This window comes from Macrotis lagotis, chromosome 6 (genome assembly GCF_037893015.1).
Source record: "Macrotis lagotis isolate mMagLag1 chromosome 6, bilby.v1.9.chrom.fasta, whole genome shotgun sequence".
NCBI lineage: Eukaryota > Metazoa > Chordata > Mammalia > Peramelemorphia > Peramelidae > Macrotis > Macrotis lagotis.
In genome coordinates this window covers 112,914,652-113,058,830 of record NC_133663.1, presented here as the reverse complement: position 1 = coordinate 113,058,830, position 144,179 = coordinate 112,914,652, and the positions used below count along the sequence as shown (strand labels likewise).

Below are 144,179 nucleotides of genomic sequence, written 5' to 3'. Positions count from 1 at the left end.
AATACACAGAGAAAAAAAGCACCCCTACTTAATGCAATGAACACTTTATAAACAAATTTCTCTTATTTATCTCTTTCCCTTAAATCTAATACCTAACAGAATAAATTACTAATTTGTAAACATTTTTTAAGAAAATTTTCCATGAAATTCTAATCTGACTGTTTCCTGCTGATGGGAAGGGTGTGGAAAGGAAGGGTGGAAGGAAATTTTGCATCTTAGAAATATGTATATTTAAAGGGATGAAAATTTAAAAATTAAAGTAAATTAAAGCCAATAGTCTATTGTCTGCTTTTAAACTCCATGATCCTTTCTTTGGATACAGATGGTATTCTTCATCTAGAATACCGTAAAACTGTTCCTCATTATTTCACTGAAGAAATGAGAAAGTGCATTAAGCTTGATCATCACCTCCATGTTGCTGCTAGAGTGTACAATGTTCTTCTGACTCTGCTCATCTTGCCAGCAACAGTTCTTGCAAAAACTTCCAGGTTTCTCTGATTTCCCAGCACAATACTTTTCCATAACATACATATGCCACAATTTGTTCAGTCATTCCCCAATTGATGGAAAGTCGCTCAGTCTCCAATTCTTTGCAACCAAAAACAGGACTGCTATGAATATTTTTCTACAAGTGATGTTTTTGCCATTTTTTTCATAATCTGTTCAGAATATACACCCAGTATTGGTATTACCGGATCAACAGGTATACACATTTTTATGCCCTTTGGGCATAATTCCAAATTTCTTTCCAGAAAGTTTGGATGAGTTCACAGCTACACCAACAATGTATTAGTGTCCCAGATTTTCCACATACCTTCCAACATTGATTATTGTCTTTTTTTGGTCATATTGGCCAGTCTGAGATGTGTGAGCTGGTAGCTGAGAGATACTTTAATTTGCATTTCTCTGATCAGTAATGCTTTGGAGCAATTTTTCATATGGGTACAGATAGATTTTGTTTCCTCATCTGTAAATTGCCTCTGAATATACTTTGACCATTTGCCAATTAAGAAATTATTTTTTTTATAAATTTGACTCAGTTCTAATATAAAGTCCTTTATAAGAAATGCTATTTGGAAGAAAAGTTTCCCAATTTGTTAACTTTGACACAAATCTGATGAAAGTAAGATTCAGGTTGTTCTCAAGCTCTCCCATCTTCCCCTCTATTACAATAGGTCCTTTTTTCCTCTTTATGTAATGTGATTTACCCCATTCAGTTTCTCCCATCTCTTTACTGTCTCCCCTTTTAAAGGAGATATTTTTTTAAATCATTCTATCAGAGTCACAGATAAGTCATGAGTGTCAATTACTTCTGATTGAGTATATTCTCTCTAATACAATTACAATTCTCAAGGGTTATGAGAATATTTCTCCCAAGTGGGAATATAGATAGTTTTTTTTTTCTTATTGGATAGCAGTTTTTTGTTACCCTTTGGTTACCTTTTCATTCATCTCTTGAGTCTCCTGTTTGAAGTTCAAATTTTCTATTTAGCTCTGGTTTTTTCATCAGGAAAAGTTGGAAGTATCCTATTTCATTAAATGTCTATCTTTTCCCCTGGAAAAGAAGGCTCAATTTTGCTGGATAGTGAATTATTGACTGCTGATGGCTGCTTGATTGAGTTTGGGTTAGAAGATGATAACTGACTTAAAAAACCTAAGCTTTGGTGACCCTTGAGTTGAAGGCTTTCCATTGAACTCTGATTTGATAATACAACTGCGTCTTTCATAGATTCACTTGTTGATAGTCCTATTCCCAAACTTTTTGACGTAGGTTACATCCCGCCAGATTACATTCTGCCCAGATTAGAGTTACATCATTATTTTATCCTGTATGCTAATTTTGTGGTTTTCTGATATAAATAACTGTTTGATACTACCAATAAATGACTCTGCTAGTTGTCTTGCTAGCATCCCCACCTGAGTGTATGCATGTTTCTTTTCTCTCCTGAGCTGAACTGATCCCCTGGTAGATAGGTGACCTCAACAAATGGCTGCATTAAAAGCTCCCTTGCTCTTCAAAATATTCATTCCAGGCCCTTTGATACCTTAATGTTGATGGAGTTGGGTCCAGTGTAACTTGTGTCTAAATTGTTTATTTCTTACTGCTTCCAGGATTTTATCTTTTATCTGATAATTCTGGAATTTGGCTACAATATTCCTTGATGTTTTCATTTTGAGATCTCTTTAGGAGTGCATTGATATATTCTTTCAGTAACTATTTTGCCCTCTGGTTCCATATCAAGGTAATTTTCCATCACTAAATCCTGTTATATGGAGGCCAAATGTTTTTCTCCTCAATATTTTCAGCCCAATGATTCTTAAGGTCTCAGTGCTTTTGCTGATGAGGTATTTTACATTGTCTTCTATTTTTTTTTTTGGTTTTGTTTAAGAGATTCTTGTTGCCTCATGAGTCATTAGTTTCCATAGATTATATTCTTTTATTTAGAGAAGAATTTTCTTCATTTACCTTTTTGCAGCTCCTTTTACAATTGGTTTATTTTTGAAGGAGTTTTCTGTTTGCCCAATTGTGACTTTGAGAGAATTATTTTCGTGTTGTGAGATGTTAATTTTCTCTTGCTAAGTTTTACTTTCCTCTAGAGTTAATTTTTCCAATTGAATTTTAAGTTTCTTCTTGATTTCTTCTAGCTAATCTTTCTGGGATGAATTCAATTCATATTCTCCTCAGAATTTCTACATCTCTTTGAGTAAGGATCTTTGCCTGAAAGGTAGTTTTCTATGGATCCCTCTTTCTGCTAACTTTTCTTCATTTTCCTAAGATCTTGTTTTGGGAGAGTGGCTGGTTCACACACCTTTGTTGTTGAAATTTCTAGAGGCTATGCTCAGTGGGTTTAGTAACACTAAGTGGACTGGTCAGTGGTGGGGGGTGCTGATTCCTTTCTCTGGAATGTCTGTGACCTTTATTTGAAGCCCACTCCCCAGGCCTGGAGGAGGTGAGAGGCACAGCTGGTTGCTGTTATTCCTGAACAATGTAGGCTGAGCCCTGAAGATAGATAGTTAATTTCCTTATTCAATGGAGGGAATTCTGCTGCCCACAACTGAGCCTAGAGGCCATGGGGTGGGCTGTTACTGCTTTTGTTCTGGGAAGAGGGCTCATCTTAGAATATGGAGCCCTTGGCCTTTGTCTTCTAAACCAACTAGGCCAATTGGATCGATGTCCAGTCACACTGTACAACTCTCTTTGCTGGAACTCCTCCTCCAGCCCTGTTGGCGGTCCCCTATCCCAGTACTCACACAGCCAATGACTCAGCAGCTGATTTTAGATTGTTCCTTTGGCTTGATCCCACCTCACCTAGGCTATGGTCTCTGCTCTCTATCCGCAGCTCACCCATACTTCCCTGAGACAGGCCTAGTTGACAGATGTTCTTCTCCTAGCTTCTTTTTTCTGTGTTTTATCAGTTGAATCTCTGTTAAGAAGCATAATTCATATTAGATCTTAGGGAAAGCCAGGAGACCTTAACACAGTGACTGAGGAAGGGAATGGATGTGAAGCTAAGTGTCTCACCTTAGAGGAAACAAAAATGTCTCCTAAAGTTGGAATGCAGGTGGGGCTCTGCATTCACTATTTTTTTCTTTAATTCCATGTTTTATTTGCTAATTAATAAATAAAAAGTCAATGAAATACATCTCCAAGTATTTTCTTATTATATATATATATATATATATATATATATCATGAAATGCGTTAATACAGTTAAATCACTGAAACAATAAACATATATACATATATATATATATGCATAAACACAAATAATTTTTGGGAAAATACAAGTTAAATATAAACAAAAAGCAATCTTGATATTTTATGTGATATTATTCTATATTAAAATTTTCAGTTCTCTGCTGTTCATCAATAGATCAATACATCAATACAGTTTGGATTACTATTGGTAAATGACACTAAACAACTTCCTTCAATATTAACTCTTTTACACAGCTAAGTGCTGTTTCTAAATTTGAAATTATTTTTTAAAATATGTTGCTTTACTTAATAAATTAGCCTCTAGAAATTATTGTGGAGTCAGAATTTATATCTAAAGAATATAGAAATCTAGCAAAACAAACAACAAAGGGAAAGTCAAAGTTAACAGGAACATGTTTTGATGAACATATACATAAGCCTATATTCTTCCAAAGGTTGGATACCTATATAGAACTCTCCAACAAGATACAAATGATGTTTCATTATTTTATCTTTATCCTCTTTATCCAGTAACGTATCTGAGCATCTTTTCTAAAGTTCCTTTACTCTTTCAAACACTCCAGCCTCTTTGGGATTGCTGAATCCTCATGTTTCTTTATCTCTACCAATGCACAATCTTCGTGAGCTAACTCAATTTGGTCTCAGAAATCATTCAACTGTTTTGTGGGTTCCATTGATCAAAACTGGTAACCACCAAGCACAATTTTCATTGTCTTTTCCATTTTTTCACCTCTTTTAACTGCTGTAGTCATGTGACTCCTGTATTAATTTTTAAAAAAATTCTCTTATGTTTTTCTTTCCCCTACCATGGTTTTTCTTTCTCTTCCCTCAATACTAATTCCTCATACCAAAAATGACTAATCTGCAAATATGTTTAATAGAAATGTATGTATAAAATATTCAACTGACTGTTCACTGCTAAGGGAAGGCGGGAGAGGGAAGGGAGGGTGAGAGAAAATTATGTAACTTAAATATATACATAGGCATAGGGATGAACATCGAAAAACTTTCATAGCATGTATCTGGAAAAATAAAATATTAATTAAATAATACTGAAAAAAATGACATAAACCAAATTTGGTTGAAAATGGAAAAAGCAGAGTAAAAGGGCAATGAGGGGAAGAGAGGTTTAAAAAGCAGAATTAACCATTCAGGAAAGGAGATACAAAAATCTCTCTGAAGAAAATAGTTCCTTCAAATGTAGAATGAAGGTAAGGGAAATCAAGGAAAAAAATCAAGGATTAATAAAAAAACAATGAAAAGCTAGGAGAGAATTAGAATTATTTCACTGGAAAATCAAATGACCTGGAGAACAGATACAGGAGAGATAATTTTAAAATTATTGAACTATCTGAAAATTATTACCAAAAAAGATCCATATTTTTTCAAGAAATTTTTCAGGAAAAGTGCTCTAATATCCTGGAAGCAGCAGGTAAAATAGAAATTGGAAGAACCCACTGATTACCTCCTGTTAGTGATATCAAAATGAAAAATGCTGGAACATTATAGTCAAATTTTAGAACTTCCCAGTCAAGAAGAAAATATTGCAAACAGTCAGAAAGCAACAATTCAAATATCATGGAGCTACAGTGAGGATAATGCATGATTTAGCTCTTTCTATATTAAGGGCTTTGGGGGCTTGGAATATGATATTCTTGAAAGCAATAGTACATGGATTACAGTCAAAAATCAACTACCCATTAAAAATGAGCACTCTTAGTTAAAGAGATGGACATTCAATGAAATAGGGAACTTTCAAAATTCCAGATGAAATTGTCAGAGCTGAACAGAAAATTTGATCTTCAAGTATAAGACTGGGACAGAGCATAGAGAGGGTAGATGGGAAGGGCAAATCATGAGGGATTTAATGATGTTGAGCTGCCTACATGGGAAGATGATACTGAAATTCATAAGAACCATCTCATTTATTAGGGCAGTTAGAAAGCATATATAAAAGGATGCAAGGCACAGGAGAGAGTCAAATTTGAATGCATAGTAATCATAAAGATGACTTTAATAGAGTAGAAGGGAATGTACTGTGAGAAAGGGCATGGAAGTGTAGAATGGGGTAAGTTACTTATGTAATACCGACTAGAAAAAAGATTTTACAGGGGAGTGGAATAGGGAGAAAGAGAGAGAGAGGAGAATGAATGAGTCTTACTCTCATCAGAATTGGCACAGAGAGGGAATAACATGCATACTCAATTAGGTCTTTCTTATCCTAGAGGAAAATAAGAGAGAAAAGGATGCGAAAAAGGTTTTTGAGGAGGGACAGGGTGAAAGTAGAGAGAGAATAGAATAAATTTGCATGGGAAGAATAAGATGGAGGGAAATACGCTGAAGCAACTATGGGAAAAGTTTTCAAGAAATGTCTCTGAGCTTACGATTAAGAATATTATCCATCCTAAAGACAGAGTTCATGGTATATCAACAAAGACTAAAGCATACCTTGTTTTTTCTCACTTTATCATAATGTTTCTGGTTTTTTTTTGGGGGGTGTTATGTTTAACTTTTACAACATGACCATTGTAATAATGTTTTCTCATGGCTAAACATTTTTATTCTACACTAAGTAACTTGTTTTCTTAATGGGGAGGTTGTGGGAGAGGGGGAAGGAAGGAAGAGTATTTGGAATTCAGGTTATTGTAAGTAGATAATGAAACTTGCTTTTACAAGTAGCAGGGGGAAATTTAAAAAAATTAAAATTAAAAATAGATTACAAATTGCAAAGTCATTGTTTAGATGAATATAATAAGGAACAATAAGATGGGACTTGGCAAAAGTCTGATTTATTCCCTAAAATCACTGTTCAAAAATGTATATATTTTTAAAATTGAAATATTGATTTCAATTTAAATAAATTCATTAACATTACTATGTTAACATTGTTATTTTTAATTTATATAGAGCCTAAATACAAGTATATTTGTACTGTCATTAATATTAAGAATTAAATATTTGACAATATATTCATGATTTACTCACCTTATTGAGAGAACTATTGAAAGTAAATGTTTTGACTTCAAGTTTAAGCAATTAAATTTCAATTATTTTATTATCATTTGAAAAATACTAGAGTCATTCTTGAATTACACAGTTCCATGGAAGCAACTATGTGGAACAATGGATAGAACACTGGAACAGGAGTTAAGAAGACCTGAATCAAATCCATCCTCTGATACCTTACTTTTGCTATGATATGAGGCAAAGTACTTAACCTCTGTTCAACAACATCTATCTTTTAAGGTGGTTGTGAATGTCAAATGAGAAATGGATCTCAAATGAAAAACAAGCAAACAAAAAAGTGCTTTAGCATAGTAACCTGCCAAATAGTAGAGGTTATATAAATATTTATTCTCTTCTTTACTCTTCTTCATAAGTCCAGATGTTATTTAACACATCTTGTCCCTTTCATTCTATTTTTAAAAAAATAATTTCCAGTTATTGAGAATCTACCAGCTCCAAGTTGGTTTAAAATCCCTATGCAGCCTCTTCCTTCACAACATGATCCTTTTTGAGTGGTCCCATGAAAGCTTTCTTGTTTTACACAGTCTGGAAGTGACTGTGGCCAAATTTGGAAGTGGTGTTGATAAAGTTCAAGTCAATCTTCTCCAGGGCACAGCATTTGGTCTGTACCAGCAGAGACTTTCTTAGGCTGAGGGTCTGCTTCTTGGTCCCAATGACACAACCTTTCTGCATGATAAAGTAATTGGTCACTTCACCATAGTGGACAAAACCTCCCAGAGGATTGATACTTTTGTCAGACAGATTGTAGTCAGTGGAGGCATTTTTGATCAGTTTGCCATCCTTTATCTGATAGCCCTGGCCAATCTTGGAGATCTTCTTGCTGATCTCAGTGTGATGGTCATAGCCCTTCTGATGAGCCCTAGCAACAGAGAAGGCCACATAGACAGGATTCCAGGCTCTAATACATGCCACCCTATGTAGGCCTCTGTGGGTTTTTGCGGGCAGTTTCTTTATGTATCAGCAGCTGGTAACACCTTTTCAACTCTTGCCCTTGGTCACTCTGATGACATCAATCATCTCATCTTGTCTAAATACAGTGGACACAGGCATCTGCTGCTCCAACTTCTTGCTAGTCCAGTCCAGTTCCTCATACATGCTGCTACCATTCACCTGGATCTCCAACAGGTGAAATTTCTTCTGCCTCAGAGAGTACAGGCACATCTGGGTGTAGGCAATGACTCAGATCACCTAGCATGTTGAAGTTGAACTTCATGCTGTTGAAGTCTTTCTCCAATTGCTTCTTGCCATCATCATCTTGCTGCTTCTTGCAGTACTTGGTGAAGGCCTTCTTCTTGGACTTATTCCAGTTCTTGTAGAATCACCTCTTACACTCATCACTGATGTGCTCAGCAAAGATGGTTTTGAAACTCTGGTATCCTTGTGGAGTTTGCACATAGCCTGTGATGCCTACAATGACCATGGGGGGTGTCTCCACAATGGTGGACAGCCTCCACAACTTCCTTCTTTTGACCTTTGAGCCAGACCACCTCTCAAGCGATGTGTGTCATGCCCACCTTGAAACCCAGAAAGGCAGTCAGGTGGATGGGTTTGGTGGAGTCATCTTTGGGAAAGCTCTTCACTGTGCTCTGGTGCTGGCTGCTTTTCTTTCAAGGTGGGAAACCCAGAGATTCATGCCTGGAAGTGGAGAACTTTCTGCACGACATATTACTGCATCTGTGGCCTGCCACCAAGTCCAGCTGGGAGAGATTGTCCCTTTCATTATTCAAAATTATTTCATAACTTGAAGGGGAAGAAGAGAATAGAGAAAGATTCAGTTGCAATAGCATAAACAGCTAAGTTCTGATTTTAAAAATCTATGATATTAATGAATTAGAAAACACCACAAATTTGTAATGAAATAGATAGAATGACTGTATTTATATAGAGATCTGAACAGAATGGAAGAGAATTATTGAAATGATGTGCTTATTTTGCCTCATGTAACAGATAATTGTCATACAATTGATAAATTGACTTTTTAGATTGTCTCTATGCACTATACAACAGCAGTGGCAACAGTAACAACAATAATAATTTTATTTTGTAGTTCGTTTGTCTTATGAGGAGTGCTGCATGTTGATATACATTGTCTCATTTATTCTAACAATGTTCCTATGAGGAAAGTAAGGTCTGACCTTATCTTCCCCATATACAGAAGACTTAAGGAGGCAAAGTCAACCTAAATGGCTAATTCCTGATGATGCCACTATTTATGGTTTAGTCCTGGTCTCCTTAACCCCAGTAGCACACAATTTACAATGGATTGGATAACCTTGTACTTTATATTTTGCAACTAGAAGACTCAAACAGTGACTAGATGACTACCTACCAGATATATTGTAGAGAGAATTTCTATCCAGGTATGGTTTGATATAATGCTGAGTAATTGATTTTTTTAATATAAAAAGAGGCAAAAGACCAATTAGATTATAATAATGTTTTAGACGCAATTTTTAAAAAAAAGTTCTTTGGATTTAATATATGTTTCTCTCTACTTTCACAAGATTTTGAAAAAAAAACTGTGGTAGTTGGGGCAGCTAGGTGGCACAGTGGATAAAGCACTGGCCCTGGAGTCAGGAGTACCTGGGTTCAAATCTGGTCTCAGACACTTAATAATTACCTAGCTCTGTGGCCTTGGGCAAGCCACTTAACCCCATTTGCCTTGCAAAAACCTAAAAAAAAACCAACTGTGGTAGTTGATAGTTTTATCAAAAAGTCCAATTTTCTACTTTCATTTCAGAGCAAAAAACATTCAGTTGTTCTTCCCATGAAGAAGTGACACAATGAAAATTCTTGTTCTAACTTGAACTGGAAAGACACTGCTCAATATAAGCTGGCATCAGAAAATTGTACTATAGGTTTTCTAGCATTTGGTCAATTATTTTGCAAAAACACCATTAAAGATTTTAAAGGATAAAAAAATAGAAAATTTATATAAGAATGAGAATATGCATTATTAATAGTACATATGCTTACATATATGAAATTATTTTGATGCTGAATTTCTATTTTATCTGTATCTAAGTACTCAGATAAACTTTTGTATTATTTATTTGGGAAATTTATATCTGAATGGATTAATCTGTGATTGTTCAATCAAAGTACCAGTAAATTGATGACCTTTTTTATATTTTTCTGTATAGGATCATGATTCAATAACACACTACTAGAAATATCAAGAAGTTCTCAGGTTAAATATTTCTGTACATTCATTTGTGATTAAAAAACTGAAATCTAGTTTTATTCATTACTGAATAAAATATATGTTGCATCCATCTTGAAACAGAAATATTGAAATTTCAAAGGATGAAGGAGACAGAGAAAGAAGCAGAAAGAGTCAGAGAGAAAGAGAGAGAGAGAGAAAGAGAATAGAGAGACTGAGACTGAAACAGAGACAGAGAAATAGATAGCCAGAGACAGAGAGAGAAAAAGAGAAAAACAGATAGAAGGACGGAGACAAATAAACAGGGAAAGAGACAAAGACAGAGACAGAGATATAAGTATAAGTAAAATCTTACTAGATGAGAAACATTGTAATAAGCACTATGGTTTCAATTTCAAATAAGAGTCCTGCCTTAATAGCAGACATTCTAATTTAGAAAGACAACACAGTACTACTCCAAAAGTGAAGAGTCATTGAAGAAATAAAAGGCAGGCATTTATCCATGATGAGGAAGAGAGAGAGAGAGAGAGAGAGAGAGAGAGAGAGAGAGAGAGAGAGAGAGAGAGAGAGAGAGAGAGAGAACTGAAGAACAGGCCATGGTGAAAGAAATTCAAATTTTCTCTTATTACTACTAGAGTGGCCTCCATGTTTTTATGGCGGTAGAGATGGTAGAAGGAGAAAAAGAAGGAAATAAGCATTTATTGCATCTTCCATATGTCAGACACCGTACTATGCAAATGTTTTTGCATTTGATGCTCACATCAAGTGTGAAAGGTAAGAACTGCTATCAGCCACATTCTGCAGTTGAAGAAACTGAGGTAAACAGGTTAAAAGACTTCCCTAGGTTCTCACAGTTAACAAATGTCTGATACTAGATTTAGTTCCTTCTGACTCCAGGTCCAGTACCTCTACTATGCCTAGCTCTTCTATGTCAGATGATCTGCGAAGAGTTTAAATATAAAGGACGTCTTTGACCTGGGTCTTGAAAAGGAAAAAAAATATTCATCCTATCCTCCAGTAGTTTTGTCACAGTTTCCATCAATAATCTAGTTATTATGGGGTTTGAGTTCCACTTCTAGAATGTTTTAATTGGTGTAGAGAAAATTCATTGTGAAAATAGTCTTTCCCATTGCAAATTTGCTTGTTTTACCTGTACAAAACTTAGAAAAGAAATTTTGGACATTAAGAAGTTAAGTGACTTGTATTTCCTAGAGGTAGACCTTGAACTCAAATATAAATGTTATGTTTTTCAATGCATTTATCATTTTTACCACATTTATTTTCTTTTCTTACTCTAAAAAGGTTGTAAAGAATGAGATGGAATTATAGAGGAAACTGGTATTGCAAAAGTAAAATATATTAATAATATCCATTAAAAATAAAAAAATGTTCTGTAAGTTCTTTTGCTATGGATTCAACTCAATGATTTCCTAAGCATTCAAAGGATATAAAAATTTAATGTGATATAGGAGCATGATAGTAATGTGTTTATATAAAGTATTTGCTTTGGAAATTCTGAATGCATTATTATGACAACCATCTGTGTGCATTTAACTCATCTATTTTCAGTGTGTGACAATTAATTCTCAAAAGTATAGATTTTTAGCATGGGGTAGAGATAATGCCAATTATCTAACTGTTTAGGAAAAGAACGCTCTTCAGATTGGCATGGTGAGAACACAAATAGATAGCAAGAAGATGATAAAAAAATAAATGAGAAACTAATACAATAACATTCATATACCTTCAACATGATTCAGTCACCGGGCCCAGTGACCTTCATAAACCAAACTGTCAATAGATATAGATAATTTGATTGTCAAATGACCTTTCAGTGATCTTTAAAAGATCATGGAGAGTTGGGCAGGAATGAAAAGCACAAATATTCCCATTATTATTCTATAGGGAAGAGAATGGTATCTATAAATTATAAATATAGTTTTTTTCTCAGACAAGTTTAACAATCTTTAAAATTAAAATAAGTCTGCATAGTTTCTCCTTCAAAAGCTCCATACAACCCTCCAAAATCTAACTAAAGTGATGAAGTAAGGGGAAATTTCCTTTATAATAACATTGTTTTTAATCTTATGGAACTTACACTTTAAGGGCAAGGTACATTATGCACTAGGAATTCTCTCTTGCTTTATGGATTATATAGGAATCTCAAAAACTCACAAATTAAATTTGATTGATTTGAAATTGATTTGATTTTTATGAAAAACATCATTGCTTTACTGTGTTGTTAATATTGCTCTGGAAGCATACTGCCATCTCATCCATAAGAGTCACATGGTATCATGCCTAAGCTTCTTTCAACATGAAGACTTTTATGACTTCAAGTTCCTAATGCACCCAGACAGCAACTAAATTTAATTATTCTCCTGTCTACCTTATTGTTGGTCACACATCTACCTCCCACATACTCAGATGCTAATTAGATTCCACCAAAAAGTCTGGTAAATATCAATGTTGGAGAGATGTCTGAAATATCTTAAAAAGCCTGAAGCAGTTGAAGACGGATATGTATCCAATATCCTGTAGTTAATACCCAGAGTCATGTATTTACACCCTCTGGATCTCTGTTTCCTTATTTGCAAAGTGATGATAGTCATGAAACTATAAATTTGTTTTGAACACGTCATTTGTAAAGTCCTTAAAGAACATTATGTATCAAAACAATAAGCATCATAACTAAATTATTTGTAAGGGATTATAGAATTTCAATCTGAAAAAGATCTTAGAATCATTTACTTCAAATCTCCTCATTATACAGATAGGAAAACTGAGACCCAGTCAAGATTTTCAAAGACACATATCTCTATACTCAAAGTTCCTTATTGTTTCTTTGCTTTGTTTAGTCGGGTTTGGTTTTCCAAACTTCAGTGTATTGCCTCACTTTATTTAGGACAGTGGTCACTTTTGTTAAAGGATTCCTAATTGGAGTGGGGTTCCACTGACTATATGGTAAGAGTGGGTCCACAAATAGTAAAAATAAAGTCTTTTAGAAATACATCTTCTGGATAGTGAAATTAATCTTTTAAGTAGAAACCATATATACATGTAAGTAAACTTATGTCTTATGTATTATTTTACTGACAAATTAATAAGGTTGGAATTTAATTTGGATAATAAGATTATTTTATTTGGAGTAATGATAAAAATGGTGATGTGATGAGAATGATGATTAGAGGTGAAATATACAGATACTTAAATTTTGGAAAGTTCTTTATATGAATCATTTCATATGAGCCATTTCAAATCAATAGTTAAATATTTCAGCTATAATATCCCTCAAACTATAGATTAAAATATTTCAAAGGAGTTAAAAACTTGCCCACAGTCATATGATTAGTAAATATGAGAGGTAAGACATTTTTCTTGATGTTCTCTTCTCAATTCTATTTCTGTTTTTTTTAGTATTTTGTTTTTCCTCAATTAAATGAAAAAAATGTTGGTTTTTAAATTTTTGTGTTGGAAAATTCTCTCTCTTCCACATCCCACACTCTCCTCATTGAGAAGGAAAGCAATTTGTTGTAAGTTGTGCATGCAATGATGCAATACATTTATGCATTAATCTTGTTGTGAAAGAAAGCCCTCCCTCCAAAAGAAACATCAAAAAAAGTAAAAAAGTGTACTTCATTCTCTATTCAAACCAAGAGCAACAGTTTCTTTTTCTGGATGTATAGCATTTTTATCATAATTTCCTTTAAAATTGCCTTGAGTCATTTTATTGCTAAGAATAGCTGCCATTCACAGCTGATCATCTGGCCATATTGCTATTCCTTTTTTTCTTCATGGTAGATTTTATTTTGCCTCAATTCATATGTCTTTCCTGATTTTTCTAAGAGCATTCTGCTCATCATTTTTTATAACGAATAGTATTCCATCATTATCATATATATCAATTTTTTCCAGTTTGTTCCCAATAGATGAATATCCCCTCAATTCCAATTCTTTCCCACCATAAAAGGACTGCTCTAAATATTTTTTTCTACATATAGGCACTTTATTAAAAAAAATCTCTTTTGGGATACAAACCTTGTTGTGTTATGATTAGATCGAAGAATACATCCATGGGGCATAGTTCCAAATTTCTCTCCAGAATGAATGAATTCAAAGCTACACAAAAAATGCATTAATGTCTAATTGTCACTCACATCTCCTCCAGCATTTGTCATTTTTCCTTTTCCGTCCAATTAGTCAATCTAATAGGTAAAAGGTAGTTTCCCAAAAGTGTTTTAATTTGCTTCTTTGTTAATCAATAGTGAAAGGGATTTTTTTTCATAGTTATACATAGTTTTGATTATATCAAGACTGTTCATGTCTTTTGATAATTTATCAAATAAGCAATGGCTCTTATTTTTATGTTTATAAATTTACAAATTTTATAAATTTGATGGCGTTCTCTAAACATTTGAAAACTGTGGGGTTTTTTTAGGTTTTTTCAAGGCAAATAGGGTTAAGTTGCTTGCCCAAGTCCACACAGCTTGGTAATTATTAAGTGTCTGAGGCCTGTTTTGAAATCAGGTACTCCTGACTTCAGGGCAGGTGCTCTATCCATTGCACCACCTAGCCGCCCTAAAATGAGGCTTTTATCAGAGAAACTTGCTTCATTTTTTCACAATTATTATTGCTAACTCTATTTCACTCCATCCTATTCCACCCTAAAACCTGTTTATTCTATAATCACTTTCCATCCTGTACAAACTCAAAAATGTTCTGTTTCTATCTCCTCTGTAAATACATTCTCTTTCAAATTACCATAATATTGAGAAAATTCATATGAATTATGAGTTTCATCTTCTGATGTAGAAGTGTAAGGAGATTAAATTCATTATGTCCTTTATAAATTCCATTTTCTGTTTATCTTTCTATACTTCTTTTGAGTCTTGAACTTGAAAGTCCAATTTGTATTCAACTCTCATCTTTTCATCCAGAATGCTCATTATTCTCTATCTCAATGAATATTATTCATTAGGGCTGGATGATTATTATCATTTTTCCTGGATAAGTGATTTTCAATTGTAATCCTAATTTAGATCAAAGAATACACCCATGGGGGCATAGTTCTATAGTTCCTCTGAAATATTATCTTCCAACCTCCCATTCATTGATGTAAAAGTTACTAAATCTTACATTATGATTATGGCTTCACAATATGTAATTTTTTATTGAATACTTGCAATATTTTCCCCTTAATTTAGGGACTCTGGATTTTGGCTATAGGTTTTCTGGGAACGGTGGATTATTTCAATTTCTATTTTACCCTCTGGTTCTAGAATAATAGGGTGTTTTTTTCATTGAGTAGTAATCTACATTATATTTTATGATCACTATTTTCAGTTGGTCCAGTAACTTTTAAATTATATCTCTACAATGTTTTTCCAGAGCAATCATTTTTCTAATAAAATATCTCACAATTTGCATTTTTATTCTTTTATTTTATTTTGTTTCTTGTTTCTCATAAAGTTATTAGCTTCCATTTACTCAATTTTAATTTTTAAGGAACTATTTTTTCAATCAACTTTTGTACCTCTTTCCCCATTTAACAAATTCTGCTTTTTAAAATGTAAATATTTTATTTCTCTTTTGATTTTATATATATATGTATGTATATATATATATGTATATATATATATATATATATATATATATATATATAAAAGCAATTTCTACCAATTACTTTGGCAAGATTTTGAATTATACAATTTCCCCCCTTCCCTCCCCTCCCCTTCCCACCACTAGAAGGTATTTTGATAGTCTTTACATTTGTTTCATTGATATGTATATATCAAAACTGAATGTGTTGAGGGGGAAAAAACATGTTCTTAAGGAAGGAAGAAAATAATACAGATAAGAAAAAGTAATATATAAGAAAACTTTTTTTTCATTTTTTTACAAATTGAAGATAATAAACTTTGGTCTTCATCTAAACTCCAGAGTTCTTTCTTTGGATAGAGATGATATACTCCCAAAAAAAAGATCCCCTAAAATTGTCTCTGACTGTTGCACTGATGGAATGAGCAAGACCATCAAGGTTGATCATCACCCCATGTTGTTGTTAGGATGTATGATGTTCTGATTCTGCTCATCTCAGTTCAGCATCAATTCATGCAAGTCTTTCCAGTCTCTGCTGAAATCCAATCTCTCCTGATTACTAGTAGATCAATAGTGTTTCCTCACATATACATACATACATATATGCATATATATACCACAGTTTGTTCAGCCATTCCCCAACTGATGGACATCCCTTGATTTCCAATTCAGTGCCACTACAAACAGAGCTACTATAAAATATTTTTGTGCTTGTGGGGTTTTTTACCCTTTTTCATGATCTTTTCAGGATAAAACCTAGTAGTGGTATTGTTGGATCAAAGCCTATGCTCTTTGGGCATAATTCCAAATTGCTCTCTAGAAAGGTTGGATTAGTTCACACTTCGAACCAACAATGCATCAGTGTCCCAGATTGCCCACATATACTCCAGTATTAAAATTAACCATTCTAGTCATATTAGTTAATCTGAAAGGTGTGAGGTAGTACCTCAGAGAAGCTTCAATTTGCATTTATCTAATCAGTAATGATATAGATTTATGTGATTATGTTCACATGATTTTATATGATTACAAATACTTTGGATACAGAAAGGTAATTTTCAGATGGAGAAACTTTGATTTCTTTATATGAACATTTCCATTGCATATCTTTTGACCATTTGTCAATTGGGGAATGGCTTTTTTTTAAAATAAATTTGACTCAGTTCTCTATGTAGTTAAGAAATTTGTCAGAAACACTACTTGTAAAAATTGTTTCCCAATTAACTACACTTGTTTTGATCTTGGTTATAGTCATTTTGTTTGTGCAAAATTTTTTTTAATTAGATGTATTGAAAATTATCTAATTTCATTTTTATAATGTTCTCTATCACTTCCTTGACCATAAATTGTTCTCGTTTGCATAAATCTGACAGGTAAACTATTCTTGTTCTCCTACTTTGCATATAATATTATCCTTTATGTTTAAATCCTGCACCCATTTTGATCTTATCTTTGTTTAGGGTGTGAGGACCTGGTCTAATTCTCATTTCTGCTGTTTTCCCAGTAGTATTTAATCAAAGAGTGAGTTGCTATCCCAGAAGCTGGACTCATTGGGTTAATCAAAGTAGATTACTAGAACCATTTTCTGCTGACTCTTTTGCACCATAAGAATTTTTTTTAAAGAAAGATACTATTTATTTTGAATTTTACATTTGTTTTCCGATTCTTGCTTCCCTCCCCCCATCCCCACAGAAGGAATTTTGTTAGCGTCATTGGTTCCATGTTATTCATTGATCTCAGTTGAATATGATGACAGAAAAATCATATCCTGAAGGAAGAAAAATAAAGTATGAGATAGTAAAATTATATAATAATATAATGCTTTTTTATAATTTAATGTGAATAGTCTTTTGTCTTTGTTAAAAGTCCATAATTCTTTCTCTGGATACAGATGGTATTCTCCATGTCAGAATGTTCAAAATTGTCCCTGGTTGGTGCACTGATGGAATGAGCAAGTCCATCAAGGTTGATCATCACCCCCATGTTGCTGTTAGGGTATACAATGTTACTCTGGTTCTGCTCATCTCACTCAGCATCAGTTCATGCAAATATCTCCAGGCTTAATTGCATTCCCATCCCACCTGGTTTCTAATAGAACACTAGTGTTCCGTGACATACATATAGCACAGTTTGTCAAGCCATTCCCCAATTTGAGGACATTCACTTAATTTCCAATTTTTTGCCACCAAAAACGGCTACTATAAATATTTTTGTACAAGTGATGTTTTTACCATTTTTTTAATCATCTCTTCAAAGTATAGACTTGGTAGTGTTACTGCTAGGTCAAAGGATATGCACATTTTTGTTGTCCTTTGGGCATAATCCCAAATTGCTTTCCAGAAAGGTTGGATAAGTTCACAGCTCCACCAACAAAGTATTAGTGTCCCCGATTTCTCGCATTCCTTCCGACATTGATCATTGGCTTTTCTGGTCATATTGGCCAGTCAGAGAGGTGTGAGATGGTATCTCAGAGATGCCTTAATTTGTATTACTCTAATAAGTAATGATTTGGAGCAATTTTTCATATGACTATGGATTGCTTTTATTCCCTCAGCTGTAAATTACCTTTGCATATCCTTAGGCCATTTGTCAATTGGGGAATGGTTTGTTTGTTTTTTTTTCAATTTGACTCAGTTCTCTGAATACTTTAGAAATGAATCCTTTGTCAGAAACACTAGTTGCAAAAATTGTTTCCCAATTTACTACATTTCTTTTGATCTTGGTTACAGTGGTTTTGTCTGTGCAAAAGCTTTTTAAGTTAAAGTAGTCAAAATTATCTAGTTTGTTTTGAATGACATTCTCCATCACATTCTTGGTCATAAACTGTTTCCCTTTCAATAGATCTGACAGATAAACTACTTCTTGATCTCGTTTGATTAAAATATTGTTTTTTATGTCTAAATTCCTTCTTGTTTATTTTATGGTTAGATTTATCTAATTGAGTGGGGGAGGTTAAGGTCTCCCATCAGTATAGTTTTGCTGTCTATATCTTCCTGTAATTCATTCAGCTTCTCCTCTAAGAATATGGATGCTATACCACTTGTACATACATAGTTATTATTTCAATTGCTTCATTGTCTATGGTACCTTTTAGGAAGATTTGGTTCCTTCCTTATCTCTTTTAATGAGATCTATTTTTGCAGCTGCTTTGTCTGATATTAGGATTGCTACCCCCTGTTTTTTTCACTTCAGCTGAGGCATAATACATTCAGCTCAAGTCTTTTACCCTTAATCTGCATGTATCTCTCTGTTTCAAATGAGTTTCTTGTAAGTAGTATATAGTAGGATTCTAGTTTTTAATCCATTCTGCTCTCCTCTTCATTTTTGTTGGAGAGTTCATCCCATCCCATTCAAAGTTATAATTAGTAACTCTTTATTGCATTCCATGTTGCCTTACCTTTGTTTACATTTATCCTCTTTTTTTCACCTCATCCCTATTCCCCATTATATTGATTCTGAATACCTCCTCCTTCAGTGTATTTGTCCCCTTCTATCCAAACCATTACATTTTCTTTCCCCTTTCCCTTTGCCCCTTCTTCCTTCCCTTCCTTTTGTCTGTTCATCTTTTCCTACATTTACCCTTTTAATATTTAAAAGGTAAGAAAAGTTTCTCAACTCAGTTGAATTTGTTAATCCCTTTTTGTGCCAAATCTGATGTAAGATTTAAATGGTTGTCACCTCCTCCCTTGTTCCCCTCCATTGCAGTGTCCTTTGAACTTCTTTATATGATCTGATTTACTCCATTCAGTCTCCTCTTCCAAAGATCTCTTTGAGGACCCCCTCCCCTTTTTAAGGAGGTATTGTTTTTAACTGATTATACTGGAGAAATAGACAAGTCATGAGTGTACATTACTTTTGGTTAAGTATATTTGTTCTAATAGAGTTACATTTATCAAGAGTTATGAGAATCTTTTTTCCCAGGGGGGTATCTAGCCAGTTTCACCTTACTACATAACAGGTTATTTTTCCTTTTCTTGTATCTCTTGAGTCTACTATTTGGAGAACAAATTTTCTGTTTAGCTGTGGTTTTTTCATTAGGAAAAGTTGAAAGACTCTGATTTTGTTAAATGTCCATCATTTCCCCTGGAATAGAAGGCTCAGTTTTGCTGGATAGAAAATTCTTGACTACATTCCAAGCTCCTTTGCTCTCTGGAATGTGATATTTCAGGTCCTTCAATTCCTTAATGTTGAAGCAGCCAGGTCCTGTGTAATCCTTACTGTAGATCCTTGGTGTCTAAATTGTTTCTTTCTGGACACTTGCAGGATTTTCTCCTTGATCTCATAGTTCTGGAGTTTGGCCACAATATCCCTTGGTGTTTTCATTTTGAGATCCTTTTCAGGAGCAGATCAATGTATTCTTTCAATGATTATTTTGCACTCTGGTTCCAAGATATCAGGGCAGTTTTCCTTCACTATATCCTGAAGTCCAGGGTTTATTCTCTTCAAGTTGTTCAGGAAGGCCCATACTTCTTTTTTTTTTCTTTTTTTCTTTTTTTATAAATTTATTTTTAATTCTCATTTTGTACAAATGTTTTTTACATTAATAAACTATTCCTGTTTACAAGTAAACAAAATACCCCTCCCCCCATGAATATAGATAGACTTGCTTGGATGAAAAAAGTAAAGGGGAGAGGAAAAAAATTAAAATTAAAAAAAATAATAGTAATAATTGTAGGTATGGCCAGGTGGCACAACGGACAAAGCACCAGCCCTGGAGCCACGAGCACCTGAGTCCATATCCAGCCTCGTAAACCCAACAATCACCCAGCCATATGACATGCAAGCCACCCGATCCCCACTGCCCTGAAAAAACCAAAAAGAAGGAAAAAAAAAGACCCAAAATAAAATAAAATAGTAATAATAGTAGGGGTGGCTGGGTGGCAGGCAGAGCATTGGCCCTTGAGCCAGGAGCACCTGGGTCCAAATCTGGCCCAAGACACCCAAAGATCCCCCTGCTATGTGGCCCCAGGCAGGCCACCCAGCCCCACTTGCCCTGCACCCTCCCCCAAATAATAATACCAAAAAATGTCCTTGAGTTTTGTTCCAACACCAACAACTCTGTCGTGGGTGGATCACATTCTTTATGATAAGTCCATCACAAAAGTTACTTCCATGTTTTTCCAACCTTGCCATTGCTGATCGCAACTCCTTCCTTTCTTATTTCTCCACTACCATGTACTATATTTTCTCTCTCCTTTCACTCTGACTCTGCTGTAGGGTCACTGAGTGGTGCAACAGACAGATCCCTGGTCCTGGGGCCAAGAAGCCCTGAGCCCCATACCACCCCTTAGGCCCAGAATCCACCTGGCCCTATGGTCTTGGGCAGGCCTTCCAATCCCAGCCCCTTGCAAGAAGTAAAAAATAAAATGTGTTATATCTGACCACTCTCCCCCCATGGTCCATCCTCTCCTCCTTTATTCACATCCCCACCCCTTCCCCCTGCTTCCCCCTCCTTATTACTCCAGATGTCTATACCCAATTGAGTATATTTGCTATTTCCTCTCCTAGCCATTTCTGATGAGAGCAAAGGGTCCCACATTCCTCCTTGCCTCCCCCCTTCCATATCATTGCAATAGCTCATTGTAATAAAAGAATCTTATTATGTGAAATATCTTGGACTATTCCCCCTCTCCTTGTTCTTTCTCCCATTCCATTTCCCTTTTTTTCTATTGACTCCATTTTCACACCATATTTTATCTTTGAATTCAGCTTTCTCCTGTGCTTCAACTATAAAAGCTCCCTCTACCTGCTCTATTAACTGAGAAGGTTCATATGAATATTATCAGTATCATTTTTCTATACATGCAGTTCATCCTCATTAAGTCCCTCATATTTCCCCCCTCTCCTCCAATCACCATGCTTCACCTGAGTCCTGTATCTGAAGATCAAACCTTCTGTTCAGCTCTGGCCATTCCAAAAGGAACATTTGAAATTCCCTTGGTTAATTGAAAGTCTATCATTTTCCCTGGAAGAGGACATTCAGCCTTGCTGGGTAGTTCATTCTTGGCTGCATTCTAAGCTCTTTTGTCTTCTGGTATATTGTATTCTAAGCCCTACAAACTTCCAATGTAGTTGCTGCTAAGTCCTGTGTGATCCTGACTGCAGCTCCATGATATTTGAACTGTGTCCTTCTGGCTGCTTGTAATATTTTCTCTTTGACTTGGGAGTTCTGGAACTTGGCTATAATATTCCTAGGGGTTGGTTTTTTGGGATCTCTTTCAAGGGGGGATCAGTGGATTCTCTCCATTTCTATTTTGCCCTCTGCTTCTAGAATATCAGGGCAATTTTCCTGTAGTAATTCTTTGAAAATGATGTCAGGGCTCTTTTCCTGATCATGACTTTCAGGTATTCCAATAATTTTTAAATTATCTTTCCTAAGTCTTTTTTCCATATCAGTTGTTTGTTCAATGAGATATTTCACATTTTCTTCTAATTTTTCATTTTTTTGGTTTTGAAGTATTGATTCCTGATTTCTGGTAAATTCATCAATCTCCCTAAATTCTATTCTTTGTCTGAAGGATTTGTTTTCCTTAGAGAGTTTTCTTATCTCTTTTTCCATCTGGCCAATTTTGCTTTTTAAAGCATTCTTCTCCTCAATAACTTTTTTGAACTGTTTTATCCATTTGACCTAAGCTGTTTTTTAGCATGCTATTTTCTTCAGCATTTTTTTGGATTTCCTTGACTAAGCTGCTGACTTCATTTTCATGTTTTTCCTGCATCTCTCGCCTTTCTTTTCCCAGTTTTTCTTCCAACTCCTTCATTTGTTTTTCAAAGTCTTTTCTGAGGTCTGTCATAGCCTGAGCCCAATTTCTGTTTTTCTTGGAGGCTTTAGATGCAGGAGCTTGTGCTTCCTCATCTTCAGACTGAGTATGTTGATCCTTCTTGGGCTCATTTGCAAAATATTTCTCAATAGTCTTCCTCTTATTTCTCTGCTTGCTCATTTTCCCAGCCTGGGCCTGGTTTTGGGTGCTTCCTGAGCTTTTGGGACACTCCCACAAGGGTCTCAGTGTGTGAGGCTCTGTCCTCCCTCCTGGTCTGCAAATGACCATAAGTGCCCCCCTCTGCCTCAGGGCCGAGGTAGGGGCACCCTGTTGTTCTATGGGGGGAGGCCTAGACTGGGTTCAGGATCTGAATGTGGTCAAAGCTCCAGAGTCTTGTTCCAGGGGTAGAGGACAGAGCTCTGCAGTCTCTCTTCATTCCCCTCCTTCAGCTCAATGGGCTCATGCCCTGGGGGCTCCTGCTTACTGGCTCTGCCTGCTTCTGTTTCCAAGTCTGGGCTGGGGAAAGACCAAGCTGCTGGCTGTGTTCCCTGAGGGCTGTCCTCCATATGCGTGCTCTGGCAGAGGTCCCCCGCTCTTCCCCCACTTTGTGCCCGGTGCTCCCTGGGGTGCAGCTCAGGAGACCCCCCCGCTGCTGTGAGCTGTGGCTCCCAGCACCCTGGGGCTGCCTCTGGGAGGCTGAAGTTCTTTTGCTCTGGCGGGCCACCCCTCTGGCGGGCAGCCCCTCTGAACCCGGGGTAGCAGAGCCTTTCTGCTCTTTTCCATGTTACCTTGAGTAGAACTGCCTCACTGGGTCCCTTTGTGGGTTCTTTCTCTAGAAAGTTTAGTTAGAGTTCTTAGCTTATGAGTTTTATCAGAGAGCTCCTAAGACTCTATCCCTTCTTGTCGCCATCTTGTCTCTCCTGGATCTATTTTCCAGTTTTGTTATTTTGCTGATGAGGTATTTTACATTTTTTTTCTATTTTTTGGGGGGGGGGATTTTTTTTGGTTTTGTTTATCAGATTCTTGATGTCTCATGAAGTCATTAGTTTCCAGAGATTCCAATTTTTTTTAGAGAAGAGTATTCTTCATTTATCTTTTGCATCTCCTTTTCCAATTGATCAATTCTATTTTTGAAGGAGTTTTCTATTTGCCCAATTGTGTTTTTGAGAGAATTATTTTTTTCTTGCACTTGTCCAGTTGTATTATCAAGAATTTTTCTTTTTGAGAAATGTTAATTTTCTCTTGCATTTCTTTTCCCAATTTTTCCTTTTTGATTTTTAAACTCCTATCTGACCTTTTCTAAGAAGTGTTGCTGGACTGGAGACCAATTCATGTTCTCCTCTGACGCTCTGTTCTTCTCTGAGTTAGGATCCTTGTCTTCAAGGTAACATTCAATTAACCCCCTCTTTACACTGGTCTTTCTTTATTTTGGGTCCTTTCCCTCCAGACTTGTGCTGGGGGAGTTTGACAAAACAAAAATGTTGAGCTCTCTGGAGGCTTTGTCCACTTCAAGGGTTATAGTGGGTCTGCCTGTAGGGGATTCCAGAAGCTTTCTCTGGGTTTGTCTGTATTTCATTTGTAGATAATCTTGATTAGTGGCACACTCCCTAGGCCTGGGGCAGTGAGAACTATGCTGTGCTTGGACTGCAGAGTTAATCTGTTTAATCCATATTCAGCACTGGGTTAAATCTTTCCCTACACATGAGCCTCAGAATGAGGTGAAAAAACCAGGAAGAGGCTGTTTGTTCTGGAGAAAGTTCTCTTATAGAAATGGGGGAGGGGAGAGGGGATTCAGCTGGAAACATAAGGACTCTGCTGAAAACATGGGGCTTGCAGCCTGAGTCTTCCAGATCAGCTGAGCTGACCAGACAGATAGCTGAGCCACTGAGCTGAAGCTGTCCTGCCCACCACACACAAAACAAATACTTCTGCTGCTATTCTCAGGTAAATCCCCAGACCTCACCCCATCACCCCTGCACTGGGTCTCTGCTCTCTGCCTTCAGATCACCCATGCCCATCTGTGACAGAATTTGTCGATAGATGTTCTCTTTGGTTCTTCTGTGGTTTCTGTGGATTCAAAAATCTATTAAGAGACTCATTTCATCTTAGTTCTGAGGGAAAGCCAAGGGATCTTAAAACAGTGTCTGGCTTCTCTCTCCACCATCTTGGATGGAAGTCAGTCTTGTCCAATTCTGCTTTTTAAGATATTCTTCTATTCATTGTTTTTTTTTTTTTGATAACTCCTTTACCAGTTGGACGATTTTGTTTTTAAGATATATTCTTCCCAAGTTTTGGTCTCCTTTACCAAGCTATTTATTTATTTTTCATGATCTCTTATCACTGTCTTCTCATGGAGGCTTTGAGTATATGTGCTTTGCCCTTGTTATTTTCCTCTTAGTGTTTATTTGAACCTTTTCATCATAGTATCTTATATGATTAGATTTATTTTTTCTGTAATTTGATCATTTCCCCAATATATTACATGAATTTAAACTCTTTTTTTTTAGGTTTTTGCAAGGCAAATGGGGTTAAGTGGCTTGCCCAAGGCCATACAGCTAGGCAATTACTAAGTGTCTAAAACCGGATTTGAACCCAGGTACTCCTGACTCCAGGGCTGGTGTTTTATCCACTGCGCCACCTAGCTGCCCCTAAACTCTTTTTTTGTAGTAGGCTCTGCTTGCAGAGTGAAGAGTGTCTCAAACTGTCTCAAACTTCTGGAATTTTTCAAATCTGTTTTCAGAGATACTTCTGGTACATGTAAATGTTCAATTACTCCAAGTTGCTATGATCAGAGGACCGGTTCGGTTATTACTTCAGTCTGGTCTATGAGTGATCAAAAGCATCCTTTTCTGCCCTGAAATTGTGACAAGGATTTCTCTTCCACTAAAATGACAAACTAGGGTACTCATTCTTACCATGGGACTGTACCCGGAACTGTGACGCAGATCTGAGTATTGGAAAAGCAACAAAGTCCTGCCTTGGTGCTATCAAAAAGACCCCTGTAATCTCTTTCTGGAGAGCTAAGGTTTGAATTATTTTTCCCTGAAAATGCTATTTCTTAACGGCATATTCAAGGGAACTAAATGAATACAATAATTTATTTAAATAAATATAACAAATTTCTGAAAAACAAAGGGAAAGATTAATAAAATCAAAAACAAGAAAACCATTGATCTAATAAATAAAAGAAAGAGTTGGTTTTATGAAAAAACAATGAAACAGATAATTCTTTGGTTTTAAAAAATGAAATACCATAACAAGTTACCAGCATAAAATAATGAAAAGGATGAACTAACCACCAATGAAGAAAAAATTAAAGGGATAATTCAGAAGTATTTTGTCAAATTCTATGCCAAGAAATTTGATAACCTGAGTGAAAAGGATGAATGATGATAAAAATAAAAATTGCCCAGTTTAGCAGAAGAGGAAATAAAATACTTAATTGACCCCATTTCAGAAAAAGAACTTGAAGAAACCATCAGTAAAGTCCCTAAGATAAAGTGTCCAGGTCCAGATGGATTTACAACTGAATTCTATCAAATATTGAAGGAACAATTAATTTTTATTCCACAAAAACTGTTTAAAAAAATAGGAGAAGCAATTCTACCAAATTCCAAATGCTTCTAATCACTAAATTCTTGGACTTCATACCTAAACCAGGAAGAACTAAAATAGACAAAGAAAATTACAGACCAATTTCCGTAATGATCATTGATGTAAAAATCTTAAATAAAATTTTAGCAGAGATTACAACAAGTTATTATTAGGCTAATACACCATGAGCAACTGAGATTCATTCCAGGTAGGCCAGAATGGTTTAATATCAGGAAAATACTCAACATATTCAACATATATAGTAAAAGCAACAGAAATCTTGTAATTATTTCAATACATACTGAAAAAGCTTCTGATAAAATACAACATCTATTCCTATTAAAAACACTGTAAAATATGGGAATGAATGGAGTGTTCCTTAACATAATTTCTATCTTAAACCATCAACAAATATTATATGCAATGGAAATAAACTGGGAGTATTTTCAGTTAGATCATGGGTGAAAGAAGGATGTCCAACATAACTATTACTAATCAATCTAGTATCAGAAATATTAACTTTAGCAATGAGAGAAGAAAATGAAATTGAAGAAATAAGAATTGGAAATGAAGAAGAAAAGTTTTCACACTTTTCTTTCACACATTTTATAGCATACTTAGAGAACCTGAGAAATTTGTCTTAAAACCTCTTTGAAATAACAAATTCAGCAAAGCAGCAGAGTATAAAATAAATTACATAAATCATCAACATTTCTAAAAAAATTAAATAAAAAATTTAAATTCAAGTATAATCAGTATAAAAATATACTTATAACACTATTATCCATTAGAGATATATTGATAAATTAGAAACCATAACAATTTTAATAAAAAAGTTTTGGTTTATTTTTCTCACTTTGTTCAAAGTTTCTTACATTATATTTTCAACAAAAAATATTGAAGATATTTAACTAAGAAAATTAACTCTACAAGTTTTATTTGTTATCTAGTTGTTTTAGGTCAATTTTAGGGTAGTTAGAAACGACATAAACTGCAGGTATAATTGATCCCTTGTGAAATTCATATTCTGGCTCAAATTTGGCACACAATTTTAAGCATTTGGAATAAAGGATTTTTTTCAGTTCCTAAAAAGTTAAGAAACATAACTTAATATGTTGAACTTTTCATGCTTATAGGTAAATAAAAATTCAAAAATAATTGAAATAAATATGATTCTCACTATGGGAAATGAAATTTTACATAATTTTATGCATAAAATCTTAGCACTTTTCAAAAAGGATCATTTCAACATTTTTATGGGCATTAAAAGAGATTAATTTTATGGAGATTATATACCAGATTTAAACCATAGATATATTTTTTCATTAATGCAATGAGTTGCAACTATATGAAAAATAATAGTCCTCTAACTTTATCAACTCTCATGGAACAGGAAATATCAAAAGCATTTTCAGAGATGAAAAGAAAAGAAAAGTGTTTTCTACTTATATGAAACTTTCCAAAGCCAGTTTTCATTTTTACAGTAAACTTTAAGGTCAAACTTCAAAAATACCAAGGCATGATCTGAAACCAATATTCCCTATAAATCACCTGTACATACATTGACTGCATCTTCAGGAACTCCTTTAGATATTGATATAGAAATCTGTCAGATAAAACTTTGACAAAGGAAGGATTCAGTGAAACTCATGGTAAGATTTATTTTTGAAATTCTAATTTGTCATACAAGGTGTGCATGGGTTTTGGTGTGCATTTGTGTATTTCCATGTCAGTTTTTTGGGGATAAGAAAAATGAAATTCTCAAAAATTAAAGCAAATTAAAGTAAAAAATAGAGGACATATGTTTTTGATTTTTAAAATTGTACACCATGACCCCTTAAAGATCTCCATCTTTATTAAGATAGGAGAGTTCTGCATTTGTAGATAGTAGGGCAGCATTTACTAGAGAGGGAGAAATTGAACATTAGTAAGAGAGTAGGAGGAAGAGAAATATGTTAAAGAAAATGAGATGGTGGCAGCTAAGTGGTGCAGTGGATAAAGCACAGGCCCTGGAGTCCTGAGTACCTGGGTTCAAATCCAGTGTCAGACACTTAATAACTACCTAGCTGTGTGACCTTGGACAAGCCACTTAACTCCATTGCCTTGCAAAAAAAAACCTAAAAAAGAAAATGAGATGGAATGAGACCATTTATTCATATATAGGTACTACCTTGGCAAAGAGAATAGCTACATATTCATGTGATACAAATTTAAATGAAGAAAATATAGAGGAAAGCATCAGAATGATGTGAAATAAATATGAATAGGTAAGGGGGAACTCTAAATAAATTTTTCCCAGTGAAATAAATAACAAAATTCTCAACTGAGAAGTTGAGTGAAAGAAAAACCATAAGAGATTTGAGGAGAAATGAATAGTTTTGGAAAATCCACTATAGTGGCTGAGAGACTACTTCAGTTAATGAGATAAAAATGGATTGTCTTGCCAAAAGGTCCAGTTGAGTAGAAAGGGAAGACCAAATGATTTATCCAGATGAAGAATACTCTATGATCTTAACCAAGATGCAAGAATTTGTGAAGCTTACCTTGGGAAGACTGTCAGAAATGTTATGGTCACAGTATTTGCCTATTTCACTGATTCCCAATGTCAGGCCAGCATAGATGTTGGAACTATGATGGTCTCAAGGCCAGTGCTGTAAATTATCAATAAGTTAGCTTCTATATTGTTTATGACTTGGACAAAAGAGGTTGGTGCCAAGAAAAATGTGTTGAACTTTGAGGGTGGTACTTTCGATCTCTCAATTCTTACCATTGTATCTTTGAGGTCAAGTCCACAGCTCAAGTACATTCCTTGGGTGGAGAAGACACTGACAACCACACCACTGACTATTTCTTCACCAGATTCAAGCAAAGATAGAAGAAGGACAACACTGAGTAAAAGAGGAATATTTGCCATCTTTACACTGCTTGTGACTTGAAAACTATAAGCTCTCTTCCAGGACCCAGACCTCCATTAAGATTGACTCCCTCAATAAAGGAACAAACTTCAATATGTCAATCACCTGAACCCATTTCAAAATGCTAAATATTGATTCTTTTCCATGGCATCTTGGACCTCATAGAGAAGATATTAATATATGCTAAGTTAGACAGCTCATGTCATCAACTTGGTGGGTGCTTCCACTCACATCTCCAAAATCCAGAAGCTTCAGCAAGACTTCTTCAATGGATTATTCTGATTAAAAAAAGAATGAAGATAACCAAATTATCAATATCAAAAACAAAACAGGTGAACCAACCACAAATGAGGAAGAAATTAAAGAGATAATTCTCAGCTTCTTTGCAAATCTATATGCAAATAAATTGGATAGCCTGAGTGAAATGAATGAATATTTACAAAAATACAAACTTCCTAGGAAATAAATAAAAAATAGTTGAAAAAGGAGTTCTGCCAAATCCCTTTTTTGACTTCAACATGGTGCTGAAGCCTAAACCAGAAAGAACCAAAACAAAGGAAATATAGACCAATCTCCCAAATGAATATTGATGTAAAAATATTAAATAAAATTTTAGCAATGAGACTACAACAAGTTATTACTTGGATGCTATACCATATCAGGTAGGGTTTACACCAGGTAGGCAGGAATGGTTCTATATTAGAAAAACACTCAACATAATAGTACAAATCAGTAGCAAAACCAACAGAAATTATATGAATATCTCAAAAGTTGCTCAAAAAAGCCTTTGATAAAGCATCCAATCTCCAATCCCATAAAAACACTACAAAGATTAGGAATAAATTCAGTCTTGCTTAAAATAATAAATAACATCTATCTAAAACCATCAACAAATTATATATATATATATATATATATATATATATATATATATATATATATATGATGGGAAAAACTTGGAGCATTGACAATAAAATCCAGGATGAAACAAGGATGCCCATTATCACCATTACTATTTAATATAGTATTAGAAATGCTAGCATTAGCAATAAAAGAAGAAAAAGAAATGGAAGGAATTGGCAATGAGGCAACAAAGTTTTCACTCTTTACATATGATATGATGGTATACCTAGAGAACCCAAGAAAAATCTTGTTAAAAACTCCTTGGAACAATTAACAAATTCAGCAAAGTAGCAGGATATAAAAAGCCCTATATAAATCACCAGAATTTCAATATATGAACAACAAAACACAAGAATAAGGGATAGAAAGAGAAATTCCATTGAAAGTAACTTTAGAAAGCATTACATTTTGGAAACTCTACCAGCCATGACAAACCCAGTAACTGTAAGAATAAAATCCAATAAAATCTAAAATCTAAAATAAAAATAAAGCACTTCTCACAAAAATAAATTTCGAAATAATTTGAAAAAAATGGCAATTCCTCATGATTAGGTCACATTAATATAATAAAATGACAATTTTGCCCAAATTTAATTACTTATTCAGTTCCATATCAATCAAACAATCAAATAACACTATTACTGAGCTAGAAAAAAATGGTAACAAAATTCATCTTGACAAAATGTCAAGAGAAGGGGGCAGAATCAAGATGGTGACAGGAGAAGAGCCACTCTTAGGTGCTCTCTCTATAATATTCCAAATCTCATAAAATAAGGACTCTAACTAAATTTTTGAGAGACAGTAACCACATAGGGATCCAGTGAAGCAGTTCTGCAGCCCAAGGTAACCTGTTAAATGGTCAAAGGCTCCACTTCACAAGGTTAGAGGGGCAGGACACCAGAATGAAGGAATTTCAGACTTTTGGAGGCAGCCCCAGGGTGCTGGGAGCTGCAGTTCATGGGAGCAGGGTCAATTTCCTGAGCTACAGCCTGGGGAGCAGCAGGCACAACAACTTGCAAGATCAGTGGGGGGCAGAACCTCTGTCAGAGCCAGTTCATGAAACCCAGCCCTCAGGGCACTCAGTAAGCAGCAGTGGAAGCCACAACCCAGATCCAGGGAAGGGAAGCAGGTGGAACTGGTAAGCAGGAGCCCCCAGGCAACTGAACCTTGAGTGCTCAGCCTACCAAGGGTAGGGGAGTGGAGAGAGACTGCTCAGCTCTGTCCTCTGTACCTGGAACAGGACTCTGGGGTTCTAACCACATTCAGATCCTGATCACAGTCTAGGCCCCCATAGACCAGCAGCCCTCCGATACCTCAGCCCTGTGGCAGAGGGGTGCACTTGTAGTCATTCACAGATCAGGAGGGAAGACAGATTCACACACTGAGATCCTTGGGGAGGGGGCAATAATACTCAAAAGCTCAGGAAGCATCCTAAAACCAGGCACAGGCTGGAGAAATGAGTAAACAGAGAAAAAAGGGGAACACCATTGAGAAATATATTGTCTGTGATCCCAAGAAACATCAAAACATTCAATCTGAAGATGAGGAAGTACAAGCTCCCGCATCTAAAGACTGTAAGAAAAATGGAAATAGGAATCAGGCTATGACAGAATTCAAAAAAGATTTTAAAAATCAAGTGAGGGAGAGAGAAGAAAAATCATTCTTGAGCTCTGTCTGAGAGATATGCAGGAAAAACATGAAAAAGTAGTCAGCAGATTATTCAAGGAGATCCAAAAACAATGCTGAAGAAAATGACATGTTAAAAACCACCAGCATAGATGAAATGGATAAAACAGTAAAAAAATGTTATTGTAAAGAAGAATGCTTTAAAAAGTAGAATTGGCCAGATGGAAAAAGAAATAAGAAAGCTCTCTGAGGAAAACAAATCCTTCCGATATAGAATGCAGCTAAAGGAAGCTGATGACGTTACAAAAAAATCAAGACTCAATCCTTCAACAGCAAAAGAATGAAAAATTAGAAGAAAATGTGAAACATCTCAATGAATAAAACAACTGATCTGGAAAGCAGACTCAGGAAAGATAACTTAAAAGTTATTGCGATACCTGAAAGTCATGATCAGTAAAAGATTCTTGACATCATTTTTAAATAATTCCCACAAGAAAATTGCTCAGATATCCTAGAAGCAGGGGAAAAATAGAACTTGAGAGAATACGCCGACCCCATGGGAAAGAGACCCCCACAAAAACCAAAAACAACCCGCAGGAATATTATAACCAAGTTCCAGACCTCCCAAGTCAAAGAGAAAATATTACAAGCAACCAGAAAGACACAATTCAAATATCATGGAGCTTCAGTCAGGATCACACAGGACTTAGCAGCAATTACATTAAAGACTTGTAGGGCTTGGAATAAACTATTCAAGAAGACAAAAGAGCTTGGAATGTAACCAAGAATCAACTACCCAGCAAAACTGAACATCCTCTTCCAGGAAAAAGATGGACTTTCAATGAACCAGGGGAATTTCAAATGTTCCTATCAAAATGGCCAGAGCTGAACAGAAAGTTTGATCTTCAAATACAGGACTCAGGTGAAGCATAGAGAGAGGAGGAGAATGGCAAAATATGAGGGACTTAATAATGATGACCTACATGTATTCCTGCATAGAAAAACGATACTGATAATACTCATAAGAAACTTCTCATTTAAAAGAGCAGGTAGAAGGAGCTTTTATACATGAAGCACAGGAGAGAGCTGAATTTGAAGATATAATATGTTGTAAAAATGAAGTCAATGGCTAAAAGGGTAATATAATGGGAGTAAAGGAAAGGAGAGGTGGAATAGCTTAAGATATTTCATGTAATAAGGTTTATTTTTTTATTAAGGTGAGATATTGCAATGATATGGAGGGGGGGAAGGCTAAGGCGAATGAGTGAGCCTTTGCTCTCATCAGAGGTGCCTCGGAGAAGAAACAGCATATATACTCAATGGGGTATAGACATCTAGAGTAAAAAGGAGAGAAGTGGGACAGGGGGAAAGGGGAGATGTGAGTGATGGAGGAGAGGGTGGACCGTGGGGGAGAGTGGTCAGATATAACACATTATCTTTTTTACTTCTTGCAAGGGGCTGGGTTGGGATGACCTGTCCGGGACCACAGGGTCAGGTGGTTGCTGGGCCATAGGGATGGTAGGTGGGCTCTGGGCCTCTTGGCCCCAGGGCCAGTGATCAGTCTGCTGTGCCCCTCAGCTATCCTACAGCACATTTAAGAAGAGGAACAGAGTGAAAGGAGAGAGAAAATATAATGTATAGTAGTGGGGAAGTATGAATGGAGGGAGTTGCGATCAGCAATGGCACCAGTGGAAAAATATGGAAGTAACTTTTGTGATGAACTTATCATAAAGAATGTGATCCAACTGCAACAGAGTTGGTGGTGTTGGAATACAGACTTAAGTACATTTTTATTGTTATAATTATTATTTGGGGGGGTTGCAGGATAATTGGTGTTGGGTGGCTTGCCCAGGGCCGCACAGCTGGGTGATTGTTAGGTGTCTGGGGCTGGATTTGAGATCCGGTGCTCCTGACTCCAGGGTCGGTGCTCTGTCCACTGCACCACCTAGCTGCCCCTACTATTATTATTATTACTATTATATTATTATTATTATTATTATTTGGGGGTTTTTTGTTTGTTTTTTGCAGGGCAGTGGGGCTGGGTGACTTGTCCAGGGTCACACAGCTGGGTGATTGTTGGGTGTCTGGGGCTGGGTTTTAGCTCAGGTTCTCCTGACTCCAGGGCCAGTGCGCCATCCCCTGTGCCACCTAGCTGTCCCAATTATTATTTTTTATTTTAATTTTAATTTTTTTTCTTTTTACTGCTCATGAGATTCTATATTTTTGGGGGAGGGGTAATTATGTTTACTCTTAAACAAGAATATTTTGGTAATGTATTAAAAACATAATTTGTACCAAAATTAAATAGTTTTTAAAAATTGTCAAGAGAAGCAAGGGAATTGATAAAAAATGTAAAGGAAGGTGGCCTACCTCTACCAGATCTAAAACAATACTATAAAGCAGCAGACATTACAACTACTTGTTACTGGCTAACAAATAGATCAATGCACCAGAGGATTAGGATAGGGTCAAAAGAAACTGCAGTAAATGACTACAGCAGTCTACTACTTGGCCAACCCCAAAATCTCAATTTCAGGGATAAGAACCCATTATTTGATAAAAATTTTTGGGAATACTGGAAAATAGTATGGCAAAAACTAGGTTTAGATCCACATCTCACAACCTATACAAAAATGGTTAAAATGGGTACAGGATTTGGAAATAAAAGGCTACACAATGGAAAAATCAGTAGACCAAGAAATACACGCTTCAGATCTGTGGAAATGGGTCCCATTGACATCCTGGAGATAAATCCAAGGAATGAACAGGACTTTCTTATTTTGAATGTCTCTCCTCTTTTCCATGGAATTGAAATTGCTGGTGGAGTGATGGCAATTCTTATAAAATGCAGTACTACCATTCCCACCTATGCCACCTATTTGGTAAAGACACGGACCTTTACCACCTATCTGGAAAACCAGTTGTGTTGTGCACAAGAAGATGAGAGAATTATATCAAAAGATAACAATGCCCTTGGCAAGTTTGAGTTCACAGGAATCCTTCCTGCATCCAGGACATTGGACATTGATGCAAATACCATCCTTAACATTTTTTCTTTGGCTTAGAGTTCAGGCAAGTAGACCATGATCATCATCACCAGTGACAAAGGTCATTTGAGTAAAAAAGACATTAAGCCTTTGGTCCAGGAGGATGAAAAAATATAAGACAAAATTGGTGAGGAAGACAACCAAAAGATCAGTGACAAATGCAATGAAATAATAAACTGACTGAATAATAACCACCTTTGGAACAAGAATATGAGCATCTACAAAAGGAGTTGGAGAAGATCCACACCCCATCATTACTAAGCTGTATCAGAGTGCAGGAGAAATGCCCGGAGGCAGGCCAGGTGGATTCCCAGGGGATAAAGCATCCCCATATGAAAGTGCTTTTTCTGAATAGATTGACAAGATACACCAGGCAAAAGGGTTTTCCACATAACTTTCCCAAAATTGAAAGACTCAAAATTTCTAACCAATGCAGTAGCTGTTTATAAGCAAAATTTAACCTATTGTGTAAATCTTGACCATATGAATACTTAAATATTTGCAAAGGGAGATAAATGAATAACATTGTACTTCATCAGTACTATAAACAAGTGTAATTGCAATTCTTGTCCTGGAGAATAAAATCTATTTAAAATTGACATCACTAAAAAAACACAAATAATATCAAGGCAACCAAGATTAGAAAAAATAATAAAGCTAGGGAGAAATTTTATAGACTGTGTTTCTGATAAAGGTCTTATTTCTCAAATGTAGAGAGAACTGAGTCAAATTTATAAAAATACAAGCCTTCCTCAATTGATCAATAGTAAAGGGATAGGAACAGCTGTTTTCAGATGAAGAAAATAAAGGTATTTGGAATCACATGAAAAAATGCTCTAAATCATGATTATTTGGAAAAATACAAATTAAAATAACTCTGAGTTACCAACTCATACTTATTAGCTCTTTTTTGACAAAAAAATGAAAATGATAAATAGTTGAGAAAAATTTTGAAAATTGGGATAATAATGCTTTGTTGGTTGAGTTGTGAACAGGTTCAACCATTCTGAAAAACAAGTTGGAACTATGCTTAAAGGACTAACAAACTGCATATGAACTTTGCTCCACTGATCTCATTTCTAGATCTGTATCCTGAAGAAATTATAAAAAAGAGGGAAAATATATAAATTTGCAAAATATTTATAGCTGATCTTTTTGTTGTGGCAAACAATTATGCCAATCAATTTGGGAATGACTAAGAAGGACATGATGTATTAATGTAATGAAATACAATTCTGCTATAAGAAATGATATGGTGGCAGGTTTCAAAAAATCTGAAAAGACTAACATTGAGTGAAAAGAGAATATTGTGCATCGTAACAGCAACATTGTGCAATGATCAAACTAAATAGAGTTAGGTCTTCTCAGAAAATTCCAAAAGATTCTTGATAAAAATACTATCCATATATGGAGAAAGAACTATTGTTGTCTGAATGTAAATGGAAGCATACTATTTTACATTTCTTTGGATTCTTTGGTGTGCTTTTTTCTTTTGTTCTGTTTCATTTTTCACAACATGATTAGTGTGGAAATATGTTTAGCAAGACTGAAAATACATAACATATTTAACATTGCCCTTTAACTTGGAAGAGGGAAGGGAGGATTGAGAAAAATTTAAAACTCAAAATCATATAAAAATAAATGCTGAAAACGATTACATGAAATTGCAAAAGATAAAATATCATTTATATAAAAGTAATTCTTACTTATTATTTAAAAAGAATATTAAAAAGGAATTGGTGAGTAATTTAGGATTACATTCAAGGTATGTGCCAAGGATAACAGAAATGGTGAACTGTACAGTGTGAGATGGAAAATGAGGTCTAAATTTTTACCTATGAATTTTTAGATTTATCAAGTTGGGAAAGAGTACAACCAAAGGAGAATATGTTAGTCACTGAAAGTTTTCAATGTGAATAGATTTATCATCTCATGGTAGATTCCTGGCTAAAGGGAAGAGACAGTTTTTATGGAAGAATTTATAGTATAATTCTTTGAAGCTTAAAATAATTAATACAAATATTATATGTTTTTCTCCAACATTGAGAAATAATAATATTTTATCAAAGTGTTCCTTATCTAGAGGAAGATAAAGCGAAAGCAAAATATTATTAATTGAGAAAAATAATTTTATCACTTTGACTAATAAATTATTATTTACAAGATAAATTTAATCATAAAATGAGAGGGGAAAAAGGAGGAACAACTCAGCCCTACTTTTCAGCAGATAGCACAATGGCAAGAAAATCAGCAAGTCATTGCAGTCAAACCTAGAAAAAAATCAGTTGATGTGGGTACTGGGCACTATATTCTTGTTCTCTTCCATATAGGATTGAATTAGATTGGGCACTATAACTAGAAAAATTTGCATTCTTTGTCCTATTTTTATATTTTCTTTATCTTTTATTTAATAACTATGAAAGAATTATATCTAACTCATTTATATTATGATGCATACTTTGACATTACCTTTGTTGTTGTGAAGAGCAAAATACCATGACACATGGAGGAGTGTGAAGGTGTCAACTTTGAACAATTATGCCTCAACTAAATCTAATTCATCCAACAAGTCATCCTGTGATATCATTAGTTCTCTTTGAAAACAAAGAACAAGAACAATACCATGATAGAAGCACCTAATAAAGAAAGTTCAAGAAAATAAGCAACATTTTCACGTTAAAAAAAAGTAAATGCATCCCCAAAAGTAGTTAACTCGATTCCGAAAAAGTATTTAGGTAAGCATAAATATTTTTGTTAAAAGATAAAATTCTATGAAGTAGAAGGATCTAAAAATATCTAGCAAAAATATGCAATAGGGACACACCTAGATTTGATGATACATCAATACATACAATTAATTCATTCTGGAACTCTTGATGAATTTGACAAGTACTGAATGAATTTTTAATAAGAAATACTGTAATTAGAAATAATTCATGAAAGTTGTGCAGAACTTCCACATTTTTCTGGACTATTATTAATAAATGAGCTTGTTGCATAATATAGAACTTCAAAGCTAAATAGACATGGATTTAAAAGAAAAGCAATTAATCACATGAAAATAAAATAAAAGTTTAATTTCACTTTAACTCTGAGAGGAGTACAAATTTTGATTAAAGCTAGGAGAGAGAGAGAGAGAGAGAGAGAGAGAGAGAGAGAGAGAGAGAGAGAGAGAGAGAGGAGGCAAAGAAGCTAAGAATGGCCACTTTTGCTTATAATGGGTTTGCAAGACAAGTTATGAAGTACAAGAATATCAAGGAATCATTGAACATAGAAGAATAAAGTTAGGAAACTCCCTTTTCTTAGTATCATTTGATAGATTTCTACAAATGTTAGCAGATATGTGGAAACAATTTACATACTAACACCACGTAAGCAGAAAACTATAAAAAAGGTCAAAAGCAATTCTTGCAAAAGTTAAAAGAATTGACTTGTCCAAAGGAGAAATATGAAAAGATACCCCTTTCTGTACCTGTATAAAATTCAGGGCCTAAGGGTATGAATACTGCATAAATTACCATGTGTTGAGTTCTTTGGTTAATTTTTTTCCCTTTTTTAAATATATATATATATTTTGTTTTAAAGGACTAAGAATTGAAATATAACATATAAAATAAATATATCACAGAACGATATATTTTTTAAAAAATGTGAATTGAGAGAATGAAAATTATTCTGATAGGCCTTTATATCGAGACAACAGAAGAAAAACTAAAAATGTAATTGGTTAGACAAACTTTCTTCATTGGAAAGTATACTCCAAAGTTATGTAAGGTGATCTTTATAAGTTAAGTAATTTATAAAGTTCCAAATTAAGTGTCATCGTATTCAAATATTCATAATTCTAAAATTATTCCACTCCATTTGTTTTTCATATTTCAAATTCAGTTAAACCAGAATAAAATGTTCTTTCTTGTTGTATTTCCTAATTAATATGTCTTTTAAAGAAATGTTTAACCTTCAAAGAGCATTTCAAATTATTGGTCCTATAAAATTAGATCTTTCTTCATTTTCTTTCACCTTTTTCTTTTCCTATGAGACTTGCCACTTTTTAATCTCACATTTTTAAATATTCATGTGTATTTATTTGGGTATGAATAACAGCATTTTCCTTCTCACATGTGATAGGGCATAATTATGATGAAAATTTTAAATGAAATTAAAAGACATTAGTTCACTAAATAAAATTCAAAAATATATTCATTCTAACATATTCTTTAATCATTTGGTCTAAAAGAGCAAATAAACTAGAAATTTGCAGCATTTTCAGATCTCAATACTTCCATAGGTCTAATTACTACTTCAATACCTCCAGTTCTCAATACCTCCATCTTTCTATCTATCTATCTGTCTTTCCACTTACCTAGGTATCAAATTGGCAATTGTATAAAATATCTTACCCTCTGACCCACTTAACTTCTTTGGATTTCTGGTCATTCATCTGTCCAGTGTTGGTGTGTGTGTGTGTGTGTGTGTGTGTGTGTGTGTGTGTGTGTGTGTATCTGTATATCTATGTGTTTGTGTGTATGTGTTGTAAGATTTGCAGAAGGGATTAGAGTGTTGGATAAGATAATTGTTCATTAAGATCTTTTCCATCTCTCTAAAAAGCTGATTCCATGATATCTTGAATATATGTCTGTAAAATAAACTGAATAAGGGAATTTAATTGGAAAAAATTGCATCTTTGGATTATCTGCATAAATATTATCACAGATTCATTTTGACTGTCTCATACTAAAAGACTGTTTTATCTGTATTTTATTAAACTAATAGCCTCTACCATTTGTACAAGGAAAAGTTTAACTTAATTGATGCACATAATATGTAAAAAATAGTTATATGACCAGCTTATAAATGACAATATCTGCTCCAGAACTACACAGAATTGGCTTTTAGAGCAGAAATGGTCAATCACATGTTCTAATTTGAGTTTTCCTTTTAGTGAACTACTGCTGTTGTATTTATTCTTCATTTATTCTTCGCAATTTTTACTGTATTTTCAAAGCACCAATTAATGATCAGAAAGTCAGTTGGAAGAAAAACTATCTTAATATTTTTATACCTTCTGTTCTTGAGGAATAAAAAATTGTATTGTTTTTAAAACAATTTATTATTTTATAATATTCTTACAAACTTAACAATATAGGGGCAGCTAGGTAGCACAGTGGATAGTGTACCTGCCCTGGAGTCAGGAGTACCTGAATTCAAACTTGACCTCAGACACTTAATAATTGCCTAGCTGTGTGACCTTGGGCAAGTTATTTAGCCCCATTGCCTTAAGTAAATAAAAAAAACCTTAACAATATATAAATAAGTGCAATTATATATTTAATAAGGTGGCAACATGATATATTGGACAGAGTTAATCATTAGCATGAAGAGTTGGATCCAAGTTTGGCTGTTGTCTTATATTGCTTGTGTGTCTGAACAAGGTACTTAATCTTTCAATTCTTTGGGAAACTCACTAAGACTAATTTTTAAAGAAGTCCCAGCCTGAATTGTTAAGCAATCCATCATCAAGAGATTTCCTCATGCAAATGAATTAGAACTCTAGAATCCACCTCTAGTCTTTATGTTTGTGTTCTTGGAATATAGTACACATTTAGTAAATGCTGTTTGTTGCTTTTGTTGTTATTAAATTTAGCAAGATCAGAGATTGACTTGGGTTTAAAGAATGTCTAAATAATTGATAGATTAACATAATTTATAAGATAATCAATTTATGAAAAAAATCATCTCAGGCAATTATGTGATAATGATGATGATGATGAAGGTGTTATCTTTCATTCTTTAAGAACATGACATAAAGGAGGTAGTGAATTTGATTGGAGTGAGGAGGTGCTGTGTTAAGTCACCAGCCCCACTTTCTCCTCTAGAGCCATCTGAGTTCAGAATAACTGGAGATGGCCCACAACTGAAAGTCAAGCAGGTTAAGTGACTTGCTCAGGGTCACACGGCTATTAAGCATCAAGTGTCTGAGGCCAGATTTGGACTCCTGTCCCCCTGGCTCAAAGATCAATGCTTTATCAAATGACCACCTAGCTGGCCTCTTGTAATTACAAAAAAAATGCCTTCAACCAATTCCTTTACCTTTTCAAAGAAGCAAATAAAATAAACTATAGTGTTATCAGTGTATTATTTAAATAAATTTTTTTTAAAACCAGAAATGAAATCTTTTAGAGAGAACACCTGAATGACTTATCTATTTTTACACATCAAGTTAGTTACAGATCTAGCACTAAATATTGTAGTATCAGGTTTCCCAAGTCCAAGTCCACAATCCTGTCTCTTAACTAGACTGATCTTCATTACAGTAGTATTTATTGAGCAACTATTTTGAGTCTGTTTATCGTTCTTTGAGAAGTAGAAATCACAACAGCTTTTCAACTGTGTTTGTTCAGAGATAGAAAATAGAGAATACTGTACAAAAAGTTCTACACTAATCCATAGGTCTCATGTTAACAACTGATCATAAATATATTCTGAACTATTATGCACTGTTACACAGGGGAGATTTCCAACATGGTTATCAAACAGAATAAGGCTAACTGAGACTAGGAACAGAATAAACACTGTGTTAGGATAATAGGCCACTGACAGGATGGATGCCCTCCAGCTGAATCTATCCTCCATTCCTGGAAGATTTTGAAATGGAGAATTAAGCATTGTCTACCTCAGGCCTCCTCAGTCAGAATATATTTCTGCAGATGAGCCTGCTGATACAATACGTAAAGACACAGTGATAAGTCTTGGAGAGGCTCATTGCTTGCAGGCATGAGGTCTGCACATTGAACAGACTGGGTCAAAGCTGCATCCTCCAGACAACAACAAATAGAAAACACTGTGGAGTCATTCAACAATATATGATGGGAAAATAAGCCAAGCATTGCAGTATAGTATCTTGTGACACAGTTGAGAAATGAATCCCTTAGGGGTCCACAAAGAAATACATAAATATGCAAAAAGGTTAAGTCTTTGGAAAGTATATTACTTTGTGGGATTAGATTTAGAAATAAGGTAGGCTTTAGTTTCTTCCCTACAAAGAAGAGCTTTGCAACTGAAAATAGAACTTCTGACAAATGAAACACCCTTAATGACAAATGGCAAGTGGGGATAAATCATCTATCAATTGACATTTAGAAACAATTTTTTTGTATAGACTTTGTTATAGACTATTTATCAAAGTTGGTCAAACAAGTATTGTGTTTTCTTCTATTACACTATAGTGTTAGAAATTGTCCACTTATTCATAGTTGGATTTTCATTTGTGGGAATCATTTAATAGTGAATTCTAAATACAAATATTGATTTCACTAAGTCATTTGCTCCAAAGATGCCTCCTTTTTCCTATCTCACAGTTGTTTTGTGAGAAAGAATAGAAGTTCCTTTTAGCATTAGTTGAAGGGAAATATAATTAGCTCAATTACTGTAATGTTAATACACATATACATAAAAAATACAAAGTCAAAATCAAATGCATTTGTATTACCCTTTCTTATTTTTGGAAAACCCTTACAATTACTCTTCTCCATTAGCAAAAACAAAAGAGAGTTAACTTCATTTGCCAATATAATTCTATTTCCTTTCTTTTTTAAAAAAAATCTAATTCAGTTTTCAAAATTAAATTCAGGAAGTAAACTCCCATCAAGTTGTTAAGCAAGGAAATAAATACATATGCAAATATTCGTGTCTATCAGTAATTAAAGTATCTGCAATGAGCCTTGAAGAAATTACCTTAAGAAATTATCTATATTTGATTAAAATAATTAGCATGGTCTGGCTGTTGTTAGTCATGTAGACATCAGAAAGCAAACATTAAGTCCTGTTGTAATTACAAAAAAAATTGCCTTCAACCAATTACTTTATCTTTTCAAAGAAGCAAATAAAATAAACTATAGTGTTATCAGTGCATTATTTAAATAAATTTATTTTAAAACCAGAAATGAAATCTTTTAGAGAGAACACCTGAATGACTTCTCTGTTTTTACACATCAAGTTAGTTGCAGATCTAGCACTAAATATTGTAGTATCAGGTTTCCCAAGTCCCAGTCCGCAATTCTGCCTCTTAATTAGACTGATCTTCACTACAGTAGTATTTATCGAGCAACTATTTTGAGTCTGTTTATAGTTCTTTGAGAAGTAGAAATCACAGTATTTGTCTCTGAAAATATTGTGATATTTGTATTATAACATCAACTCCAAATAAATTGGCACATTAGGGTACAAACATATTTTTGTAGTGACAAGATATAAAATTGCATTTACCAGACATGACATGTCTTCTATATTCAAGGGACGATACAAAGTAAAGAGCATACAAAACAAAAATAGTGGTAAGTGAGGTTTTTTTGGGGGGGAGGGGAAAAATTATATACATGTAAGCAAATTAATTCTACAAACATTTATTTTTGACTATGTGCTAGTGCTCTGCTTGCTGCATGTACTTAGATGAGCACATATTGTTTTTGCTGCTAGATTGTGAGCTCCTTAAAGTCAGGGACTGCTCATATTTTGCTTCATATTTCCAGGAAGAAAGGAAATTAATGAGTATTTATTATCTGTTTATTTATTACTCAGACATTTTACTAAGTACTTTATAAACATTTTATCATTTGATTTCACAACATCCCTAAGTGAGGCTATCATTTTCATTTTACAGTTGAGGAAACTGAACCAAACAAAGGTTAGACAGCCTTCTCAACCACATAATTAGTGAATGAATGAAGATTGATTTGAACTCAGGTCTTTCTAAATCCAGGCACAGAATTTTATCCAATGTGTACCTCAGCATCCTCAAAGTATCATTGACACAATTTAAACATTAAAGGGTTCTTTTTTAAAAATATATGAGTGAATTATAAAAACTGGGAAAAATGTCAAAAATGCATATTTCCTTACCTTAAATAGCTTCTGGTTGTTTATATTTTGTTTTTAAGGACCAATGATTTCAGGTAGGTAACTTCTTTATTGGCAAGTGAATTGGATTTATGTGAAGCAGAGCTATGCAAAGTCATCAGTCCCATGTTCTCTTCCAGTTATCAGCATCAAGTGGAAGACATAGTTCAGGAAGACTTGCTATGACCCAGAATACAATGAGGAATCTTGGACTTATTAAGTTCTCCCACAGATTACCTATAGCAACACCCCTTCTGTAGTTAAAGGTTAGGTAAGAATTGAGGTAAAAGATGATTTACTTTCTCCTTACAAAAGAATCAGGGAGACAGGGGAAAGCAGAGTTTCTGGTCAGAACAGAAATAATTGACATTTTTATTTTCTCTGAGCCATCAAAACCAAAACATTCAAGGGAAAGAAACCTGTGAGGGGAAGACTATAGCAAATGAGGGATTGGGAGGTGAGGAAGAATGGGCAATGGCCTCCTCTAGGACATGGTGCTTGATTGACCTGAGTCTTAACAATGTCAAGGATCACAAGAAATAAGAATTAGGGACAGCCAGTGCGAAGATGGGAAATCTTGTGTGAACAAATAAGGCTGTATGACTCCCTATTCAATTAATTAAATTTAAGTGTCTATTATGTTCCTTCAGCTCTGAAAAAGATACAAAAAGGGCCAAGAGACAAGTGGTTGTCCTCAGGAAGCTAGTAATCTAATGGGGGAGACAAAATTCAAACCATATTTATGTGTGTGTATGTATATATACATATGTGTGCATGCATATAAAAGTAGATAAATAGAAGATATTTAACAGAGGGAAAGCACTACATTTAAGAGAGTTTGAGGAAGGCTTCCTGTAGGAGGTGAGATTTTTTGGGGACATAAAGAAACTCAGAATAATCATTAGTCAGAAAGGAGGAGGGAGAGCATTTAATGCTTTGAGAACAGTCAGAGAGAATGAACAGAGAATAAAGATGAAATATCTTGTTACTGGAGCAATCAGGAGAGCAATTTCTCTGAATTGAAGAGTATATATTGTCTATAAAAGTACAAGACTGGCAAGACAGGAGGGAGGTAGATCATGAAGAACTTAAAATGCCAAGCAGAATATTTTTTTTATTTGCTCCCAATGACAGTAGGGAGTCAGTAGAGAGTCTATTGAATGAGGGGATGAAATGATAGGATCTATACTTCAAAAAAATCACTTTTGTAACTTCACAGAGTAAGTGAAGAGCCTTGAGGCAGAAAGATAACTATACTCTATGCCCTCTACCAAGCTATTACAAGAATCCAGGAGTAAGGTGTCTAATCTGATATTATTTAATTTGAAATTAATATTCTGATAAAAAATTAGTCTCAACCTTTAACTAATAGATTTAAATTGTGGTGTGCAAAAATATTAGTCTGCCAATAGTTCCTGTCTCTTCCATCTAAAAATGTTGACTTGGCCAATGTCAAAACTCCCTAGTCAACTCAGTGGTAAACACCAATAAATCCCTTCACCTGGATCAAGAAACCACAAGATAAGAGATATCTTGGATGAGGATGGGAGATCCTAAGATTTGCAAACATTTACTCTCCAGTCTAGTGGGGTTCTTGTCAATAGGAATTTATTGTCTATAAAAGTACAAGACTAAGACAGGAGGGAGGTCATGAAGAACTTAAAATGCCAAGCAGAATATTTTTTTTATTTGCTCCCAATGACAGTAGGGAGTCAGTAGAGAGTCTATTGAATGAGGGGATGAAATGATAGGATCTATACTTCAAAAAAATCACTTTTGTAACTTCACAGAGTAAGTGAAGAGCCTTGAGGCAGAAAGATAACTATACTCTATGCCCTCTACCAAGCTATTACAAGAATCCAGGAGTAAGGTGTCTAATCTGATATTATTTAATTTGAAATTAATATTCTGATAAAAAATTAGTCTCAACCTTTAACTAATAGATTTAAATTGTGGTGTGCAAAAATATTAGTCTGCCAATAGTTCCTGTCTCTTCCATCTAAAAATGTTGACTTGGCCAATGTCAAAACTCCCTAGTCAACTCAGTGGTAAACACCAATAAATCCCTTCACCTGGATCAAGAAACCACAAGATAAGAGATATCTTGGATGAGGATGGGAGATCCTAAGGCTATTTGCAAACATTTACTCTCCAGTCTAGTGGGGTTCTTGTCAATAGGAATTTGAAGCAAATATAAGATATGAGAGGATCATATAAAACCATGTCATCTATGTGAAATATCATTGATTACTTAGCTCAGTTTTATGACTCTTTGTCCTTTTTGTATAAAATGCTCCCAGAATTTTATATCAGGGAAGGCAATTGTAAGGTTGCCATCCACCCACGGGTTTTTGGAAACATCTAGAGAATAAAACTTTATTTATAAAACCAACTTTGCTATTTCATTTTTGGCCTGAGAAAATTACAGTTAACAAAAGTATTCAGGATCTATACCGGGGGTGGAATCATGAGAGGAAATAAGGATACTCAAGGTGTATTGCAGGCTTTGGAAACAGCTTCAATATAGTTCAGGCCAAGAAAGAGTGAGAAGATTCCTAGATTAGGAACCTGAGGGAGTGAAAGTATGCTATTATTCTCTATAGTAACAAGGAAGGGAGGAGGCTGGGAGGTTTTAAGGGAAGAGTTGTTTTGAACATGTTAGGTTTAAGATGTCTATTGGGAATTCTGTTCTAGATGTCTGAAAAAGTCCTTGTGGTTTGGGAGACTAGTTCAGCAGAGTGATTAAGGCAGAATAAGGAGACCTGTGAATCATGAGTGAAAAGATGATCATTAACTCCACTGGAGGATGAGATTACCAAGTTTATTAATACAGAGGAACAAGACACAGTGTTCTGAGGGACACTTACGGTTAAAGAATGGAATGTAGATAAGCATGCATCAAAGGAGATAGAAAAGGGCAATTCGAAGAGGGAGAAGAAGAACCAGGAAAGAAGGGTGTTCTGAAAACCTAGAGAGAAAAGAGTATCAAGAAAAAGTGTTCAATTGTTTTATCAAATACAAAACAATTTCTTTGGCATCTAAAACTCTTCACAACCTAACTCCATTGACAAAATGGATTCATATTATCATTGAAATATATTGAATAGGACAAAAAGACAAATATATGTTTCTGTGTTTGGTCTTTAAGACAGTTAACACTCTGACCTCCACTCATCTTGCCAGATTTATGTCACATCACCTTGCTGTGATACCCCAAACTGGCTGCCTCAGTTTCCTTAACCGCACTTTTCCATCTTCCACCTATGAGGTTAGGTTTATCCCTAGGTCTTAAGAATGTTCTTACCTATGTTTATCTCTTGGAAATCCTTGCTCATATAGTAGAAAGTGTAGATTTCCTTCTTCCTTCCCAGCTCCTGTGTAAGTACCCTTACTTTTCCACTGAGATTGCTATTTTCTGTATATTTAATATTTAACAATAAATATTAGCAAATCTGTAGAATATTTAAGGTTTGATCTCTATAGAGAAGGGCAGAGAAACACAAATACTTTATAGTCAATGGGAAAGGTTGTTCTCTATAAAACAAACAACAGAGAAATTACTTGTTTGGAAGTGGTAGAGGCAAAGGAGAGATTCAACCTAAATTTTCTAGCAACAATTGAGGAGGAAGAGAAAGTTTTCTTTTTGAGGAATGATTACAACAAGAAGTGGCAACTGAGTCTTATGTTTGGTTTGGTTTTTTTCCGGGGTGGGGGGAGGTTGCAAGGCAGTGGGATTAAGTAACTTGCCCATGGACACACAGCAAGGTAATTAAGTGTCGGAGTCTGGATTTCAACCCAGGTCCTCCTGACTCTTAAAAATAGATGAGGATTATGAGAGTTAGAGATGAAAGGAGATTGCACTCTGATCAAAAAAGATGCAGGAGTAGTACAAATTTGTTGGTTTCAGGGAAAAAGTTGATAATCTCTTTTGTTGTAAGCATAAAGTTTGTGTAGAAGAATAAAATAACATAATTCTGTTGACATAGATTGAATTCATTTTTTGAAGAGCTATAATCATCGACTTTAAACTATACTTAGGGGCAGTTAGATGGCAGAGTAGTTAGAGCACTAGTCTTGGAATTAGGAGGGTGGGAATTCAAAATAAGCCTCAGATGCATGATACTTCCTAGCTGTATGACTTTGGGCAAGTCACTTAACCCTAATTGCCTCTTATGCAGGTCATCTCCAGTCATTATGATTCATTTCTGGCCAGTGGATCAGACAACTCTGGGAAAGAAAGTGGGGCTGGTGACATAGCACAGCACTTCCTCACAAAAAAATCAATTCATGTTCTTGTCATGGCATCACTTACCCTGATGTCATGGTCATCTTCAAGCACAAACAAACAACATTGTCATCATCAAATACTTAATCTTTAAGGCACTAGGGACTAGTTGAAGCTCTCTGAGTATTGGAGAGACAAGATAATATCTCTGTTTTGTACAACCCCCCCAAAAAATTGGAAGTTCTCTATACAAAGGATAAGAGAGTAGAGAGGATTTGGTTAAGAAAAACAATTTAAAGAGCTTCACATTACAGTTAAAGCAAATGTTAATGTTGGTGATAGTGTTAGGAAGAATATAAGCTTGAAAGATCAACAAATTTTGGATATATAAAATTTTATAAAAGCCTGGATCTGGTAAATGAGAAAAAGAAAAAATATACCATAATTTTGAAGTTGCAAATATGGATGATTGAAAGAATAATGATTCTATCTAGAATATAGGTTTTATCTAGAAACAAACTGAAAAGTTTGGAAAACAGCCAGATCTGGGATTTAAGATGATAGCTTCAATAATGTATTGAATTTAAGCTAACAGTGAATCATCCCTGGAAAGAAGCAATTTTGGTGCATACACACATAGGCATATACATACATATATGAATGCATATACATAAATAAAAACAGGTGTGCATGTGTATGTGTGCATTTATACTTCTATACTTTTTCATGCCTATAGATAAATATACGTACATATCTACATTTCCTATGTATAATGTGTGCATAAGTGCATTTGAAAATTTTCATATATATAGAAAGATGTGAAGGTATCACAAATATATGTATTTCCGGGAAAAGAATAATTGTCTATATGAATATATGTGTATAGATATATAATGCATATATATGTGTGTTTATGCTCTACACAGAGATGAAATTTGATTTTATGAAAGTTATTAAAATCACAAAGGAAATCAATAGATGGAAGGAAAAGAAAACATGAGTAATTTATATCAAGGTAAACAAATAAGGAGAGGCAATGTGATTGAATGGGAAGTATATTGGTTGAAAATAGGATATGTTCATCAAAATCAGGTCTATGATACTACATGACTAATGAGAAGGTATTATACTTCTCTTTATATGTAAACTCCAGTTTTGACTTTTGTAAAATAAAGTAAAAAATATTTGTGTTCAAAGTGAAATACTTACCTAAGGATAAAAATGATAAATTTTTCATAATATTTATTTATGACAGAGTTGCATAGATGTGTAAGTATATAGTAAGAAAGAGACAGGTTTAGAAAATATAAAGATATAAAATTCTGATGCAAATTTATAAACATTTATAAATGGTTATGTATATATTTATGTATATGCAGTGTTGAATGAAAAGCAAGTTATTAAATCTCCCTGTAAATAGTTTCTTTATCTACAAAAATATATGAATTTTGCTAGTTTGTTCAGACCTAAGATTTTTAGTCTATCAATAAAGATTTAAATTGCTGGAAGCCAGAGCTCTAAAATAGCTCTTTTTGTCAAAAATAAGTACTTTGAATCATTTTTAAGAATCATTATCTGATTTCAAGTATAATAATATATTAAATATCAATACATGATTTAATTTCAGGAAAGGAAAACATTAAAAATAATTTCCTATTGATTGTATTAATTATCCACTCTTTTAATGAAATGAACAGCAACCAAAAATATGCAATAAAGTATCTGAAATTTTGAAGCAATTCTTAAAAAAATAAATTAATAAAAAAGCATCTTAGACAAAACCCCAAACCAACAAGCTGATTAAATAATATTGGTACAAAAGATCTGTCCAGAGAGAGGGAAATTATGAACAACAAGAAACAGACATGAAGGTCATTTCTTCATGTACATGTTCTATGATTGATGGTTCACTTTTGAAGACTTTCCTGCAAATCAAGAAAAAGTGTTATAAAGAAATCACAAGAGTATAATGAATTATAGTTAGGATGTAGAGGGGAAAAATGTCTAGTCTGGTACTTGACAGAATTCATTGAAACAAGACCTGAAAATAGAGAGATGGAAATAATGCCCATGGTGCCAAACTAAATGTTATCTGTGTCCTTGAAAGGATAAGTAGAAAACAATATGTGTAGATAAACCTATAGATATGTAGTCTTTTGCAGATAGTCTATTACTATTATATACTTTCTGGAAATTCAGCAATGTACAAAAGTATTTGTAGTGATATATCCCTGATTGGGAAGTAGAAAATCTGGATCTTGACCAGTCTTGAACAAAACATCCCAGAGACTCAAATTTAGATTGAAAGAGAATTTTAACTCAGTACAGCTGAGTTGCTCTTTCTTGAATAGTCAACAGCCTCATTAGTAAGTTTATGACACCATTTAACAGTTGCAGATGATAAAGACATAGGTATAGATGATGGTGATACGTATATGTGTATGTGTGTGTGTATATGAAACAAACAAAAACTTCACATTGTATAGATGATTAGAAAAAGTTATAAAAAATGGAAAATTTCAGATATTGGATCAGAGGACTTAGGATATAATACATATAACAGAGAAAAGGACAATGAGGGATTAATCTTGGAGATATATGGTTGCTATGTATGTGCCTGTTACAAGTGTTGGAGTTAGGGGTAGCAATCCTGCTTCTAGAATTGTATGATGATATTTGAAAGGTGCCCTCCTTTCAATTCTGTATATGTATATGTGTGTATATATGTATATTTGTATGTGTGTATGTTTTAATATATGATATCCCAGTATTGAATTTTGGTGAACCACTAAGTCCAATACTTGGAGGAGGTTGAAATACATCTAAAAACACTTTGATCAACATCTTATATCCAGTCAACTCTAGATTTAAGGGTCCCCTGAAATACTTGCTGCACATTAAGAAGTCAGGAAAGTTCAAAAAATTCATTGTGTATATTTTTTTCAACCTAAGTTTATCATTTTTTTTTGGCAAGGGAAATGGGGTTAAATGGCTTGCCCAAGGCCACACAGCTAGGTCATTATTAAGTGTCTGAGACTGGATTAGAACCCAGGTACTCCTGACTCCAGGGCTGGTGCTTTATCCACTGTTCACCTAGCTGCGCCCCATAAGTTTATCTTTTGCCAATAATTTATCAAATAATTTTGTTAGCATGTTCTTTTGAATTTTCTGTCTCAGTATGACTCCATTTCTGTAAGTAATGAAAAATTCACTATAGAATGAAAAATGTTATTTAGAGCATGTGCATGCATCATTTCCAAAGTCATAATTACAAAAATATAAAAGGAAAACACATATGTATTATTAAAAATGAAAAGACTCTAAAGGGGAAAGGGTAGTTATTATCAGCTTCACAAGAGTAAAGAAAGACAAAATGAAAGTGAAAAAGGAAAAAGGAAGAGAAAAAATTTATTTCCTTAACTTTATTTGCTCAATTCTCCTATTTTTTCTCCATACTCCTTTGGGAGGAATTTTACTTAAAATTTCCTGATTCTATATTGTATACAATGTTCACTTATATATACACACATAGGTATTCCTTGACCACTTTTATCCTACCTAAGCCACATAGTCAGGTTTCTGTTTCACTTAAAAAAAGGTTTTCTATTCATATTGTCATATGTCATTTGTCAATCAAAACATTCCATCACTTGCCACTTTCATTCCATTTAGTTGCCAATATGATCTTCCCAAAATTTACTCTAAAAACTCTAGTAGCAGAGAATCTTGGGAAGATGGTGGGGTACATCAGAAACCTTTGGCTTTCCAAATTTTCTCCACAAAAAGGGAAAAGAAAAAAGAACAATTTCTAACACAGAGTAAAGTAGTTTTTTCACTAAGACAATTTGATAAGAAGCAAGTGGAAATACCTCCAGAGATGGAGGTTCAGTCTGAGTGAAGAGCAAACACCTCTAGGTTGACTCTGTGGAATTAACAAACATCAGGCGTTAAGGGAAGTTGCATTGTGGCAGCTACTAGTGTTATCTCAGTCTAACTGAGATTACTTAAAACCATAATTTAAAAAGACCAAGGTCTCCAAATGCATACAGCGTCAGCCAGAGTCCTACTGAGCCATATCTGAACACTTGTCCAAGTTTGCTCTGGAGGAGAAAGTGAAGCAGAGATTCAACTTGAATGAAATGCAAACATCAATTTTTTTTTTTTTATCATTAAACTAAAAGGCTTTATTGTCTGGTCATTAGTAGACCAAATTCTTACTAATTTGAAAAATAAATGATTTCTATATGATTTCTCACCTAAAGGAAAGTAGATTATGGAATCATGTAACATGTACCTATATTTTTAATCCTATGGAAACACACATAGACCATATCCTGATTAGAATGAAAGGCAGTCAGTCATTGCTTGCAGGGATTGGATCGGAGTTCACTTTTTTCATATACCTTGCTCCTAATAGGTCTTCCTAAGGACACATTTTCTATACAATATGAAGGACTTTGAAAGCATCCACAGCCTGTTTTTCTCTTTCGTGTCTGTTCTGTAGAACTTATAGCAATGAGATTTCAGTTAAATTCATTTCTTTTCCAGAACAGGGCTGATTTCTGTCTTGCTTCGATTCTTGATCATTTAGATTTGGTGGGTTAGGGTTTGGAATTTTCCTAGCATATTCCAAAGCCTTCTGACGAGAAATGGAAGGTTTACTCTCAGGTTTTGCTGTTTGTGGTTTTTACCCAGAGGACAGAACTTTCATGTTGTACTCCTTAACTTGTTTTGCATATTGCTTCTGTTGCTTTAATTTTTTTAATTTTATCTTTGAGAGACTCAAAGTCAGGTACAAGGCCTCCAAGCTACACTTCTTTTTTTCTGGTAACCTTTCAACCTGTAATTCTTACTGGCAACTCTATCCTTATGCTAGTTCTGCTTCTCCAGTTGTAATAGGTAGCCTTCAGAGTTACAAGGGCTCAGTGTTGTCTGACTCCCCTGGCTTTTTTCCATATTGAGTTGGGATTTGCTGTCTACTCTTGAGACTTTTGATGGAAACACTGCATTGGAGGTCACTTCACTGGGTTGTACTTCAGTCAGCTGCATTAAGGCTTGCTGATGCTGCTCCATTATATGGGTAAACTGAGTATCTGGAGAAACCCTGGCTGGCTGACTTTCAGATGAAGGACAGAATTTCCATAGCATATCTAAGTTACTATAGCTTGCTTCTGAATATGTCTGTGTCCGTTGTCTCTGAGTTGAAGTTTTATTTTCAAATGATCCTTAATTATCCATATTAGAAGTGGATTTAGAGCCTTTCTGGTGTTTCTTAGATGATTTGTTAATGTAGCTGAAGTCCCAATCAGGTTGCAGATTGAACCTGTAAATCAAAGAACTACTTTCTTGGAAGCTCTGATGTCCTCCTTCTTCATTAATACCATTAAGGTATTAAATCCAGCAGGATTTTTATAAGTGGGTTTATTAAAAAGTTTTTTAGATAAAATAAAGTTACCAGGTGCTTCTTTATAATGTTGGGGTCTAAAAGCATGCAAATCTTGTAAATGGGTGACAGGCTTATTCTTATGTTCAAGATTTAGTGAAGGACCATCTGATTTAATCTGTTTATACTGTCCTCTGGGCATAGAATTCTGGTTACTTTGACTTACATCTAGTTTTTTAGGTACATTGCGAGTTTGGTGATATGGGCCCACTCCCAAGTTTGTATTGTCTTCAAATTTTACATATGCCTTTTCTTCTTGAAGCTGGCCTGCCATCAGTTGTTTCAGAAGACATGGGTGAATTTTGTTCTTTCAGATTGCGACCATTGTTCTTGGTAATCCTTTCATTCTCACCAGGGATTTGAGGAGGGGGATCATTCCCCCTGGGGAGTTTAACTGCTTCATTATTGATGTCAGATTTTGAAATTGTGGACTTTCCTCCTCTAAGCTGTCAAAGCTCCATCTCCTTCATTAGGGATTCATGGTTTTGGTTCTGTTTCTGAAGGTTAGATTGGAATTTTATTTCCTGGACAGAGATTTGTGAGTCAGATTCAAGAGAGTCTTGGAAAATCTGATGTAAATCTTTGTTTAAAGGTGGTTCAGTGGATCTGACTTTTAAGTTGGTGTGATGAACAGGGGGATGAATGGAGAATTTTGGAACTGGTGCAATGTTATTCATGTTGCAAATGTTCGAAGGGTTGCAGATCCGAAGAGTTGGTTATATACATAAATTTGAGGTTCATAATAGCACTACCTGCCGTGCTCCTCCTCTGCTCGGGCTGCAGCACCCCCTCCTCCCCCTCCTCCACCACTGCCACCTCATTCTCAGACCTGTGCCCCCACTTCCCTCCAGCCCCGCCTCCCGCTGGTGGAGCCTTTGCCCAAACATCAATTTTCTTTAAGATTTTGCTTGTAATGCAAAAAAAAAATGTAAAGGAAAATGTCCTAGGTCTACCAAATCTAAAACAATACCATAAAGAGGCAGTCATCAAGACTGCCTGGTTATGGTTAAGAAATAGAGTAATGAGAGCCGCTAGGTGGCCCAGTGGACAGAGCGCTTATCCTGGAGTCAGGAGTACCTGAGTTCAAATAGGGCCTCATACACTTAATGATCACCTAGCTGTGTGGCCTTGGGCAAGCCATTTCATGCCATTGCCTTGCAAAAACTAAAAAAAAAAAAAATGGATCAATGGATTAAGATAGGTTCTAAAGAAACAATAGTCAATGACTAGAGTAAGCTACTGTTTGACAAAACTAAAGACATCAGCTTCTGGGATAAGAACTCATTATTTGTCAAAAATTGTTGGAGAAATTGGAATAGAGCATGACAAAAGCTAGGCATAGATCCACCCCTCACACCCTATAGCAAGATAAGGTCGAAATGGGTATAGGATTTAGACATAAAGGGCAACAGATATATTAAAAGACCAAGAAATACTCTATCAGATGTATGAAAAGGGGACAAATTTGTGACCAAGCAAGAAGTAGAGTAGATTGCAAACTGCTAAATAAATGAATTTGACCATATTAAGTTAAAAAAGTTTTGCACTAATAAAATCAGTGCTACCAAAATTAAAAGGAAAGCAGAAATCTGGGAAACCATCTTCACAACTAGGAGTTCTGATAAAGGTATCATTTCTAAAACATACAGAGAAATGCATCAAATTTATTTGGTTGCAAGTCATTCCCCAAATGGTAATAGAATATGAATAGACAGTTTTCAAATGAAGAAATTAAAGTGATATATAATCATATGAAAAACTGCACCAAATCATTATTGATTAGAGAAATACAAATTAAAACAACTATGAGGTATCACCTCACATCTATCAGACTGGCTAAGATGACAAAAAGGGCAAATATTCATTGTTGGAGAGATTGTGAGAAGATTGAGAGATTGATGCATTGCTGGTGGATTTGTGAAGTGATGTAACCTTTCTGGAACGCAATAAGGAACTATGTCCAAAGAGCAATAAAAATGTTCATTCCCTTTCGCCCAGCAATTCTAATTCTAGGTCTAGATCCAGAAGAAATCATGAAAAGTGAGAAAAGTCCCATATGTTCCAATATGTCCATAGTAACTCTTTTTGTAGAAGCAAAAAATTAAACACTAAGGGGATACTTATCAATTGGGAAATAACTAAACAAGTTATGGAAGATGATGATCAGATTCTAGACAGATATGAAATGATTTAAAGGATCTGATGCTGAGCAAAGGGAGCAAAATCAATAGAACAATGTACATATTAGCAACAACATTGTGACATGATCAATCTTGTATTAGACAAGCTATAGACAATGATATTCCCATTCAGGGAAAGAAAAACAAAACAAAAAAATCCTAAAAAACCTTCATAATCTGATGAACACTTTATAAAAGTAATTTCTTATGTATCTCTCTCCCTTAATCCTAATTCCTCAAACCAAAAATGACTAATCCATAAAAATGTTTATCAAAAATATATGTGTTATATATAACATACATATAACATACATGTATATATGTTAACCTGACTCCCACTGAGGGGAGGTAGGCAGGAAGAAATAGTAGATGGAAATTTTGTAATTTACAAATATTTGTATATATATATATATATATATATATATATACATAAACGGATGAATGCTGAAAAAACTTTCATAACATGCATTTGGAAAAAATGAAATATTAAAAATAGACTTTGCTTATAGATATTTGAAGTCTTAAGATATCTTCTTCTGAGTTGATAGCTTGACATTCCCTATATTTAACTTTTTATGATTTTGTTCTTTATTAATCTGTTCATTTTCCTAGCCTATTTCTGAACTTTTGACTTCATGTAAAAGTTATACTCTATTCACCTCCTTGATATGGGAGAGGATGATTTGACATAAGCTTCTATTTTTTATGTGCTTTGGCTACTTTCAGATATTGGTCTAGGGAATTGTAATTTTTCACTGCTTCTAGCAAACTATAATCCAAGGGTAGATCTGCTTAGTGCCATACTGATTTACAATCTTTTCATTATGCAAATTATGCATATTCATCATGAATGAAACAATTCTGCACTTCAATTATGTCCTGGAACTGGAAAAATAGCAAAAGATTTTCTAGATGGCACCTGTTCCTTGTCCTCCCGTGTTAATTCAGTTGCGTCCTGGGATCTCTTTCTGCATAGGGATTCAGTCCCCTAACCATGCCTGGGCTATTTTTCTCAGTTACTACCACAGGTATGGTTACAGTGCAGTTATCACTATTTCTTCCTGTGGGCTAGACTTTTGGACAGGTCTCCACTCCACTTCTTCCTTTTGTATTCTTCATAGTTCTCTTTCTGTATTCCCAATCTACACTGAACTGAAAGGAAATGTCTCACTGTGTGATTTTGTGTGGGCTTTCCTGACCAAAATTTGATTTGGCTCACTTTCTATGGTTTGTGGGGAGCTTTGCCAGTTGTGACCTCTCATTCTGCCATTTTAGCTTTATCCTCTTCAGCTCAATAAAATCTTTCCTCTGACCCAGGGGAATTTTTACTGGCCTGTGCCTGTAGCGTTCTCTCCTTATTTCTTCCTCCTAAACTTCCTCAGGGACCAGATTAAAAAAAAACAAAAAAAACCTTTGTCCAAGGGGATACTAGGTGGTGCAGTGGATAGAGCACCTGCCTTGGAGTCAGGAGGACCTAAGTTCAATCTCAGACACTTAATAATAATAGCCTGACTGGGTGACCTTGAGCAAGTCACAAAGCCATTGCTTTGCAAAAAAGCAAAAAGCAAAAGCAAAAACAACCCATTGTCCAGAGAATGTCTTGCCCAGTCTTTCTCAAATCTAGTGTTTCTTTCTGTTTATTAGTTTTCATTTAGTTTTGTATAATTTTTGTATATAATTTATGAATTATCTACCCATTATTCTTTGAGTTTCTTGAAATTAAGTATTGTTTGTCAATTTTTTTTGCATCTTAGCATTTAGTATAGTGACTAGCATATAATTGACAATCAATAAATTTTTATTGACTGCCTCCTCTGTGTATTTCAATAAATCTTCCTTTAGATTAAGTATATATATATAGCCTCAGCAGCTAGGTAGCACAGTGGATAAAGCACCAGCCCTGAATTCAGGAGGACCTGAGTGCAAATTTGGATTCAGAGACTTAATAATTGCCTAGCTGTGTGACCTTGGGTAAATCACTTAACTCCATTGCCTTAAATAAATAAAAAAAGAATAAATGGCTTTTCTTCTTTTTTTTGTTGACTCTGTTTCCTTGAAGTTTATTATAACATTTTTCTTGCATACTTCATCATTTCATTTCTTCTAAATTTTAATATGTCCTCATTTCAATCATTACTTTATACCTATTTGAGCATTCTTCGTAGCCTCACAGTAGCATATAAACTTTTTGAGTGTTGATTTTCATTTTTGTCTTCATAACTCCTATGATGTCTTGCATATAGTTGATCATTTTCAGAATTGTTTGTCTGCTTCACTTATCATTCTTTTCATGTTATATAGATTTAGTTTGGAGGCTTATTAAATTGTCCAAAGAATTTCCTTATTTCTTTAGAATATGTTGAAATTATCTTTTCCCCCCTTATGCACATAATGAAAATTCAAAGGAATATAAAAATCCAAAGTCTCAAAATTTGTTCTTATTGTTGAGCTCCCCAATGACACTAGATTTCCCTGTTTTTTTTTTAATTTTTCTGTCCTAAGAGAAATTGGAAGAAAAATGATGAGAAGGAACTAAAATTCATACGTCTATAATTATTTAATTTATCAATGAATTAAGAAATACTTATTAATCAAATAGGCAGTACCTTGGATATGGGTAATTGCTTACTATAAGTTTGTTGACAAATGATGAGAGAAATAACAAAAACACATGCTTTACAATTGAAACAGGCATTTAGCTGTGAATTATTGTGAACCTTAACAAAATTGACACCACTGAAGAAACTGAGTTGAACAGCATAAATAAATAAATTTCAATGAAATTTGAGAAATATAAATTTTATTAGGAGGTATAATGCTATTTATGATTATTTCATTTATTTTTTCTTTATCCCTTATAAATGTACTATGACCACCCAAGCAGGATATTCTTCTACTTAGACTCTTCTCTTAGACCATTTGAAGCAACTCAGAAAAACTAACCAATACAACAAGAGCATCTGGAAATGTATATTTCAACCTGAAACCATGGTTTTTCATGTTCCTATATGTGAAGAACACATTTTAGCAGTATTCATCAGGAACAAAATTAGGTTTTGTGCAACATCATAAATTTAATATATGCAAAATACATAGAACATATGTAGATATCTTGAAAATATTGTGAGCATTCTATGACATATATTGTATATTAATGCTACCAACAGTTATATGCAGTAAGAAAATAGGCAAAAACTTAAGCACTTATGAAATAACTTTAGTCTCTGATATATAGGTTCACCCTACCTCTCCATCACCTGTCCTTCAGAGAAGAAAAGGAGGGATTATTGAAAGAAACAGAGGTCTGTGACCTCGTTCCTTTACATCTTATTATTTCTTCTCCCAAAAAATCACAAAAGTCAGACATGCATTTGTTATATGAAAACATAGTTGACCTTAGAAGTCATTCACTGATTACAATTTATCTACCTGTATATTGTTCATCTATACTGATTGTGGTAATCACATAATTTGAATTACATAGCGAAGCTCCTTCCTTCCTTCTTTCTTTCCTTCCTTCTTTCGTCCTCTTTCTTTTTTCTTTCTTTCTTTCTCTTTCTTTCTTTCTTTCTTTCTTTCTTTCTTTCTTTCTTTCTTTCTTTCTTTCTTTTTTCTTTCTTTCTTTCTTTCTGTCTGTCTTTCTTTCTTCCTTCCTTCCTTCCTTCCTTTCTTTCTTTCTTTCTTTCTTTCTTTCTTTCTTTCTTTCTTTCTTTCTTTCTTTCTTTCTTTCTTCCTTCCTTCCTTCCTTTCTTTCTTTCTTTCTTCTTTCTTTTTAGCAATGCTACTAGAACATAGTAAAAGAAAATTGACTTGGACACTGCTTCTATTCATAATCTTAAATTATTTGTTCATATACCTGACAGAAGAAAAACAAAAGAAAAGAAAAATTAAATTTCATACTGAAATTCTCATTCTATATTTTCTTTTCCTTTCCTTAATTTTCCTTTTTCTTTTTAAGTTTTTCCTTTTAATTTTTTCTTCTTTAAGAAATTTTTCCTTCTCAAAATTTTAGCCAGTTATTTTTTTGGGGGAAGTAAATGTGAGATACTTTACCTAGTCACAAAATATATAAACACAAGGAAAAATCCTGAAGACCTATCAAGTAAAATGATATCTATATCCAGAGGTAAAAAAAGATGAAATCATAGTGGAGTCTGAATGCAGAGCAAGAAAAGTTATATTTATATTTTAGAAACTTGTTTCTTTCTCTCTCATGTTTTTCCCCTTAAATCTAATTCTTTAATAATACAACTAATATAGAATTAAATTGTGATTATACATGTACAAACTATATCAGATTGTTTGCTGTTATTATGGCAGGAAAGATGGAAAGGAGGCTGGTAGGAAAAAGTGAAATTCAATGACTTACGAAAGGATGAATGTTGAAAATTTTTTTTGCATGGAAATAATAAAATAAAAAAAATAAATAAAATAAAAAAAATAAATAAAATAAATAAATAAAATAAAAAAAATAAAAAAAATAATAAAATAAAAAGTGAGCAAAATCAGAAATAATAGTTCTCAAATAAATAGCAAAGACAGAAGAAAGGTCAGTCAATAAAAAAATAATAATGTGAGACAATATAACCTGCAAGAAGTAATCCTATTTGCTCTGAGGATAGTATTGGTTTCAAAATAATATAATCACTTGTATTTATATAAGATCTCTATATAAGATATGGTTAGATATATAAGATATTAGATGTAGATATATAAGATATATTTAGATATATAAGATTTATTTAGGATTGATGTCTAAATCTGAAAAACCATTTTGATTCATGTGTGGCATGTATAGGCATGAGATTTGTGCAGCATAGACTTCAATTGCTACCTTAGTTTGAAACCAAAGAGGTACTCTGGCATGCATCTTGCTTGTAATTTTATATTTCTCCAATAAGATATAAAGCTAGAATTGCAACTATCTACCTCACTTAAAATGTGTAATTCTAGTGCAACATAATTTCAATACTTAATGGGAATCAAAACATTCTCATGAGGAAGATGTTAGCAATTTAATTTCTTCTCTGGTTATTCAAAACACCATCATGAATAGCATATTTGTAAAAACATGGTATATCACTTCATTTATATAAGGAAATCTCTATAATGAAATCACAAAGACAAAGTAACACAATATTAAAGGAGCTCCATTTTCAGAAACTTAGATAAAACTCTCAGTCCTCTCTTGTCATATTCAATGTTAGCATATCACATTCAAAAATCTCTCAATCAAAATGGAGTAAGAATTTTAGTAAGAAATTTGTACTTAAAAGAAGAATCCTTTCTTATAGTAAACCTTGAATATTCAGAATAAGAAGTTGTATAATTTAATTTCTGGAGATTTATTTTATATATGTATAACTATATTTACATCTAATGTTTATAGAGATAGAGATATAATATATATGTGTATACACACACATATATATACATACAAACATATACATATATATATATACACACACATACACACACTGAGTGTTGATATGATTTAAAATAATTTTTTGAGTCACCTATCAAAAATATTTGATTTAAAATCATTGAAACTTCATTGAAGGACAGCTAGGTGATGCAGTGGATAGAACACTGGCCCTGGAGTCAGAAGTACCTGAGTTCAAATCCGACCTCAGACACTTAATAATTACCTAACTGTGTGGCCTTGGGGAAGCCATTTAATCCTGTTTGCCTTGCAAAAAAAAAAAAGAAACCTAAAAATAACTTCCACAATTTTAAAACCCTTTAAGGTTCAAAGGAATAAAACAACACTGAGATCATATATTCTTATTGCCTAATCACCACTTCCAGATCAGATTTCTTGTACTTTAGCCATCACCCTAAAATAATCTTATTTGCCTGCACTGTTACATTTTGACTCCTCCTCCCCCCTGAGTTTATTGGCTTTGGAAGGTGAACTGAATTCCAGTCTTAATATCACCCTCTGGTCATTTCCCAATAATTTTTATTCACATCTACTTCTTCCCCAACCATTCTGATTGTGTTTTATCTATATTTTTCCTCCTCAAAATTTGAATTCCTTGACTTCACACCAAGATGGCGGAGAGAAACCAGGCACTGTGCTAAAGTCTCCTAATTTTCCCTCAGAACTAATATGGATCAAGTCTCAACAGAGATTTCATCAACAAAACACAGAAAAAAGAAGCTAGGAGAAAAACAACTCTGAACAAGTTCTGTCTCAAGAGGGGCAGGTGAGACCTAGGACCAAACTCAGATCAGTTGAGGAGGCTTTGCTGTGGGAACAGTGGTCTGGGGAGATACAGCAGGACTGGAGGAGGATTTCCAGCAAAGAGAGTATCAGAGTGTGGCTGAACATCAGTCTGCTCAGCTCAGGGCCAGGGGCTCCATACTTTCAACTGAGCCCTCTTCCCAGACCAACACAGTAATGGCCCTTCCCGCTTAATAGAGAGATTGACTACCTAGCCTCAGGGCCCATCCTACATTGTGCAAGGTGAACAGTATCCAGCTGTGCCCCCCACCCCCTCCAGGACTAGAGAGTGGGGCTCAATCAAGGTCACAGACACTCCAGAGAAGAAACTACCACCCACTACTGGCCAGCCCACTTGGAGTTACTAAACCCAGTGAGAAAAACCTATAAGAATTTCAACACCAAAGGTCTGTGAACCAGCTTCACCCCCCCCCAACACAAGATCTTAGAAAAATGAAGAAAGGCCAAAAGAAAGGGGGGGTCAATAAAAAAACTACCTTGATGACAAAGATCCTAACTCAGAGAGATTTAGAACCTCTGAGGAGAATATGAATTGTTATCCAGCACAGAAAGACTTCCTAAAAGAAATAAAGAAGGAATTTAAAAATCAATTAGAAAAATTGAGGAAAGAAACTCAAGAGAAAATTAGCACCTTGCAATAAGAAAACAAATCATTGGAAAACACAATTGGACTAATGCAAAAAAAAATAATTCTCTCAAAACCACAACTGGGCAAATGGAAAACTCCTTGATAAATTGTATTGATCAATTGGAAAAGGAGTTGTAAAAGCTAAATGAAGAAAATTCTTCTCTAAAAAAAGAATGGCATCTGTGGAAACTAAAGATTTCATGAGACAACAAGAATCTGTTACAACAAAAAATCAAAAAAAGTAGAAAAAATGTAAAATACCTCATAGGCAAAACCACTGACCTCAAGAATAGATCCAGGAAACAAAGAGAAACAAAGCCTAGGCTAAATATTACAGGATTTGATGACAGAAAATTGCCCTGATATCATAGAACCAGAGGGCAAAGTAGTTATTGAAGGAATTCATTGATCTCCTCTTTAAAGTGATCCCCAAATGAAAACACCAAGAAACATTGTGGTCAAATTCCAGAACTAAAAGAGAAAAGAGAAAATTCTGCAAACACAGAGAAAGAAACAATTTAGATTTCAAGAAGCCACAGTAAGGATTAGACAGGGCATGGCTCCATCATCATTAAGGGATTAAAGGGCCTGGAATGAGATATTCCAAGGAGCAAGGAAGTCTAGAATTCTGCCAAGAATTCATATCCAGAAAAACTGATCCTTCTATCCCAGGGGAAAAGATGAAAATTTAACAAAATAGGAGACTTCCAACTTTTCTTGAAGAAAAGGCCAGAGCTAAATGGAAAATTTAGACTTCAAACAGGAGACTCATGAAACATATGAAAAGGTTACAAAATAGGGTAAAGAAAAAATTGCTATCCAATAAGATAAACTGGACATATCTCCACCTGGGAGAAATATTCACATAACTCTTGGGAATCATGACTCTATTAAAGAGAATATACTTAGCCAGAAGTAATGGACAGTCATGACTTATCTATGATTCTGATAGAATGATTTAAAAACAATGACTCCTTAAAAAAAAGGGACAGTAAAGAGCCATGAGGATGGAGGAGATTTAATAGAGTAAATGAAATTACATAAAGAGGTACAAAACCCCTATGACACTAGGGGGAAGAAGGGAGGAGGAGGTGAGATCTGCTTGAAACTTACTCTCATTGGATTTGTCTTAAAGTTAACATACACTCACAAACATATCTTACCTTTCAAGTATTAAAAAGGGAAAGGGGGAGAGGGAAGGAAAACAGGAATTAACAAATCAAGTGAAGGTAGAAGGGCCAAAAGGAAAGGGGAAAGAAAGGGGAGGAGGACTGAATATAAGGAGGCAAACACCTTGAAGGTGATAGTATTTACAAACAAAATAATAGGGAATATGGATAAAGTGAAAAAAGGGAAAAATACAGGGGGGAAGATAGCATGGAAGGCATTAAGGAGTTAGAAATTATAACTTTGAATGTGAATGGGATGAACTCTCCCATTAAATGAAAGGGAATAGCAGAGTTGATTAAAAAACCAGAATCCAAAAATATGTTCCTTATAATAAACTCATTTGAAGCAGAGAGATGCATATAGAGTAAAGGTAAAAGGTTGGAGCAAAATATTTTTTGCTTGAGCTGAAGTGGAAAAAAACAGAAATAACAATCCTTATCTCAGACAAAGAAGCTACAAAAATAGATCTTATTAAAAGTGATAAGGAAGGAATTGGTATTCTCCTAAAAGGTACCATTGATAATGAAGCAATTTCAATACCAAGTATATTGTACCAAATGGTATAGCATTCACCTTTTTAGAGAAGTTGAATGAGTTACAGGAAGACAGACAAAATAAAAACTCTACCTCAACCTCCTGCTCTCAGATTTAGATAAATCTAACTATAAAATAAACAAGAAATATGTTAAAGAGGTGTATGGGATATTTCAAAACTTAAACATGATATACCTTTGGAGAAAATTGAATGGGGATGGAAAAGAATAAACTTTTATTCTGGAGTACATGGCACCTACACAAAAACTGACCATGCTCTAGGGCATAGAAACCTTATAATCAAATCTATAAAGGCAGAAATAGTGAACATATACTTTTTAGATCAAAATGCAATAAAAATCACATGCAAAATTGGTCCATGGAAAGATAAATCTAAAACTAATTGGATACTAAATAATCTTAGTTTATAGAATGAATGGATTGGATCAAATAAGAAATTATAGAAAGAATTAATGGTTTCATACAAGATAATGACAATAATGAGACAACATACCAAAACATATGACATACAGTCAGGGAGTTGTCAGGGGATACATTATATCTTTATATGCTTAACATGAATAAACTAGAAAAAGAGGAAATCAATGAAGTAAATATGCAAATAAAAAATTAGAGAAAGAACAATTTAAAAACTCCAATTAAATACTAAATTAGAAATTCTAAAAATTAAAGGAGAATTTTATAAAATCAAAAGCAAGTAAACCATTGAACTAATAAATAAAAAAAATTGGTCTTATGAAAAACAGCAAAATTCATAAATATTTGGTTAATTTGATTAAAAAAAGTCAACTTGCTAATATCGTAAATGAAAGAGGATAACTCACTACCAATAAGGAGGAAATTAAAGTAATAATACAGAATTGTTTTGGCAAACTGTATGCCAATAGATTTGATAAACTAAGTGAAATATTTGCAAAAATATAAGTTGCCCAGTTTAAATGAAGAGGAAATTAATCTCCAAATAACCCTATCTCAGAAAAAGAAATTCAACAAGCCATTATTGAACTCAATAGGAAAAAAATCTCCAGGACCAGATAGATTTACACTTACACTTCTATCAAACATGTAAGGAACAATTGATTCCAATTATATATATATATATATATATATATATATATATATATATATATATATATATATACTCATAAACTCTTTGGAAATTTAGATGAAGATGAATCTGCCTAACTCTTTCTATGATGTCAATATGGTACTGATACCTAAACCAGGAAGAGTTAAAACAGAGAAAGAAAATTATAGACCTATTTCCCTGATGAATATACATGCAAAAACTTAAATAAAATCTTAGCAAAACAATTACAAGTTATCACTAGGATAATATGCTATGACCAAGTAGGATTTATCCAAGGAATGAAGGGTTGGTTCAAAATTAGGAAAACTATTAGTTATAATTAACTATATCAATAATATAACTATCAGAAATCATGTGATTATATCAATAGATTCCAAAAAAAACTTTAGGCAAAATATAGTACCCATTCCTACTAAAAGCACTAGAGAATATGGGAATAAATGGATTGTTCCTTAGAATGATTTGCAGTATCTATCTGAAACCATCAACAAGCATTATATGCCACAGAGATAAGCTAGAGGCATTCCCAATAAAATTAGGGGTGAAACAAGGATGACAATTCCTGACCCTATTGTTCAATATTGTGTTAGAAATTTTAGCTTCAACATTAAGAAAAGAAAAAGAAATTGAAGTGATTATAATTGTCAAGGAAGAAACAAAATTTTCAGTGCTTGTGGTTAACATGATGGTATACCTAAATGCTAAAAAAAATCCATCTAAAAGACTGCCAGAAACAATTAGCAACTTTATAAAATGGATGGATAAAAATTAGCCCTCATAAATCCTCAACATTTATATATATATATATATATATATATATATATATATATATATATATATATACACACACTCTCTCTCTCTCTCTGTTATATATATATATATATATATATATATATATATATATATATATATAGCAAGATACAGCAGCAAGAGTTAGAAAGAGAATTCCCATTCAAAGTAACTTCAGACCATATAAAATACTTTGAAGTCTAACTACTATGACATAATCAGAACTCTATGAAAACCACTACAAAACACTTCTCACACAAATAAAATCAGATTTAAAAAACTGGGGAAATATCAACTGCTCAAGGATAGGCCAAGCTTATAATAATAAAAATGGAAATTCTACCTAAACTACTTATTTAGTGCACTAGCAATCAAAATTCCAAAAAAATTACTTTGATTTAGAAAAAATTGTAAGCAAATTCATATGGAAAAATAAAAAGTCCAGAATTTCCAGGTATTTAATGAAAAAAGTACAAGTGAAGGTAACTTAGCTCTACCAGATCTAAAATTATATTATAAAGCATCATTCATCAAAACTGTCTGGTTTTGACTAAGAAATAGAGTCGTGGATCAGTGGAATAGACTAGGTGCAATAGCAGGAAATGATTATAGTAATCTGATGTTTTGACAAACCCAGAGTCCAGCTTCTGGGAAAAATTGTTAAACTCAAAAATAAATAAGATCTTTCTTTAAAAAAAATATCTTAGCTCATTATTTGTCTCCTTTCCCTTTCTCTCAATATATTCCTTTTCCCTCCATTAATTCCATCTTTTTAACATATTACACCTTCAAATTCATCTCCCTCCTGTGTCTTTTCTATATATATAAATGAAAAGGTTCATATGAGCTTTCAGTATCTTCTTTCCATGCAGGAATGCAAACAGTTCAACATCATTAGATCTATTACTTATCCTTCCCATGCACTCTCTTTAGGCCTTACCTGTGTCCTGTACATTGTAGGTCAAACTTTCGATTCAATTCTGCTCATTTCATTAGGAAAGTTTGAAAGTCCCCTATTTCAGTGAATGTCCATCTTTCCCCCTCAAAGTGTATGTTCAGTTTTGTGAGTAGTTGATTCTTTGTTGCAATCCAAGCTCTTTTGCCTTCTGCAATATCATATTCTGAGCCATAGAGAAGCTGAAAAATCTATGTTATCCTGACTGTATCTCCATGATATTTGACTTGTTTTCTTTCTGCTGCTTATAAATATTTTGTCTTTGACTTGAGAGTTCTAAAAATTGACTATAATATTCCTGACAGTTTTTCAATCTGTATCTCTTTTACAAGGTAATCAATAGATTCATTCAATATCTATTTTACCCTCTGCTTCTAGGATATCAGGGCAATTTTCTTGAAGAATTTCTTGAAAAATGATATCTAGGGTGTTTTTTTATCATAACTTTCAAGTAGTTAAAAATGTTTAAAATAAAATGTTTAAATAATCTCTCCTGGACCTTTTTTCCAGGTCAGTTGTTTTCCCAAAGAGATAATTCACATTTTCTTCTAGTTTTTCATTCTTTTGAATTTTATTTACTATTTTGAGATTGTTTAGAAAAACATCAGCTTCACTTCCCTCCATTTTACATTTTGAGGAATTATTTACATCAGAGAGCTTTTGTATCTCATTTTCCATTTGATTCTGTTTTCAAGGCTTTCTTCTCTTCATTAATATTTTGGATTCCTTTTTCTGTTTAACCCAAACTTGATTTTTTATTAATATTTTATTCGTTTTCCAATTATATACAATAATAGCCTCTACCTATCATTTTTAAAGGTTCTGAATTTTACAATTTTTTCCCCACCTTCCCTTCCCTCCTTCCCCACAGAAGGCTGTCTGAAAGTCTTTATATTATGCTATAGATTGATGTAAATTAAATGTCATAAAAGTAAACATGAACCCCCCTCCACCCCCCAGGAAGATGAGAAATATCAAGAATATATAGAGAACAAAAATCTAATTCAGTCAGTTTTCAGATTCCAATGTCTCTGTCTTTGGAGTGAGTTGCTTTCTTTATTGCGAGTCCACCAGAGAAGTTGCTTCATTATTTTCCCCACATTTGCTATTACTAGCTGTACCTCCCCACTCTCATTTATTTTGTTGTCTCTTCTTTCATCCTTACCCTGTCCAAAAGTGTATTGAATCTGAGTACCCTCTCCCTCGATCTTTCCTCTCTTCTATCACCTATTCCCCCCTTCCCTCTCCCCATTTCCCCTTATCCTATCCCTTTCTTGTCATTTTTCTCTAGGGTAAGATAGATTTCCTCACCATATTAAGTGTGTATGTTATTTCCTCTCTGAGTCATTTCTGATGAGAAAGAAGGCTCACTCATTCCCCTTCACCTTCCCCCATTCCACTCCATTGAAAAAGCTTTTTCTTGACTCTTATGTGAGATATCTTAGTCCCTTCTTCCTTTCCTTTCTCTTCCTCCCTGTACTTTCCTTTATCACCCATTGACTCCATATTTTTACTATATTATACCATAATAATCAGCTCCTTTCTGTGCCTTGCATATATATAATATATATGTATATATATACATATATATATATGTATATATATATATGTATATATATACATATATATATATATATATATGCTCCTTCTAACTGCTCTTGTAAGTGAGGAAGTTCATATGAGTTATCAGTATCTTCTTCCCTTGCAGGAACAGAAGCAGTTTAATATCATTAAGTTCCTCATAATTAGCCCTCTTCCACCCCCTCTAACTTCTTTAGATTATCTCTGCTAATTCCACGGGTTCATTTATTCTTAACTACATGTGTTCCTTTTAAATGCTCTTATAAATGAGAAAGTGTTCATATGAGTTATCAATATCTTCTTCCCAAGTAGTTCAATATCATTAAGTTCCTCATAGTTAGACTTCTCTTCCACCCCCTCTGTGGTTCACCAGAGTACTGTACTTGGAGATCAAACTTTCTGTTCAGCTCTAGTTGTTTCAATAGGAAAGTTTGAAAGTCCCCTGTTTCATTGAAAGTCTATCTTTTCCTCTGAAAGAGAATGTTCAGTTTTCCTAGGTAGTAGATTCATGGTTTTAAACCAAGGTCTTTTGCCTTCTGGAATATCATATACCAATCCTTATGAGCTCTTAATGTAGTTGCTGTCAGATCCTGCAGAATCTTGACTATGGAGCCTTGGTAGTTGAATTGTTTGTTTCTGGCAGATTTTAGAATTTTACCTTTGATTTGAGAGTCTTGGAATTTGGCTATAATATTTATGGAAATTTTTTTCTTTTGGGATCTCTTTCAGGAGGTGACTAGTGCATTCTCTCAATCTCTATTTTACCCTCTCCTTCTAGGATCTCAGGGAAATTTTGCTGTATTATTTCTTGAAAAATGAAGTCTAGGATATTCTCCTGATCATGGCTTTCAGATAGCCCAATAATTTTTAAATTATTTCTTTTGGAACTGTTTTTGAGGTCAGTTGTTTTTCCAATAAGATATTTCACATTTTCTTCTAATTTTTTTTGTTTTTTGAAAGAGCTCTTCCTGATTTCTTGCAAAGTCATCAGCTTCCTTTAGATTCATTCTGCATTTGAAGGAGTTATTTTCTTCAGAGAGCTTTTTTATCTCCTTTTCCAGGGGCCAATTCTGCTTTTATTTTGCAAAGCAATGGGATTAAGTGGCTTGTCCAAGGCCACATATCTAGGTAATTATTAAGTGTCTGAGGCCAGATTTAAACTCAGGTACTCCTGACTCCGGGGCCAATGCTCTATCCACTGTGTCACCTAGCTGCCCCCCAATTCTGCTTTTTAAGACATTCTTCTCCTCATTTGCCTTTTGTTTTGCTTTTTCCATTAGGCCTAAACTGTTTTTAACATATTATTTTCTTCATTATTTTTTGTATATCTTTCATCCAGCTGCTGATTTGGTTTTCATGATTTTTCTGCATCACTCTCATTTCTCCTCCCAATTTTTCCTCCATCTCCATTAATTGCTTTTCAAAGCCTTTTTTGAGCTCATCCATAGTCTGAGCACATTTTCTTTTTCTTTTGGAGGTTTTGTATATGAAAGTTTCGAGTTTGTCATCATTTGAGTATGTTTTGATCTTCCATGGGACTGAAGTAATTCTCAATGGTCAGATTCTTCTTTTTCTGATGCTTACTCATTTCATCAGCTCAAGACTAATTTACAGCATTTCCAAAGCTTTGTGGTTTTTTGGGGAGGAGGGAGATAACCCACTGGGACCTTTATTCCTGCAAGGTCTTATGCTCCCTTGCCTGTGCTTTAATATGTAGATGACCCCTGTACTTCCCTCTGCCATGGACCTTTAAGAAGGGATATATAGCTTGGCTACTTAGTATGGAAGCCCAAACTACAACCTGGACCTGAGCATAGGCTGGCAGCAGAGACCTACCCCGTGGGACAGCAGAGAAATCTTTGCAGATTTCCCTTACTGTCTCTGGAGGTGCAGGCTGCTTTCTTCATATTCTAACTGCAGTGCTCCTCACTCCATACTTATTCTGGTATAGCAGAGTTCTCTCACTGCCCTTTCAAGTGCTGTTGGGCTGGTCTGGGTTATGCTGCATTGTGCTGCACTGCAGCTGTTGCTTTTTATCCAACCCCCATCCTGGTGCAACTCTTTGCAGGCTTTCCTGAATTTCTATCCCTCCTGGTTTCTAATAGAACAGTAGTCTTCCATGACATACATATACCATAGTTTGTTGAACCATTTCCTAGTTGAAGGACATTCACTTAATTTCCAATTTTTTATCAGGGCTACTATAAATATTTTTGTACAAGTGATGTTTTTACCCTTTTTCATCATCTTTTTAGTGTACAGATCCAGTGGTAGTATTGCTGAGGCAAAGGGTATGCACATTTTTGTTGCCCTTTGGGCATAATCCCAAATTGCTCTCCAGAAAGGTTGGATGAGTTCACAGCTTCACCAACAATGTTCTAGTGTCCCAGATTTCCCATATCTCTTGCAAGATGGATCATTGTCCTTTCTGGTCATTTTGGCCAGTCTGAGAGGTATGAAGTGGTATCTCAGAGATGCTTTAATTTGCATTTTTCTAATAAGTATTGATTTGGAGCAATTTTTCATATGACTATGGATTGCTTTGAATTACTTCAGATGAAAATTGCCTTTGCATATCCTTTGACCATTTGTCAATTGGGGAATGGCTTGTTTTTTTAAATTTTTCTCTGTATATTTTAGAAATGAGTACTTTGTCAGAAATACTAGCTGCAAAAATTGTTTCCCAATTTACTACATTTTTATCTTAGTTACAGGAGTTTTGTCTGTGCAAAAGCTTTTTTTAATTTAATGTAGTCAAAATTATCTAAGTGGTTTTGAATAATGTTCTCTATCTCTTTCATAGTCATAAATTGTTTCCCTTTCCATTTATCTGACAGATTAACTACTCCTTGATCTTCTAGTTTGCTTATAATATTGCTTTTTATGCCTAAATCCTGTATGCATTTTGATCTTTTCTTGGTATAGGGTGTGAGGTGTTGGTCTAATCTATGTTTCTACCATACTAACTTCCAATTGACAAACGGTGTTTATCTAAAAGAGTTTTTAACCCAATAGTTAGACCTTTTCAGTTTATCAAACAGCAGATTACTAAAATCATTTCCTACTATTGTACCTAGTCTATTCCACGAATCCATGACTCTGTTTCTTAGCCAATACTAGACATTTTTGGGGACCAATGCTTTATAATATAATTTTAGATGTGGTAAGGCTTAGCTACCTTCTTTTGCATTTTGGTTCATTCAAGCCCTGGAAAATTGACTTTTTATTTCTCCATATAAATTTACTTACAACTTTTTTCTAACTCATTAAAGTAATTTTTTTGGAATTTTTAATTGGTAGGGTGCTAAACAATTAGTTTAGTTTTGGTACAATTGCCATTTTTATTTTATTAGCTCAAACTATCCATGAACAGTTGATATTTGCCCATATTCAAATATGATTTTATTTGCATGAGAAGAGTTTTCTAATTGTTTTCAAAAAGTTTTTGATTCTCAATTGGTGGCTAGACTCCCAGGTATTTTATTTTCTCTGAGGTTACTTTGAATGGGATTTCTCTTTCCAGATCTTTCTGCTGTATCTTGATAGTCATATATAGAAATGCTTAGGATTTATGAGGGTTTCTTTTATATCCTGCTACTTTGCTAAAGTTGGTAATTATTTCTAATAGTTTTTTAGATGGCTTTTGGGAATTTACTAGGTATAAATCATGTCATTTGCAAATTTTTATATCACTAAATCAATTGTATGAATTATAACTGGATAGTCTATTACCATTAGATTCTTCAAAACCAAAGTAGAGCTGCAGAATTTGTCAGTATGGCTCCCAACAGTCATTATCAGGAACTGTAGAGGAGCCTGAAATTCTCCTTCTGGAAAATTTTCAATGAAAAAATTTAATCATATCTAAATTGTTTTCCCCAGATATTTTAGTACTAATCACTGGCATGTTCTTTTCTCAGATGGTGAAGTCTGAAATGACACCTTTTTGGAATTCAGGCCAAGATGGTGGAGAGAAGACAGGCACTGTGGTAGGTGCTCTTTCTTTTCCCTCAGAAATAAACTTAGAGAAACCTCTTAACAGAAATATGATAAACAAAACCCAGAAAGAGAAGTAAAAAGAACAGGTACCAAGAAGGTCTGTCTCAAGCAGAGGATCAGTACGGGGATGGCAGCAGGGAAAAGACAGAGAGCCAGCCTCAACCATAAAGACTTCTGTGAGTGGCAGGTGTGAGATTCAACTTTAGCTGCAGAGTTTTTGGCAGGGGAGAGAGGAGTTACTGTAGTGTAATTTACACCACAGAGTCCCAGACACTGCCAAGGTCTATCATCTGTCCCTGGAACAGTGCTCTGGGACTTTGACCACAATCAGATCCTGGTTGCACTCTAGGCCTACTATACAGCAGGGGCCTTCCTCACCATCCTGGAGCAGGGGGGTGCACTTGTAGTCATTCCTAGATCAGAACAGTCAGAGCCTCACATACTGAGGTCCTTTTGGGGGTGTCCTAATAATACTAAAAAGCTCAAGAAGCATAACAAAATCAGGCACAGGTTGGGGAAATGAGTAAACAGGAAAAAAAAGGAACCTGACCATAGACAATTTCTTTAGTTCCATGGAGGACCAAAATACTCAATATGAAGATGAGAAAGTCGAAGATTCTGCAGCTAAAGATTCCAAGAAATATAAATGTTGGGCTCAGGCTATGATAGAACTCAAAAAAGATTTTGAAAATCAAGTAAGGGAGGTGGAGGAAAAATTGGGAAAATAAATGAGAGAGATATAGGAAAAACATGAAAATGAAGTCAACAGCTTAGTCAAGGAGATCAAAAAAATTTTGAAGAAAATAACATGTTAAAAACCAGCTTAGGTCAAATGGATAAAAGAGTTCAAAATTTATCGAGGAGAAGAATGCTTAAAAAGCAGAACTGGCAAGATGGAAAAGGAGATAAGAAAGATCTCTGAGGAAAACAAATCCTTCCCATGTAGAATGGAGCTAAAAGAAGCTGATGACCTTGCAAGAAATCAAGACACATTAGCTCAACACCAAAAGAATGAACATTTAGAAGAAAATGTGAAATATCTCACTGAAAAAACAACTGATCTGAAAAACAGATCCTGGAAAAAATAATTTAAAAATTATTGGGCTCCTTGAAAGTTGTGATCAGGAAAAAAGCCTTGACCTCATTTTTAGAGACTTTGTACAGAATAATTGCCCTGATATCCTAGAACCAGGGGGTAAAATAAAAACTGAGAGAATCCACTGTTCTCCCCTGGGAAGAGATCAAAAAACAAACCAACAAAAAAAACCCCAACATCCAGGAATATTATAGCCAAGCTCCAGAACTCTCAAGTCAAAGAGAAAATATTATGAGCATCCAGGACACAATTCAAATATCATGGAACTACAGTCAGGGTCACACAGGACTTAGCAGCAACTACATGAAGGGCTTGTAGGGCTTGGAATATAATATTCTCGAAGTCAAAAGAGGTTGGAATGCAAACAAGAATCAATTACCCAGCAAAACTCAACATTCTCTTCCAGGGGAAAAGATGGGCTTTCAATGAAATGGGACTTTCCAATGGTCTTGGTGAAATGATCAGAGCTTAACAGAAAGTTTGACCTTCAAGTACAGGATTCAGGTGAAGCACAGAGAGAGAGTGGACGAGAAAGGTTAATTATGAGGGATTTAATGATGATAAACTACTTGTATTCCTGCATGGAAAGATGATACTGATAATACTCATATGAACCTTCTCACTTAATAAAGCAGGTTGAAGGAGCTTTTATAGATGAGGCACAGGAGAGAGCTGAATTTGAAGATGTAATATATTGTAATGGGTGAAAGGGAATTGTATTGGGAGAAAGAGAAAGGAGAGGTAGAATAGGCTAAGATATGTCATATAAAGAATATTTCATGTAGATTTTGCAATGGTATGGAAGGGGAGAAAGCAGGAGGAATGATAGAACCTTAATTATCCTCAGAAATGGTTCTGAGAGGAAAAAGCATACCCACTCAATAGGGTATAGACTTTAGAAGAAAAAGGAGAGAAGGGGGATGGGGGAGGGGAGGGGGTGTGGTTGATCCAGTAGAGGGTAGATCATAGGAGAGGATAGTCAGATATAACACATGGTCTTTTTTACTTTTTTTCAAGATGCTGGGATTGGATGATATGTCAAGGCCGTGGGACCGGGTGGTTGCTGGGTCTCTGGGGTGGGATGTAGGCTTGGGACCCGTACTCTGTCCACTGCACCACTCAGTTGCCACACAGCACATTTTTGAAGAGGGACAGAGTGAAAGGAGAGAGAAAATATAATAGATGGTAGTTGGGAGGAATGGATAGAGGTAATTACTAATAAGCAACAGTAACTGTGGAAAAATGTGGAAGTAACTACTATGATAGACTTATGATAAATAAAGTGATCCACCCAAGACAGGGTTGAAGGTATCAGAACACAGACTGAAACACATTCTTTTCACTTTCTTTTACTTTATTTCTCATGAGCTTTTATATTTTTGTGGGGGGAGGGGTAATATGTTTACTCTTAAACAAGAATATTTTTGTAATGAGTAAATACATTAAAAAAAACAAAAATATTTTTAAAAAGAATAAAGCAATTAGGCACATAATTATGCAAAAAGAAAATCATTTTATATCCCTGCTATGTTAGGATTCTTAATAATAGCTGCACAAATTTTGCTTGTCCTCTAGACCACTAAATAGTTTTAACTTAAAGTATTTAGTAAATGACATTTGAAATATTCAATATGCATTTCTATATATATTATATTTAAAATAAAATTCAAGAGAATTATTTGAAAACGGTATCTCAGGGCATGTATGAGATCACAGGCATGGGAACATAATTCCAGAACTTCCTGGCTTCCTAAGTCTGCAAATAATTTAATGAATTTTCCACATAATTTAATTGTCGTAAGCCACACATGCAAATGTGCTTTACCAAAATTCTAGAGAGCTGAATTTTTTGTAATACAAATCATACTTCAGAAATGCTTCCCTTTGGATTTTTTTAGAAGAAAAATAGATGCAATATTTTGAAAAGAAAATTCTGAGAATGCCTTGTCCTCTTGGAAATCATGAAATACAATGGCAAGAAAGCACACCAAAGGTCAGTTTTATTTCCCCTCTGAGGCTTGTATGTCTTGTAGCACTGGCGAATTTTTGTTTTGCTTTACCTGTTCAATTTTATTGAACTACCACTGTCCATAGATTCAAAGATCAAATCTTTTTCTAAATTCTGAAAAGTATCAAAGCCACAGGTCAATATAGTTATCAGAGAAACTCAGTATCATTTGCTGATCATATGGAGAAATAAAATAGCATTTCAGCAGAGACACTGCTATAATATGAATTGAAAGTGGAGGAAAAGTAACAAGCATGGAAGGAAGATAAGTACTATAGGGATCTTCGAAACCATCACTCAGAGCAAGGATTGCTGGGAAGTAGCAAGAGTAGAGCTACATGCTGGCATTTAGCACTTAGAAATGAGAGGATTAAAACCAAAGGATATGCCTGTGTGGAAAACTATACAGGGCATGGAAGTCATTTAAGCTGCAATACATACACACAACCTCACAGTGGTAATGATGACAATAATTTTGTTTTGTAGCTTTTTTGAGAAATGGAAAGATAGCACACATACTAGATAGAGCAGTTAATGAATCAAAGGGCATGCTCTGCATTAATATTCCAAGTGATTTTTGGAACAATCTAATTATGAGATACTCATATGGATAGAGGGCTGTGGCAAGTAAATAGTTAGATCACTACCTTGAGAACTTTGTGAATTTGGATATTTTAAAGGGGAATTACAGAACACAAATAAACAACAATGTCATCTAAAGTTATAGTTCTTTTCCATTAAAATCAGCCCATGTACTCTTAGTTGTCCTCTTTATGTCTATTTTCTAACTAATGCCTCTTAAATTCTTAAATCAACCAATAGATGAATACTGAACTCTTATTATCTACAAAGTACTTCTAAAGGGTTTGCATTAGAGATGGGGAGTGAGAAAGGATATAGGAGTCAATTTTAGGAAATTGTAAATGATATGGAAGAAAATATAACACAAAAAATGAAAATTAATATTTTAAGAAACATAAATTTCAAATTAATAATGTTAGCTATGTTATATGATATGAATGGATAAATGGATAAAGCATTTATTGTTTGCTATGTGAAAACTACTTCACTAAAACTATAAAAACAAATAGAAAAATAAGACATTCCCTGCTTTCAGGGAACTAATAATTTAATGTGAGACCAACAGATAGGGAAGGGAGCAGAGAGGAATCAGATGGAAAGGTCCCGTGGTTCTATAGGGTACAATGGTAAAGCAAATAGAAATTTTTTTTTTTTTACAAATCAATGGGATCATGCCACACAGCTAGTAAGTTTCAAGTCTCTAAGCTAGATTTGAACTTGGGGCTTCCTTATTTCAGGTTCGGTGTTTTATCCACTGTGCCACCCAATGCCTCTTTTGTAATGATATTTCTTTAATAAAAATCACATCAGCTTTTAATATTCAACTACTTGAGAATACTAAGTATTTTTACAACCAAAATTTTCTCCTCTGAAACTTTAATAATTGTGATTATGGCATCTGCAAGAGCACTTTTTTGGATACATTGATGCAGGGAATGCTTCAGACTCATGGAAGATACTGGACATGATATTCCAAAGGCCTGACTCTGGACTGTCTCCATCAGGAACTAGGGCCTCTTATCTGTTTTAAATTCTTTTTGTCTCTCTCTGTATTTGCCTCTGTCCCTACCTCACTTTCTCTATTTGTTAATTTCTGATTTTCATCTCTTTCCATCTCCCTCTCTCTCTTTCTTTGTCACTCTCTCTGTTTTTCCATCTCTATCTCTATCTCTCTGTCTCTCTGTCTCTTTGTCTCTCTTTCTTACTTCCTCACTCAAAACCAATTCACTTCTTTGTTGTGATATCACAGTACAATGAAATATTCTTCTTTGAGAATGGAGGATAAAAACACAAAGCCATCAGAAATTTCATTAGTTTCTAAAAGTTACGTTGACTATGAGAATGAAGTCAGGAGAATTGTAACATATCAAGAACTGTCATCTACAGAGCTTAGATAAAGATTAAAGATGCCTAAAACACAGGAGATTAAATTTATGGCAACCATCTTTACTCTTGGTTTTTAACTCTTTCAGGTAGCAATTATTGCTTTGAAAATCAGATTTAAATGCATTTTAAATATTGTGAAAGATATTATGTCCTAAATATAGTAATTGAATTAATATATTTGTCACTATTCTAGATATTTCCTTTTTTTCTTTAGTTTTTTTAAATATTTTTTTCAAGGCAAATGGGGTTAAGTGGCTTGCCCAAGGCCACACAGCTAGGTAATTATTAAGTGTCTGATACCAGATTTGAACTCAGGGATTCCTGAATCCAGGGCATGTGCTCTATTCATCTAGCTGACCCCTATTCTAGAAATTCCCTAAGGAGAAATTTACTTATGACATAAATTTCACCTATTTTAAAAAATTCAATGACAGGAAGAACAAATGAGCCAGGAAACACTGTCAAAGATTCTTGTGGGAATTTATGCTCAAAGTATTCAGAAAACAATGTACCTTTTATATATTTATTCATTTGATAGAAATGAAATTCCATAGTATCTGTGTATCTGTGTATATACACCCAAACACCCATACACATGTACATGCATAGCTATATACACTGCATTTAGCACTCTTACTGTCAAAAAATTGCTCTAGATATGAATTCAGGTAATATATAGAGCAATTGATGCTCAACATTGTCATATGAATGCAAGTGACAAAGATCTAGGAATCTCTAGTTGCTTAGAAGACTGAGAGGTGCAATGTATTCCACTAACTTCATTTATTCCAAACAAATCTAGCATAATCAAATGAACTCCATGTTAGAGTCTTAAAAAAGTCTACTTTATACAGACTCTATGCTGCCTGGAAAAGATTGAAATGCATGATTGCAGTAGTTTTTAAATTCAAGAAATTAACTCTTCTGAAGGCAATGGTTTTGCAACATACATTCAAATAAGGAGAGAATCAAGAATGTCATAGATGAAGAAAAACACTGTCAATATGAGGAAATGTGTCTTGATAAAGACAGCTTGAATGATAAGCCTTAAAGAAAAAAAATATTTTGAGAAGAAAGGAAGTTTCAGGAATTGGAGAAGGACAGATCAATTGTGCAAATATTAGAAGGCAGGTCATGAATGGGTCATCAATATGGCTAATGAAGGACTCAAGGAGAATGGTAGCAAATAAGGCAGATAAGAAGATCTTAAGCAGGTGCCAAAATCAGAGAAAAATAACAAAGTAAAGATGTCCAATGACGATGATGATAGAAAGGAAAAACTATAGTAATATTTAGCTTTCGTGTAAAACATGATATATGAGACAAAGTACTAAGTTTTTACAAATATTATCTCATTTAAACTTCACAATAATTTCTAGTTAGTTATTATTATTATTATTATTATTATTACTATTATTATTATTATTCCCATTTTACAGTTGAGGAAACTGAGATAAAAAGAAATCAAGTGATAGACCAAAGATCACACATCTGGTAATAGTTTAAGATCAAATTTGAACTCAATTTTCCCTAACTGCAGGCAAGTAATTTTATCTGCTTTGGAGAGAGAGATATATAGAATAATGTGGCATCCAAAGGTCATTTTTTGAGTAATGGGAACAGAGATAAGTTCTGAAGTTATTAGTGGGGAGCATGTTAAATTTTGCTTGGTATTTCTAGATGATTTTGAGTGAGGAAGAAGTATTAAAAGGAATAATGTTCATTATAAAGACTGCTAGAGATTGACCACATTTTAGTTACTTAAAGAAACTGGAATCAGCACATGATAAAGAGATAAAGGATAAAAAACGAGAAAGGATAAAAGGGAATCAAAGCGAATTTGATCTATCAGAACTTGGAGGAAATTCTCCTTTGGATCTTATTCAGAAGAAGTTTCAGCAGAGTGGAGAGTATAGTACTTTTAAAATTTCTGTAAGCTCTTTTCTCATAATAACATTTGAGAGTATCACTATCAGCATCACCATTTGATAAATGAAAGAATAGATGAAGGAAGCAAGACTTAGAGGGGTTATATAGTCAAAAAGTTTTAGATGTTGCTGCTAAAACTCAAGCAAAACTAGTATTGTGTATCCTGCACAAGTTGCATGTCTAGAGGAATTATGGAAATTACAAATAAAAACATGTTAGGTAGTTCCTGCCATAAAGCAGCTTATGTTCTAAAGGAGAAGAGAAACAACACATAAAAAGGGACAGGGAATAAGGAAGTAGAGAATTAAAGGGAGTAATATGACTGGTTATGGTCAGGGAATCCAGAGGTCTTTAACCAAGGAAGATGAAATAAAAAAAAACATTCTAGGGATACTCTTAATGGAGTTAAATTTTCCAGTCAGCTTGTAAGGATAGAAAATATAAGAGAGAGAGAGAGAGAAAGAATAGAAAGAGTATGAAATAAGGAATATTGTATAAATAATGTGGGAGAGGACAAACGAGAAGAAAGAGAAGGAAAGAGGAAATATAATAAAATGTGACAACATGAGATATTATAAAAAAGGTTATTATGGATTCGGTGTACTTAGAAATCCTCCTTATCCAATGCTACCTGTGTGATCTTGAACAAGTCTTAGGCATTCATTTTTTATTTTTTTATTTTATAAAACAAGAAGTTTGGAAAATATGTTTTTCATGGTACTTTCAAATTTGCAAATAATGTTAGTCTTTTTTTATAATGTTAGTCTTTAAGAAATATTTCAAGATTTAGAATTAAAAGAGAATGATCAATGAAAAACAAAATTAAAGAACAATATAATAGCAAAAATGGTAACAAAGATAACAATGGCAATTATTCAATGCATTTTGTTTTGAAAAATGTGATCTCATTTAAGCCACACAATGGGAAAACTATTTTAGTTGTTAATATATAAGATAAGAAAACTGAAACTGATAGAAGGAAACTGACATGTTCAAGGTCACATATGTAGTGAATGACTGACAGTCCAGTACTCTTACTAAACACCAATTCTGTGACTAAGTACCATAATTACCATAAAAAAATTAATCCCAGGGTCTCCTTTCCTTATCTGGAAAATAAGATAAAAAATGATAATGTCTGCAAATCGTTTTAAGCTTAAAACTTTCATAAGAAAAGCCTACAGAATTAATGACCTTTAAAATACAAACACACATTTCATTTCAGGGATATTTTCTTAAGTTGCTTAAAAAATCTTGGAAGAAAAACTGTATTTATATGAAAAGCAAAGAAAATCGAAACCTTTAAAATAACTCTTAGGCACCTCCAGGGCATCAGGAGGTAAACCAAACAATGTTCCCTGTCAAAATGGGTGCAGAGAAAAAAAAGAAAAAAATCCTTCATGTTAATCTAAGATGGCATCTGCTATTACTGCTGAAGTTCTGTTGCTGTCTGATACAGGGCTTGATGACTTTGTGAGTTAAAGCACAGAAGTTTCTGCAAAGGAAAAAAAAACTATGAAATGCTTACAAAATGGAGTTAATAATAAACACATTCATTGATGCTTTACTTCATAGGTAAACTTAAAAAATGTTAGATTGAAAAATTACCTCTGGGTGTGTATAACAACCCTGGCATATGGATTCTAGAATTAAATTTGTTTATACCAGGACAGTTATTTTTTTCTAGTGAAATAATCATTTTTCCAAGTGACAAGAAAGTCACTATGCATGAACATGTATGTTTTGCATATATTATTGCTTATAAAATATATCATGACTAATAATATGTATATACATATAGAGTATGTATACATACACACACCCATATATATATATATATATATATATACATATACATTTTTATAACACTCTAATATTTACAAGGCAATTTGGGTATGTAATTTCATTTGAGCCTAACATCCCCATTATATAGACGGATTTCCTAGATCATAGTTAATTGTCTTCTTGACTTTTCTTCAGGTTTATTTTGTCTACTTCTTTTCATAGTCTGACTTTTCCACATCTCAACCTACAAATCAGCACCCACTTCAGAAATGTTTTTTCTTGGCACTTTGCCTTGGATTTTCGATTCTGAATTTTATCCTCAACTCAATTAATGCTCTCATTGTTAATGGAAAAGCACGATGCACTTTTCCAAACTTGGGGATTTTGTAAATGAGTTGCATAGGTTCTTCAACAACTCCCTGATTCTTCTCAAAATAACAAGTAAACTATTTACCAGAATAACAACATAAAATTGAAATATGCTAGAGCTGTGTATATCAAATCTAATAAAATATCTACAATAACAGATAGTGAATTTTTCTCTGACAAAAAAATTTCTGAGCATTAAAAAATATAACATTTTATGTGTACACTGTCATTGCATATATTATTGTTCAAATTCTAGCTTTTGTTCTGCAAGATTGTTATTCCTTTAAATTTATTTAAATTCTTCATTTTTGTCCTTTTCATGCTACAATAATATTCTATTACATTCCTTTATTACAATACATTCAACCTTCCCCAACTGCTAAACACATAAGTTATATGAGATTTTGTTATTATGAAAACCCTTTGATAAGATATTTTTATACAAGTGCTTCTTTTTTTTCATTCAACAATTTCCTAAAGAAATTAATGTTGTTGGCACTTCTTATCAAGTTGATCAGTTTTTAAACATGGGCCTGATATTGAACTGTCATTTGAGACCAGACTACTACTAGCTAAAGTTAGAAAGACATCCCCAGAAGTTTTATGATCATCAGATCACAAATGCTTTTTATTTCTTGTGAAATGATTTACAATATTATTGATATGAAGAAATTATAATTTGTATTGGTGGCAACAATATATAAATCAAAGCAATCACATATCTTTTCATATATGAGTCCTCTAGCAATGCAATGGAATGAAGATTATTAGTGGATTTAAAGTACAAATACCATATATGTTTCCAGGGTCTTTAAATATTAATATTGATAGCAAGGATAATGACAATGGCACAGAGGTTCCACCTTGGGAAAGTGAATGATGAGTACCATTCAACTGGATAAGAATAGTGAGTAAAGTAATGCTTTCCAAATCTTGTTAGATAATATGTGACAGAACTTAGTTGAACTAGCTGGTTTTCACAGAAACTTCTGTTATTAAGACTGCACACAATTTAGATGCTAACTCTTCAAAATTTGATTTGAAGACTCAAGAATGAGCCCAAATCAACAATTTCCTAATTATATTAATTGAGGTTGCTCATGATCAGCGAGGTTGCCCCATGTGACTATGTTAAAATTTTTTAGAGGCTACAGAAAAACAAGGGACTGAACCTCTTCAGAGGCAGAAAAAAAAAAGAAGAGAGTGGTATGTTAACAATTTGTATGAAATGTCAAGTGTTTCTGAGTCTAAATAGATTTTGGACAAGTTATCTGCATATATCCCAAGTCTGATTTCCTTCTGCATTTTGGGCCAGGGCCTGCCTACTACTTTTATTACACCTTGTCAGTCAATAAGACAAAGTTGCAGATTCATTCTGTTATTTTTTTTATGAAAACTTCTTAGCTCACAATTAAGAGTATCTGAATGATTAAAAAAATATCAGTTTAAGCTATTTTATAGAGTGCCTTTACAAGGAGATATAAAAGTTGGCAGAAAATGCTTGCAATATATCATAAAAAATAAAAGTTGTGCAATGAGGCTATAAGGACCTACTTTTCCTCAAAGTTTATAAATCTCTAAAAAGGAATGTGTTAGAAATTTTAATATTTAAAGTTTGAATGTCTTCAGGCTCTTTGATAGTAAAAAGCAAGATTCTGAAATATGCCAAAGACATCCAAATATATAATATGTGCAAATATGTGTGTGTATGTCTGTGTGTGCATACGAAATCAAGTGACATTATGAAGTTGAATCAAGTGTCTAGAGTTGACAGTGAACCTTCAGGCATTTTGAAAATCCTCAGTTAATACAGCAGAAGGCTGACAGAGAAAGAATAATGAATTAACATACTCAGGGGAAAAGACACAGTACAGAGGAGAGGAGAGGCAGAGACAAAGACAGATCAAAAGAGAAGGAGAGCCATAGAAAGAGACTTGGAAACAGAGAGTGAGATAAACACAGAAACACACATAGAGTTAGATAGAGAGATAAAGACAGACAGAAGTCAAGTGGATAGTTGATTTGTAAATACAAGAGGACTATGAATTTTCTCATAATTTTTATTTTTGAGTATATATTTTGTTGTTCAGTTATGTCCAAATCTTCATAACTCTATTTCATATTTTTCTTGGCATAGATATTGTAGTTTGTCATTCCTTCTCCAGTTCACTCTACAGATGAGAAAATTGAAGCAAAGTTAAGAGACTTGCTTAGGGTCACTCAGCTAGTGAGCATCTGAGGCCAGATTTAAATATTTTGAACTCACAAAGCAATCTTTCTGACTCATGACCTGGCATTCTGTTCACTGTACCACGTAAGTGCCTCTGTGTTTATACATAGATACACACACACTCATACACACACAAAATGCCACAACATATACATAAACATATATGTGTCTATACTCATCACTTGTGATAGCATGGTACATATTGTTTTTAGTGTTGTTCAGTTATTTCAGCTATGTGAGGTTCTTCATAATCTCATTTGGATTTTTCTTGGCAAAGAAACTAAAGTCACTCATCAATTTTTTTTTCTCAGACTCATTTTACAGAAGAAACTAAATTAAACAGGGTTAAGTAACTTGTCCAGGGTCTCTCAGCTAGTAATTATCTGAGGTCAGATCTGAACTTAGGTCTTCTGAACTCTAGGCCTGATGCTCTGTGATTGCAAGTTCATAGTAGCTGTTTAAAATACCTGTTGAATGATTAAAAATATATGATATGACACATAATGAAACATATATACACATATTAAAACATTCATTACATATATGTGAGTACATAGGATATAACCTGTATTAGATATAGCCTCTAATTAAAATCAATGATAATTTAGAAATTTTCAGCTGTTAACCTTGTTTTTTATAATAATTCTATCTTCCACTGAATCACAACTTTAAACCATTTAAAGTTTAAATAACTCAAATTTATCAATGGTATAATATTGAGAATTCAAAGAGTTGTTTAAATATACAAATGAAATTGACTTAGTAACTAAGAGATGAAAATCTCCAAGTCAATCAGCATAATTTTGGTAAAGCCATTAACATTAGAATTATTTCGTTTCTATTTGACTTCCTAGTGTAAGAAGAAACAAGTTCCAACTCAAAGGCAGCAGTTTAAACCTAGATGATAAATACATCCATCCATATAAAAAACTACTTTTTAAATTTCAGATTCAGAAAGTTAAATTATCATTTCTCACCCTCATCCATGCTGTTTCACTTCAATTTAAAATTACTATAATTCTTTTCAAATGAAACAATTCAAATTTCATGGTCAAAACAGATCATAAAATCACATTAAAGTAAACAAACATTAAATAATTATTCGCATATATTTTCAGTTTTTCAGACTGTGCCTTTTGTTCAGAAAGCTGTGAACTCCTAAGGCACAGAAGGCTATTGCTTCTATTGGATATGGTCAGGAAAAGGAGATAATTTAGCAAAATTGATTTAGCTTTAGAAATGGTTCTGAACTGCAAGAGTGGTATAGCTTTCCTTATTCAAGCCCTCTTAACATTATTATTTGAAATTGCAAAATCATTCCATAAGTGCATTACCAACATCACATCAAGGAACATAAGCCTAAGAAACCTAGACACAATAAGTTGCTATGGAAAACAGATGAAAAATTGCTTTCAAACAATCATGAAAATTCAGCAAAACCTTGTCTAATAGAATAACAGATGGACTGAAAAGGATAACAACCTTAGAGCTAAAAGATATCTTAGGAGTGCTTAATTCAGCTCTTTGTGTGATACGATAAATCTCATTATTATATACCTAATAATCATTATCTAGTTTATTCTTGATAATTTGAAGGGATGCATCATAACTCACTACCTCCTATACCACTGGAAAATTCCTCATTACACTGAAGTGGTCTTTTTACTACAAATTGGTCCCATTTTTGTCTTCCATAAATACACAAAACAAATTAACTTCCTCTTCTACATAACAACTCTACAAATACTTTAAGACAGCTATAAAAATCCCACAAAAGTCTCTTCTTTGAGTTTAGTTTAATCCTTTGTTCAAATATTTGATATGTCAAAGGTAATATAGTTTTTAAATTACAATTTATGTCATGAATAAATTAATATTGAGTATTGAATAATTAAACCAAGTTAAACCAAATATCAAATGAGAAAATTATAAATGATTATACAAAATTTATAATCTACATAAAATATATGATGATACAAAATGATAATGATTGAAAGTAAATAATTTAGATTTAATTATTGAACTTGTTACATGAAAATTATTTATAGGTTTTAAAATATGTTTTTTCAGTTTTTCTATTTCATTTTTGATAAAATTAAAAATAAAATAATAATTAAACCTGATTCTGAAGATAAAAAGGAATAAAATTATTCACTACTTATTAGTTAGATATAAGATTACCTTAGGCTACTAAGGTTAGATTTAATGCACCACATGAAATAAAAATTCCAATTAAAATGTCAGTAAGACAAATTTACTTTTAGCATTAGCTTTCTTAATGTCCATAAAGTCTCCCCTAACAATAATAACTCTTCAGTACATAAAGAAGAAATAATTTGATCAGTGCAGCTACTCTCACAATCCTTAGTTTCTTTGAAAATGTATGTAATTTTAAATCCATTTATAATATCCTCTCACCTCTAACAATTTCCTCTGACACTGGCCTCCTTACTGTCCTTGCACAAGACACTGTCTCCCCACACTTTAGCTGGCAAAGTGGACAAACATAGAGTCAAAAATTTCTGAGTTCAAATATGGACTAAGAAACTTAATAACTTTGTAATTCTAGGAATATCAGTTAATCACTTTGTGCCTCAATTTTTCATCTGAAAAATGGTGATGATAATAAATCTTACCAATGAATATTTATTGTTATTAGAATAAAATGAGATCATATTCATAAAGCACTTTCTGAACCTTAAAGTATTATATAAATTCTAATTTTATAAGTTCTTTTTTCTAGTACTAAAACCAATACCACAAATAATGGCCTAATTAGAGAAAAGTAACTGCACTACCATTCTCTTTTCCTGTGAGTTAAAAAGTTTCCTTTCTTAAAATGAAGAAACTGAGACAAACAGTGGTAGTGACTTGTTCAGGATCACATAGCTACCATGTCTCTAAAGTAAAATTTGAATGTTATCTTTCTGACTTCAGACCTAGTACTCTACTCACTGAATCACCTAGCTGCCCACTTTTCATATAAAGTAATAAAATTTTAAAGTTTTACAGAACCTCAGATATAATTTAATCCCCAAATGAAGTATATGTTCATGCCACCTCATCTAACCCATTTGCCATCAAGGCAGGCAACTTCATTAGAGGAACTTCATGTATTGATCTGAAATCTGAACACTTCTCATTTCTACACATTAGTCCTAATTACATCTTTGGGGCCCAAGAAAGTTAAAAGTATTCCTATGACAAAAATTAGTTAAAAGTGTCCAAGTTCTAATAATTCTTCCTGTCTTCTCATCTTCAGGTTAAATATCAGTATTCCTTAAGTTGATGTTCCTTTGAGCAAGTTTCAGGTGACTCACCAGTGATTCTACTTTCTGAAAAAAAAGTCCAGTTTGTACAAAATAGCTTCTGTGTATATGTATATATGTGTAAGTGTATATACACATGCATACATATATAATAGATAGATATGCAGATATAACTATGGGTTACAGTTTAAACTTGTGTATAAAATCTTCTTATAATATAAGCTCTGTGTAATCATATTTTCATGTGTATGTAAAATTTCATTTTCTAATTTAGTTTTTGAACTGGTATAGCTAGGCCAGCTTCATTAGCTTTTTTCCATTAATTCCCTTAATGTGCTTGATCTTTTGTTCATCTGGATGAGGTTTTTTTTATTACTGTTTATAGGAAAATAAAATAAGACTTTGTTGGTTTGATTTCTATGATCCTGAATAAGTGAATTAATTTGTGTAAAATTATCATTTTTATTATATTAGCTTGGTCTATTCATGAGTGATTGATAGTTTTTCTTTTTTTTTCCTGGTTTTTGCCAGCCAGTGGGGTTAAGTGACTTGCCCAACATCTCATAGCTAGGGAATTATTAAGTGTCTATGGCCAAATTTGAACTCAGGTCCTCCTGACTCCAGGGCTGGTGTTCTATTCACTGCACCACCTAGCCACCCCATATTTTTTCATTATATACCTGACTTTATTTGTGTGAAGAATGTTTTGTAACTGTGATCATAGAGTTGTTGGTTTCGTCTTGTCAGGAAGATTCCAAAATACATTATATTGTCTACAGTTATTTTAAATGGAATTTCTCTTTCAATCTCTCATTATTGGACTTTGTTGATAATATTTAGAAATATTGATGATTTATATGTGTTTATTTTATTTCCAGTAACTTTGCTTTAGTTGTTAATTGTTTCAAATAGATTTTATTTGATTTTTATAGGAAACTCTTATATATGCTATCTTATGAAATATGAAGAGCAATATTTTGCTTTCTTCTTTAAATATTTTTGTTCTTTCCATTTTTTTCTTTGTTTATTTCTAAAGTTAACATTTTAGTACAATATTGAATAATGGAGGCAATTTGGCACATCCTTTTTTTCAGCCCTGATATTAGCAGGAATCTTTCTAGTTTTTCCTATTTCATAAAAAAATTTTCTAATAATTCAAGATAGAAAGTGCTTATTTTTCCTATGCTTTCTAATTTTTAATAGGAAAAGATATTTTATTTTTTCAAAAGTTTTTTCAGCATATATTGAGAAAATCATTTGGTGATTGCTAGTTTTGTTTTTTAAATGGTCAATGATTCTTATAAATTTCGTAAATTTGAACCAGTCCTGCATTCCTGGTAAGAATATCACTTTACTAAAAAAAAAAAAAGACTCCACCTCATATTATCCTAGCAGCAAATTACTATTATCTTTTTGCTAATATTTTTCTTAAAATCTTTGCATCACATGAATAATATGGAGATATGTTCTACATTTGTACATATATAGCTTAAATGAGATTGATTACAGGCTTGAAAATGAGTAAGTGAAGGGAGGGCAAGAGAAAAATCAGCAATTCAAAATCTTACAAAAATGAAGTTTACAAAGTATTTTAACATGTAATTGGGGGGAAAGTCATTAAATAAAAAGTAAATAAGATATTTTTTCATCAATATTCAATAGGGAAATGGGTCTACAAATTTCTTTCACTATTTTAGTTTTTACTGGTTTAGTTCTTTAGGATGAGGACTATTGACTGAATCCTAGACCTGCAGACATCTTTGTCCATCTCACAAAACAAGTGGCAGCACTAAACCTACCTACTGCCTTTTACCTGTTTGAGTGTACCAGGATTTTTCAATTTCAAGAACATAAATATCTGAAATACATATATATATATATATATATAATCTTATCTTTATTTCCTCCAGAGTTATTAAGTGTGCAGTTCATTCATGCAATATGTATGTACTCTGGTCATTCAAAAATAAGTTTTAAGTACATCTGTTCACCTAGTCATCTGCCTCTCATACAAAGGCTCCCATTTGAGTATTTTAAAAGAATTATAATTTATATTATCATTTCTTCTAATAATTCATGCAAATAATATTTATTTAAATTTAATGATACATTACATTATCATTTTATAATTCAATATGTGTGTTGTAAAATATGTGCTATTGGGGTAGGGCTTATATTATGAGCATACTAGAAAATTTTCCAGTTTTTTTCCCAGTAAGACTTATTTTTAAGGAAACAAAGTAGTGTTGAGTGTATGCATGATTTTATAGCCCTTTGAGCATGTTTCCAAATTGTTCCACAGAACAGCTAAATAATTTCAGAACCTCCTCCAATGGTGCATTAATATCTCATTTTCCCTCCGACTGCTACATCTATTATCCTCCCATTTTTTGGTCATATTAGCAAATTCAATAGATTAAAAAATACCTAAGAATTGTCTTAACTTGTATTTTTTCAATCAATAATGAGCTTGGATATTTTTTCACATGATCATAGATAGCATGAAGATTTTCAACTGAACAATGATCATTGTTTCAGTCATTTTCAATTAGGGAATAGTTCCTATTTTTTAGGAATTTGACTCATTCCTCAATTTTGGAAAAATAAGACCTTTATCAAAGACATGTGTTAGAATATTTTCCCCAGAAATTATTTCTAGCTGTATTTCTCTCCTTTCCATTCCCTCTATATCTCTATTTATTTTATTTTCTCTCTCTTTTTGACCAGTAAGAAAGTGTTTTACTTCTTATTAACCCTCCTATAATTGGCATAAATTTCTCTCATCTCCAAGTGTCTCCAGTCTCCTTCCCCTCCTAATTTTCTATAGCATTAGATAGATTTCTATACCCAATTGATTGTGTAATTATTACCTTTCTGTGTTTTCAGATAAAAGTAAAGTTCACTCATTCCTCCTCATAATCTTCCTGTTCAATTCCTCAAAAAATACTTTCTTGCATCTTTTATGTGAAATAACTTACCCCATTTTGCCGTGCTCTTTCCCTTCTTCCCTACATTTCTCTCTCAGCTCTTCACTTCATCTTTTTAATATATTAGTACTTCATATTCAATTTCTCACTTAAACCCTGTCTATTTAAGTTCCTTCTAACTGCCCTTATAAATGAGAAAGTTTATGTTATCACCATTAACATTATGCAGGAATATAAAGACTTGACATCATTAAGTCCCTTTTGATTCCCCTTTATTGTGTCCCTTTTTATTTTTCACTTGTATCTTGAATTTGAAGATCAAATTTTCTGTTCAGCTCAGGTATTTTCTTTAGGAAAGGTAGAAAGTCATTTATTTAATTGAATGTCCACCTTTTCTTCTAAAGGAGCATGCACATTAGTTGATTCTTGGTAGTAATTAAAGTTGCTATTTTTTGCCTTCCAGAATATCATATTCTAAGTTCTCCAATGCTTTAATGTAGAAGATTTTCAACCTTGTGTTATGTTGACTGTGTTCCTGATATACTATAATTATTCCTTTCTAGCAACTTGTAATATTTTCTCATGGATCTGAGAGCTCTAATATCTAACTATAATACTCCTAGGAATTTTCTTTTTGGAACTCATTCAGGAGGTAATTGGTGGATTCTTCAATTTCTATTTAGGCTCTAATTCTAAAATATCAACAGGTTTTCACTGATAATTTTTGAAAGATGACATATAGACTCTTTTTATGATCTTGACTTTTTTAAACCTAATAATTTTAAATAACCTCTTGAGAATCTAATTATCAGTCAGTTATCATTCCAAAGAGATATTTCACAGTCTTCTAGGGATTTATTTTGCATTTGTTTTATTGTTTCTTGATTTCTCAGGAAGTCATCAGCTTCCCCTTTGCTTAATTCTACATTTTAAGAAATTATTTTATACATTGACCTTTTGAACCTGCATTTCCATTTGACCAAATATGCTCTTTAAGGTATTTATCTCTTCATTTGCTTTTTTTTAGGTTTTTGCAAGGCAAATGGGGTTAAGTGGCTTGCCAAAGGCCACACAGCTAGGTAATTATTAAGTGTCTGAGACCGGATTTGAACCCAGGTACTCCTGACTCCAGGGCCAGTGCTTTATCCACTATGCCACCTAGCCACCCCTTTCATTTACTTTTTGAACATCTTTTTTTGATTTGGACTAGTTGTCATTTTTGCAGAGCCAAGATGGTGGCAAGGAGCTAACATGTTCCTGGAGCTTTTCTCTACCAAAGATAAATGAAGTCTCTATACTGACATTAAAGTTACAGATCCCACCAAGAAAAAGAGAAGATCCAAAGAAGTATTCAATGATAGACATTGTGGAGGATCTTCAATGATTGTCTGTCTCTTTGAGAGAAAAAGTGTTATTAAAGTCCAAATGACAGGAGAGCAGGAAATGCAGCAGAAGGCTTTAAACCACAGTTCAATCCTAGTCCTGACAGTTCAACAACAGCATAAGTCTGACCACTAGAGAGTAAGACAACAGGGAAGGTCCCAAAGCCAAAAAAAAAGTCTAATTCCTATGAACAGCAAGGCAAAAGACAGGACTAGGTTGGGAATAAACTACTTCATAGACAGAACCTGCACATAAAAGAGGAAACAAACCTCTGTAAAGGCAAGGCCTAGACTGCATTGGCAATACCTTGGCCAACAGCAGGCCAACAACAAAGAACAAAAAAGCTGAAATAGCATTTACTATAGAAAACAACTTTGCAGATAAAGATAATAGTATTGACATGTATGAAGAAGAAATCATTGAAAAATTACTAACAGGGCAAGTATCAAAAGTGTCTATGAATTAGATTCAATCCAAAAGCTCATGGGAGAGTCTAAAAATGATTTAAAAAACAAATAAAAGAGGAAGAAGTAAATTAGAAAAAAAAATGAGACATGGAGGAAAATTAAGAAAAATTGAACCAAGGAATCCACTCTGTTAAAAGTAAAAATAAATAACTGAAAAAGGAAACAGAAAAACTAATTGTAGAAAATAAAACACTAAAAAATTAAAATTTAACAAATAAGAACCAATGAATGTATGAAACTGAAAGATTCCATCAAAGAAAATGAAATGACTGAAAAAATTGAAAAAAATGTAAAGAACCTTTTAGTGAAAACAAACAACCTAGAAAATAGATCCAGGAGAAATAATTTATTAACCATTTATTGGAGTACTAGAAAACCTAGGTCAAAAAAGGACCTAAAAACATCATACAGAAAATTATTAGGGAAAACTATTCAAATCTGCTAGAACAGGAAGACAATATAACACTTGAGAGAATTCACAGACTTCTCCAAAAAGAGATCGCTAGATAATAACTTCATGGACTTTTATAGCCAAATTCAAGAACTCTCAAATAAATGAGAAAATTCTGTAAGCAGCAAAAAAGAAACAATTTAAATACAAAGGAAACACAACCATATTCACAGAGTACCTATCAGCCTCAACATTGAAGGATTTGGAATACCATATATCAAAGGACAAAGGTCCTGGTATTTCATCCAATACTTTACTGTCCTGAAAAATCAACATATACTGTCATGGGAAAAGATGGATGTTCTACCAAAGTAGAGGACAAAAAAATTTTCTGACAAAAAGACCAAAACTGAACAGAAAATTCTATCATTAAATATACCACTCAAGAAATGCATAAAAAGGTAAATCAAAAAGGGAAGGAAAAATAAATTTAAAAGCCAAAACTAGTGTTAATCAAGACCATCAAATTGTATATGACCCTAAAAGGGAAGATATAACACTTATAGCTCGTGAGAATTTTACTTATCATAGGCTAATTAAAGGTTGAATAGAATTACAGAGATTGGATTTAGAGGATATGGTTATACTTGAGTCTTGTTTCTCCATTGAAGAGATCCAAGATGACATCACGATTTCAACAAAAGTCCCTTTGAAAATAAGGGTGTTTACTCTTAAGCATCTCAATTTCCTTTAACCTACATTAATTCCTCTGTGCTCAGAATGCCTAACACTTTCTCTGATGGGGACATCATAAACTGAGCAGTCCTGAGTTAAAGTCTTCTATAACTTGCTATCAATTTTAAAGTTTTTAACTGAGACATTCAGAATGTCTCAGTACTTAGAATACTTTGACATTCTTATAGTTAATTAAATCAGGTTGGACTTAATATAACACATCACTTAACAAAGGGTTAAACATCCTAGATGTGGATGGGGGGAAGTGTGGGAGAAAATATCCTTGAAGGAAGGGGTATAAACAGTTCATTAAATGATTTTTCTTTGGTTGATACTTTGATAAGAATTGTTTGTCCTTGGAGGGTACTACAAAAGGAGTAAAGTAAAAAAATGATTATAATTTTTTGGAATTCAAAGCTTTGTAAAAGTATACTTCTAATGAGACAGAAGGAACAGAATATTTATTTAGTGATTTTGAGGCAATGCTGCTTACTAAGCAAACAAGCTGTCAATCAAACAATCTGTGATCATAATTTGATAACACCTTGAAGTTATCAAGCAATCAATTAATCAAGTTGTGATTGATGATAATGAAGGGAAGGTGTGAACACAGAGTAATTCTATTCAATATATTTAACCCAGAGAGGGAATGATACATTCCAACTTGGTTTAAAAATGTATACTACTGCACAGGGAAGGATGGGTAGGGGATTGGGAAGGGAAAGATAAGGGAAGAAGGGACTAGTAAAAGGGAAGGTAAAGATATAAGTCAAAATAAATGAAAAGGTAAATTTTAAAAGAAACGTTAAAGGGGAAAGGGAAGGGACATCCTCTGTGGAGTCAAGATGTTAGCATCAATCTCACCTGCTCCAGGAGCCTTTCCCTACCAAAACTAAATGAAGCTTCTTCTCTGACATTCATATTACAAATCCCACCAAGAAAAAGAGAAGTTTCAATGAAGTTTTCAACTGTAGACATTGTGGAGGATCTTCAGTGAAAGTCTGTCTCTTTGAAGGAAAAGGAGAAGTAAAGTCTAGGAGGTGGGAGAGAGGGGAAACCTAGCAGTAGGATTAGCCATAGTCCAATCCAGGTTCTGACAATTTAATAATAACAGGGGTCCCAGCAGCTAGATAGCAAGCCACAAGGGAGGATCCCAACCCTAAATGTAGTCTGAAATCTGAGAGCACAAGGTTAAAAGACAGGACTGGTTTTGGGTACAATCCTCAGTTAATTTAGAAACTGGGCATAAAGGAGGGGGAAAAAAGAACTTCTGCAAAGGCAAGGCCTGGACTGCTTAGGCAACATCTTAGCCAACAACAAACCAGGAACCAGAAGCCAGCCCCAGAAATATAAAAGCTTGTATCCATACTCCATTTACCCCAGCAGCAGAACTACAACAAAAATGAACAAAGAAGCTAAAAGAGCCCTCAGTGTAGAAAAATACCTCACAGATAAAATGAAAGCAATGCCATATCTAAAGAAGAAAGCAGGAAAAAAAATCACTCAGATGGGAAGTGTCAAAAGAGTCTATGAATTGGACTGAAATACAAAATCTCATTGAAGAATTTAAAAAAGAATTTAAATACCAAAGAAGAGAAAAAGAAGAAAAATGGGGAAAAAAATTGAAAGTCATGCAGGAAAATTGTGAAAAGTTGACCAAAGAGATCAACCCCATTAAAAGGAAAAATAACCAGTGGAAAAAGGAAACACAGAAGATAATTGAAGAAAATAAAATCATAAAAATTAGAATTGTACAGTTAGAAACTGTTGAATCTACAAGACTACAAGATTCCATCAAACAAAATAAAAAGATGGAAAAAATTGAACAAAATGAAAACTAATAGGGAAAACAGATTCAGGAGAGATGATATATGAATCATTGAATTACTAGAAAGCCTGGACAAACAAAAGAACCTGGAAAACATCATACAGAAAATTATAAGTGAATACTGCCCAAATCTACTAGAACAAGATAATAATATAACAATTTAAAGACTTCACAGAACTCCTCCAGAAAGAGACCCTAGGATAAAAAGCTCCAAGGTTTGTAATAGCCAAATTCCAGAACTCTCAAATAAAAGAGAGAATATTGCAAGCAGAGAAAAGAAAACTTGAATATAAAGGAAACACAATCAGATTAAGGCAGGATCTATCAGCCTCAACATTTGAAGAATGGAAGAAATGGATAGTATATTTCAGAGAGCAAAGGACCTGGGATTATAACCCAGAATGTACTATCCTGCAAAATTCAGCATATATTGTCAGGGAAAAAGCTGGGAGTTCAATGAAATACTGGACTTCCTGAATATCCTGACACAAAGACCAGAACTGAACAGATAATTCAATTGTCAAATACACAACAGAAGAGTTACATAAAAAAGGGTAAATGAAAAAGGGGACTTAAAAACAAAAATGTTTTAATCAAATGTTGGTATCTAAAAGGGAAGATATAATAGTTCTAATTCTTCAGAACTTTACATCACTAAGGAAAATTAGAGGGTAGAATATAATTGAACAGAATGAACCTAAAAATATGGGTTTAATTGGATCTTGTCTCTTAATTGAAGAGGTCCAACATCACATCACTATGTTTGAGAAAAAAAGTCCTGAAGTCCTGAAACAAAAAAGTAGGGATGCTAACTTTAACTTAAGTGTCTCATTATACTTTGACTCACTTTAATCACAAGATTCTAAACACCAATGTCTCTGTAATTACAATCTCCTGTAAAGTTCTCAGGAGAGACCTCCATAGAATCCCTATACCTAGAGACCTTTAAGCATCAGAAACTGGGAGGAAATGAGGCAATGTCTCTTACTTAAAATCCTTTGTAAAGTTGTCAGTGAGACTTCCAGAGCCTCCCAGTACTTAAAGATCAACAAGAATCTTACAGTAAATTAGATCAATGTCTGGTGCTTCACTTAACAAAGGGTAGAGTACCCTGGGTGGGGGAGTAAGGTAAAGTGAGAAAGATAATAGGCCTGGGATCACTTAACAAGTTATTAAGTACCCTGAGTTGGAAGTGGGGGTGAATTGTAAAAGAAAATAGCTTGTGGGAGGAGCACAAATAGTTCAAGAAATGAGCTGGCTTTGGATGATACTTTAGCTTGTAAGGAGGACTGTGTGTACTTGAAAGATATTTGAAAAAAGAGAGTAAGGTAAAAAAATGATAATAATTAAAATTTGATGCCATATGAGTAAATGCTGCTTATCAAGCAATAAAGTAAGCAATCTTTGATGATATCCTGATAACAATAGGAGACTATCAAGCAATCAAATAATGAAACTGTGATTGATACTGATTAATAATATTAGAGCACCATGGGAAGAGGCACACAGATTTATAATTTTAGAGGGAAAGAAGGGAGAATGTAAATGCTGAATAATTCTATTTAATATATTTATCCCAGAGGGAATAAGATACATTCCCACTTGGGTTTTAAAATCTAACTTAACTTACAGGGAAGGGGGGAGACAGAGAACAGAACAGGTAAGGAAAGAAGAGACTGACAAACGGGAAAGGAAAGTATAAGTGAAAATAAACTGCAAGTTAAATTTCTAAAAAAAAATCAAAGGGGAAAGGTATTAAAATTGTGGTGAGGAGGAATAAGAGAAGAGGAAAGAGATAAATGTAAGTGGAGAAAGGTAGTATGGAGGGAATTAAAGAATTAGTATTCTTGCAGTGGCTAGGTGGTGCAGTGGATAAGGCACTGGCCCTGGAGTCAAGAGTACCTGGGTTCAAATCCAGTCTCAAACACTTAATAATTACCTAGCTGTGTGGCCTTGTGCAAGCCACTTAACCCCATTTGCCTTGCAAAAAAAAAACCTAAAAAAAATTAAAAAAAAGAATTAGTAATCTTAACTGTGAATGTGAATGGGGTGAACTGTCCCATAAAACAGAAGTGGGTAGTAGGGTGGATTAAAAAGCAGAATTCTACAATATATTGTTTACAAGAAAAACATTTGAAGGAGAGAGATACATGCAGGGTAAAGGTAAAAGGTTGAATCAAAATATATTATACCTCAGCAGAAGTGAAAACATATGGGGTAGTGATCCTAAACTCAGACAAAGTAAAAGCCAAAATCAATCTCATTAAAATATATAAGGAAGGAAATTACATCTTGTTAAAAGGACCCATTGTTAATGAAGCTATAGCATTACTAAACAAGTATGCACTTAGTTGTATAGCATCCAGATTCCTAGAGGAAATAATGAGTGACTTACAAGGAGAAAAAGATAGTAAAACTGTAATAATGGGAGAACTCAATCTCCCTGTCTCAGAACTAGATAAATCTAATAACCAAATAAAGAAGAAGAAAATTCAGAAGGTGAATGAAATCTTAGAAAACTTAGATATGATAGACCTCTGGAGAAAACATAATAGGGATGTAAAAGAATATGTCTTTTTTCTCATCACCTTCACCAGCATTGACCATGTCCTAGGGAACAAAAATATTAAAATTAAATGCAGGAAGGCAGGAATCATAAATACAACTTCTCACACCAGGATGCAATACAAATTACATGTAATGAAGTGTCATTGAAAGATAAAACAAGAACTAATTGGAAAGTAAACAACTTTATCTTAAATAATGGGTGGATCAAACAGCAAATAATAGAAATAATAATTATACCTAAGAATATTATAATAATAATTAGACATCATATCAAAATTTATGGGATTCAGTAAGGTAGTATTGGGGGGAAATATTATATCTCATTTACTACATGTATAAAATACAGATGTACAACTAAAAAAGCTAGAAAAAGAAGAAATTACACAAACTCAATTGAATACCAAATTAGAAATTCTGAAAATCAAGAGAGAGATTAATAAAATGGAAAACTAGAAAACCATTGATCTCACAAATAATACTAAGAGTTGGTTTTATGAAAAAAAGCCAATAAAACAGACAAACCTCTGTTTAACTTAGTTTTAAAAAAAAGAAAAATATAACCAAATTGCCATTATCAAAAATGAAAAGGGTAAACTAACCACTGAGGAGGAAATTAAAGAAATAATTTGGAGTTACTTTGCAAAGAACTATATGCCAATAAATTGGACAACTTGAGTGAAATGGATGAATATTTATAAAAATACAAACTGCCCAGATTAGCAGAATAGGAAATAATTGACTTTAATAAACCCAATTACTGAAAAAGAAATAGAAGGAAACATCAATATACTCTCTAAGAAAAAGTCTCCGGGTCCAGATGGATTTACAAGTGAATTCTACCAAACATTTAAGGACAAATTAATTCCTATTCTACATAAAATAGTTTTTAAAAAATAGGAGAGGAAGGAGTTCTGCCAAACTCCTTTTATGACACAACATGGTACTGATACCTAAACCAGGAACAACCAAAAACCAAGAAAGAAAATGATAGACCAATTAATATAGTGAATATTGATGCAAAAATCTTAAATAAAATTTTAGCAATGAGACTAAAACAAGTTATTACCAGGATAATACAGAAGATTAGGTTTGATTTATATACCAGGCAGGCAGGGATGATTAAACATTAGGAAAATACTCAGCACAATTTAATGCATCATTAGGAAAATCAACACAAATCATATGATTATGTCAATACATGCTGAAAAAGCATTTGATAAACCACAACATTCATTCCTTATAAAAACTATAGAAAGTTTATAGATAAATAGAATTTTCTTTATAGTAATAAGCAATATCTACCTAAATCTTTCAACAAATATTATACTTAATGGGAAAAACTCAGATTATTTCCAAAAAATTCAGTGGTGAAACAAGTATGTCCATTATCACTATTACTACTCAATATAGTATTGGAAAGGCTAGCAGTAACAATAAGAGCAGAAAAAGGAATTGAAGTCATAAGAATGCACAGTGAGGAAGGAAAACTTTCACTCTTTGCAGATGATATGAGGGTGTACCTAGAGAACCTGAGATAATCCTCTAAAAAAACTCCTTGAAACAATTAATAAATTCAGTAAAAAAGCAGGATATAAAACAAACCACCATATATCACCACCATTTCTATATATGAAAAACAAAGCACAAGAACAGGAGATTGAAAGAGAAATTCCATTTAAAATAACTGAAGACATTATTAAGCACTTGAAAATCTATCACCCAAGAAAAACCCAGAAACTATATGAACACAATTATAAGACTTTCATCACCCAAATAAAGTCAGATCTAAATAATTGAAAAAATGTCAAATTCTCATGATTATACCAAGTTAACATGATAGAAATTACACAGCTACACAAATTAAATTACTTATACAGTGCCACACCAAAATACCAAATAACTACTTTATCAAGCTAGAAAAAATAGTAACAAAATTCATAGAGCAACAAAAAGGAAAGAATAGTAAGGGAATTGATGAATAAAAAGGTAAAGGAAACTGGCCTAGCACTACCAGATCTAAAACTTTATTATAAAGCAGCAGCCATCAAAACTGCCTGGTACTGGCTAAGAAATAGAATAATAGATCAGTGGATTAGGATAGGTTCAAAACTGCAGTAAATGACTACAACAGTCTACTATTTAAGAAATCCTATCTACTATTTGACAAATCAGTTTCTGGGATAAGACCTCACTATTTGACAAAAATTGTTGGGTAAACTGTAAAATAGTATGGCAAAAACTAGTCATAGCTTCACTTCTCACACCCTATATCAAAATAAGGCCAAAATTAATAGAAGATTTAGACATAAGGAGCAATACCATAGATAAATTAAAAGACCAAAATATTATATATCTGATCTATGGAAAAGAGATAAATTTATGACCAAACAAACATGAATTAGAGCTCATTATAAATTGTAAAATGAATGATTTTGACTATATTAAATTTAAAAGTTTTTATACTAATGAAATCAATGCTGACAAAATTAGAAGAAAAGTGGACAGCTAGGAAACAATCTTCACAACCAGAAGTTCTGATATAGATCTTATTTCTCAAGTATATAGAGAATTGTATCAAATTCATAAGGTCACAAGTCATTCTCCAATTAAAAAAATGGTCAAAGGATATGAACAGTTTTCAAATAATTAAAGTTATATATAATCATATGAAAAAATGTTTCAAATCACTATTGATTAGAGAAATACAAATTAAAACAACAATGAGGTATCATCTAACACATATTATATTAGTCCAAGTGAGAAAAAGGGAAGATGATCAATGTTGGCAAGGTTGTGGGAGGACTGGGACATTGATGCATTGCTGGTGGAGCTGTGAACAGATCCAACCTTTCTGGAGAGTAATATAGAACTATGCCCAAAGGGTAATAAAACTGTTCATGCTTTTTGACCCAGAATTTCCAATTCTAGGGCTATATCAAGAAGAAATTTTAAAAACTGGGAAAAGTCCTATATGTTCCAAAATTTACATAGCAGCTCTTTTGTAGTAGCAAAGAATTGGCTAATTAGCCAAATTAAATGGCTAAACAAGTAATGGTTTATGAATCCTCTGAAATATTTTTGTTTTATAAGGAAAAATAAATGGTTACATTCTAGAGAAGAATGGAATGACTTATTGGATCTGATGCTGAGCGAGGGGAGTAAAGTCAAGGGAACAATGTATACATCAACATTATGAAATGAACAACCTTGATGGAAGCAACTCCTCTTGACAGTCCAGAGAGCTAAGACAACTGTACTGGATCAGAGGAAGAAAAACAAAACAAAACAAAACACATGGGAAAGAAAACACCCTTACCAAATCTAATGATTGCTTTATAAAAATTATCTTTTATGTATCTCTTTCCCCTTAATCCCAATTCCTTATGTTGGAAATTATTAATTGGTAAATATGATTAGCAAAATAGGTATGTAAAGTGCTAACCTGTCTGTTCCCTACTGAGAGGAGGGAGGTGGAAAGCAAGTGTAGAGGGAAATTTTGTAACTTGGAAATATGCACATACAAATGAATGAAAAATTAAAAAATAAATGAATGAAAATTTAAATAATAAAAAATACAAAGGAAAAAGTGGCAAATGAGTACTATAATCTACTGTTTGGCAAACCCAAATACATTAACTTTCAGGACAAGAACTCACTATTTGACAAAATTGTAGGGAAAACTAGAAAAGAGTATGACAAAAACTAGGCTTAGATTAAAATCTCACAACGTATTTCAAAATAAGGGCAAATTGGTACAGGATTTAAACATAAAGGGTAACACTATTGTTTAATTAATAGACCAGGAAATACTCTCTCAAATTTATGAAAAGTTCACAAATTTATGACCAAACAAAAAACTGAGTACATTATAAGCTACAAAATGAATGATTTTGACTATATTAAATTAAAAAGGGTTTGCACTAATAAATTAATGTTGCCAAAATTAGAAAGAAAGCAGAAAATTGGGAAACAATCTTCACAGCTAGGAGTTTTGATAAATGTCTCATTTCTAAAATATATAGCAAACAGCATGAAATTTATAAGGATGCAAGTCATTCATCAATTGATAAATGGTCAAAGGATATGAATAGACAGTTTTCAAATGAATTAATTAAAGCTATGTATAATCATATGAAAAACTACTCCAAATCATTATTGCTTAAAGAAATGCAAATTTTCCAATCAGATTGAATAAGATGATAAAAAGGAATTATAATCAATTTTTGAGAGGTTGTGGGAAGTTTGGGACATTCATGCATTGTTGGTGCAGTTGTCCACTGTTCCAATCATTCTGAAGAGCAATATGGAACTATGCCAAAGGAGCTATAAAACTGTTCAAACACCTTGAACTAGCCATTCCAGTTCTAGGCTTATATGCAGATGAAAGCATAAAAAAATGGGAAAAATCCCAAATATTCCAAAATATTCTTAGCAGCTCTTTTTGTAGTAGAATGAATTCGAATGTTTTTATTATTATTTAAGGCTATGGGGTTAATTGACTTGCCCAAGATCACCCAGTTAGGTAATTATTAATATTTGAGACTGCATTTGAACTCAGATTCCCCTGACTTCTGGGCTTGTGCTCTATCCACTGGACAACCTAGTGATTCCTAAATGAATGGGAAATTGAGGGAATGTACATCAATTTAAGAATGGTTAAATAAGTCATGGTATATGAATATTATGTAAAACTATTGCATACTTTCAGAAAACATAAATGATTAGTCTCTAGGTTAGCATGGAATCAATTACAGGATCTGATGCTCAGCAGAACAAAGAGGACAGTGTATACATTAACAATAGCATTGTGGCATGATCAACCCTGAATGATCCAGTAGGTCTCAGCCATTGAGAGCCAGGGCAACCATATTAGACCTGCTATGGTCAATGTTATCCCCATCCACAGAAAAAACAAAACAAAAGAAAGAAAAACAAGAAAAAAAATCCTTCAGAATGTGATGAACACTATCTTCACTTTCTAAAAAAAAATCTCATTTATTTCTTTCCCTTAATTCTAATTCTTCATACCAAACATGATTAATCTGTAAACATGTTCAACACAAATGTGTAGGTAAAATATTAACCTGACTACTCTGAGCTGATGGGAGTTTTCTTGGAAAGGAGGGTGGAAGGAAATTTTGTAATTTTAAAATATACATAGACATAAGGATGAATGATGAAATTTTTCATAATATGTATTCCAAAAAATAAAATATCAATAAAAAGATGTTTTATTTTTTAAAGGAACTGAGTGTTTGGGATAAAATATTCAGGAAGGCAAAAGAAATTAGAATTAGAACCAAGAACTACTCACCATAATTTTTCAGGGGAAGAGATGGACATTCAGTGTGATAGAGGAATTTCCCATGTCCCTTATAAAAAAATCATACCTAAACAGAAAATTCAATCTTCAAGAGCAAGTTCCAAGAGATGCATAAAAATTTTAACCGGAAGGAAGGCCATGTTATTCAATAAGAATAAACTGTTAAATTCCTATGTGGGAACATCATTTTTTTAAGATTTTATTTATTCTGAGTTTTACAATTTTTCCCCTAATCTTACTCCCCCCCCACACACCCCAAAGAAGGCAATTTGTCAGTCTTTTCATTATTTCCATGGTATACATTGATACAAATTGAGCGTGATGATAGAGAAATCATATCCTTAAGGAAGAAACAGTATAAGTATAAGATTATAAGTATAAGAGATAGCAGGATCAGAAAATAAGCTATCAGTTTTTTTTTTCTAAATTTAAAAGAAGAGTCCTTGGTCTTTGTTCAAACTCCACAATTCTTTCTCTGGACACAGGTGGTATTCTCCATTGCAGACAAGCCCCAAACTGACCGATTGTTGCACTGATAGAATGAGCAAGTACATCAAGGTTGATCATTGCCCCCATGTTGCTGATAGGGTAGACAGTGTTTTTCTGGTTCTGCTTATCTCACTCAGCATCACATCATGCAAATCCTTCCAGGCTTCCCTTAATTCCCATCCCTCCTAGTTTCTAATAGAACAATAGTGTTCCATGACATACATACATATATCACAGTTTGCTAAGCCATTCCCCAGTTGATTTCCAAATCTTTGCTACCACAAACAGGGCTGCTATGAACATTTTTGTACAAGTGATGTTTTTACCCTTTTTCATCATCTCTTAAGGGTGTAGACCCAGTAGTGGTATTGCTGGATCAAAGGGTATGCATATTTGTGTTGCCCCTTAGGCTTAGTTCCAAATTTCTCTGCAGAAAGGTTGGATGAGTTTACAGCACCACCAACAATGCAATAGTGTCCCAGATTTCCCACAACCCTTTGAACAATGACCATTATCCTTTCTTTTCATATTGGCCAGTCTGAAAAGTGTGAGGTGATACTTCAGAGAAGTTTTAATTTGCATTTCTCTAAGAAGTAATGATTTAGAGTAATTTTTCATATGGCTATGGATTGTTTTGATCTCTTCATCTGTAAATTGACTTTGCATATTCTTTGAACATTTGTCAATTGGGGAATGGCTTTTGTTTTTAAATATGACTCGTTTCTCTGTATATTTTAGAAATGAGTCCTTTGTCAGAAACATTAGCTGTAAATATTGTTTCCCAGTTTAATACATTTCTTTTGATCTCGTTTACAGTGGTTTTGTGTGTGCAAAAGTTTTTTTTTTTAATTTAAAGTAATCGAAATCATATAGTTTGTTTTTAGTGATGTTCTCTATCTCTTCCTTAGTCATAACCTGCTTCCTTTTCCATAGATCTGACAGGTAAACTAGTCCTTAATCTTCTAGTTTGCTTATAGTATTGTTTTTTATGTCTAAATACTGTATCCATTTGGATCTTATCTTGGTAAAGGGTGTGAGGTGTTGGTCTAATCTAAGTTTCTTCTATACTAACTTACAATTTTCCCAGCAGTTCTTATCAAAAAGAGATTTTCTGATCCAGTAGCTGAACTCTTTGGATTAATAAAACAGCAGATTACAATAATCCTTTCCTGCTATTGCACCTAGTCTATTCCACTGGTCCACCACTCTATTTTTCAGCCAATGCCAGACTGTTTTGATGACTGATGATTTATAATATAATTTTAGATCAGTTAGGGTTAAGCCCCCTTCTTTTACACGTTTTTTTCTTTAAATCCCTGGGAATTTTTGACTTCTTATTTCTCCATATGCATTTACTTCCAACTTTTTCTAACTCATCAAAGTAAATTTTTGGAATTTTGATTGGGAGGGCACTAAACAGGTAGTTTAGTTTGGGTAGAATTGTCATTTTTATTATATGAGCTTTACCTATCCATGAGCATGAAATGTTTACCCAGTTATTTAAATCAATTTAATTCGAGTAAGATATGTTTTATAATTGTTTTCAAAAAGTTTCTGAGTCTGCCTTGGCAAATAGACTCCCAGGGATTTTAAATTGTTGAGGTTACTTTGAATGGGATTTCTCTTTCTACCTCTTCCTGCTGTAGCTGGCTAGTCATATATAGAAAAGTTGAGGATTTATGAGGGTTTATTTTATATCCTGCAACTTTGCTAAAATTGCTAATTATTTCCAGTAGTTTTTTTGATCATGTCTTGGGATTCTCTAGGTATAACATGTCACTTGCAAAGAGTGGGAATTTTATCTCCTTGTTCCCTTCTAATTCCTTCAATTTCTTTTTCTTCACTAATTGTTGAAGTTAATATTTCTTTCTTTTTTTTTTTTTTAGTTTTTGCAAGGCAATGGGGTTAAGTGGGTTGCCCAAGGCCACACGGCCAGGTAATTATTAAGTGTCTGAGGCCAGATTTAAACTCAGGTGTGCCTGACTCCAGGGCCCGTGCTCTATTCACTGTGCCACTTAGCCACCCCTGAAGTTAATATTTCTAATAGCATATTGAATAGTAATGATGATAATGGACATCCTTGTTTCACCCCTGATCTTATTGGGAATGCCTCTAGCCTTTCCCTGTTGAATATAATGCTTGTTGATGGTTCCAGATAGACACTGCTTATTATTTTGAGGAACAGTCCATTTATTCATACACTCTCCAGTGTTTTTAGTAGGAATGGGTGCTGTATTTTGTCAAAAGCTTTTTCCACATTTACTGATATGATCATATAATTTGATAGGTTTGTTGTTGATATAATTGAGTATACTAACAGTTTTCCTAATATTGAACCAACCCTGCATTTCTGAGATGAATCCTACTTGTTCAAAATCTATTATCCTAGTGATAACTTATTGGGTTTTTTTTAGGTTTTTGCAATCAAATGGGGCTAAGTGGCTTGCCCAAGGCTACACAGCTAGTTAATTATTAAGGTGATAACTTATTGTAATCATTTTACTAAGATTTTATTTAAGATTTTTGAATCTATATTCATCAGGGAGATAGGACTATAATTTTCTTTCTCAATTTTCTTTCAATACACCATTGGGTATATATATATCTATCTATATCTATCTATCTATCTATCTATCTATCTATATCTATCTATCTATCTATCTATCTATCTATATATATATAGTATTGAAGTCACTATTGTCTATGGTACCTTTTAGTAACATGTAATTTTCTTCCTTATCTATTTTTGTAGCTGCTTTATCTGAGATAATGATTGCTACCCCTGGTTTTTTCACTTCAGCTGAAGCAAAATGTATTTTGCTCCAACCTTTTACCTTTACTCTCTATGTATCTCTGCTTCAAATGAGTTTTTTGTAAGCAGCGTGTTGTAGGATTCTTGTTTTTAATCCACTCTGCTATTCACTTACATTTTATGGAAGTGTTCATCCCATTCACATTCAAAATTATGATTACTAACTCTTTATTGCCCTCTATACTATCTTCCTTCTTTTGGTATTTTTCCGTTTCTTTCTTTTTATCCGTATTTCCCAGTGTTTTGTTTCCAAATACCACCCCCTTCAATGTGTTTGCCCTCCTATATCCACCCCTCCCCTTTCTTTTCCCTTTCCCTTTATCCCTCTTTCCTACCCTTACTTCTGTTAGTTCCCCTTTTTACCCCCCCCCCTTTCTCCCACTCCCCTCCTCTTTTCCCCTTTTAATACTTGGAAGTTTAATGTTTTTTTTTTTTTAAATTTACTGAGTATATGTGTAAGTTAACTTTAAGCCAAGTCTGATGAGAAGAAGTTTCAGGTGTTTCTCATCTCCTCCCTTCTTCCCCCTATTACCATTGAACTTTTGTACCTCTTAATGTAATGAAATTTACACCATTCAATCCCCTCCCTCCTCCCATCTCCTTCCTGTCCACCTTTGTAAGGAGGAGGTGTTTTTAAATCATTCTATCTAATAGAGTTACAATTCTTGAGAGTTATTAGAGTCTTTACCCGAAATAGAGTTATAGCCCATTTCATCTCATTGGATTGCAGTCTCATGGCTGGGTTTGAGTGTCCATCACTTCTGGCTAGGTATATTCTCTCTGTTAGAGTTACAATATAAGAATATTTTTCCTATGCTGGGATATAGCCAGTTTCAATTTATTGGATAGATTTTTTTTCTTTACCCCTTTTGTCTTTTTTTAACTTGTTCATGTATCTCTTGAACCTCCTGTTTGATGTCCAATTTTTTATTTAGCTCTGGTCTTTCATCAGGAATTTTTGGAATTCATCCATTTCATTAACTGTCCATTTTTTCCTCTGAAAAAGAAGGTTCAGCTTTGCAGGATAGTGGTTTCTTGGCTGCATTCCAAGCTCTCTTGCTCTTTGTAATATCTCATTCCAGGCCCTTCGATCCCTTCATAGCTGGTCCTATGTAATCCTTACTGTGGCTCCTTGGTATTTAAATTGTTTCTTTCTGGCTGCTTGAAGAATTTTCTCTTTTATCTCATAGTTCTGAAGTTTGGCTACAACATTCCTTGGTGTCTTTGTTTTAGGATCTCTTTCTGGAGGGAACAGATGTAGTCTTTCAATGTGTACTTTGCCCTCTGGTTCCATGATATCAGGGCAATTTTCCATCATTAGATCCTGTAATATTGAATCCCGGCTTTTTTTTTTTTTTTCTCTTCAGTGTTTTCAGGATGTCCATTAATTCTCTGGTTGCCCCCTCCTTGATCGGTTCTTGAGGTCAGTGATTTTGCTGATGAGGTATTTTACATTTTCTTATATTTTTTGCTGTTTCATAAAGTCATTAGTTTCTGCAAACTTCATTCTTTTTTTTAAGAGAGGAGTTTTCTTCATTTAACTTTTGCAACACCTTTTCTAATTGGTCAATTCTCTTTTTGAAAGAGCTTTACATTTGACCAGTTGAGGTTTTTCAGAGAATTATTTTCTTTGTGCATTTGTTCAATAGAGAATCTGAGAGAATTATTCTCATTTTGTATTTGTCCAATTGTATTTTCCAGTGATTTGTTTCCTTTCTGCAAGGTGTTAATTGACTCTCCCAAATTTTCCAATTGATTTTTAAACTCATTCCTTACTAGTAATAACTTGTTGTACTTTCTTTGTTAAAATTTAATTTAAAATTTTTGTATCATTATTTGAGAGGTAGCTTGGTTATTAATTTTCTTTGTGTGTTTTGGAATTTTCTGGTTTAGGTATCAGCATCATGTTGGTGCTATAAAAAGAGTTTTGCAAAGCTCCATCTAGTTTTTCAAATAGTTCATGTAGAATTGTAATTAATTATTCCTTAAATACCTGGTCAAATTCCCTTGTAAATTCATCTGATCTTGGAGATTTTTTTTGAGGCAGACTATTTAGGGTTTGTTAATTATCATTTTTTTCCTGAAATGGGACTAAATTTAAATTATTTGCTTCCACTTCTGCTAATCTGGGCAGTTTATATTTTCATAATTATCCAATTACATTTCACTTATATTGTCATATTATTTCACAAAATTGTCCTATTTGCTCTACAAATAACTTCAAATTATTATTTTGATTTCCTTCACATAGGTGTTAAGTTCACCCTCTTTAGTTTTGATGATGGTAGCTTATTTCTCATGTTTCATTTTTTAATCAGATTAAATTTTTTTATCTATTTTAATATTTTTTTCATAAAATCAACTTTTGTTTTATATATTAGTTAAATTATTTCCTTCCAATTTTATTAATTTTCCTCTGATTTTCAGAATTTGTAATTTGGTATTTAATTTGGAGGGTTTAAATGTTTTCTTTCTGTAAGTTTTTTTAGTTGCCTGAGTCATTGATCCTCTTTTTATTTTATTTGTGTAAGAATTTAGAGATATCAAACTTCCCCAAATACCTGCTTTGGTTACAGCCCACAAATTTTGGTATCTTGTCTCATCATTTTCATTATCTGGAATGAAATTGTTGGTTATATCTATTATTTGTTGTTTGATCCATTCATTCTTTAAAATTAAGTAATTTAGCTTCCAATGAATTTTAGTTTATCTTACAATGGTCCTTTATTATATAAAATTTTATTTCATCATATTCTAAAAGGGATGCATTTAAAATTTATGTTTCTCTGTATTTGATTGGAAAATTTTTGTTCTAATACATGTTCAATTTTTTATAGGTGTACCACAGAGAAGGTATATTCCTTTCAGTTCTTAAATTTTCTCAAGAGATGTTTAATATCTAACTTTTCTCCAGTTCTATTCACCTTTTTTAACTTAATTATTATTTATTTATTTTATGGTTAGATTCATCTAATTCTGAGAGTGAGAGAGAGAGAGAGACAGAGAGAGAGAGAGAGAGAAAGAGAGGTTGAGGCCCCGCACTTATATACTTTTGCTCTCCATGTCTCCCTCTGGTTTACTTAGTTTCTAATCTGAGAATGTGAATGCTTTATCATTTGATGGATACACACACACACACACACACACACACACACACACACACACACATAATATTGAAGTCACATCATTTTCTATGTTACCTTTTGGGCAGATATTTTAACTCATTTGATTAAATCAATTTTTGCCTTTGTTTTTTCTTACATTTTATTGCTACCCCTACTTTATTTCAACTGAAGTATAATATTCTTTAGTATTTTATCTTTATCCTATGTATATCTCTCTATACATTAAATGCTTCTTTAAACAATTTAAACACAATTAAACAAGATATTCTAGGATTTGTGCTCTAAATCCACTCTCCTAACGGCTTCTCTTTTACAGGAAGTTCTTCACATTCCCATTCACAGTTCTGAATACTAAATGTGTATTTCCATCCATCGTATCTTCCCCATAATTGTACATTTTCTTTCTCCTTTCCCCTTATCCCTCCTTACTGATGTTTTGTTTTTGACTGATCCTTCCTCAACCTGCCCTTTCCCCTTTCCCCTCCTTCTCCCCTGTAGGATAAAAATAAATTTCTAAATCTAATTACAAATTTATGTTATTCGATCTTTGAGCCACATCTGTTGAGAGTTAGATTTATTCATTGTTTACCCTCTCCTTTCTTTCACACTACTATAAAGGAACTCCTCATGTGGTGCTAATTATCCTCTAATTCTAATGTAATCCTTTCTTTCATGTCTTAACATTTTATACTTGTCTTGTACCAATAATCTTGCTCAAAGAATACTCCTTTTAGCTATCCTGATAGGAGAACAATTCTCCAGATACATTAGTATCATGATCAATTTATACCCATACCCTCTTTCTAATTATGCTTCCTTCAACTGTCCCAAGAGAAAAACAATTTTCAACAGTCACAAGTGTTCATTTCCCATGCAGGGAAACTTTTTTTTTTACTTGAATTATTATGCATCTTTTGGGACTTGTATTTCAAGATCAAATTTTCTGTCCAGTTCTGGCTTTTTGTCAGGCCTTTGTGGTTGAAAATCCATTATTTCAAAGAAAGTCAATCTTTTCCCCTTAAATAATGTACTGCATTTTAAATGGCAATTGATTCTTGGATATCTTGAAAATTCCTTTACCCTCCAGAATATCATATGCTAGGTCCTCTGTTCCTTTACTGTAAGTTGATAAGTCCTACATAGTACTAACTCAGGCCCCTTGTGATTTAAATAGCTTATTTTAGAAGCTGATGTATTTTATTTCTTTAACTGAGAAGTCCAACATTTGGTTTCAATGTTCCTTGGAGGCATTCTTTTGGTTTCTCTTTCTTGTGGTTCACTCTGCTTCCCCATTATATTGTTAATTCTGTTGCTTTAGTGTCTGCTTAGAGACTTCATTTAAAGTTGTTTAAGGAAAAGCTCCCAGAGCTTCCTAATTTCATACCACCAACTTGGCTCTCACTCCAGAAGATCATAAATAATTTTTTTCTCAGTTTTGACTATTTGTATATTAGATGACAGTACTATATTTGTATCATAAAAGAAAATTGGTAGGAATTTTTCCCAAACAATTTATGCGGTATTTGAATTAATTACTCTTCCTAAGCTTGGTAGAATTCACTTTTGCATCAATCAGATCTTGGAGATTTTTATTTCTTAAGGAATTCATTGATAACTTGTTAAAATAATTTTCATGAAATGGGGTTATTTATGTATTTGATTTCCTCTTCTAATCTGGTCAATTTGTAATATGGTAAGTATTCATACATTTCATTTAGTCAATCATATTCATTGGCATATAGTTGGGAAAAATAATTCTGTATCATTGATTTTGTTTTCTATTCAGTCATAATGAATTAACCCTTTTCACTTTTGATACAGGTAATTTGGTTTTCTTCATTCTGTATTAAATCAAATGATCCAAAGGTTTACCTATTGTGTAGGGTTTTTTTGGAAGTCAGACATTGTTTTAACTAACTCAATAGATTTCATACTTTGAAACTCATAAATCTCCCTGCTTTTAGGATTTCTACTTTGCTATTTAATTTAGGAATTTTAACCTGCACTTTTTAAAACTTTTTTAGTTTCATGCCCAATTCTTTGATCTCTTTTCTACTTTATTTATGTATGTATTTAGAGATTTAAAATTTCTCTTAAAACTATATAGGTTGTTGCTAGATGGCACAGTGGACAGAGCACTGGCCTTGGAGTCAGGAGTACCTGACTTCAAATCCGACCTCAGACACTTAATAATTATCTAACTGTGTGGCCTTAGACAAGCCACTTAAACCCCATTTGACTTGCAAAAATCTAAAAAAAGGCTAGTTAGGCTGCATCTCATAAGTGTTAGTATACTGTCTCATTATTGAAACTTGGCTGAAATTTTAATTACTTCTCTAATTTGTTGCTTAACCCAAATATTCTTTAAAATTGTCATTTAATTTTCAATTAATTTTAGTCTAACATTCTATGATCTTTTCTTACATGCAATTTTTACTGCATCTTGATCTGAGAAAGATGCATTTAATATGCCTTCCTTTTTGAATTATGTTGTGACATTTTTACCCTAATACGTGGCTAATTTTCATTTACATGTTATGTACCACATAGAAAAAAATATATTCCTTTCTTTCTCCATTCCATTTTCTACAGATGTTTATCCTGTCCAACTTTTCTAAGATTCTATTTACCTCTTTCACTGCTTTCTGATTTATTTTGTGTTTAAATATATCTAATTATGAGAGATGAAGGTTCAGTTTCCCTACTAGTATACTTTTATTGACTTTTTCTTCCATTAACTCACTTATTATCACCTCCAAGAACTTGGATGCTTTAACTTTTGGTGCAAATAGATATAATATTGATATTACTTCTTGTTCATAGTGCCTTTTAGCAACATGCTGTTTCCCTCTTATATCTTTTTTTCTTTACTTTTTGCAAGGCAATGGAGTTAAGTGATTTGCCCAAGGCCACACAGATAGGTAATTATTAAGTGTCTGAGGCGGGATTTGAAATCAGGTACTCCTGACTCCAAGGCAGGTGCTCTAGCCACTGCGCAACCTAGCCGCCCCTATCTCTTATGTCTTTTAATTAGGCAGATTTTTTGCTTTTGCATTATCTAAGACTAGTTGCCCCTACTTTTTATTTTTTTTTTAGAAGCTGATGTATTTTATTTTATTATATATAATATATATATATATATAATATAATATAATTTGCTTCAGCCTTTTTATTTTCCTCTTTATGTATCTCTCTGCTTCAAATATGTTTCTTGTAAGCAGCTTACTGTAGAATTCTGATTTTTTAATTCACTGTATCTCACTTCGGTTTTATGGAAAAGATCATTCCTTTCACATTTACTGTTATGATTATTAACTCTGTATTTCTTTCCATCCTATTTTTGCAATTTATAATTTTTCCTCATCTTTAACTGTGTTTTTGAACACAGTTCTCTCAATCTACCCTCATTTCTATCCACTACTCAGACCCATTTCTTATCCCATTCCCCTTTTCCTTCCTGTAGACTAGAAAAAAATCTCTAAACATAATTGAGAATTTATTTTATTCCCTCTTTGATCCAAAACAACAAGATTGGTTAAACAAAACCAAAAGATTGAAAAAGTAGAAAAAAATGTAAAATGCCTCATCAGCAAAACCACTGACCGTGAGAATAGATCAAAGAGGGGTAACCTGAGAATTATTGGACATTCTGAAAACAATGAAGAAGAAAACAGGCTGGACTTAATATTACAGGATTTAGTGATGGAAAATTGCCCTGATATCATGGAACCAGAGGGTAAAATAGTTATTGAAATAATATATTGATACCCTCCAGAAAGAGATCCTTAAATGAAAAGACCAAGGAATGTTTGGCTAAATTCCAGCACTATCAGATAAGAGAAAATTCTGCAAGCAGCCAGAAAGAAAAAATTTAAATACCAAGGAGCCATAATAAGGATTGCTCAGGCCTTGGCTGCAGCAACATTAAGGAATTGAAGGGCCTGGAATGAGGTATTCTGAAGAACAAGGAAACTTGGAATGCATCCATTAATCCACTACCTTGCAAAGCTGAGTTTTCTCTTCAAGGGACAAAGAAGGACAAGAATGAAATGGGAGACTTCCAAGATTTCATGATGAAATGATCAGAGCTAAATAGAAAATTTGGACATCAAACAGGAGTCTCAAGAGACACATGATAAGGTTAAAAAACCAAAACAAAACTCATATCCAATAAGATGAAACTGGCTATATACCCACTTGGGAGAAAGAGTCTCATATAGCTTGTTAATTGTAACTCTACTAGAGAGAATATACATTGCCCAAAGTGATCAACAGTCATTAATTTTTGTGACTCACATATAATGATTTAAAAAAATACCTCCTTAAAAAGGGGGACAGTAAGTAGAAGAGAGTTTGGAGGGAGACTGAATGGGATAAATCATATTACATCAAGGGATGCAAAAGACCTATTGTTATTGAAGGGAAGAAGGGAGGAGGTGAGAACTACCTGAATCTTCATCTCATCAGACTTGGCTTAATTTAACTTAGACAACACTTAATCAAGGTAAGAAACTTATCTTACATCTCAAGCATTAAAAGGGGAAAAGGAGAGGTGGGGATAGGGGAAATAAAGGGGACCTAACAGAAGGAAGGGAAGTAGGGGGAAAAGGGAAAGGGGGAAATAAAGGGAATGGAGGTTGATATAAGATGACAAACACATTGAAGGTTGTGGTGCAGAAACAAAACACTGGGGAATATGTATAAAGAGAAAGAAATGGAAAAATACAAACAGAAGGAAGAAAGCATGGAGGGTAATAAAGAGTTAAGTAATTATAACTTTGAATTTGAATGGGATGAACTCTCCCTTAAAAGATAAGCAGAGTGTATTAAAACCAGAATGCTGCAATATGCTGGTTACAAGAAACTCATTTGAAGCAGAGAAATACATCTAGAGTAAAGGTAAAGGGTTGTAGCAAAATATATTTTGCTTCAGCTGAAGTGAAAAAAGTTGGGTTAGCAATCTTTATCTCAGGCAAAGCAGCTGCAAAAATAGATAGCATTAAAAGAGATAAGGAAGGAAAAGATATCCTCCAAAAAGTTACCATAGACAATAAAGTAATTTCAATACTAAATATATATGCACCCAATGGGACAGCATCCAAATTCTTAGAGGAGAAAGTTAAAGAGCTACAGAAAGATATAGATAACAAAAACTGTACTAGTGGGATAATTCAACCTCCAGCTCCCAGATTTAGATAAATCGAATAATAAAATAAACAAGAAGAAAGATAAGGAGGTAAATAGATTGTTAGAAAAACTGGATATGATAGAACTATGGAGGATATTGAATGGGGTTAGAAAGGAATACACATTTTTTCCCTACAGTACATGGCACTTACACAAAAATTGACGATGTACTAGGACATAAAAACCTAATGATCAATTTCAGAAAGGCAGAAATAATGAATATATCTTTCTCATATCATAATGCAATAAAAATCATTTGCATTACTGGGTCAGGGAGATATAGACCCAGAACTAATTGGAAACTAAATAGCCTCATTTTAAAGAATGAGTGAATCAAGCAACAAATTATAGAAAGAATCAATTATTTCATCATAGATAATGACAATAATGATACAACATACCAAAACCTATGGGATACATTCAAGGCAACTGTCAGGGGATCTATTATATCTTTAAATGCTTACATGAATAAATTAGAGAAAGAAGAAATCAATGAACTAAATAAGCAAATAAAAAAATAGAGAGCTTAAAATAAACCCCCTGTTAAATACCAAATTAAAAATTCTAAAAATTAAAAGAGAAATTAATAAAATCAAATGAAAGAAAACTATTGAATCAATAAATAAAACCAAGAACTGATTTTATGATAAAAACAATAAAATTGGTCAATTTGTTTAAAAACAAAGAAAGAAGAAAACCAAATTGCTAGTATTATAAATGAAAAAGATGGACTTACCACCAATGAGGAATTAATCAAAGTAATGATTCAGAATTATTTATCCCAACTCTATGCCAATAAAATTGATAATCTAAGTGAAATTGATAAATATTTACAAAAATATAAATTTCCCAGATTAAATGGAGAGGAAATTAAAAACCTAATAACCCTATCTAAGAAAAAGAAATTCAACAAGCCACTGTTTTTTTTTAGGTTTTTGTAAGGCAAATGGAGTTAAGTGGCTTGCCCAAGGCCACACAGCTAGGTAATTATTAAGTATTTGAGACCAGATTTGAACCCAGGTACTCCTGACTCCAGGGCCAGTCCTTTATGTACTACACCACCTAGCTACCCCTAACAGCAAGGTAATTATTAAGTGTCTGAGGATGGATTTGAACTCAGTTACTCCTGCCTCCAGGGCTGGTGCTCTATCTACTGTGTCACCTAGCAGCCCCCTCAACAAGCCATTATTAAACTCCCTAAGAAAAAAATCACCAGGGCCAGATGAATTCACAATTGATTTCTATCAAACATTTAAGGAACAATTGGTTCCAATTGTGTAAACTCTTTGGAAAAATAGGTGAAGACTAAACTCTGCCTAACTCTTTCTATGATACTAATATGGTGCTTATACCTAAACCAGGAAGAGTTAGAAGAGAGAAACAAAATTATAGACCTATCTCCCTGATGAATATAGATAAAATGATGTTAAATAAAGTGGTAGCAAAATGATTGCAACAAGCTATCACTAGCATACTACATTATGATCAAGTAGGATTTATCCCAGGAATGCAGGGCTGGTTCAGTATTAAGAAAACTGTTAGTATAATTAATAATATCAATAACATAGCTACCAGAAATCATATGATCATGTCAATAGATACTGAAAATTTTTTTGATAAAATACAGCACCTATTTCTAATAAAAACACTAGAGAATATAGGAAAAAATAGTTTGTTGAGCAGTATCTTTCTGAAACCATCAACAAGCATTATATGCAATGGGGATAGGGTTGAGGCATTCCCAATAAAATCAGGAGTGAAACAAGGATGCCCATTATCATCACCACTATTCAATATCATAGTATAAATGTTAGCCTCAGCAATAAGAGAAGAAAAAGAAATTGAAGGAATTAGAATAGGGAAGGAGGAAATATAACTCTCATTCTTTGCAGATGACATGATTATATACTTAGAAAGTCCCAAAAAGTCATCTAAAAAACTACTAGAAATAATTAACAACTTTAGCAAAGTAACAGGATATAAAATAAACCCTCATCAATTCTCAAAATTTCTAAATATGACTAGCAAGATACTGTAGAAAGAATTAGAAAGAGAAATCCCATTCAAATTAACCTCAGAAAAAAATAAAATATCTGGGAGTCTGCCTGCCAAAGCAGACTCAAAAACTTTTTGAAAACAGTTGCAAAACTCTTCTCATGCAAATAAAAGCAGATTTAAATATCTGAGCAAGCATCAACTGTTCATGGATAGGGTGAACTAATATAATAAAAATGATAAATCTACCAAAACTAAAATACTTGCTTAGCACCTTACCAATCAAAATTCCAAAAAATTACTTTAATTAGTTAGAAAAAGTTGTAAGCAAATTTATATGGAGAAATAAAAAGTCAAGAATTTCCAAGAATTCAATGAAAACTAGTACAAAAGAAGGTGGCTTAGCCTTACCAGATCTGAAATTATATTATAAAGCATTGGTCCTCAAAACTGTCTGGTATTGGCTAAGAAATTGTTATAGATCACTGGAATAGACTGACTAGGTGTGATAGCAGGAAATGATTATAGCAATCTGCTATTTGATAAAACCAAAGAATCTAGCTATTGGGATAAAAACTTTCTTCAATAAAAACTGTTGGGGAAAATTGGAGGTTAGTATGGAAGAAACTTAGATTAGACCAACTCCTCACTTCCTATACCAAGAAATGATCCAAATGGATACAGGATTTCGACATGAAAAACAATATTATAAGCAAACTAGAAGATCAAGGAGTAGTTTACTGTCAGATCTTTGGAAAGGGAAACAGTTTATGATGAAGGAAGAGATAGAGAACATCATTCAGAAAAAAAAAACTAGATAATTTTGACTACATTAACTTAAAAAGCTTTTGCATACACAAAACCTCTGTAACCAAGATGAAAAGAAATATAGTAAATTGGTAAATAATTTTTGAAACTACTATTTCTGACAAAGGACTCATTTCTAATATATACAGAGAACTGAGCCAAATTTTCAAAAAAAAACCCAATCCATTCCCCAATTAATAACTGGTCAAAAGATATGGAAAGGCAATTTACAGCTGAAGAAATCAAAGCAATCCATAGTCCTATGACAAATTGCTCCAAATCATTGCTTATTAGAGAAACAGAAATTAAAGCATCTCTGAGATACCACCTCGAACCTCAGACTGTCCAATATGACCAGAAAGGACAATGATCATTGTTGAAAGGGATGTGGGAAATCTGGGACACTAATACATTGTTGGTGGAGCTGTGAACTCATCCAACCTTTCTGGGGAGCAATTTGGGATTATGCCCAAAGGGCACCAAAAATCTGTAGACCCTTTGACCCAGCAATACCACTACTGGGTCTTTACCCTGAAGGGATGATAAAAAAGTGTACAAAAATATTTATAGCAGCCCTGTTTGTGGTGGCAAAAAAATTGTAAATTAAGTGAATGTCCTTCAGTTGGGGAATGTCTTAACAAAGTGTGGTATATGTATGTCATGGAACACTATTGTTATATTAGAAACCAGGTGAGATGGGAATTCAGGGAAACCTGGAATGATTTGAATGAACTGATGCTGAGCAAGATGAACAGAACCATAAAAGCGTTGTACTCCCTAACAACAACATGGGGGTGATGATCCACATGGATCCAATCCACCACCAAGATGATGGTCTTGCTCATCCATTCAGTGCAACAACCAGGGGCAATTTTTAGCTATCTGCAATGGAGAATACCATCTGTATACAGATAATTAATTATGGACTTTAAAAAAAGACCAATGACTATTATCATCAAATTAGCATTTAAAAACATTATATTGTTATGTAATTTCACTTTCTCATACTTTCTTTTTCTTCCTTAAGGATATGATTTTTCTGTCATCACATTCAACTGAGCTCATTATTTACCATGGAACCAATGTAAACACTAACTGAATGCCTTCTGTGGGGGTTAGAGGGAGGGAAGCAAGAATGGAGGAAAATTGTAAAACTCAAAATAAATAAAATATTTCTCTAAAAATAAATAAAAGAAAAACAGAAGAGCAAAGAATGAGAATTAAATCCTTTCAAACACTGTCAAAAATGTACATGTGCTTATCAATGAAAATAATTAAATTTTTTTAATAAATAAAATTTAATAAATAAATTTTATATCACAACAATTGACAAAAATACCCAAAGGAAAAGCTGTGGTCATTACTCTAAACTTAAGTGCTCATTTCCTTCCCATTGACCTACTCTAATTCTGCTATGCCCAGAAAACTTGGCACTTTCTCTGATTAGGGCTTCATGTTGGGCTGTCTGATTCAATGTCTCCCATAACTTACAATCAATTGTAAAGTTCTTAAGAGAGACAGTCAGTGTGCCCCAGGACTTAGAGACCTTTGAGATACTTATAGTTAATTAAATCAGGGTTTGACTTAGTTCACACTTTACTTAACAAAGAGTTAAGTAACCTGGGTGGGAGGGGAGTGTGGATGAAAATATGTATGGTGTAGGAGGGGCAAACATAGTTCTTGTCAAGATTTGGCTTTGGGTAATATTTTGACCAAAGATAATGGTGTGTCCTTGGAGAGTACTTTTCAAGGGGGCAAGGTAAAAAATAGATGATGATTTTTTTTTATAATTGAAGACATTTGAAAAGTGTCCTTTAAATGAGACAGAAGAGAGGAGGGTACTTAGTGACTTTGAAGTAATGTTGCTTTTCACACAATCAAGCAATCAATCTCTGATGATACCTTGATAATTCTTTGAGCTTATCAAGCAATCATTTAATCAATCTGTGATTGATGATACTTGATTAATTGTACTTTTAAAGAAAAGGTGAAGAAGGTGAAGAGACACAAAGATTTAGAACTTTAGTGGGAAAGAAGGGAGAGAATGGACACTGAGTAAATTCTGTTCCATAGCCCAGAGAGGGGATAAAATTCATTCCCACTTGACTTAAAAAGTCTATCCTACTCTAGTGGGAAGGGGAGCAATGGGGGAATGGAAAGAAAAGGGACTAAGAAAAAAATAAATGAAATAACTTCAAACTGCATTAAATACTTGGAAATCTACCTGCCAAGGCAGACTCAGGAACTTTATGAAACAACTATAAAATATTTTTCAGATGAATAAAATCACATCTAAATAACTGGACAAATGGCAAATGCTCATGGATAGACTGAGATTATATAATTAAAATGGTAATTCTATGTAAATTAAATTACTTTTTAATGTTATATCAGTGAAACATCCAAAAAAATTACTTTATTTTGATAGGAAAAAATAGTTGCTAAAATGCTGCAGAAGAACAAAAGATCAAGAATATCAAGTGAATTAATGAAAGAAAGAATACAAATGAAGGTGACGTACCCATAGATATAAAATTATTATAAATAATCAGTTATCAAAACTGTTACTGGTGAAGAAATAGAGAAGTGGATCAATGGAAAAGAAGAGGTGCACAAGAAACAGTAACAAATGACAGTAGTAATCTGTCACTTGAAAAACCAATAATTCCATGTATAGGTTAAAAACTCACTCTGATTAAAAACTGTGGGAAAACTGGAAGATAGTATGGCAGAAAGTAGACATAGACCAACATCTCACACCCTATACCAAGAAATGGTTGAAATGGGTGGAGGATTTAGACATAAAAGATAATATTATAAGCCAATTACCAGAATGAGAAATAGTTTACCTGTCAGATCTATGGAAAGAGGGAGGTATTTTCCCAGAGATAGACAATATTTTTAAAAAACGATCTGGATAATTTTGATTATATTAAATTAAAAAGATTTTGTATAAACAAATCCATTCCAAGCAAGATTAAAGTTAATTTAGTAATTTGTGAAACAAATTTTACAATTAGCATTTCAAAGGATTCATTTCAAAAATATATGGAGAACTGAGTCAAATTTTTTAAAAAATCTAGTTATTATCCAATGCATAAATAGTCAATGGATATGGAAAGGCAATTCTCAGATGAAGAAATTAAAGCTCTCTATAGACATAAAAATTGCTCTAAATCATTATTTATTAGAGAAATGATAATTAAAACATCTCTGAGGTATTATGTCACACATCTCAGGATGGTCAATATGACTATAAAAGAAAATTTAGCAATGTTGGATGGTATGTGGGAAAACTGTGACACTAATATATTGTTGGTCTGGCTGTAAACTGATGCAAAATTTCCAGAGAGCAATTTGGAATTATGTCCAATGGTTTAAAAAAAAATGGGCCTGCCCTTTGATCCAGCCTGAAGATTATTGGGTCTGTATCCTGACAAGATCATGAAAAAGGGTAAAAATCCCACAGGTATAAAATATTCATATCAGTTCTTTTTTGTAGTAGCAAAGAATTAGAAATTGAGGGGATACCTATCAATTGGGGATTTGCTGAGAAAATTGAAGTATATGTAATTTTGGAACACTATTTTTCTATAAGAAATTATGTTGTATGGAATTTCAGAAAATCCTGAAACAACTTTCATGAACTGATGTTACATGAAATGAGCAGAATCAGAAATAATAACAACATAAAGTGATGATCTACCATAATAGAATAATTCATTTCAACAATAAAATAATCAAAGACAATTTTAAAATTTTTGTTTTATTTTAAAATTTTATTTTCTATCATTTTTTCTTTTCATTTGCTTTTTTAAACATCTTTTGTATCTTATATTTCAATGTTGATTTTCTTTTGTTAATTTCTGGTCTTTGTATCAGGTAAATTTGAAAATCTCCTATTTTGTTGAATGTCTATCTTTTGTCCTGAAAGTGTATGCTAAATTTTATAGGGTAGTTGTAATCCAAGCTCTTTTGCCCACTAGAATACTATATTTTATATCATCTGACCCTTTGGTGTTACAGGTGCTAAGTTTGTGTAATCCTAACTATGGCTCCTTGGTATTTGATTTTTTTTTTTTTTTTACTTTTTGACTGTTTGAGTATTTTCACTTTTAAATTCTGATTCTGGTATTTGACTGCATTATTCCTTGGGGTTTTTGTTTGTTTGTTTGTTTATTAATTTGGGATGTCTTTCTGAAGTGATAAATGGATTCTTTCAGGGACTATTTTTACCCTCTGATCCTGGGCTATTAGAGCAATTGTCCTTGATAATTTCCTAAAAATTATTGTTTAGGCTTTTTTATCATGTTTTTCAGGAAGAAATTTTCATATTCTTTCACCTGGATCTAATTTCCAGGTTATTTTTTTTCCTAAAAGAAATTCAAAATGATTCCTATAAAAGGAAAGAAAACCAAATTACTAGTATCAAAATGAAAAGGTCAAATTTCTCACCAATGAAGAGGATATGAAAGCAACAATTCCTAACTATTTTCCCAAAATGTATCCAAATAAATCTGACAATCTAAGTGAAATGGATGAATATTTAAGAAAATATATATTTTCCAGTTTAGCAGAAATAGAAATAAAATACATATAAAACTCCATTTCAGAAAAAAAGGCATCAGTGATTATTCTAAGAAAAAAATCTCCAGACCATTATGTATTTACAAGTGAATTTTACTAAACTTTTTAAGAACAATTCTAATACTACATAAACAATTTGCAGGAAAAGGAAATGATGGAGTCCTACTAATTTCCTTTTATGTCACAAATATAATGGTGATAAAAAGTTGAAATTGGTCCATTTCAGAAGAGTCAAAACCAAGATAAAAAATAATAAATGAATTGTTGTAATGAATAATTATGCTTAAAATCTTAAATAAAGTATTTGTAAAGAGATTACAGCAATTTGTAACTGGGTTAATTCCCTAGTACCAGGAAGGATTCTTACTAGAATTGCAGAGCAGATTCAATATTAGAAAACCCATCAGGTCATAGACATAAAGGACAACACTATAAGGCAATTAATAGATCAAAGAATAACTTCCCTTTCAAAACTATGGAGCAAAGATGAATTTATGACCAAAGAAGAGATGGAGAACATAATAAAATAAGAATGATAAATTTTTATTCCATCAAAAAATTTTGCAGAAACAAAACCAATACAACCAAGATTAAATGGAAAGCAAAGAGTTTGGAAATGATTTTTATAGCAATATTACTAATAAAGGCCTCATTTCTAAAATATAAAGATAACTGAGTCAAATTTATAAGAATAATTAATATTATTGAATAATCAAAGGGAATTAACAGGCAGTTTTACATAAGAAATTAAAGCTATCGATATTCATATGAATAAATGTTCCAAGTCACTGTTAATTAGAAAAAAGGAAATTAAAACAACTTTGAAGTATTACCTCATACCTATCAGATTGATTAGTAGGTTAGAAAAGGAAAATTATGAATATTGGAGGGGATGTGAGAAAACTAGGAGACAAATGCCCTTTTGAAGAAGTTGTGGTGTATTTGACAATAAACTCTTCCAACTTCTTCTAACTTGCTTATGTTTAAATGATAAAAGCATTTTGCAAATGAATATGAGATGTTGTCTCTGCTTAGTTCTTGCTATCCTATTTTCCAGGTTTTCCAGCAGTTTTTGTCAAATAAGGTATTCTTATTCCAGTTGCTTGAGTCTTTGAGTTTCCATCCTTTGAGCTCTTTTAAAATACAAGTTTTTAAACACTCTACCAATCTGTTTTTTCTCTCAACATTGTATTGAAATTCTTCTGCTAATAATCACCATAGACCTCCTAGTTTAGAAATTCATTTGTGAATTATAACTTTATAAGTATACATACATATATTTATATATATTTCATATATATTTATATCTAATCTAAATTAATATTGCAAGCTAATTATGTATATATATATATTTATATTTGCCCTTATTATTTGACCTTATAATCACCTGAATTCTGTATAGACTTGAGAAAGAGTATATCAATGTCTTTTGTCCTGGGGGTTGTGGAATTTTTTCCAGGAGTTCTTGATATATCACTTTAAGGAAACACTCCCTATCTCAAAGCTAGTTGTCTAGATATTTGATGATGGCCAGCAGTAATTGTAAATAAGCAAATGTCTAGATCAGGGATGGGGTACCTTTTTTCCTGACAAAGGTCATTCATATATTTATAATATCATTTGTGGGCCATACAAAATAATCAATTTAAAAATTAGCCATCTCTATTTGGTCAACATTTAATTAACTCACCTGCAATGTGAGGCCTGGAACTGCTTCTCTTTGATGAGACTTGATATGTTATTTGCTATTGATGATGTTGTTACTCTCAGCTGCTTTTACAGCTTTGTCTGGGTCACAGCTGACTCTTTGAAATGGTGGGGGTTGAAAGCATTACTCACAACAGTGAGTAGTTCTTAACACAGATGCATGTTTCAATTTATGTTGTCTCAAAATCGGAAATTCATTATTATTTATATAGCATTTATAGAATTCAAGTAGTGGGCAGTTGTTGTACCTAATGTTAAGCTCATCATTGCTATGCTGATGAATGATTTATGTTGTAGATTTACAGACAAATCAGCTGGCTCCACATTGAGTGGTATAGCAGAGATGTTCACCATTTGTTTACTTTTAACATCCTTGAACTTTTCATTAAATGCCTCAAATATTTTTGGCAATACCAGCAAATTCAAATGTTGTAGAAAGCTTTTGTTCTTTCAAAGGTGGAAAAAGTACGAGGTAATTCCTTTTGAATTGCATTTTCCACAGTCTTAATTTAGTTTCAGAAGATTTTGTATTTGAAAGCAGTAAGCTGAGAAACTGGGGATCTACATCTAGCTAATCAACTCTCAGAGGTACTTAGTAATCACACAGTCACTTGTTATCATTGAGTTCCCTAAGAGATTTAGCCTCAACTCCATAAACTAACGGACTTCTACCTACAGTTAATAAAAACCTTCAGTAAATAAAATTTCACATTTCAGCCACTATACTTCACAGTGATAACCAAGATCAACATATTAAAAGTCGATCATCCAGTAACTCTTTATACTGGTGGTTTTTAAACCCGGTGCTTTTGACATCTTTCATGATACTGTAATTTTCTTAATCTCCATCTGAGATTCATCTTTTTTGAGGATCGTTTATCAAGGACATGTGGATAAAGGTTAGATTGGCGTTATCTCTGTTGACAAAGAAGTGGACAACAATATTATCACTCATTGGAGGGAAGGCCATAAACATTATCCTGTAATGTATGTTCCATGCTTTTCCATTCAAATTTATGTTATTATTATTATTATTATTATTATTATTATTATTGTTGTTGTTGTTGTTGTTGTTGTTTTAATATAAATTTATGTTGCTATGAAAAAAGTAACTCCTAGATTTATTGAATTTCAAGTCCCAACTATGGCTACCTTGTTTAGACCAAAGCAAATAATTTCATGAGTCTTCTACAATCAGTGGACTAGGTGGACCCCACTCCAGCTCTAGTGGCTCACATACAAACTCTGGCATATTGTCCTCGAATCCTAAAGAAATAATCACCCTCCACCACAGCTCCAGAATTTTATAGCTCCTACAGCAGAACAATGCTTTTGATAGCCCTGAACTAAGCTATTATAGTATCAATTATACACTAAAGATTTTCAAACCAATAGCCTTCACCATTATGAAGTTACACTGGATCAATGGATTAATGAGATATGATGACTACTAGTAGAATAATAGAATAATCACGAATAATGAATTAATATCAATTTTGGGAGAATTCTCTAGTAGGACTTATCAAAGATTGTCTTTGATATTTTGTTGGATAATATCTTATTTTAATCAATGACTTGGAGAAAGGTATAAATGTTGTTCTAATTAAATTTACAGATAATATAAAATGGAAAGAAGAGATAACATTCTGGATTAAAGAATAAGATACAATGAATATCTGACAGATTTGAACAACTGGTCATACAAGATAATATGTAAATTGAGGATCAGATTGATTTAAATAACCAATTCTATGTTTTCTGGATAGAAAGGCATAACTAGACAAATTTTTGTATAACAGAACATTTGAAAATGACTGGATTTAGCAAATCTAAATAAATAAGTACATAAATATTAAAGTATGGTTATCAAAAAGATATTAGGTTTAGACCAACTCCTTCCTGCCTGTATATAATTAATTAGAAATGAATATAGATAGTTGCCACTGAGAATCCCAGTGTCAATCAAACTCAGAAAAGCAATTCCTTTTACTTGAATAACAAAGGGGTTTCTCTGCAGAAACCATAGGACTAAACATAATTTATGCATTGCTTCTCATTTTTGTTTTGTTTTTTTTATCAATTCCATTTCCTTCTGAGTTGCACAAGATCCTGAGAAAATAAGCAACTGAGCTATACATTGGTTCTCATTTATGTAACTATCATCATTATTAGCATTTACTATTGCAATTGATAAAAATTCCCCCCTCACATGCATTACCAAAGGTATGATGTTAGTGTACTCCAGATTTGGTGGAGCTAGAATGATTGCAAACTCCTTATCCATTAATCGTAAAGGATGAATAGGCACCTCAGTACAAGCATGTGGAGGTGCCCTAAATTTACCATCACTTTTGACCTGCAATATTTTTGTATGGGTCGGCTTGCTGCCATTGCTGCATACTGATTTTTCCAGGCCATCCCCTGCTGCTCCCGAATTGGCATACCCCAGGATTGTTTTTGAGCTGCTAGGAGAGTGCCCCTTTCCCTGTTTAAATTTCCCTGTTTACATTCTGATGCCCACTTTCCTATCCTTTTACACTTTGGGCATGGAGTTTTTGGACAATGTGCCCTGACTATTTTGACACTCTTATAATCTTTCTTTAAATGTCCAGATTTTCCACAAAGCAAATCCATTTCCCTTTATCCCTCACTTGTATATTAGCAAATGTCTCTGTCATCATTTCTGCATGATACACCTGAGACCCTACTCAGTCACATGTTTGAATCATTTCTTTAATGGTGAGATCTCTTCTTGAGCCAATCATTGCTTTCTGACAATCAGCATTCGCATTAGCCCATGCTGATTTTTTTTTATTAATATATCTATTCCTGCTTCATTTCCAAAAGTTCTCTCTACTGCTTCCTGCAACCAGGCAAATAAATCTACAAAAGCCTCATCATTTCTTTGTCTGATAGTTGCAAATGGTTCTTTGTTTTCATTTTGTATTGGGATACATCCCCATGTATTCTTTACATAGGTGGCAATTCTTTCATATGCTTCTACCCCATAATTTAACTGATCTGCATTGTTGGTAAATTGACCTGTGACACTTAATTGTTCATAATATATAGTGACATTGGGACCTTGTGCATGCCTCAAAGCCATCTCTCTGCACTGTTCTACAAATTCTGTCATCCAAAAGAGGTGACAGGTGATAAACATGCCTTATGTGCTTCCAATCAGTGGGTGTTAATATGGAGTATGTAAGATTATCCACTTGTAACTGGAAAAAGGTGAGCTCACTTCATGTTCCCCCACAGCCTTCTTCAAGTTTCTGACTGCCTTTATGTCTTTGGCTCATATCTTCGCCTAAGGATTCCTGGATTAAAAGGATCCAGCTCCTCAACAACAGGATATAACTGAAACTCTGCCCCTAGATCCCTAAAACTGTGATCCTTGTTTCCTGACCTTTTTAATCACCTCTTGTAATGCTCACATTTCTCCCTAGATGGTGCTGTAGAAGTAATCCAAGCCTTTCTTGATAATATTCAGTTTCTTTTTCTTTGGTCCTTGGAGGAGGAAGATATAGCCTGCTTTTACTTTTGATTTTCCCCATGCTTCTTTGTTCTAACTTCCTTAGATTAGGATAAATACTAAGTATTTGATACATCCTTGGTGGTGAGCTCAGACCTCTATCTTCTTCCTCCTTCTCCGAAGTTCAGCAAATGACGTATTTTACTTTAAAATAATAGAAGTTCTCAAGTCCATTTTTATTAGATTGTACATAATAAAAACTGTTAGAGGAACTTCTTCAGGTTTGTTTCTCTGATATTCTGAAATCCATCCCCCCCCCCCCCCCAATTTTCCATCTGTCTGGATCCAGACTCCCTTCTTCATGTAACCAAGGGGATACTTTTTCTGCTACTTCTAGGAATTCCCTAATCTTTTTAAGCATTACCATGCATCCTTTTCCTTTTATCATTTTATGTATGATTCTGATATAACTGTCCCTTTCAGATACTCCTAGTTTCTGCCCCATGATAACAGCTACCCTGTTAGCTCTTCAAAGTCTTCACTCTGGGATATCACTTGGAAGCTATTTCCCCTCTCTTATATGATAGCCCAAAGTCTCAGTCCTTTCATATGTGGTTCTGATTGGTCCTTCTCCTGGACTCTGATGAGGTGGTCTGAAATCAGCTTATTTCAGCCTTCAAGCCCCACATTTGGGCGCCATTTGTTGTGTGCCAGCTGGCTCATCTGTTACTTGCAACTATTGTAACTTATTGCTTGACTCAGTCCAACTGAAGTCAAGTTCTCAGGTGAGTGTTGAAGAGGCTGGAGACAAAGCTGGCATGTTATCTGCTTATTTAGCATCAAGCAGGAGTTTAAATACACTTTATAGTTTTGGTTTCCTCCTATATACATGACATTCTCCAAAGAGTCAATAATACAATGCTTCCAAGCTCATGGACAGTAGATGATCAGTGAATTCAGAAAGTATACTTGCTCAGTCTTAGTACTCTCACACAGTATTCCAGGAGTTTCCAAACAGGCAGAACAGATAAGAAGATCCAAAGAGCCAACCCAGAAAAATTATGCTAAGAGTGTACCTGGTCAAGAGGACTGCTAGGCCATTCCCAGTCACACAATGACCTCTCTGTCACCCTCAATAATCCCTTAGAGTAATCTTCAGTGTTGGAGGGATTGTTAATAACAAGTACATTACTGCATTATTGGTGGATTTGCGAATTAGTACAATGATTTTGGAAAAGTACCTTAAATTATGCAAAGAATATTTGGACCCACTGACTCAAAGATTGCCATCGTGATATATACATTAAGAATGTAAAAAAAAAAAGAAACCTGAAAATACATTGAGTGGGATAATTTATGGTGAGGTTCTCTCAGGGTTTAAAAAAATAAAATCTTGCATTTCAAGGGAACCAAGACATCCAGGTTTTGCAATAAATCTCTTTTGCTAACTGAGGCACTGCCTCAGAGAAATCTTCTTTTTCTAATCAAAACAATTATGAAAGTCATCAGGACCTATAAATTAAGAGGGACCAATAACAGGTCACCTCACCATTTGGAGAGATACATATTTTGAAAATATTATATTCTATTATTTGCATCCATTGGAAGACTTACATGAACTGATGCAAAGTAAAATGAGAATGATCAGACAAACACTGTGTATAGTTTATTGCACTATTTTATGACAACATTGTATGATGATATACTGTGAATGAATTATCTATTTTCAGTGACACAATGTTTCAAAATAATTACAAGGATTTTTTCATTTTTTTAATTTTTTTTAGGTTTTTGCAAGGCAAATAGGGTTAAGTAGCTTGTCTCAGGCCACACAGCTAGGTAATTATTAAGTGACTGAGGCTGGATTTGAACTCAGGTACTCCTGACTCCAGGGCTGGTGTTTTATCCACTGTATCATCTAACCACCCCATTTGCAAGCACTTTTGACGAGAAAAATTTCTCATTAAATTTTCTATAATGGGGGGGGAATTAATGATGGTAACTTAATGTAGATCAAAACATGTTTTAAAAAGCTTTATTGCTATTGCTTTTATTTCTATTTTGTTTTTTTTGTCCGACCTTTCTTTTGCAACATGGTAGTATTGCACATGTAAAATCTATATCACAAGCTTTTGCTTCCTCAAAGAAGATGGAGTTGGGAGGCAGAGAGAGATTTTGTATGTCAAATTGTATTTTTTACAAAATAATGTTTGAAATTGTTTACCTATAATTGAGTGAAAAAATTAAATGTAAAAAAAAGATGAATTAATGGGGCAATTAAGTGGTGCAGTTGATAGAGCACAGGTTCTGGATTCAGGAGAACCTGAGTTCAAATCTAAGCTCAGAAATTTAATAATTACCAGTTGTGTGACCCTGGGCAAGTCACTTAACCCCATTGCCTTGCCAAAAAAAAAGATGAATTAAGAAAGACTTCCTGAAAAAGGTTGAGTTTAAATAAATGTCAAAGAAATATAGAAAAGATAGAACTTATAGATAAGGAACAGAAGGCCTTGAAAATCTCCATATGAATGGTGAATGGTCTTGGATATCGAGACCATATTTGTACAAATGATTCATTTTGAAACCTTTTTTTATCAAATTTTTAAAAAATCAAAGTAAATTATTTTCTTTCAATATTTGGTAGATAATATGTCCTATTTTAGGAAAAGCAGGAAGAAAAAGATTCACTGGAGATAGATTACGATGAAGTTTAAGGTACACAATGGATTGTTGTTTAGATTACCAAGTGTAATAGTTTATATGGAAAAAAAGAAAAGGACACAGAACAGATATTTGTTGGATATTCATGGTTTGACTGCACCAAAAAAGTACCAGTAATTGTTTCTTTTATGTAGTACAAAAATATCTTTTGAAAGAGCCTTTGATCTGGATCAGTTTTGGGTAAATTTTCTTAATATCACCATTGACACATATCACCAAGAATCTTATTTATTTCAAAGAAAAGAAATTGTGTTTTAGAGACCACAATACTGAATGGGATTGCCATTTCATGATCCCTTCTTGACTTCCTGGATTTTAGCATAAATTCTTATTTGTATTCTCATGTTGGAAAATTTTCTTCTGCCTATCCTTTACAATCCCTATTCCTATTAGAATTTTTTTTTCCTAGACATCCTTCTAATCTTAGGGATTACTCAATTCTACCATCCTTCGTTTGTGTCTTTACACCTCTCGAGACTATCTAAATTTTGCCTTCAATGATTCATATAGAAACTTCACCTCATTCACATTCTATTTAACTACCTTTTCTGAACTTTCTTTTTTTTCCATGGTTACTTTTATTTTATATTTTAAAGAAAGATTTTATTTATTTTGAGTTTTACAATTTTTTTTCCCATTCTTGCTTCCCTCCACCCCCCAGAAGGCATTCTGTTAGTGTTTGCATGGGCTCCATGTTATACATTGATCTCAGATGAATGTGATGACAGAGGAATCATAACTTTAAGAAAGAAATATAAAATATGAGATGGAGAAATTAAATTATAATATAATGTTTTTTCTAGTTTGGTGGTAATAGTCTTTGGTCTTTGGTCAAAGTTCATAATTCTTTCTCTGGATATAAATGTCTCTATTGCAGATAGACCAAAATTGTTGCACTGAAGGGATGAGCAAGTCTTGCATTATCCCCTGCATTGCCCATTTGCTGAAAACTGAAGGTACAATTAAACTTCATGCTATCAACTGATCATGGTCACATTTGGAAATGTTCCTTTTTATTGACTATATGCATTTTTCCTCTAGCTTTCAAAAATCTCTTATGATAACACTAAATTTATTGAATTATGTATATATATATATGCATTCTCTCAATAGCTACTAAAATATTATGGGACATATTATCTGGGAAGAAGAGCAAATATTTAGAAAATTTGAGATCATATTTACATTTATACATATAAAATAAAATAGGTCACTAAATATTTTAGATAAGTTACATATTGCAGTGATGGTAATCATATTCAATAATGCTAAACACTTGAATTAAGAAATATTATACTTTACTAAATCATTAAGATATTTTCATTTTAAAGTGTTTTTGAGGATATACTTTTTTTCTTTATTGGAAATCTTTCAATTTCTTTTTTAGTTTTCTTTCTTAGGATAATGATTTCAATTAAATCTTACAAGTTTGAAACTAAAAGAGGTTTTTTTAGCTTTTTGCAAAGCAATGGAGTTAAGTGGTTTGCCCAAGGCCACACAACTATGTAATAATTAAGTGTCTGAGGCAAGATTTTAATTCAGGTACTAATGACTCCAGGACTGGTGCTCTATCCACTGCTCAACCTGCCCCCCCCAATTAAAAGAGAATTTTAAGAGTTATAGAATAAAAATATGCCATTTTAGACATGAATAATGAGGATAACAGAGGTTTGCTAGCTTGTCCAATACTATTGATCAAAGTAATAGGAGATTTAATATTAGCTCTGCAGCCTTATGACTCTCTAAAAATTTGTACTATAAAGATACCATAAATAACTCTTTGGTACTGAAAAGAAAAGAAAAGAAAAGAAAAGAAAAGAAAAGAAAAGAAAAGAAAAGAAAAGAAAAGAAAAGAAAAGAAAAGAAAAGAAAAGAAAAGAAAAGAAAAGAAAAACCTTTCTCAATTAAATTACATAATTTCTACTTTACATTTTGGGCCAAAGGATGAGAAAATAATTCAGGAAACCACAAAATAGTACAATTCTATCTTGTTAAATTTCATATTGAAAATACAAGTATGAAAATCTTATAAAAATTATTTTTAAAAATTGATTTTAATTCATTTAAATATGATTATGTAACAAAATCAAAATGATGGGAACCAAGAGAACATTGTACACATTACCAACAGTGTTGTCTTAAGAAAAAACTTTAAATGACTAAGATATTTTGACTATTATAAATAGCCAAATTAAATGCCAAGGGCATGTGCAGGAAAATTTTATCTTCATCCTGCAAAAGAGCTAATAAATAGATGTTTGACATATTATGTATTGGATGGTTTAACATGGAGGGAAGAAAAAAGTTACTTAGATTTATTAACTATTTAAAGGAAATAGCAAGTTTTTAAAGAAAGATTTTATTTATTTTGAGTTTTACAACTTTTACCCATTCTTGCCTCCCTCCCTGCACCCGCCACAGAAGGCATTCTGTTAGTATTTACATGGGTTCCATGTTATACATTGATCTCAGATGAATGTGATGACAGAGGAATCATATCCTAAAGGAAGAAAAATAAACTATGCAATAGTAAAATTGCATAATATAACACTTTTTTTTCTAATTTGACAATTAATAGTCTTTGGTCATTGTTCAGAGTCCATAATTCTTTCTCTGGATACAGATGCTATTTCCCATTGCAGATAGGTCATAATTGTCCTTGATTGTTGCACTGAAGGGATGGACAAGTCCATCAGGGTTGATCATCACCACCACGTTGCTGTTAGTATGTGCAATGTTTTTCTGGGTCTGCTCATCTTGCTCAGCATAATTTCATGCAAATCTTTTTAGGATTCCCTGAATTCCCATCCCTCCTGTTTTCTAATAGAACAATAGTGTCCCATGACATACATAATACCACACTTTTGTTAAGCCATTCACCAATAGAAGGACATTCACTTAATTTCCAATTTTTTGCCACCACATAGAGGGCTGGTATATATTTCTAGTAGTTTTTTGTACAAGTGATGTTTCAACCCTTTTTTGTCATCTCTTCTGGGTACAGACCCAGTAGTGATATTTCTGGGTCAAAGTGTATGTACATTTTGTTGCCCTTTGGGCATAATCCCAAATTGTTCTGCAGAAAGTTTGAATGAGGGTAAACTAGGTGGGCAAGTGGGTAGAATAGCATTCCTGGAATCAGGAGTACCTTATTTCAAATCTGGCCTCAGACACTTAATAATTACATAGCTGTGTGCCTTTGGGCAATCCACTTTAACCCCATTTGCCTTGCAAAAATTAAAAAAAAGTTGGATGAGTTTATAGGTCCACCAACAACGTATTAGTGTTCCAGATTTCCCATAACCCTTTCAACATTGCTCTTTGTCCTTTCTAGTCATATTGAGAGGTGTGAGATGGTATCTCAGTGACACTTTAATTTACATTTCACTAATAAGCAATGATTTGGAGCAATTTTTCATATGACTATGGATTGCATTGATTTCCTCAGCTGTAAATTGCCTTTGCATATCCTTTGACTAGTTGTTAATTGGGGGAATGTCTTGGTTTATTTAAAATTTGACTCAGTTCATTATATATTGTAGAAATGAGTCCTTTGTCAGAAATAGTAGTTGCAAAAATTGTTTTCCAATTTACTACATTTCTTTTGATCTTGGTTACAGTGCTTTTGTGTGTGCAAAATCTTTTCAATTTAATGTAGTCAAAATTATCTAGTTGGACTTGAATGATGTTCTCTATCTCTTTCTTGGTCATAGACCTTTTCTGTTTCCATATATCTAACAGGTAAAGTATTCCCTGATCTTCTAGTTTGCTTATAATACTGTTTATTTATGTCTAAATTCTGTATCCATTTGGTTCTTATCTTGGTATATGATGTGAGGTGATGGTCTAATCTAAGTTTCTTTCATACTCACTTCCAATTTTCCCCACAGTTTTTACTGAAGAGAGTTTTTATCCCAATAATTGGATACTTTGGGTTTATCAAACAGCAGATTACTATAATCATTTCCTGCTGTTGCACCTAGTCTATTCCAGTGACCCACAACTCTGTTTCTTAGCCAATAACAGACAGTTTTGAGGACTGATACATTATAATAAAATTGTAGATCTGGTAAGGCTAAGTCACCTTCTTTTGCACTTTTTTTCATTGAATCCTTGGCAATTCTTGACTTTTTATTTCTCCATATGAATTTGCTGATAACTTTTTCTAATTCATTAAAGTAATTTCTTTGGAATTTTGATTGTTAGGGCATTAGACACGTAGTTTAGCTTTGGCAGAATTGTCATTTTTATTATATTAGCTCAACCTATCCTATCACTGCACAGTTGGTGTTTGCCAAGGTATTTAAATCTGATTTTATTTGAGTGAGAAGAATTTTGTAATTGTTTTCAAAGAGTTTTTGAGTCTCTCTTGGCAGGTAGAGTCCCAGGTATTTTATTTTGTCTGAGGTCATTTTGAATGAGATTTCTCTTTTTTAGCTCTTTCTGCTGTATCTTGGTTGTCATATATAGAAATGTGGAGGAATGATGAGGGTTTATTCTATATCCTGCTACTTTGCAAAAGTTGCTCATTATTTCTAGTAGTTTTTTAGATGACCTTTTGGTATTCTCTAGGTACACCATCATATCATCTACAAAGAATGAGCATTTTGTCTCTTCCTTCCCTGTTCTAATTCCTTCCATTTCTTTTTCTTCTTTTATTGCTGAGGCTATCATTTCCAATATGATATGGAATAGTAGTGGTAACAATGGGCACCCTTGTTTCACCCCTGATTTTACTCAAAATGCCTCTAGCCTCACTGAATTACATATAAAGCTTGTTGATTATTTCAGGTAGATATAGCTTATTATTTTTTTTAAAGAATGAATTTATTTATTTTTAGTTTTACAATTTTACCCTATTCTTGCTTCCCTCCCCCCACTCCCCACAGAAGGCATTCTGTAATTGCTTGCATTGGTCCATTGGTAATCATTCATCTCAGTTGAATGTGATGACAGAGAATTCATATCCTTAGGGAAGAAAAATAAAGTATGAGATTATAAAAAATTACATAATAATATAATGCTTTTTCCCCTAATTTCATGGTAAAAGTCTTTAGTCTTTGTTCAAAGTCCATAATTCTTTCTCTGGATATAGATGGTATTCTCCATTGCAGATAGCTTAAAATTGTTCCTGGTTCTTGCACTGAAGCAGTGATCAAGTCCATCAGGGTTCATCATCACCTCCATGTTTCTGCTAGGGTGTACAATGTTTTTCTGGTTTTTCTCTTCTCGCTCAGCATCAGTTCATGCATATCTTTCCAGGATTCCCTGAATTCCCATTTCTCTTGGTTTCTAATAGAACAGTAGTGTTCCATGACATATATACATACATATATATATATATATATATATATATATATATATATACACACACACACACAACACACACACACACACACACACACACACACACACATTCTGAAGGACATTCACTTAATTTCCAAATTTTTGCCACCATAACCAGGGCTGCTATAAATATTTTTGTGCCCCCTTTTTTATCATCCCTTCAGGGTAAAGATCCAGTAGTGGTATTGCTGGGTCAAAGGGTATACACGTTTTTGTTGCCCTTTGGGCATAATCCCAAAATGATCTCCAGAAAGGCTTGATGAGATCACAGCTCCACCAACAATGCATTAGTGTCCCAGATTTCCCACATCCTTTCCAACAATTATTGTCCTTTCTAGTCATGTTGGCCTGCCTGAAAGTTGTGAGGTGGTATCTCAGAGATATTTTAATCTACTTTTCTCTAATAAGCAATGATTTGGAGCAATTTTTCATATGACTTTGGATTGCTTTGATTTCCTCAGCTATAAATTGTCTTTGCATATCCTTTCACCAGTTGTCAAATGGGCAATGGCTTATTTTTCTGAAAATTTGCCTCAGAACTCTGTATATTTAAAGAAATGAGTCCTTTGTCAGAAATAGTAATTGCAAAAATTGTTTCACAATTCATTACATTTCTTTTGCTCTTGGTTACAGGGTTTTGTTTGTGCAAAAGCCTTTTAAGTTAATGTATTCAAAATTATCTAGTTTGTTTCGATGATGTTCTCCATCACTTTCTTGGTCATAACCTATTTCCTTTCCATAGATCTGACAGGTAAACTACTCATTGATCTTCTAGTTTGCTTATAATATTGTGTTTTATGTCTAAATCCACTATCCATTTGGATCTTATCTTGGAATAGGATGTGAGGTGGTGGTCTAATCTAATTTTCTTCCATACTAACTTCCAATTTTCCCAGCAGTTTTTATCAAAGAGAGAGTTTTTATCCCAATAGGTTTATCAAACAGCAGATTGCTATAATCCTTTCCTGCAATGATACTACTTATTTTTCTAAGTAAAAAAAAAAAACACTTATTCCTATACTCTCTAGTGTTTTTATTTGGAATTGGTGCTGTATTTTATCAAAAGCTTTTTCAGGGGCTGCTAGGTGGCATTGTGGATAAAGCACTGGCCTTGGAGTCAGGAGTACCTGGATTCAAATCCAGTCTCAGACACTTAATAATTACCTAGCTGTGTGGCCTTGGGCAAGCCACTTAATCCCATTTGCCTTGCAAAAACCTAAAAAAAAGCTTTTTCAACATCTATTGGTATGATCATATGATTGCTGATAGGTATGTTTTTGATATAATTAATTATACTAACAGGTTTCCTAATATTGAATCAACCCTGCATTCCTGGGATAAATCCTACTTGATCATAATATATTATCTTAGTGATAAATTGTAATCATTTTGCTAAGATTTTATTTAAGATTTTTTTCATCTATATTCATCAGGGAGATAGGTCTACAATTTTCTTTCTCTGTTTTAACTCTTCCTGGTTTAGGTATCAGCACCATATTGGTGTCATAGAAAGAGTTAGGCAGAGTTCCATCTTCACCTATTTTTCCAGAGAGTTTTTATAGAATTGGAAGCAATTGATCCTTAAATGTTTGATAGAATTCACTTTTGAATCCATCAGGCACTGGAGTTTTATTCTCAGTGAGTTCAATAATGGTTTGTTGAATTTATTTTTTCGGAGATAGGGTTATGTAAGTTTTCAATTTCCTTTTCATTTAATCTGGGCCACTTATATTTTTGTAAACATTTTTCTATTTCACTTAGATTGTCAAATTTATTGACATAGAGTTGGGCAAAATACTCTGAAATATTACTTTAATTTCTTCCTCTTCGGTGGTGATTTTACCTTTTTCATTTATGATTCTAGCAATTTGATTTTCTTCTTTCTTTTTTTAATTAGATTGACCAGATGTCTATCAATTTTCTTGTTTTTTTCATAAAACCAGATCTTGGTTTTATTTATAATTTCAATAGTTTCCTTGCTTTCAATTTTGTTAATTTGTCCTTTAATTTTTAGAATTTCTAATTTGGTATGTAATTGGGGGTTTTTAATTTGTTTTTTCTCTAATTTTTTAAGTTGAATATTTGGTTCATTGATTTGTTCATTATCTAATTTATTCTGGTAAGCATTTAAAGACAAAATATATCCCCTAACAGCTGCCTTGAGTGTATCCGATAGGGTTTGGTATGTTGTATCATTATTGTCTTTTCCTAGGATGAAATAATTAATTCTTTCTATAATTTGTTGCTTGATCTACTCATTCTTTAAAATGAGGTTATTTAGTTTCCAATTAATTATGGGTCTATATCTCCTTGACCCAGCATTGCATATGATTTTTATTGCATTATGATCTGAGAAAGATGTATTGACTATTTCTGTTTTTCTGCAATTGATCACTAGGTTTTTATGTCCTAGTACATGGTCAATTTTCTTTTGTAAGTGCCATGTACTAAAAAAAAATGTATATATATTCCTCTCTATCCCCAATTTCCTCCATAGGTCTATGATATCTAGGTTTTCTAACCATCTCTTTACCACTTTAACTTCCTTCTTGTTTATTTTATGATTTGATTTATTTAAATCTAGAAATGCGATGTTGAGGTCTCCCACTAGTAGTTTTGCTCTCTAGTCTTTCTGTTGCTCTTTCAACTTCTCCTCTAAGAATTTGGGTGCTGTCCTATTGGGTGCATACACATTTTGCATTGAAATTGTTTTATTGTATATGGTAACTTTTCGGAGGATATTGTTTCCTTCCTTATATCTTTTAAGTCTATTTTTTCAGCTGCTTTGTCCATGCTTTTTTCACTTCAGCTGAAGCAAAATATATTTTGTTCCATCCTTTTACCTTTACTCTATATGTATCTCTCTGTTTCAAATGAGTTTTTTGTAAACAGCATATTGTAGGATTCTGGTTTTTAACCCACTCTGCTATTCACTTACTTTTTAAGGGAGAGTTCATCCAATTCATATTCAAATTTATAATTACTAACTTTTTATTGTCCTCCATGTTGTATTTTCCCCCTTTATACATATTCCCCAGTATTTTGTTTCTGAATACCACCACCTTCAGTGTGTTTGCCCTCTTATATCAACCACCCTCCCCTTTTTTTTCCCTTTCCCTTTTTTCCTTCTTCCCTTCCTTCTGTTATTTCCCCTTTATTTCCCCCTCCCTGTCCTGCCCATCATTTTCACCTTTTAATACTTGAAAGGTAAAATTAGTTTCTTAACTGGATTAAGTATCTAAGTTAACTTTAAGCCAAGTCTTATGAGATGAAGATTCAGGTGTTTCTCACCTCCTCCCTTCTTTCTGTCAATAACAATAGGTCTTTTTTGCCTCTTGATGTAATGAGATTTACCCCATTCAGTCTCCCTCCAAAGTCCCTTCTGCTTACCCTCCCTCTTTTTAAGGAGGTATTAATTTTAAATCATTGTATCTGAGTCGCAAAAAAGCCATCACTTCTGGGTCTGCCTATTCTCTCTAATAGAGTTACAATTCTCAAGAGTTATGAGACTCTTTCTCCCATGTGGGTATATAGTTTCATCTTATTAGATAGCAGTTTTTTATTTACCTTTTCATGTGTCTCCTGATGTCCACATTTTTCTATTTAGCTTTAGTCTTTTCATCATTAAATGTCCATTGTTTCCCTGGAAGAGAAGACTCAGCTTCTTGGCTGCTTTCCAAGATTCCTTGCTCTTCAGAATATCTCATTCCAAGTCCTTTGATTCCCTTAATATTACTGGGGCCAATCCTGCATAATCCTTACTGTGACTCCTTGGTATTTAAATTTTGTCTTTCTAGCTTCTTGCAGGATTTTTTTTCTTTTATCTGATAGTCCTTAAATTTGGCCACAACATTCCCTGGTGCTTTCATTTTAGGATCTCTTTCTGGAGGAGATCTATTCTTCCAATGATGTATTCTTCCAATAACTATTTTGCCCTCTGGTTCCATAATATCAGAGCAATTTTCCATCACTAAATCCTGTAATATTAAGTACAGACTTTTTATCTTCAATCTACTCAGAAAGACCAATATTTCCAAGATTCTCCCTTCTCAAACTATTGTTGAGGTCAGTGATTTTGCTGATGAGGCATTTTACATCTTTTCTATTTTTTTCTATCTTTTGGTTTTGTTTAACATAATCTTGTTGTCTCATGAAGTCATTAGTTTCCACCAATTCCATTCTTTTTTTTAGAGGGCATCTTTCTTCATTTATCTTTTTCAACTCCTTTTATCCTTGGTCCATTCTATTTTTGAAGGATTTTGCTATTTGCCCAAATGTATTTCTGAGAGAATCATTTCCTTTTTTCATTAGCCCAGTTGAAGGTCTGAGAAAATTACTCTCATTTTATATTTGTCCAATTGTATTTTCCAAGAATTTGTTTTCTAGTTGCATAATGAAAATTTTCTCTTGCAATGTGTTAATTTTCTCATGAGTTTCTTTTCTTTTTAAACTCCTTCCTGAATTCTTCAAGGAAGTCTTTCTGGGCGGAAGACCAATTCATATTCTCCTCAGCAGTGCTATATCTCTCTGAGTTAGAATCTGTCTCTTCTAAATATTTCTCCATGGGCCCCCCCTTTTCTCTGACCATTTTTCTTCTTGTGTTGGGGAGATTGGCTCTCAGAGGTTTGCTTTTGAAGATCCTAGTGGCTTTGATCACTTGGCTTAGTAATTCCAAGGGCCAGCCACTAAGGACTGCTGTTTTATTTCCCTGTATTGAGGTCCTCAGCAACAGGGAGAGGGAGTTAATCTCTTTCTATTGAGTGGACTATGTTGCCCACTATGTTGGGGGTGGTGGTGGTGTGAGTTGTTTATTGTTTGTTCTGGGCAAAGAGCACTATTGAAAGTGTGCTACTCAGGACCCTGGCCCAGCTGGGTGTTCTCCAGGTATTCTCTAAGACTCTGTGCTGGAACTCACCCTCCTGTAGCTCTTCGCCCCCTATCCAAAGACTCTGCTGCTAAAACTGGATCTTGCACCCTCCACTCACCAAAGACTCCAGGGTTGAGGCTGACCCTCTGGTTTTGCCCAACTGCTGTCCCCATCTCTGATCTTGTCTCCTGGTTCACACATGGTCCCCTTAGACAGATCTTCTTGGTAGGTGTTCTTCTCCTAGCTTCTCTATTTGGGTTTTGTTGATTGAATTTCTGTTAAGAGGTTTCTCTCATGTTATTTCTGAGAGGAAAGAGAGAGCACCTATCACAGTGCCTGTCTTCTCTCTGCTATTTTTGTCAGAAGCTCACAAATATTATTTTTGAAAGAGCCACATCAATCTAAATTTATTTCTATGTAAAGTACATTTCAAAAGTTGTATAAAATGATTGAAGTTTATTCAAAAATAGAAAATGTAATATATTCAAATGGCATAATGGTAAAATTCAGTAAGAAGCTCCAATAACAGTATTTTCAGTTTGGATGAGATGTGTGTAGGAGATGAATAAATGTTTTATAAATGGGAAAATTAAAATTATGTTGGGGGTGGCTATATGGTGCAGTGGATAGAGCATGGACCCTGTATTCAGGAGGACCTGAGTTCAAATCTGCCCTCAGACACTTAGTCATTGCCTAGCTGTGTAGCCTTGGGCAAGTCACTTAACCCCATTTCCCTTGGAAAAAAAACCTTAACAAAATAAAATTATGTTGATAAATCTGGAAATGAATGAAAAACAAATTAGGATTACTCTCTATGTTACACCATTAAATACAACAAGATTCAAATGTACTGAAAACACAAATGTAAAATGTTGTATATTTAAAGTAATTGTGGCATCAATGACTTGGGCATGAATTTTTTATTTAGTTATTTTTTTTAGTTATTTTCACCTATATACAGATATATATTTTTAAATTACAAAATTTCCTTGTACCTCCTGGCAGTCCAGAGAACTAGGACAACTGTTTTTGACTCGTTATGGACTATATTATCCCCATCCAGAGGAAGAAAAACAAAATGAAACAAAACGGAAAAAAATCCTTCCAAATCTGATAAACAAATTATAAAAATTATCTTTTATATTTCTCTTTTCCTTAATCCTAATTCCTCATAACAAAAATTCCTAAAATGTCAACATGTTTAGCAAAATTTTATGTAAAATGCTAACCTGACTGTTTCCTGCTGAAGGGAAGGGGTGGGAATTGAGGATGAAAGGAAATTTTGTAACTTGGAAATATGCATGTACATATGGCTGAAAATAAAGAAATAAATTTTAAAACAAATAAATAAACAAACAAATAAATAAAATGTATGTATGAATGAATAAATCCTCCCTCCCCCCTTCATTGAGGAACATTTAGGCTAGCATTGCATATACAAATTTTGGTCAAACTTATTTGCATATTAGTCATTTTCTTTATGAGGTATTAGGATTAAGGGGAAAAGTTACATAAGAGATAATTTTTATAAAGTATTCATCAGTTATCTTGCTTTGTTTAGTTTTTCTTCCTCTGGATGAGGATAACATTATCCATAGCAGTTCCAATATATTAATCCTAGCTCTCTGAATTTCTGAAAGGTGCTGCTTCAATCTAGGTTCATGAATGAGTTTTTAAGCAAACCTGAATAAAAATGATTACAAAAATAAAGTAAATCTCATTATATAAATTTAATAACTCTTGAATATGTGAAATTAACTAAAATAAAATACCTGAATTAATGAGAAAAACTTTGGTTTGAAATTTAACATATATACTTCCAAAAATATAGAAAATCAACACTAATATATTAGACAAATCCTTATATTCCTAAAGAATAAATTGCTAAATGTTATAAATTGTGCAATTTCAAATAAGTAAAAAATTGCACGAAATCATTAATAAGATAAATGCCAATAAAACAACTCTTACAATTTGCCTCAAACATCCAAGTTAGGAAAATATAATAAAAGTATACACCTGATACTTAGTTTATTAGCTATAAGAGGGCAGACACTAAAACTTTGAAGGAAGAACTATAAATTAGCTAATCATTCTGAGACAAAATATTTGGAATGCCCCCTAACACAGGAATACTACCATATTTCCCCATGTATAAGATACACCTTCATTTTGGGCCCCCAAATTTGAAAAAAATGTATTACATAATGTTAATGAAGTAAAGTTTTGTTTATCACAAAATTCATACAACTCATCACTGTCAAAACTCCTATCCATTAGTTCCTCCCATCTGTTTTTGATGAGGAATCACTGTCTTAAGAGACGCTCTGACTTGTACCCTGCCTGGGCAGTGATTGACCACAAGCTCTCCCTGGGGATGTCTGGTGAATGGATGCATGCTTGGTCCACTCTGTTTCATGAACATGAAGCACCAATTATTTCCTCCTTTGAAATCAGTCACTTCTTTTTCATCAGCAATTCTTCTTGCCTCCTGCTGAACCATCCTTGTGGACACAGGAATTTCAGTGACTCTTTGCTCTTCAACTAGTATCTTCAGTTCCCTCTCTAACTCAGCCCATTTGACTGACTTGCCTCTCACCACCTCCTTCTGCCTTGGTGTTTTCAGGAAAGTTCTTCTTCCTATGATCAGTCTTGGATAGTTGGAAGAGGACCAAAGTGTTGTTCAGCAGCACGATTTCCATTCACCCTTGCAAACTGGATCACTTTGAACTCGAATTCATTATTGTAGAGAATGTTTTCTGAACCCTTTCTGGACAGAATGTGACAAAATGTAACTTAATATACAAGGAAAAAAAAGTGAAACGATGAATGCAAAGACATGAAGCATGAAAAAGTGGAAAATTAAGTAAAAATTTCTACAACCCCTGTATAAGATGCTCCCAATTTTTAGACCCAAATTTTTTTTAAAGTGTGTATCTTATACATGGGGACATATGGTGATTGTGACATTGCATTAGCTCTTGTTTTGTTGCAGTAACAAGTGAAGAATAATATAGATTGCCATTGCTTGAATAAAAATTAGGAAGGAACACATTGCAGGATGCACTGTAATGAAATAGCTTGTCAGAATTAGAGATCATAAACATGAGTATTTCAGAGAACCAATATAAAACATGATCAGAAGAAGTATATAAAGGAGTACAATAATGTAAAGGAAATAGAATAAAGAGGCAGCTAAACTCAAATTAATTACAATCATCAAAAGACATACACTAAAATTATCTTCCCTCATTTATTCAAGAATAGTGGAATGTATATGGGAGTATAACTATTGAAGCAAATATGATATACATCATTAGAAATGACTATTATATTGGTACAATTTATCTTTTAAAGTTCAAATTGCATCCAGGAATCAATGATTAATTCACTGTGATTGAATTAATGCTCTAGGAGTGGAATGAGGACTTCCAGCCAGAAGGATTAATACAGGATACATATAAGATAGATATGAAATTTTAGTTGGATATTTAAGTATAAATGTTGTTACCTTATTATCCTAATCATCATTAAGATCAAAAGTTTAGTTTTAATTTATTTTCTTTTAAATTTTTTTTCATCCATCTGTATATGTATATTTTAAGTTACAAAATTTACTTCTCACATCCCTCTCCTTAGCAGCAAACAGTCAGATAAGCATTGTGCATACATATTTTGGGTAAAGAAGTTTACAGATTAGTAATTTTAGGAGGAATTAGGATTAAGGGAAAGAGATACATAAGAGATAATTTTTATAAAGTGTTCATCAGATTCTGAAGGAATTTGTTTTATTTTTTTTTTTTTTTGCTTTGTTTTTCTTCCTCTGGATGGGGATAACATTTGTCCATATTCATTCCAATATGGTTGCCCTATATCTCTGAACTTCTGAGAGGAGCTGTTTCCATCAAGATCATCTCACAGTGCTGTTGTTAATTTGTCTATTGTTCCCTTGATAATGTTGCCTTTGGTCAGCATCAGATCCTGTAAGTCATTCCATGCTTCTCTAGAAACTAACAATTTATGGATTCTTAAAGAACAATAATGTTCTATAGTATTTATTTGGCATAACTTGTTTAGCCATTCCCCAATTGATGGGCAATTTCAAATTCATTGCCACTACAAAAGAAGCTGCTATGAATTTTTTGGAACATGTGGGACTTTTCCCATTTTTTCATGATTTCTTCTGAAAATAGGCATACAATTGAAATTTCTGGGTCAAAGTAATGAACATTTTTATTGCTCTTTGTGCATAGTTACATATTGCTCTCCAGAATGTTTGGATCACTTCACAACTCTACTAGCAATGGATCAATGTCTCAATTGCCCCACAACATCTCCAACATTAATCATTTTCCCTTTTTCCTCTTCTTGACAAATCTGATAAGTGTGGGTTGATACCTCATTGTTATTTTAATTTGCATTTCTCTAATAAGTAATGATTTAGAGCATTTTTATATGATTATATATAGTTTTATTTTTTCATTTGAAAACTGTCTATTCATATCTTTTGACAATTTATCAATTGGGGAATGACTTTTAACCCTATACATTTTATGCAATTCTTTATATATTTTAGAAATGAAACCTTCAGCAGAACTCTTAGTTATGAAGATTGTTTCCCAGATTTTTGCTTTCCTTCTAATTTTGGCACCATTGATTTTATTAGTGCAAAA

At 33.4% G+C, this 144,179-nt stretch overlaps 4 pseudogenes; 2 read left to right on the top strand and 2 right to left on the bottom strand.

Annotated features, from left to right (window-relative positions):
- Positions 1 to 7,201: 7,201 nt before the first annotated feature.
- LOC141491790 (large ribosomal subunit protein uL3-like) lies at positions 7,202 to 8,412 on the bottom strand (annotated as a pseudogene).
- Positions 8,413 to 28,342: 19,930 nt separating this feature from the next.
- On the top strand, positions 28,343 to 30,742 carry LOC141492192 (heat shock cognate 71 kDa protein pseudogene; annotated as a pseudogene).
- A 3,208-nt stretch (positions 30,743 to 33,950) lies between these two features.
- On the top strand, positions 33,951 to 34,710 carry LOC141492191 (heat shock cognate 71 kDa protein pseudogene; annotated as a pseudogene).
- A 17,203-nt stretch (positions 34,711 to 51,913) lies between these two features.
- On the bottom strand, positions 51,914 to 139,679 carry LOC141492190 (jhy protein homolog; annotated as a pseudogene).
- Positions 139,680 to 144,179: the final 4,500 nt, after the last annotated feature.